This window comes from Pagrus major, chromosome 15, assembly GCF_040436345.1.
Source record: "Pagrus major chromosome 15, Pma_NU_1.0".
NCBI lineage: Eukaryota > Metazoa > Chordata > Actinopteri > Spariformes > Sparidae > Pagrus > Pagrus major.
The window spans coordinates 29,901,549-30,045,727 of record NC_133229.1 but is presented as its reverse complement, the minus strand read 5'-3'; the positions used below and the strand labels follow the sequence as shown (position 1 = coordinate 30,045,727).

Here is a 144,179-nt window from a genome sequence, read left to right as displayed (position 1 = left end):
TCAACAATCCTTTGATAAAGCTAACTGATGATAATGATCATCGGAATCTAATATCAATAAACAACATAAACACTTTGAGAATCAGCGTTTACCTGCTCAGAGTTTCTTTACTCACTTCATGTGGCGTCTGCACAGACTGTTTTTTTGTTTTTTCGTACAATAAATTCAGTTTTAATAAGTGGTCTCTGCTAAAATCAACTGTTTTACTTCAGTTGTAAATAACATTTTAATAACATTGTGTTTGTATAATGTTGCTGGTCGTCAGGTCAGTTAGCAGGCTATGTGAGTCACTCAACAGGAGTACAGCTCAGTAATAATAGCAGCCTTGAGTCTATATTTAGAGGAACTTTGCATTTGCAGTGTAGCGACATTGTTTGGAGCTCCGTAGGCGACGTGAGGCAGAAGAAGCACGTGTGTTTTAACCGTATAGAGACAAATTTATATCCGCCAACAACTGGAGCCCAACTAACCCCTGAGACAGAGGGCCTGAACAGCACTGACCATCGGACAATTTCACTGTCAGGAGGCAGTCGAAGCTCTCACCTGAAAAGTTTTCTCAAGCAAAGAATCAAACTTAAAGACGAGCACAGTCACCAGAATAACATGTGGACGATTAACGTTTCTGCAAACCAGGCACGCGTTCACATCTGTTCATGTCAGAGGCCACTTACCCTCCTGACATTTCTACGACACGTGCTTCATGTTCACGTCACATGTTGACGACCTGACTTTCATATCAGGAGGTGGTGGAGTGAGACGAGAAGCGTTTCAGCTTTTTTAAGTGTGAAGCCACTGGATATTTTTAACAGGAAGTCTCCACCTGCGTTTGTGGCGACCATGGCAGGTATTTAAAGCCAAAACACGAGTTTCAACATATCTGTACAGACATAACCAACATTAATTCTGGTGATTTGGTTGGTAGGAACGTGTAGGATCGAGCTGTTCAGCAGCTGTTCCCTTGTTGGAAACTACGATGTGATGAGCCACTGGACTGACTGCTGAGACCTCCCGTGAACCACATGACCCCGACAGGGCTGCACAACATCAACATTTTCATTTACTCAACTGTAGTCGCAGCAAAAAAAAACAGAAATATAATAATCCTAATAATTGACTTTTGAGACCGGGCAAGAAAAAAAAAGGAAAAAAACTCTCTAAAAGTTGTAAGTAACCTGAGAAAATGCTTTCTTGACAATTTAATCAAAATGTTTTTTCTCCTTTAAAACAGTTTCTGAACTGGGGGACTGACTCTGTTCCTTACCTCATACGAGCTCGGCAGCTTTAGTTTAAGACTGAGAAACTTCTTAATTGTTCCCACGGTGACTCGACTGGAGCAGCGGATGAACCTCTTCATCAAATCCTAATTGGAACGAGAGACAAACTCTGTTACACCCTGATTCACACGAGAGAGGAAGTTAAAGCACTGCAGGAACAGACGCCAAAACATTTACAAGAGTTTAGTTACTGACGATCACAGAGGTTTGGAAAAGCTTCACCAACCCAGCTTACATGAATTATTATTAAAACACACACACACACACACACACCGTGACAGTGCTCTCCCCCGACTGCCCCGTGTTGCGTAGGCAGTCCAGACAGATGGCTATCTGAGGGTCACTCCTGTGGTAGTCGTCATCGGCGGCGTCGTCACCGTCATCGCCACCACAATCACCATCATCACCTCCAACGTCAGGCAGCCCGATCCGCTGACACCTCAAGTTTTCTGCTGTGGTTCAACACAAACATTCACACACACACACACACACACACACACACACACACACACACACACACACACACACACACACAGAGTGCTACTGAGTGATAAGCCTGTAACTTCACAGTTATCATGAACAGTTAGAAAAGGAAATATCCATTAAAATACTTCTGTCAGCATTCAGACAAACTGTATATTAAGCTATCAAAATGCCAATTAATCATTCAGTCTGTGAAAAATGCTCATTATAATTTCCCAGAGCCATCAGTAATGTCTTCATTTGGCTTCTTTTGTCAAACTAACAGTCTGAAACCCCAACGGCTCTTCATTTACTGTCAGAAGTGACAAAGCAAAGCAGCAAATCGTCACATTTACGAAGCTGCAGCAGCGAATGTTTGACATTTTTGCTTGAAAAGTGACTGAAGCGAATGATATTCTTCTGATTGACTAATTATTGCCACCTATGGAGAACAGTTCAAGCCGTGTTCACACCAGAGGAAGAAAAGTTTGCATGTTTGGTGCATGAGCAGGAAATTCCCTGAAAGCAGCGCTGCCCCAGATTCACATGAATCTGAGCTCAAAATGTGATGATTATTCACACGCTGATGAATCAAAACTTGACTGAAAAACTCCCCTAATCTGTGGATTTCACTGCTGACTGCTCCGATGATGTGAGGAAGACGACAGAAACTGTGACTGAGCAGCAAAAAAAGTTCAAATTTCCTGCAAAAATGCTGATTTACAGTCAGGATTTATTTAAAGATCTCTCTTCAGAACACACCTAACAAGTGTGAATGACTAACAGCTCACCTTGGCCGTTTGCTTTGGGCTGGTTCTTCTTCCAGAATTCAAGTTCTTGCTGTTCCTCTTCTGGTTCACATTAACAACAGATAAAAAATGAAGACTTGTGTTAACAAGCAGCTCGGAGACACAAAGACGCAGTCAGACAGATGTTATAATAAATCTTTACTCTGCTGTTGCATTAACTTTTCAAGTGTTTTTAACTCAACATCTCTCAACTTGAATTTAAATCCTTAGAAACATTATAAAGCCTGGACCTGATTTATTGGGATGATGCTGTTTAACATGAGCTGCCTGCACAGATTTGATCTGAGACGTCCAGAAGCGTATGACTAATATCTGCTCACCTGCAGCCTGTTTTTTGACAGTAGTGTAACCAAGGAAAGCAATTTGTTGTTGCTGTTTCTGTCTCTGCATTTGGTTGAGTCTATGAGAATTAGAAGTGAGCAGGCAGCTCAACGCCAAAAGGGATTCAAACTTCGACTCGTCAGGAACACAGTTTGTTTTATTGAAGAGGTGAGTGCAGAGGAATAAAATCCTCTGCATGGACGTGTGTCTGATGAAGAATGAACATCCTGCTCTTCAGCTTCCACCACACAGAATTCACATCACGCTGGTTTCTACTCCACTCGGCCCGGCGGCACGAGCCTCTACTAAAACTATATGATGTTTGCTCCATCTTTGTGCTGCTGGAGCTCCGTCTCTGTCAGCAGAGGTGAAGTTATGGAGTCATAAAATGATGGTAGCATCACAGCTTTAGTTAGACGTGTTGACGTGGCTGCAGAGAGACGAGGGTTGTACATCACCATCTTGTTTTAAAACTCTTCTGCCTCCAACTCTCTAAAAATAATGTGACACTGACAGATGATTACTTTCTCGGTAGGTGATCTCCTCCATGCAGCTGAAAACTGCAGAGCAGCACCCAGGAGCTGGTCCGGATCTGATCCTGGGTCAGCTACTCGAAGGCCGATGAATCTTTTAAATTACCAGCACGATTCTGTGCTCAGTGTTTGTAGAAAATTACACTTTTTTAAATATGAAGCATGGGGCTGCATAGCACAGCATGTGAGCTAAGTTTACCGTAGTAGCTGCAAGGGCTCAAAGGGTCGAGACAAACAGCCTCCTCCAGCTGAAGAAGTGTTTTTCTCCTCGTTCCTACAGTTGAATTTGACATCGTTCACCACCGTTACATTATCAGCGGCCTCCATGTCAGCACACCAGATCCTTTGCCAGCTGCCTAATCAGTACTGTGCTCTCAACAGAGATGGAAAAAGAAGCGAGATATCTCACTCCTTAGCTTTATTCCATTATCAGCGCTGGAAAAACTCACGTGTCCAATCAGAATGATATTGATTTAGACTTTTAAAAACGAGGTAGCTCAGTTGGTTTGGTGTCATCTCCTGTCTCTCCAGCTGTCCTCTCTAATAAAGCCATGAAAAGGTCAAAAAATAATATAAATGAATGAATAAAGAATTTAAAAAAATACTTTTTAAAAGAAGTTTTAACGTCTTCTGGATCTAGTCTGATGAGATATATGATTTTCCGGTGCGTTTTGATGATGAACCAGACACAAACAAGAAATAAAACAAAAAAGGCAAACTCAACTTTCAATCTCCATTTTAACCATGTTAAAAAATATATATATATAAATGTTAATTTTGGTGTGAAATGGCAGGTAACTAGTTAAAGGAAGGACACTAATAATCCACAGTATGCTCTCATTTAATGCCGCCATTGTTTTCTTCTTTGTCCATGTGTAATTCAGAGTTACTCCACAGGTTAAGCTGCATATAATCCGGTGTGGGGTCACAACACTGTTAGCTCGTGTGCGTGCTGAAGGCCAGCAGTGTGCAGTAATAAATGATGTGACTGGAGTGCTGCTGTTTTTCTAAATGTTTCCTCCTACCTGCCACGAACGGTCACATAATCAAACACTGAGGAGACAGATTGATGAATCCATCTGGCAAACTCACTTTCTCTGAGTCCAGGCACCAGCTTGAAAATGATCTCCTCCAGGGTGTTGTCCAACCTGAGAGCACAGCGAGAGGAGAGGGTGAGAGTGTGAGAGAGGGAGGAAGAAGAAGGAAAAGAAGTAGGAATAAATGAAGAATGAAGAAAAACAGAGGACATTGGTGGAGTTGGTACAGAAACATGAGTGGTTGAAGGTAGTGAGTGTTGAAACAGAAAGCATGGTAAAGAAGTAGATTACACAAAAAGAACAGGATGTGGTAAATAACATGACAGAGGCAGAAGGATAAGAAGTGGCTGAGCTGTTCGGAAGAGAAAGATGAGATGATCAGATGACAGAAAGATGAGTAACAGGTGGATGAAGGAGGGCGCTCACAGTGCAGGTGAATGGAGCTAAATGTGCGACACTCAAAGCTTTTGAAAACAGAATCTCTTATAATGTGAAGAAGAAGACGCAGAGCCACGGAGAAAGAAACGTGACGAGAGCTTCAGGGTGACAAAAGAGAAGTGGAAGTGAGAGAAGACGTATCTTACCTGAGCATCTCCAGCGGGTTGGTCTCATGGACCTGAATGCCACATTTAGGACAGTCATTACTCTCCTCAAAGTGCTGCACGATGCAGCTCTTACAGACTGCAGGAGAAGCGACAGTAACACAGATTATTGCAGTCGAATAAGTATCACAGACGGCAACGCTGCTCTGTCAGGAAAGTTTGATGTCATCTTGTTTAAGTAGAATAAAGAAACTTGCCTTTTAGCTAGTTAGTATAAGCTCACCTGCAGTTATCTTGTTAACTCACTTAGGTAATTAATTTTAGTATCAGCTGGCTAGCTTTCTATCTACAGTGTTCACGACGTTACTTTACGAGGGACAGAGAGAGTTAATGTTTTTTTAATGGTGGCCCCCATTTTAGTCTGAAGGGACATCATAAAAAGTCTCGTAGCGCCTGATAATGTAACAATTTCCTGGAAATGTAATAACATTTGCACTTAACTGGAGCGAAAATGTAATAAAACCCAACAAAGTAATAAATTCTCCTGACCGGTATTGTGTTGTTTTGTTTTGTTTTTTACAAATCATGTAATAATCACATAACATTTGCTGGCGGGTCATTATCTTTTTTTTTTAAACTGATAATGTAACTCTTTTGACAAATAATGCAATAATGTAATAGAGTATAAAGAGTCTCGACGTTGGACAAGAGTCGGACAATAAAGTGAGGCAGATCCAAGATAATCCTGGTTTAGATATCGGACAGCTTTCTGCAGGAATGGACAGAGATGGAGGTAAAGTCATCGTTGGCCTTCCCAATAACTTGTTATTTCTGTAATGAACTGTTCGACTGCTGCAGCTGTATTTTGTCTTATAAACCCATGAGGGTTGGGCAAATATAAATCAATCATCATCATCGTCATCATCATCTTCATCAATCATTATTGGTAACAAATGATGTAACAATACCAGTCAGGACATTTAATTACATTACTGGTCAAGTTATTACATTCTTTTTTATTATTACATTTCTAATCATGTTTAGTGAAAATGTTATTATATTTTCAGGAAATGATATGATTGGGTGCTACAAGACTAAATACGCTGATTTTTGCAGCACTTTATAATAACCATCATTAATAAATGGCAAATGTATAGTTAATTAAACTTTAGTGAAGTTATTGTTCTGTTAACAAACAATGAAATGGTTTATAAACTAATTTATTGAGCAACTGTTAATTGCAAAGTTGCACGTTGACGTTCATACTTCTTTGTAAATGGTTAATAAACGCTGCAGCTCATCTGTAAACATTTACAGTTGCTTTTTAAATGGTTTATGAAGCATTTCATTGCATGTTAACGGTAAAATAACTACAAACTACAGTTACTTATATTCATACTATGATTATTATAAAGTATTTCCATTATTTTAATTGTCTTACACATCTGTATACGGGACTTCAAACTGTCTGGATGAACTTTTGCCATTTATCTTCAGAGTAACAAACAAACTGAAATGTGTCTTCACGCGTGTTTTACTCACAGGTGTGCAGGCACTCGGTGACCGTGGTCGGTTTGATCAGGTAACCTCGACACAGGTAACAGGTGATGAAATGGTTAAAGTCTCTCACTAAGTGCTTCCTTCCTGTAGCAGCCATGTTTGGAGTTTTTTTTTTGTTTGGTGACGCTGCAGGAAGACACTGAGCTGGAGTCAGAGTCACAGTCTGAAGCTGAAGGGAGGCGACACCTTCTAGCTGGTCGAGCAGTCACGCGTCCATTCACAGCGATGAGGAATGGAAACGATTGCAGTTACAGGCGAGTAGTGCCTGCTGGAGTTTAGTTAGGATTATTGTTTTAACTTGTTTTTGGGTGTAAAGGGTTGGAAACTTCACCAGCATTGGCTCATGTTAGTCCAGGCCAGTGTTCACTATCCACATGAATGAGAGAGAGGAGATCCTACTGTGTGAAATCCTGCTCCATGCTTGACTCCGAATTCTGTTTTGTAGTCAGTTTTTATTGAGGAACATCTCCCGCACGGATCTTATTCCACCTTCACTCAGCCATGTTAGTCCCATTGGAATAAAAAAAAGAAAAAAGACAGCAGCCTCGTCCAGTCTGTGTAATCCTGTTTCAAACAAACGCCTCGGTTAAATTCCCAGAATTCCTGGAGAGTGAGACGTGTCGCTTCCCTCCATGTCTCAGCCAAAGTGACATGTTTAATCCATGAGGGGTCAAAGGTCAGCTGCCGACAGGGAGGCCAGATATTCCTGCACAGTCGCCCTCCTTCCAGTCTGACCGCTCATCATTATGCTGCTGCTGCTGCCTTCGTTACTCTCCTGCTGGCACGCGGAGACGTGAGATCGTCTGATGAAGTTACCTGAAGAGAATAAAACAAACATCAGAGTGGAGCAGGATAAAAAAGACGAGAGAAAAACACAGAGAACGGAACATAAACAGGACAGCATGTGAACAAATACTCTACTGAGACACTACGTTGAATGTTTGACCTCGTCGACTCCACAGATTTTTGTAAATAGCAGCTTCTTCTGAATCTGACGACAGCAACACGTTTCAAACAAGTTGAGACAGGAGCTACAAAAAGCCTGAAGAAGAGGTGGATGATCCAAAAACACCTGTTTGGATCATCCACAGGTAAACAGGTTTGTTGGTAACACGTCAGAGGTGGGAGGAAACAAAGTACAGATACTTTGTTTCAGATGTTTCAGGTGTCTGTACTGTACCTGAGTATCTCTGAGACTTTCCCTCTCTACATCTGAACACAAACATCTGAACTTTCTCCTCCTCACAGCTTCAAAACAGCCTCGTTACTTTAGTTTGATGCATTTGAGGTGAATTATGGATTATTTTCCAGTGCACGACGCAAACGAGACGAAACAAAGACGTAAAAGACGTGAACAGACAGACAGGGAGGCTGGAATGGGGAGAAAAGGCGTGTTAGTGTCTCGTATCTGCAGAGAGTTTCTTATTTTCTCTCTTTGTTGCTGCTCGGGACGCTTTACCAACCCAACATGTGGCTGTTTGACGTCCTGGGAATGAGACTCAACTATCAACTATCTCTGTGGTGCGTTCAGGAACAGCTGGGACAAATCCTACTGACTCTACCTTTAACTTTAATAGTCTTTGAGTTATATTAATGTGACGTGAGCTTCAGAATACAGAAGTTGAATCAGTACTTCTTCTTTTAGGTAGCTTTTCTCACTCTGTACATGATTTGCTTCACTCTCTCTCTCACCTGTTTTGTTGTGAAGCGTTTAATCACACTCTTAATTAACAGACACAGAATTAATGTGATTATTATTAACTAGCAGTGTCGTGAACATTCACCCAACAGGAATCGTCGCAGTTCTGACCTACATGCATCCGTCTTCTGGATTAACATTACTATAGATAGCTAAACTCTCCCAACTTGCCCCCATTCCATCCCCACTGTGATGGATCTAAATGAATTTTCGGTTTCCTCTGCTTCAGATATAGATAGTAGAGCTAAATATTAAGACTCATCGTGGCGGCTGGAAACCCACTCAGGAGCTCCATATGTTCTGTGCTCAGCCTTTTTATAAACCATTTATTTTCACTGGATGTATCAGCGAGCCAGCCAGTAAATGTTCCTGGATGTGGGATTAGTCACTGTCCTCGGGTCTGATCCGATCCCTCAGTAAACACACGGCAGACTGTCCATTACTTGATAACAGGCTGCCATCAAATACTAATCATCATGTAAATTATTATGATAACAGTTACAGAATAAACTGTTTGTTGTGCCGGCTGCAGGTCCTATTTATTTTTTTACCTCATCCAACATCTCTGATGGGTTTGACGCTTCTTACTGTGATGTCTGCTGTAAATTTACCTGATATTCAATTAATACCAGAGGAGGAATTAGTCTCACAACTTCATCACACAGGACAATAATGTACTCATATGATAAATGGCGGGACGGCAAAACTAAGGTTGGAGGACAGTCAGACTGAAAAAAGAAAAACCTTAAGAATGAAAAAAAAGGCGAGTCATCTTGTCTCAAGTCAAGTCACGAGTCTTTAACCTCGAGTCATTTATCTTCTGTCAAGTCAGGTCGGAAGTCGTCACAACTTTGACCTCGAGTCCGACTCATCTTCGCTGTATGGTACTGTGATAAAACAGCAGATTAAAACACCATCGAACATCATGCTAACCACAAATTAAGGCTTATTTAAACTGGGAGTTCAAACCCTCTAAACGTATAAACACACAGTAAATCTGCCAAAAGCTGTTCATGCAGACACATGAAGGCATCAGACAGAAGTAATTCAGGTAATGTTAATGTTAGATTTTCAAAACTACTAAAAATAATGTCTCTGTAAAACAGTCTTATCACTTAGTCACTATAAGTTTTCTTGTACGAGTTTATCTTTATGGGAAATTTACCCTTTAAATTGAAACACTGCTGTAAACTTTTACACAAAACATTCCTTTAAAACTCCCACATGCTGAATCCTAACAACTGCTCAGACTGACCGAGGCTGCACCGTCCCCAAAATGTATTTTCACATCGTAATTTGAAATGTTTAGTTCCTCTGCTCGTCACTTCCTGAACACCTGAGCTTCTGAAACTGGAGCTCATTTAAGGTCAGGGCTTCAAACTGTTACCGTATCCTGCAGCTTCATCATCGACTGGATACTTAATTTCTTTTTTATATGTCTTCATTAGCTTTTTCTTTTAAATGCAATTTATTTCTATTCTCTTACTATTTATTTGGTTATACTTTTGCTTTATATTGTATTTTAAATGCAGTTAAAAAAAATTATTTCTGTCGTATTACCTCCGCCAAGAAGGTAAGTTGGCTGGTATGTCAGCAGGATTACAGGAAAACTGATACACGGGTTTCCCACGAAACTCAGGGAATAATGCAGGAAAGACATCAGGTGTCTTTAGGTGGCTGGTATCGAGGGTGGAAGTAACTAAGTACAACTACACAAATTACTGTAATTAAGTCATTTTTTGGGGAACTTCTATGAGTCTTTTTTCAAGTCCATCATTTTACTTGTTTGACTATTTAGTTACTTTTAGAATAAATACTGAGTACTGAGTACAATTTACATTAAAATCTAAACCTTTCATCTGCACGTTTGTAGCCAATAAAGCTCTCCGATCGCAAACGGGTCGATGAAAACTGTGCAGGACGTGCAGGTTTGGAGCGGTGACCAGGACCACTGAGCAGAACCCAGCAGGAGAAACAGAATCCTCTTTGATTGAACACCTGCTGTCGACAACGTATCAGAGAGGAGGACGTTTGTTTTCTTCATTATGCACTATGCAAAGTCCAATCATGGAGAGTAAAGCGGACTCTTCTGGTCCGTCAGGTCCAGTCAGGGGAGCGACTGACAGCTATGCGAGCTGCTGGTCTCTGCTGTTACATCCTCGGAGTGTGACTTTCTGTGTGTCGTGTTACAATCTCTTCAGTCCTCATGCTGACGACTACACTGTGTTTATAGGAGAAATAATGTCTTTGTGACTGAAGCAGATTCTGAAGAACAGTTTCACCCGCTCATCTACACAAGACTGCTGTTTGATGTCGTCTCCACTTTAATCTCCACACTTTGACTTTCTTCTTGAAGAGCATCCTCTCACTGTTTGGCTCTAATAACCTTCTGTAATAATTCATTAAACATCAGCGGTTACAAACTAACACTGAGACAGAATGCTTCCTGCTTTTGATCACGTTATCACCTGTAGTTTTGACTTCATATCTCAGTAATGTAACTGTAACTCTTCCCACCACTGCCTGTACCTACCGAGTATTAAAGGGCGGGGGTATGCGCTCTACTCAGCGCCATTCTAGCATCTAATGTCTATCTCTGCACGTGTGCAGCACTTTGTGTCTGAATGATGTGACACAGAAATAAACTTGTCGTGCAGCTGGCTACAAACACGAACCCGTCCCAGCAGCAGAACTCCACTTTGAATCAGGTGGTCCACTTTGTGTGCAACTTTGCAATGACGTCACACACAGGCTGCATGTCGTACGTCAGGTGTGTGTAAACAGTGTTGCACACATGCAGAGCAGCACAACACAACAACACAACTACAGACACACACACACAGAGCTTCACTCCAGACCTGCTCCTCTCAGCGCGGCGCTTCTTTGCTAGAAAAATCTCAAGTGCGCAGTTCAGAAATCCCTGTGTCCGTCAATGACACGCACACACACACACACACGCACACACGCACACACAGGCGTGCCATTTATTCACACACACAGCGGATCCGCTTATCTCATCGTTAAGGCGCGTCACGGGCTACGTCACCTGTGTCAAAACAACATCAATGGACGACGCACGCACATTACAGTGACACGAGCCCATATATAATACATGCTCCGGCGCTCGTGTACGCGTGCGCGCGCGAGCAAACGCGCATGTCGCAGCTCGTTACCGTATACACACGCACGTCTATCTCTATACACACTCAGACACACGCACATAGACAACACGCACACGCAGCACGTATCGACAGTAAAAGTTGCGGGGCTTCGTGTCGGGGGCCTTTTAACGACGCGAACGGGAAGCGCACCGCACGCGGGTTATCTACCGTTTGCGTGAACATACCGTAATCCCGCATGTGAGTGTGCACGGCGACGCACTTTGCGTTTGAGGAGAGGGAGCGAGAGAGGGGGAGGGAGAGAGAGAGAGAGAGAGAGGAGGTCCAGCCAGCAGCGTCAAAGTTTGGCTGGAACGTAACGCGCCCGACGTCGCTGATGAATTGTCCAGAAACGATGAGAAATAAAAAGACGGTCCTCACCTCCGGACACACTTCCCCGCTGTCCCCGGAGTTATGGATGCCGCGGCCGGGCAGGAATGTCCACCATGACACTGCCGGGTCCTCCCGCTCGGGCTCGGTCCGCGTACTGGGTGAGGAGAGAACACGGAACTGGTCGGCTCGGATCTGCCCCAGTCCGTCCAACAGCCAGGCAGCCAGGCAGGCAGGCAGGCAGGCAGGCAGGCAGGCGGGCGGGCAGCAGAGAGCAGCGGTGGGCGGGGAGCCACCAGGCAGGCAGGCAGGCAGGCAGGGCTCGGAAACTGAAAGCGGTTGTGTAACTGAGTGACTATTGGCCTACAACACACACACACACACACACACACACACACACACAAGCGCCGCGTCTGCTTGAACAGGGATGGAGCAAAGGCAGCACACAGCAAGCAAAATGTTTATAACCTGTAAAATACAGAAAATACAAATAAGATCAATAATCACGCACGTTAATAACATATAGAGTCATTTCTGATATTCATGAAAAAGTTTGTCATCTATAAGTAAAATAAATCATCGTCATATATTTCTGAGCAGGTAGATTTATGAGAATCTGAGAGTCAAATCTGTGAGAAAGTAGTTAAAGGAGCAGTTCGCTCATCATCTCTTCCCTCCATGCTGGTGAAAGTCAGGGGAAGTTTCATGGTTGCAGCATTCTGCTAAACAACTGAAGTAGCTCACCTGACTCTCCATCAGCATGGAGGGAGCAGATGAAGACGTCCTCAAAAAAGACGCTCCGTACATGTGCAGAACTTGCCTTAGAAAAATCATGTTTTTAAGTTTTCTTCGGTATCAAAGTAATCCGGTGATAGTTGTCTGTACATCCACAGGTTCACTGCAAACAGGAAGTGATGATAGTTCATTCGGCAAAGTTTTAATTAAGTTTTGGAGTATTTTTATTTATCTCTTGGTTGTTTTTCCGTTTTAAAACAACGAGTCTCCAGCTACTTCAGTACTTGCAACTCTGTTTTACTGTGAAGCTCCAGAAATGATTCGTCAACTATGAAACTTCACCTGACTTTCCTTCAGCATGGAGGGAGGAGATGATGAGCGAACTGTTCCTTTAAGTCAAAAATGAATCATGTTTTTGAGCAGGTAGTCTCATTAAGGATCCTGAAACAGCTATTACAGTTATTAATGCGCCCAAAACAACATTTTGACATTACGTCTCAATCAGACACTCAGGATGTGAAACTGAAGAGATGGGACCTTTTGTGAGGCCTCGTGTCATCCTGCCACCTTTTCATTGATGCTCCATCATCATTCAGTACATTTGGTTACTCACGTGTGCCACATTCCTGATGAAGTCGTAATGGCAAAACATCACGCGTAGCTGTACCCAATAAATCTTTTATGAGAGTGTCGCGCTGCCACAAATAAAGGGCAGATGATGTGGCTCGGAAAACTCTAAATGTGATGCTGAAAAAAGCAGCTCGATGGACCAGAGTTAGTGCAAAAAAGTTGGCGATTATTAACAAAAATATTAATGAAATAGAGACAGAAATGACCCCAGGACATCCAGCAGCACTCAATTAAGCTGATGCTTGAACCTGCTGAGGCTGAAACAGGGAGGGAAAGGATCAAGCATCAAAATCATACAAAGTAATTTCTCCCTTACTGCTGACATGTTTTAAATTTGTATGTAGCCTACGGACTGTATCGACTTTCACGTCAGGAGGTGGAGTTACAGGCAACAAGGCTGCCAAGGTGAGGACCGCAGTGTGTGTTTCACCTTTTGTAAGTGTCAAACCACTGGATAGTTTTAATGAGGGAACTTAGCGTTTCAATATTTGCAAGCACGACACGGCTGCATATTTTTTTAAAGGAGACCTCGGGACAATTTCCAGCTGTTTGTGGTGATGAAAACAGGTATTTTCAGCGTGAACATGATGTTTTTCTAACTCTTACCAAGAGGTTTTTGTGCCTAAACAGAAGCAGAGCATAAGATCAGGGAACATAATGAAACATAAAGTTGCAACTGAAGAAATATAAAGTATAAAATATATTATTACATTTATTTCTCAGGAACAATCTGGCAAACCTTGGAAAGTATCTCGCGGCCCACTTGGCGGTCCTGACCCCCTCAAGTTGAGATCCAATGTTCTAGTCTAACGGCAACTAAGTGCTTAACAACACTTGTCACATTCATACACTGATGGCAGAGGCTGCCATGCAGGGTGTCGACTGGCACGTCAGCAGCAACACAGTGCTTCTACCCAAGATGTCCCAAGATATTTCTATTTCTCTCTATTTGGGGTTCAGCCGCCCAAGGATACAGTCAGGGGATCAGGGGCTCAAACCAGCAACCGTCTGATGAGTGTACTGGTGCTTGACCATCTGAGCCACAGCCGCCTCGACCGATGAGCGCATCAGAAATAAATAGAAAGTCTCACCGCACATCTGTGTCCTTCTACATCGTAACATCGTCCAGCCCCTCAGACACAATCGGGCAAACCTGCTTTCTTTCTCCCTGACGGATCAGCTGATCTCCCTCAACATCTCAGAACGAACAACACAACGGCGTGTTAAACAGATCATCAACACAACAAACAAGTGAAACAAGCTTGTGAAAACCTGGTCGATGATTTAAAGGATGAACAGAAACAGTGGACTGAAATGAATAATTAAAAAGACAAAAATATTGTTAAGAGGAAAAAGTTAATCGTTATTTTGCATCTTTTTGCCTGCAGTACTCGGAGGAGCATACGCTACTTCATGATCACTGAGGAGAGCTGCCTCATGGTCCAGCTGCAGTGATGGGAAGTAAATCAGTAAATATACTCAATAACTGTACTTAAGTACATTATGAGGTACTGGTGAGTATTTCTATTTTTGGAGGCACACATTGTACTTTAACTCCACATTTATTTGATTACTTTAGCAGATTGCATGCTGCAGCAGAGCCAGAGAAGAACATTTTAAATTAATGTATTTTATTGGAAGTTGGATTAACACGACAATTATTCCAATAATAGGAAAAATGCTGAATATCAGATGTGATAATTATACAGTATCCACACTGCCATGTTTCCCCTGTCTGTGCATGTTATCTCCATGTTTCCTGACAGCACTTCTTGTTGCTGGAATCATAAACTTGCTGGATGTTTGTTTTCACTTTGCTTCCAGCAGACTTGTTGGTCCCGCACTGACACACACACATAAGAGGCCACTCTTACAAAAGTCTTCGGTGACATCATCCCTCTGGGATATGACCTCTTGTTTTGGGAAGTGGAATGTGTCGCCATGGAAACACAGTTCCCAGTCACACAGTTGGACAGTCCTTGAGATTGTAAAAATCCCAAGATGAAAATTTTGCCCTGCGACAGTAAAAGAAGTGTTATTTTCTCCTGAGGGACGGTTTCAGGACTGTTGAATGGATCTATTGTCACCATCTACAGAGGTGCAGGTCATTCTCATTAAAGCTGGCCCAGACTTCGTGCATTGTTTCCTCCTCCGCCAGATGACTTTACAATATGGGAATAACATCTGTTTCAGAACAGTGACTCGCCTGCTGCATTTCTTACCCTGTAGCTGTAATAATGAAGTCGTCCTGCAGGAATGACGCCGGCTCTAAACAAGTTAATCAGTAACTCGATGGGTCATAAAAGTGAGACTGGGAGTGTGACAGTTTGAACTGTTGACTCTGAACTATATATATATACTTTCTGCAGGGTGAATAAAAAATGGAAATCAGTACAAGCAGTGACATAAAAACTATCATGTAAACAGACAAAAGAAGTTAAAGACCACAAAAAAATAATTCACCACCAGTGTTTGGGTCACTCAACTCATCACATAAGGCAGCCTGGTCAGTGGCCCTAACGTTCAGACGCTCTACCTGTCCCACCAGTGTCAGTGTTGCACTTGAAGGGCTCTGCAGTCAAGTTAGCAATAAAAAAGTAATTTGCAACATCAGGTTTGACTCGCCAAATAAAGCGTTCTGACAGACAGTTTGCATATTATGACTTTTGGACTGTTATTAAAGTTGTCAACCGGTCACAGTTCGGTTAGGTTTAGGCACAAGAAATATTTGGTTATGTTTAGGAAACTTCATGTTAAAATAACTGTACAGTCTTGAAAAATATGTCACCTAGGATACGTAAGTGACGCGCCGTGTAACATGAGCGACGTTGAGTGTATGTTGTTATGTAAGTTCTCTTACTGACGCAACATAACTTAAAAGCAAATCACTTTAATTCTTCGTCACAAATTGGACGTGAGGCTCGGCCTCTGGAGGGAGAGTACCTTCCCCCTGACTCTAGAAGGGCGCTGCTAGAAGTGACTCTAGAGGGTATCTAGGCCCACATTTTTCCGTAATGAAGTACTATAATGCATTATTGTTTCCAAAACTCAGTAATCACATACAGTTACTAACGGAACAATTATGCCACATAAGTTCTTCAATTATTTTTTATAATGGGCTGAAAATCGCCAAACGTGTGTTTTCATGCACAACGACCGTCGACTTCTTCTGACATCCGTGAAATTCAACACAGTGACGCCGTCTAGTATGTCCATGTAGATGGTCTTCAATCTGGGCCGTCTTGTGCTGACTCTCAAGGAGGAACACATCATTTTTGAGAGACTCCTCTTCATGAAATAACCACTGCTGGACCCAAACGAGGGGGTGAGGCGGAGAAACACAGGTGAGGGAAATAAGTGGAAAAACACTGGCAGGAGGGAAGGGCTAATGAGGGAGATGCAGTGCAGGTGTGGAGGGAAAGCAGACTGGGGGAAGAACTCAGGTAACTGTGTTGAGCTAATCAAACAGATCCAAGACAGGTGTGGAGGGAAAATCAGGCTGGTGAAGAAAACAGGAGGAAATACAGATCACTGGATTGAGGCCTGGACTGCACGTATATGGATATTTTTTTAAGCGGATATTTTTGTCCTCGTTTTTAAAAAAAACTCTGTCCACACCACAGAAATATCTCTGTCCATACGAAGAGGCAAAACTGAAAACGATCGCCTCTGAAGCCTGCAATGCCATGCCCGGCCGATAGGTGGCGATCAGCAAAATGTAAAATACCACAGAAGAAGAACGTTATGAGCATGCGCAGTCAAACGGTCCAGAAGAAGCAGTCAAACGGCGGCAGTTAGGGTAAGAAGTTATGGCGAAGAAAACGAAAATAGAATCTTTTGTGTGGACCGACGATGAAGTGGAGTTGTTGCAACAACGTTACGTTCATGTGTAGAGCTGAGATGAGACCTAAAAGTGCAAAGCACACATAGATAGCCCGGTACATGTCGGCCATTGTTGCTTCAATGCGCATGTGCGATCGGCTTGTCGCTAGGCGCTTGACATCATCGCGTCAACACCAGCTCCGTTTAACATCGCTACACGGATCCACTCAATTGGATATTTTATATTTCTCCACTTTTTTATCCGTTTAAAAATATCTCCGTTTATGTGGGTGAAACCGCCGTGTTCGTGTGGTTGAGAGGCCCAGTTGGACAGAAAAATGTGCGTTTAGGAATATATCGTATTCGTGTAGTCCAGGCCTGAAAAGGCAAAAGACGCCACAAAAACCTAGAAAACACACGTACAGTGACACTAACACGACAGGACGATGACAGCTTTAGTGATCAACACATCACATAAGTAGGACTGACTCAACTGTAAAGCACTCGAGAGGGTTTTCTTTTCAGTGTTTGACCGCACTTAAGTACAATGAAGTAATGAATTAATTTTTATCAGCAATCAGATTTAAATGAACATTGATTCTAATAACCAGAAAAATGCTGAATATCAGCTCTGATTATTAGTTGGCTCCTAGTATATAGTAAACATCCATGTAAAAAATATGTATTATCAATTTCTACTTATACTTTTGACACTTAAGTACATTTAATATCAGATACTTTACACAATAAATATTCTTATGGATGACTTTTATCAAAGTAATATCTTTACTTTTACTCAAGTAGGAGTTTTGGATGCTCTTGTGTTTCAGCTGCACATGTAAAGTTCAATCTTTTATTCTTAACTTGCATTTATGTGAAAATGCATCTTGGGTAACGATGCAGAGTGACGCAAATGTCATGTGAACGAGTAGCGTCACAAATTACAAATGCATGACTGTTTTTAATAAGAAGCACAACACAGGAGAATTTCAGTTTGTGTTTTTGTCAAAACTGCATTTTAATTTTCATTTGTGTTCATGTTTTGTTCTGAAAATGTAAAGGATGTGTGACCACAGGAGTTTGGGTGTAATGTGGAAAGGAAACAACATTCAAATGAATTCAAAATAAAATAAGGATTATAATAAAATAATACAATTGTGTTTAATACCAATTTAATGTTTAGTAACTGTAACTAATGCGAACATTTTTTCACCTGTAAGTTTGGCACCCTCATTAGACCAATTAGTGGCAGCTGTGAGGATCAGGGTCGCGGGGGGTCACGTCGGTCCAAGTTAGAGTGAAGTCCTGAACAGAAGACTGAAGGTAAAAAAAAAATATTGAGACAAAAGGTTACACTTAGAAGAGCAAGAGAGGAGGTGGTTGAGAGGTCAGGAGAAGTGGGAAAAGACAATTACTGACAGTAAAAACACACATATACGGATTAATTGATGAGACAAAGCAGCAAAAGAATGAGGGAGAAGAAAAAAGGGAACAGAGAGGAAGACGAGGAAGTGGAAGCGACGGAAGAGAAAGATCGCGCCGTGTGTTTGAGATAACGAGAGGAAGAATGAGAGCGAGGAAGAGAAACGTGGTGGAAAAGAATCGAGGGCAGAAGTGATACGAAGAGGAAGAGTGTCGAGAAAAGAGAGAGATAAAAAGACAAACTGACAGGATACAGATACAGCAGATGGATATCAAAGTGGAACAGAAAAAAATGAAGACAGCTGCAAAGAAAGAAAAGAAAAGAAAGATTTAGAGAGAGAGAAGAGCAGAGTGTGTGTGTGTGTGTGTGTGTGTGCGTGTGTGTGCGTGTGCGTGTGTGTGATAGACAGTCTCAGCTGTATATTTAGGATGTTTTTTTAACATGGCAACAGTTTCACCAGTTTGTATTTTTATCTGTTTATTTAAATCACAAAAGCGTCATCTTCATCTGTTGTGTGTTGTGCACACTGTTCTGCACAGATACAGCATCTAAATATATACGTCTAATTTGTATCGCCTTGTATGTGTGTGTGTGTGTGTGTGAGAGAGAGAGAGAGAGACTGTCCCTTTGTTTGTGTGCATCCATCATTTATTATTAAATTCAGAGATTATTCTGACTCATATATATATAGTTGTATCACTGTGGAGCTCTGTGAGGCTGTACGTCTACAGGAACAGTGTTGCTTGAGCTAAATGCTAACGTCAACATCACCGTGCTGATGTGAGACGGCTACAGTCTGCCTTGTTTACAACTGTAGTTTTATGTCAGTATTGCTATCAATCAACACAAAGTCTTGCAGGTGTTGAGTCATTCCTTTCATACTCAGAACTTTGTTGGCTCTGACTGCACCAATTCTCATTCTGGTAAAGGGGGAAAAAAACAAAACACTTGGCGCTAAACACAGGCTGCATCGGCGGCGCCCCTGCAAAATCGTGTCACGGGAAACTTGTTTTGCACGTGTGGTGGCAAGCCCATGCATTAAAACGTCTGAATACTTGGAAAAGAAAAAGGTAACAGCTGCTCGATTGTTTAGATTCCTACCATTCACGGCGAGGTTGGGGTCAGGGTAACTGCCATTTTCATTTGTTGTTGCGATGGGATTTTGATAGCAACATCAGAACCATCTGGAAAGGCGCCACTAAAACTATTTGGAAAATGGGCAGGCACACTCAAAAAAATACTTGTCAGGTGATTGGATGAACCATCTGTCGATCACCTTCAAACAATCAGATCAGTAGGAAGAAAATCCTTCAGTGTCGTTCTTTGCTCTCCAGTTCTGATAGAGCTGACGCTACAGCAGCTACGCTAACCTCTTGAGGAGCCACCATTATTGTCTTCAAGCTAAATTCACTTCTCTCACCGGTCTTCACACCTAAACTATGCCTGCAGCTGCTAGTCGTTTCCTCAGAGGACACTGATTGGTTGAAGCCTGGCAACTTATTTACATGATCTTGTCATTTTGTGAATCCAGCTGCCTTGCGAGGTAACGCATGATTGCAGGAGGGTGGAGAATGCCGTCTGATATAGGCTGACACCAACAGTCTACACCCGCTGACTCAGACTGTTTAGTCATAAACTAAAGTATTGGACAATTCTGACCTTCTGATCCTCACGGAAACATGAGTACGTGTAGCAAAATTTGATTGTAATCCATCCAATAGTTGATGAGAAATTTTTTCACTTGAAACCATCAAAGTCAACCTCATGGTGGCGCTAAACATAAAAGTCAGAGAATCAACAAAGTTCATCAACATGATTCATCTACTGGGAATCATAAATATCTTCAGTTTCTTGGAAATCGCTCCCATAGTTGAGATATTTCAGTCTGAGGCAAAATCCTGGAGGAACATTCTGACGTCGCCGTCTCTCACAAATTCAACTCTGTTTAACTGTTGACAATAAAACATGGATACACTTAACATAATAATCTCCCTTTGTGCAAAAGTAAATAATAAATGAGAGAGAAGAAGCTGCACTCCTCGTCTCTGTTGTCCTGAGCTGGATCTCAGGAGGTTTCTGTGCCCTGAACCCTGCTGGCGGCCATTGCTCGATATCCTCACATGACAGGAATGTGGATCGACTTCTGAACCCCCCAATTACTGACCACTGCTTCATGAATTCCCCTCCGCTCGCTTCCCTCCCTCCTCTCTAATGTGCTCTGTTGTCTTCCTCTTTCTCGTTTCTCTGCCACGTTTCGCTCTCTTGCTTTCCTTTTTCATGTATTTCTTCTTTTTCACCTCCAAACTTCTATTTTAAACATTTTCCCCTCTGCTCCTTCTCTTTCCTCCTCCTCCTCCTCCTCAACTCTTTATCCATCCTGCCCTCCTCTCATCTGCGTTTACCGTCGCTCCGAGGCTCCTTCAGCAGGTTCCCAACTGACTAACTGACTCATCCTCAGTCATCTTTCACTTTGAATGACTCATTATTGTCTCTGCATGATTTACAGCGGTCACATTCAGAGAAGCACTTTGATACTTACAAGCAGCGGCGTGGATGAGTAGCTGCATGGGCAAAGGGAGAATTAAACAACATGCAGATCTTAGAGAATGAAAGAGGCTGCAGTTACATTACAGGATTACGCTTAACTCTGACGCAGTGTGGACGTCAGCGTTCGCTGCATGTAGTCATACAAAGAACACGTCAGACTTTCACTTTCACAGGACGGTGAGAGCGTATGTCAGCGGGTGAAGGTATCAGGAGTCTGACCAACACTTTGGTAAGTGGCAGGAATCAAAGTTCAGGGTCAAGGTGATTTTAAAAATGTTTTTTGAGTCAATGGGTCACATGAGCAGGAAGCTATTGAACAAACAACTGATTACACATGAAACCTATTGAATAAACATGCTTTATTTTCACTGATAATATTAATATAACATATGACGAGGACTAATATCCAATAAAAAGAGGTGTGTCTCATTCACCCAGTGTAGGGAAACATTTCAGTGTTGATCATTCAACTTTCAAACCCCATTAAAACTTTCTTTAAAGCTTAATTATAATGGAAGTCAATCAGACCCACTCATTTTCAAACTCTTCCCAGTCCTTCATACATTCACGTAGAAACTCCATTCAAACTTTGAAACCTTCACAAATTTTAGGACTTTCTCACACCAGTTCAACTTTTTCATATCATACATACTCTTTGCACAGTCACAGTTCAAAAACTTCATCGCTTCTGAGCCATTTTTCAACTGACAGAGTGGAGAGGAGCTCTAAAAAAAAAGTCTGAAAATCTTCAACTCGCTCTCATTCCCACAATGATCACTCCACTTATATAATTTCAACATCAGCTTTAAGGGAAATTCATGCCGGTCGCACACATGCGACTCTGGAAGCAATCAGACCAACGCTTCCAGCTTGGAGGAGCTGAACAACTGATGCATTGGCGCCCATGGCAAACACATCCACTTCTCTCAACTGCTCCACAAGCCACATTTATTCCACAATGTGCTCAGTCGGCTCTCATGGTTTCTACCATATCATCATTTAAGTGATAGCAGTTATTGTCTTACAGGGAGAAGCATGAGATTATGAGGTGAGCCTCAGCTGCTCATTTTTAAAGCCAGAAAACCCATTTAAATTATAATTTTCCCCACATTTGTGCATTTGAAAATGATTGAACTTTTCAGGCCCGTCGGAGTATTTGACTCATTCTTACTGTAACATCTCTTCAGACTCCATTAGCTGCCTCATGACACAAATTCAAGTCAGCATTGCAGTTTGGCTCACATCTTTGAATCCTTCATTGTCATCTCACCATTATGACTCTTCTTACTGTGCAGATGCAACTTAAAATACGTTAAAGCCACCAATTCAGTTTAGAGTTAGCTATTTAACAAACCGTACGAATTTCCACATCATTCATAAATTATTGGTATTATTCCACTTTTTACAGCAGCAATGCGCTTTAAGTTTTCCATATTTTTTATATATTATTCATATATTCTTTCATATACTCTGTTCAAAGTTTTAACAGCCAGCAATGCACGTTTGGCGTCAGCTTTTCAACAGCCAGCATTCACATTCACAAGATCTTCTCTAGTTTGTATTAAACTTTCCTTCATGGAAATCCCATTAATCATTTAAATCGTTCAAAAGAGCTTTCCTCCAAATCAGCACCTTTAGGCTATAGAAAAAGAAATCCCAGAATCCATCCGAGTAACTTTTAAAGTCAACCCGTTAACACCCACAGATTGGCCATTTTGTGCCAATCAGCTTTAAATCGAATCTTGTTTTGCGCTCGTTTTTGTTGGCGGTCGTGCGCCCCACCCTCTGGATGAAGCCTGCTGCAGCTGAACAGCAGCTGAGTCACAGAATACCAAACTGGGATTATTTCAGGGTGTGATGGGCACCAGTGCACGAAGTCCCTTCAGCACACTGCAGCTCTGACCACAGACATGCTTCTGGGCAGCCGGATGGCACGAGGGTGGAGGGTGAGTCAGTGCAACAGAGGAGGGTTCAGACGTTGTTTTAGAATAAAGTTCTACCATCTTTTTACAGATTGTTTAATGCTCCTGTAGAAGTTTATCCTTGAACATTTTGCTGCATAAAGTTGGATTCCTAAGTGATAAAACACACCCCTGGGTGTTCACTTGTAGATACTCAGCTGGTTTTGCTGAGACAGTCTGGGAGTGGCTGACGCTAACAGAGAGGGATCGCTACATTTTTGCGTCGCAGATAAACTTTTCAATGTTTTTTGTCTCAAAAGTAAAACAAGAATAAAACACAGTTCTGTTCCACTCACGAGTCTGAGAATATATCTTGTACGGCTCTCACCTCAGATGTGTTTCACATGTCACGTTTTCCTCTCTGGTCTCATTATATTGTTCTATTACTCTGATCATAATACGCTCTCCCTCCCTCCCTCCCTTCTTTAACCTTGAACCTGAGGATCAGCACTGATCTGTCTGAAGCTGCTGTTTGGTGTCAGCGAGCCTCTCCTCACCACAAGGCCTCCGACACCCCGTTGCTGGGCCCGCTCCACCTGCTCATGGCGAGCAGTTGGCATTCTTGTGGACACATATCCATAAACACACACACACACACACACACACACACACACCATGATCGTTCCCTCTACATTTGGTTTAACACCAGGGTCTGTTAGCAGCATGTGGAGAACATGTTGCCATATATGTCGTCTGTGCCAGCAGGATATCACAATCCACATTCATGATTATTGTGAGGCGGCGACCCTTTAGTGGCAGCAGTAACCATGACGGGGAAACAAGGAAGTCCGGGAGTTTAAAGAGTGTGTGTTGGGAAGGGAGGAGGCCGAGGGTGGATGGGTTAAACACGCTCAGGCTTTCACCCTGGAGACTGATGTTAATGCCCCCATGTGAAACCAAAAAGTCCAAATGGATGTAGAAACGTGTTCTGTACGTAAGTTTGAGAGTCGTTGATACTAACGCGCATTGAAATGTGTTTTAAAACAACATATGGACTAATATGACATAACTTTAATCTTCCCTCCTGTTCATACCGGCCACTGAGAGATCTGTTGCTAACGTGCTAACATTTATCGTTTATATATATTTAATTTCACCGTTTAAGCATAATTAACTGAGTGTGTGAACTTTGAACATTGACAGCAAATATAAAATACTATAACATATAGCATGTGAGTGTGATTCTAGGAAACATGCTGGACCCGTTACCGACCCAGATTCAGTTTCTGTCTGAGTTGTGACCAGCAGTTAATAAACTTCCCCTCGTTAATCTGCTCTCTGTTGTTTCAGACTGGAACTTTGTTTTGAGGCGTGACGGAGATTAGAGGAGGATTATGGGTTGTTTCTCATCAGAGGTGTCACACAGAAATAACTCGTATAGGGAGTGTGTGTGTGTAGAAGTGTGTGTGTGTGTGTGTGTGTGTGTGTCTGGTTACAGCAGGTGCTGGTTCATGGCACTTGAACTTTGCCCCCACTTTTACGAGGATGATCACATGTACACACGTGCAACCACACACACACACACACACACACACACACACACAGAGAGAGAGAGAGAGAGAGAGAGAGAGAGAGAGAGTGCTACCCTGTGACCTTGAGCAGTGAATCTCTCTGATATGCAGCTTTAATGGATGCCCATATATGCCGATGTATGCATGCATGTTTGTGCCTGTGTGTGTGTCTGTGTGTGTGCAGCATATGCGTGCGTGTGTCTGTGCACATGTGAGTGTGACACCTGCGTTTTAATCTCAACACATCTCCACCGATCTTAAAGACCGTCATTACCGCCATCCAGCTCTGTGTGTCTATTAATACACGAGGCGACGCTTCGTCCTTAAGCTCCATTAGTGCGAACACAGGAAGTGTTTATATGTCGGGGGGTGGAGGAGGAGGAGGGTCAGGTCACAGGGACCGACCAGCAGCTTGTATTCCCTCGGACTCCTGCCACAACGTCCGAGCTGACCTAATTCTCACACTGTCATAAACTGTAGCATCAAAACAGTCTGTCTCCCACACACACACACACACACACGTCCATCCATTCACAAACACGCTCACGTGCTCATAAAAACAGGGACTGATGCAGGCGATGATGTTTTTACTCCACCTCAACACGTTATAAGAGGAAGATGGAAGCTGTGGTCCAGCTTAGATTCAGTTTAAAGGAACAGTTCACCCCAAAAATGAAAATTATATAACAACAATCAAAATATATAACGTAGGTGACGACATTTTGAGACGTGTTAATGCAGAGAGTTCATTTAGAGTTTTGTTTGTGTGACCTGATGAATCTTAGTCCAATCTTTAATCTCTTTTAGCTCTGGTTTTGGGCTCCACCAGCTCCTGAGGAAAATGTCTGGGTCTTACCTGCACAATGCTCCACTCTGTTCCCCAGCTGGTCTCTTCCTGAGTCTGTCTCAGCAGGGAGTCTACAGTGTCGACCTTATGAGAGCATCAACAGACGGAGCTGATCATTTTCTGGAGGGTTATCACTACCAGAGACACCTTTTTTTAAATTTTTGATTCATTGTTATCATAAAAATATTAATTACAGATGTTTTAAATCGGATGACCAGGAGCCATCGACTTTCTCTCACTGCCTGTCCATGTTCTGTTTCCATTCTGCTGCTTGTTGTTCTCTGCTGCACTGAACGTCTTTAATTTTTCAGCTCCTGAGTTTCTCTCTGACACTGTATCTCCTCTGTGCTACAATAGACCCACTGATGAGGACGTTAATAAGCATGAGTCATAAATTTGAAATAGTTAAACTGTTATATTCCCCACACTGAAGACCTTGGCGGTTTCCAACACAGCCAATAAGATAATGTTGCTTGGCAACAAATAAGTTATTTTCCAGTAAACCAAGTTTTGGCCGGCGCTGCTTAGCAACAAACTTTATTTCCATGAGTTATTATCTGGAGGGAACACCTGAACTGTCAGGTCCTGAAGTATCTCTGTGCATCAGTCTTACAGTATAAAGACTAATGCAGCTCTCAGTGTGTAACGAGTCGTCCTGCTGCAGCACAGTGCAGACGGTGTGCAGGTTTTACTTCACTTTTACATCGAGCTGTGGTCGTGTTTGCAAAGGAATGAGTCTGGTTAGTCGTAGTTTACACAAAAAACCTGGTTCGATTTGACCTTCGATTTAAACATATTTGTTCAGCGTTCAGCTTTTTGTAAGTTAGAGTTCAAATGAGTCCAAATAATATTCACCCAAAAATAAAAATTCCAGGGTTTTAACAAAAAATACCTTTATTTTATACCTTTTATTTACCTTTATTTAACAATACATAATAAAATGCAGATAAAGTACTTTTTAGGAGTATCATCTGAGTAGAATGTGTCATTATCTGTACTTTGATGAATGAGAATCGTCATTAGGTGGCTGACTGAAGTTTGTTCATTCAGGGTTCACAGTTCTGCTACTCTTTGATAAATAACACTGCAGCTTCTGATCAGCCCACAGATGATTCAGTCGGATGAACAGATAACGGTTCACTTGCTCATCCTATCGTATCAAGTTTGATGCAAAGTTTCAGTTTTTTTCTCAAATCTGTCCCAAGTAAACCCTCTTACCAAACAAATCAATAAAGGATCTCTGAAAAAGAAAATACATAGAGGGAATACATTTCTAAACTAACACAGCCGGGTGAAACATTTTGAGTTCGCCTCTGTGGGTGTCAAATTTCCAAAGAACAGCAGAAGTGGAAGTTTCACTTTGTGTCACACCTTTACGCTCTGCCTCGACATGACACTGCTTCCTGCTCTGCGGTGAATATCGGCAGTGGACGTAAAGCTTTAGGGGTGAAATCATGTAATGTGAATGTAAATCTTTGAGATGCTGCTGCGTTTCATTTTAACTGCCATCATATACAGCAGATATGCTGCAGACCTGTTCCCGGAGCAGCTTCCATTCAGCGTCATCTCTCCCCCGACACAAGTTTCATGTCACATTTTATCTCATTTCATCTCTGCTGTCACTGCTGTCTTTTCTGAGAAACGTGGCAGCAGCGTGACAAATTACCTTTTAAATTTCATCGCTGTCAGAGTTACAGCTCTTTCAGACAGATGGGCAGAGGACGGTCGGGGGGCTGCCGAGCCCCCGCAGGCGCTTGTCAGAAAGCAAACAGCGTCATGAATTACTACCGGACGGTTTGTCTCTCTGAGTGAAGGATTATCTTCATACGTTGACACACTCGTAAACAGTGCCGAGGAACTGCAATCGATCTCACAGATGCACTGCCCCACACCCCTCCAATAAGGATAGTGAGTGAGAGGAGGATTTACACGGCTAATAATAGAGTAAACTAGATATATTTCCAGAGAAGGAATTCTGCACGGGGCCTATTTATAATTACAGAATCCTATGATGTATCCCTGTGGGTTCGATGCCAAACTAGACTACCGGCACACCACTGACCAGGCTGCACAGGAACTCAGCACACACACACACATTTATAGATAGTGTTATCTTCACACTCTCCGTCAGACTGCTGACAAATTTCAGAAAATGATCTGTGTGTGTTTGAAAGGAGGGAGTGGCAGCTGTAAGAGCCACAAGGGACTTTTATTTTGGTGAGCTGCACCTTTTTTATTTAGTCTCACTGTTGGTGCCAGGCGCTCATTGCACCAACATGGTATTTCCGTTCCGACCGAGCCGTGGAGCTGTCAGCACCGCGGTCACATACTTCATCACCGCACAAAAATAAATGAATAAAAAGTTGTTGCTTTTATTCCTGTTCATAATTTATGGTCAGTGCTGCTGCTGGAGGAGAATACAGAGGAGCTTGTTGTGATGCTGTGTTGTAGGGGGATTGTAGGGGTCTGACTGCCCTAACTAAGACTTGGACCCACCTTAAAGAGGCAGAGACAGCAGGTCTGGTGGAGCTGTTGAACATTTATTTATCCTTTTTACCTACAATCATTAATATCACAACATAGTTCTCATATTAATGGTTGGAAGGATCTTGTGATATGATTTCAGACAGCCATTAAGTGGACCGTGCTGGTTTTTGATCTCGGTGTTAGTTGCACATCTCGTCTGTCTTCAATATTCTGATCATTGCAGCGGCCTCATTAAAATCTATGATCACTCGGGTGGAACGAGCCGGTGGAGATGCTGTAGGTGAATTTAACCAGCTGGCTATTGAACCATACAGTTTACTTGTAAAGAGAGTCTGAGGACAGAGGATGTGGTTTTACTGTACAGATTGTAAAGTCCACTGAGGCAGTGTGGTTTGTGATTTTATAAAAGAAACTGACTTTCTCACCTTTTCTGAATTAGATTGTGTCAATATTCTACAGATAAATGCAAACATTAGCTAGTTTCTAACTTTAGCAGAACGTTTTTTTTTTTGTTTTAAACTTTTGAGCTGATAGACTGAGTCCTACCTTAGCTATTCATTTTGGTACAGGATCCACAGCACAGGATGTGTCTGCTGTGTGGTATGTGCCCCATGAGCTAATGTGAGGGATTTAATTCACTCATCATATCGTCATCTAAAGACTGCAGACATCACGGTAAACTTTCAGCACACTGCAGGGACTGTAAGACCGACGTGAAACACATGCCTGAGGTCCATTTACACCGCAGAGAAATTGTTGCCGCCCTCCTGATTGTCAGCTGCACGTCTGTTTTCTGTTTTACATGCAGTTAAATGTTTCCTCCTGATTTAAATCCATTTAATTGAGGCAACAATTCTCTAGAAACCCATTTTCTAATGCACATTAGTTGCATATAAACATCATTTCCAGGTGGTCCAGTCTGTACAGGAGGCCAGAACCAAGAGAAAAAGATGCTTTTTTAGATTTCACACACAGTTATTGTTGGAAAATTTACTTTAAAACAAATGCTGGCCCTTAACTAAGACTCATTTTATAAACCGATGTTTCATAGCTTCTGCTAATTCACGAGGACGCCGTTATGTTCCTGTTCACGTTTCCGTCAATTGCGTCACAGCTGCACGCCGCCGTGCACTTGGGCAAGAACTTGAATCTGCTGCTGCACACACATCTATAGCTAGATGTCAAAGTTGTGAAGGTCCCCATCCAAAACAGTTTGCCCCCTTTTACCATCTATTTCAGTCACAAGGTCAGCTGCAGAAATAGCTTGCAGCCACGAATTCACTGTCAGAGGGTCAGAGATGGACAGCGTGGCTGCAAGCATCCGAGCGACGGCTCAGTTTTGATGTTAAAGGAGCAGAAATAAGCAGAACACTTTTGTTATCATGGTCATTAAACATTGATTATTGAAATGTATATTTTTCTCTGGATTGGCCTCGATTCTTCTTCATTTGCAATACGACTTTTGTCATATGATCTTTATTGTCGGTCAGTTATTATATGTGCTTTATATCCAAGTTTGGTTCAGAACCTATTTCAGTAGGTAACCAAGGAGCCAGTTAACAGTGTCTGTCTGTGGACTTCACGTCTTTTTGTCCAAGAGAGAAATTCTACACTTTTACATGAAAACAACCTTTCTTTATGCAAAATCTGCTTCGTCACCAGTTTATCGACCCTCTTCATCTTCTACAATAGTTCAGTCTGTGTGCTGCCATCTTTAACTTTACTCCATACGGTCATTCTGCAAGTGAGAATATTTTTAGATTAAAAAACAACAACTCAGTATGCTATGCCCGGTTCCAGTTTTCAAAATAAGGGCACCAAAACTAAAAAATACTTCCAATTTTATCAGCAAATAATCGGATAAAATTATAAAACATACATGAAAATATATGTCTAATTTAATTTTACTTTTAGTTTAGATACTTTGGTTCATTTATCGCCAGAAGATTACTTTTAATCTCAGATACTTCAGGACTTTTGTGTGACTTTTGGGTACTTTTTCAAACACTGCATGGAACGTTGTTCAGACATTCATCCCCCTCAGGATGAATTATAAAAACTCTCCCTTACTTTTTTCAAAAGTACAAGTTTGAGTGTATGCACTGAAAGTAGCTGAGGTGTCAAGTCAAGTTCGACATCTAACTGAGCATGACTTTGAACTTGCATTAATAATAAAGTACTTTTTCATGCATCACACCTGACATCTTCGCTGTCTTACTTCTGATTGGTTGACGGTGAGCTCACAGCTTGTGACCATGACATCCCGTCAGGTGTCATCACTGTCAGAGCATGTACTGACATGGCTGTGAGATGTGTAATATGCAGTTTGACCACATTTAACAGCAGGACATTAAGCAGCTGATACGACGTTACTCACTGCTGGCTGTCACGCAAACTGTCAGGCGTCTCGCTCACCTTTGACCTTGATCTGTGATTGGCTGGAGTGCAGTGAGATGATGTTTGGAACTGTGACTATTTATTTCTCAACCACCATGAACACCATGTCTCCTCACTGTGACATCACTGCATGTCTGGGGCTACATGCCCAGCATGACGCTGCCAAAGATGGTCTATGTTTGAGAACATCATCTGCTCCGGAGTTAACGGGAAAGGATGACATGGTTTACTGACGATGGGCGTTAACCCTTAAAGGATAAGTTCACTCAAAATGAAAATTCATACCCACACTGATGGAAAGTCAGGTGAAGTCTCGTAGTCCACAAAACATTTCTGGAGCTTCACAGCAAAACAGCTGCAGCGTTCTGCTAAACAACTGAAGTATCTGGAGAAAAACAACCATAAAGTGGCTCCATACAGCTCGTACGGTGTAATCCAAGCCTCCAGAAGCCCTGAGATCCCCCACTGATTTGAAAAGACATTATTCACAACCTCGACGTGCGGGCAAAGCTCCTGCACCCGCTTCAGATAGGGTGAGCGCTTTAAGCTTAGCAGCTACAGTGAAGATCTCGGGTTTAAATAACGTCTTCTCAAATCAATTTGGGATCTCGGGGCTTCCGAAAACTTCCAAAAACTTGGAGCAAACCAGATGAGCTGTATTGTTTTTATTGTTGTAGTCGTTTTACATCTCAGAAAATGCCCAGTGAACATGTGACATTATCTTTATTGCATGGGAATACACAGTCGCGTGTGAAAATGCAAATTTGACGTCATTTGAAGTGATTTGTTTCCCATACATTTGTTTTCATGTATGTAATTCTGATGTGAACATGTATATTTCACATGTGAAAATATTCATTTATGTGAAAAAAGTACATTTCTTCTGCTAATGTGCAGCTCAAGTGTGACATATATTTTATTTCACACATTCCATTTTTATTTCCAGTGTTAAAATTCTCACCTGACGTGAAAAAGCTCATTTCACTTGCAACATTTTTGTTCGGGCGTCACTACTAAGCATTTCTTTTCAGTCTCATTAAATTCTTTCGGTATCACAAACCAAGAATGTGAACACACATCAGAGTGTGATGCAGAGTGACGCCTCTTACCTCACCTCCATCTTTGCACGGTGACATAGAGTGACATAAACTGGGCAGACCTGATGGTGGCTGTGTGTGTGTGTGTGTGTGTGTGTGTGGGGTGATGTTGAGCATGCCAAATGAGCACATGAGGAGGGTAATGTGATCTGAGTGGAGGTCTGACGGGGCTATATAAGAGGCCGAGGCTCCGGCTGCAGGCAGCAGAGACACACAGAGACGCTGACCATCACAGCAGAAGAAGAACCGCTGGACTTAACTCCACCTCCAGTTTCCCACAGAGCTACTGAACTACTTCACATCAAGGAGAAGAATGGGACTGCACAGTGTTGAAGAGCTGGTAAGATCTGAGATCATGTGTGTCAATGTGAATGACAGCAATTATGAGAAGCAGACAGACGAGCAAAACAGAGATGTTGTATGTTTCTAATAATTCTTAAAATAAGTGAAACGTGCAGAATGGAAATTTCTCCCTGAAATGAGAAGCTAAGGCAATGATCTTCTCTGTTTTTGTTCTCTCATTTACTTTAGAAAAATATATATTTTTTATTAAGTATTCTCTGATTTTGATTCTAGAAAATGTGTTGAACCAAGAAAATCTTTGAAAGAAAGAAAAGGAGATGTTCAAATCCTGAAATTAGACAATAATGTATAATAGTAGTGATGAATAAGTAAACTGTGGCAGATTGTTTTAATAGTTTGCCATCTACGTGTAAATCATCACATCAGGTCCTGACATGTAGGGAGTAAGTCAGAAATGGTGATTAAACACCAAACAACAGATGATTACTCAGAGCTGTTGTTGGTGATTTAACTGAAGGTTTCTCGTCAATAATCATTAAAAGTTAATTCGGATGATTTAAATAATTACACGAGTGATTCAGTCACATATAAACAGCTGGACGTACAAACACAGTCCCAGCTGATTAAAGTGTGCAGGTGTGTGTGTGTGTGTGTGTGTGTGTGTGTGTGAATGTGTGGGAGCCTGCTGTGTTTACATTCCTCCGTCAGCAGCAGGACTCGGCTCGGCAGCGGCTGAACGCTGGGAGCTGCTCATGTGTTCAAATCTGGATTGACACAAAACAAAATCTCTCCTGCTGATCTTCCAGCGAGACGTTAGCATGAGAGTCTGCCTCCGGTTTAATTTAGCTTTCCCCAAACTCACTTCTCACGAGTCTTTGCTTTTATACATTGTTTAGTCTTACACTTATGAAAATGTCACATGTGAAATTTGCCAATGCAAATGACCACATTTGAATTACATCCATTCACACGTGATTGGCTTTTTTTTCACAAACCATGAAACCACATTAAATGTTCTCCCTCACATGTGAATGTTACTATCACCTATGTAACATTTGGCTATTTTCACACATGAACTTAATAAAATAAAGGCACATGTGAATCACGTAAGTTATGTGGACTTCTTTTTGAAACATGCAGGGAGCTCGTGGTGCTCTACCGCTGTGTTCCCCACAGAAACCTGTATTTAATTATAAATCACCTCTCCTCTCTCCGTCAGGTGTCCGGCAAGAGGTCAGAGGGCAAAGAGGCGGCCGACTTTCAAGGGGGCGTGTACGAAGCAGCTGTCAATCAAGAGAAGCAGGACGACCGCAGGTCCCACAGGGAGCTGGTGGGCAGGGACCTGTCAGAGGAGAGCGACAGCGGCAGTGAGCAGGAGGAAGTCAGCGTCGCCGCTCTCAATGTAAGAACACATGAATACATTAAGCAGCAGTGTCAGTACCTGCTGTCACCACTGCAGCCAGTAGTAGTGGTTATACTGAGCTGTGTATGGAAGTAAATATTTCACTGCATATTTATATATTGATTTAAGGAACATTACTTGTGGCATCAGTGACCTCATACAGCTAGTAGTAATAATAAGCAGCTGCAGCAGGAATAATATTAAATGCAGTAACAGGAGAGAAATACATTAAAAATAGTGAGCTAGTTTCAGATCATTTACTTCAGTAACGTAGTAATACCACAACACACCAGTAAATACACTCCATTACAAGTCAAAGTTCTGCATTAACATTTTTTTACTTTTGTAAAAGAAGTGTTATCTGATAAATGTACTTGACCGGTCCTGTCAGTGTTATATTATTATATTATTTGATCAATATTATTGATGTATTTGCATTAAAGTAGAACTTAAATGTTCTATTTTTTCAGTTGGAGCTGTTTCACATAGTTCCTTCGTATTTGATCTATAGCAGTGCATGAGGCCGAAAAGTAGCACAAAATGACATGAAATAAAAAAATACTCAAGTGCAAGTACTTCAAAGTTGTACATAGGTACAGTACCTGTGTAAACTTCTACATGAGCAGTGATGGAGTGCTGCACTTCAATACAGTTTTGAGGTACTTGTACTTTACTTGAGTATTTTTATTTTTTTGCTACTTTATACTTCCACCTCACTACATTTATTTGATAAGAGTAGTTGGTAGTTACTTTGCAGACTGCAGACTGATTATAGTCAGAGTATCACATTTTTAGATGTTTAGACCTTTATTATAGACAGTCTCAGAAAACCTCAGAAAAATGCTGACTATCAGGTCCAATACTCGTAAAGTAGTAAACAGTTTATAACCCAAATATGTAAAATCAGTTGTACTTTTCGTACTTTTATTTGATACTTAAGTCCATTTAATGTCAGATACTTTAAGACTTTTACTCAATTACTACTTGTAAAGCATCAATTACTACAAAAGCTTCCTTCTCAAAACACGACTCAAGACTTTTAATAACCGTCCAACCAGAAGAACTCATCAGAACTGAAACAGGACACTTTGCAAACATGTGTCATGACATGATGGGCAGTAAAACGTGTGTTCACAGAGGTCAGACTGCAGTTTATTGTTGTTTCCACGATTGTGCAACAGGTAAATACAGGTGGTAACTAATGCGACACCTCAAACGAGACTGATACATTATACACCATTTAAAGCCAGTGACGTCAACGCTGGACGAGGACAGTCTTTGAAAGTCCCCCTGAGTTTGTCTCGTGGTCCTTGCTGCCATCTGGTGGCCTTTAGGAATATAACACATCTTTCTGGATCATCATCTACTCAGGAGGAAACGAGACTCTGAACCTCATTGAAAGTTTTTAAAAAGTTATTTGACATTAAGAAATCCAAACACAATCTTATCTTTTTTATTCTTATTTTTCAAGTCCAGTGCGTTCGTTTAATATCCCTAATATTAATTTCTCACTTCACTTGATTATGATCAATCACTACATAGAAGAATAAAAGCTTTTTTTTTAAATATAAAGCTTCCTTCGTTGTTGTGCTGACACCCTCTGTCCTGACGCTGTCCTGTCAGACCGATAGAAGCGGCAGGCTGAAGTTGGAGACGGTCGATGACCTGTTCAACATCCTGCAGCTGAGGAAGAGGAGACGGGAGAGGAAGGCTCCTGTTCACAAGAAGAAACAACCAGAACCAGAGACGGTGGTGAGATGACACTCTTCATTCCTCTGTTGTAGTGATCAATGTCTCACTCTGCTTTTCATATTGAGTCATAATTATGTTTGGGATGGATTTTTCTGAACAAATGACAGTTTTATATTGTAACTCTGAGACTGACATCCGGTGTTTGAAGGATATAAAAGCTCTGCTGAGCCCACATGTGGCCACTTTAGTTGCAGAAACCTTCATGTGAGTTGAATTGCTGGGAACTGGCCATACCATATATTTAAGAGCTACATGTCATGGAGTGAAAATACTATTTTATTATTAAAACACAATTTTCAGCTGAAATTGTGTTTATTGCTGGAAGAGTAGTAGCCAGCTCTGTGTGTGTTTGTTGGTCAAATATATGATCTGTACCTTTACTGATAGTTTTCTATTTTCTATAGTTTCTGTTTATAGTTTGTAAGTTTTTTTTAAATGTACCTTTCAGCCTGAGTATGTGGACGAACAGCTGTTTCTGACAGCAGCTATGGAGAACAAACTGCCAGTGGTAGAGAAGTACCTAACTGATGGAGGAAACCCCAACGCAGCCGACCATGTGAGTGTCACGCAGCGATGCATACTTAAGGATCATATAAAAAGTAGAATAATTAAGAAAGAAAATAAACGATTAAATACGTTGCATCTTTTGATATAATTCTTTTGCTTTTAATTAATCAGTTGTCTCCATAAGAAAACTGTTCTCGAGCTATTTAAAAGGAAACTTTTCATATCTTGTCCAGTTCCAGAGAACCGCTCTGCACAAAGCCTCGTTCAAAGGACACGTGGAGGTCATGAAAAGACTCCTGGAGGCCGGAGCTGCCATTGACAAAAAAGACAAGGTGAGAACTGTAGGATTTAATCCAAACTGTCATTCTCTAATAAACACACAGCGTCGGCCTAACAGCTCAGTGTGTGTTTCAGCTGGAGGCCACAGCCGTCCACTGGGCCTGCAGAGGAGGCAGCCTGCCCGCCCTGCAGCTCCTCCTCGACCAGGGAGCCAAGATCACCTACAGAGACAAGGTAGGTCCACGACATCTCTGCTGTCAGACCAAAAGACACGAAGGAGCAACCTTCTTCTTATTTCTTCATGTGCCAACCATGTATCTCCAGATGTGTTGATGCTGAATGTTTGTAAAAAATTGAAGGATGTAGAGTTCCCTTTTTTTGTGGCTACTACTGTGGTCTTAAACTAAATAAACTCTTTTGAAGGTGTTGAAAATGTTTCTCAACATTTCCAGCACTGCATGGACTCGGCAACAGACAACAGTGTTGGAAGAATTAAACAGAATTGTTATCCTCAATATGCAACTACATTCGAGTGCAGTGCAGTACAGTGTTTTTCTTTGAGCCACTTGTTTTAACACTGTGCCACTTGATGGAAACTTCTCATTCCTTTTGCAGTTACACTGGTCCAATGCAAACTACTGAACCGCCTTTTCTGTTGAGTTTGTCAGAGTTTTCTCCAGTCCGAATAAACAAAACGCAGTTCATCCGGCAGTTTATAGATGACATATTTAGGCTCACATTCAGCAATTATTGTGGATAATCTTTTAGAGGCACTGCTGGTCTTCAGCAAACACAAGTTGAAATAAAAAGGTACATATATCTGAGATGGAAGGTATCGCTTTCTATGTTAAAAGAAAGAAAACGCTCTTCCTCAGGTCTTTCTTCTGGCTGCGTCCGTTGTATCCTGTAGCCCACTTGCTTGTTTTATAGTAGATGGGAGGGAGAACCACTCTGCACATATACCCACATCACACAAGAAACACAGGTTAACATTCATAGACAACCGTAAGATCATCTTATGTGTAATATCTCCACCACTGTGTGCAGGTCATGAAAACTCCTTACTTTGGCACCATCTGGTGGTGGTTTTTAAAAAGACACCAGCAATTCACACCACGACAAACAGCCGAGCTCGATGCAACCCACACGTCTTTGATTGAAAATACACAGATAGGGCCTCTGATGTTACAAGTGTCATTTCTGGATATTTCTCATGCATTAATTAAAAGTGAAATCCACTCCTCTCGTCTCCTCAGTTGCACAGCACTCCTCTCCATGTTGCAGTGAGGACGGGACACTGCGAGTGTGCTGAGCATCTCATTCACTGCGGAGCAGACGTCAACGCCAAAGACAGAGTAAGGACCTGGGCAACACAACGCAGAGATCACCAGTCTTCTTACAGCTACATTAAATCGCCACAGACTTGTTGTATTTACACATATCAAATAGTACAAGAACCAACTGTAAATTCACATAAAAACATGTTCAATATCTGTTTTCTGTCCCGACTGAAGGATGGAGACACGCCCATGCATGATGCTGTGAGAATAAACAGATTCAAGATGATCAAGCTGTTGATGATGTATGGGGCCAGTCTCAACACTAAGAACTGTGTAAGTACTGAACAGCACCTCAGGCCCAACTTGACTCTGCAGAAATTCACTAATCCGCTGAAAATGGATGTAAACAATCAGAGATAACAGTTTCATATTTTGGCATCAAAGGCGACAAATTCAAGTAAACACATCTCCTCCCCAGTGCAAACTACATCCATAAGCATTTTGAACTCTTGATAGTCTTCAATTACATTTGCTTTGGATGCTCAGTGGGTCCCTGAGGATGAATCTTGATGGTTTTGATCACTTGTTTAGGGTGTTTTTATACACTGAACCTGTTCGGTTCGGTTAACTCTTTTCTCAGTCAGTGCGGTTCGTTTGGGCTGGTGTCAAAGCTGTCGATCAAAACATGTTGCTAATCAAACAACAGGACCTAGAATGCTTATCTGCAGGGGTGGATCTAAAGAAAAGTGTTTTCTCTCTGTGCAGGATGGAAAGACTCCACTGGAGACGCTGTATTCATGGCAGAACGGCGCCAAGAGCCTCCTGTGTAACTTCAGCCAGGAAAATCCCAACCAGTAGAGCCCTGCACATTCCACTAAAAACAGGAATTCAACATGAGATTCAGCCACAGGTTCTACTGGCTTATCAGAGAAAAATGTTTTAAAAGGGAAGTCTTTCTTTGAATTAATCTAAACTTGACTCAGCCGGATCGTTTGGGTGTTGAACGCTATCTTAATTAAGGGAGCATTAGCCATAACCTTACCTGAGGTTATGACCGTACCTCACGTTAGAGTCCTTGCACCTTGTAGGGACTTGAAGGAGCCTTTGATCAATAATGTGAATTCTAATCAGGATGTTGTTAATAATGTGATCATTAGCACTGATAGATTCATTGATCGCCAAATATTGCTGGACAATGTCTCGGCTGACAACATGAAAATGTCTTTTACTTAATTTTGATGTAAGCTGAGTTGAAGTCAGTGATACTACATAGAGAAGGTGACTTATTTATTGATTTATGACAACTGTCAGCATCTATTTATCGAGTTTGATTAATTTATTTCAATACCATACACTTAATAACCGAGTGACTGTAACTGAGTTGTACTGTAGCTGGTGTATTGACTTTTAATTTGCTAACCAGGAGATACTGCTTTAGGTTTTCAGGTGCAGATCATCTGGCTCGGTCTTTACTCACAGTCCCATTAGATAAACAGTCTGATCAACTCTAGTGTACAACCAAGGTGTTTATTTGTCTAAAATTTCTCCAGCTCAGTGTGAAAAGTTAGATAAAGGGAGAAACTATGCCTCCCCTGGCTGAGAGACGATGTGTGCTGTTATACTTAAACATTCAGATGAGTTAACCGAGTTACTTGGTCTTAAGTATTTTAAGATTGAGAGATGAGACAGGACGAAGTAAGTTTTTGGATCAGGCTGAGAAGAATCTCTACACTTGCACTTATATTGATGTCAGTGATTTATACGTAGATTTACATGTGACTTTAAGTTTCTCTAGACACCAAGACTGCAAAATGGACTCCAGTAGAACTTGTCTCCTCCTGCAGGGACAACTGGGAAACTTACAAAGGTCCCTGCATATTTACCTCAAACCTCAAGCACTGATTAAGGCGTTGGTTTGTAGGTTAAGTCCAGACAACCTTTAGACAAAGTTCATCTTCTTCATACTAATCAATGGTCACCTCAGTGATACACTGCCACGGTGTGACACTTCAGCTGCTGTTCCCTTTCGTTTTGCTGAAGTGAAGATATTTGGGGAAACTTCTGGTTCACGTTTTAAAAAGACAAACAAACAACAAAAGAGTGAAAGAGAAAGAATTGTAAGAAGTCAGCTGGTTCAGAGGGTGTTTGACAAGTGTTCACATGTTCATGTGGAGAAAAAGAGGTCTTGATATTTGGAATGGTAATCAGATTTATTTTTTATTGTTAAAGATGTATGTACATTTTGCCTTGTATTTATGGACTGCTTGAATAAAAATGATTTTAAATGTATGCTTTTTTTATTGAAAGAGAGCACTGATATGCAGACAAGGAAACACAGACACAGGCAAACAAAGTATTCTCTGAGACAGAGCTCCACTTACTCAATGAGCCTGTTCACACCTGGGATCTACATCCTTCCTGAGTGATCCGACCACAGGTGGACAGCTCTAAGTCTGTCAGTTCACACCTGATCACACCTCACTTCCCTGCTTTATATGAAAATAAACACGTGCATCACCGGGACAAACAGACACAATGTTTGTTTGTTTGTTTTTGTGTAGAACGTGCAGATTACACAAGAAGGCCGAATTTGTCAGAATCGGTTTTTGATGTAGTTTGTTTCTTCTTTTGTGTTGCTTCACCTCACTCCACCTGCACCTCATCCCCTCATTGATTGTGTGTGTATATAGTTTTTGTGTTCCCCGTGTTATTTCCAGTGTCTTCTAGTGTCTCCCCATGGTAGGTTTTTTCTGTTTTTTGTTCCTGGCGTTATGTTTCTGTTCAGCTCTCGTACTGGTTTGAAATTTGCTCTTGGTTTGTACTTTGTTAGTTTTTTGTTTGCTACTTTGTATTTAGGCGTATTTGCACTTCTTGGTTTTTGGATTATCTCAGCTTTAGTTAATAACACTTGCCTTTTGTTTCCTCATCCTGCCTGCTTCCCATGTGTTTTTGCGTTTGGGTCCTGTAACACAGGTGAGGCTCCTGGACCAGCTGGGGCTTCTCCCTGTCAATTCTCCTCTTTCGAGGGTCTCATTTATGCACACAGGTCTCCATTTCCCTCTGTACAGCATACTATTTAGTATAGCGTCTCATCCTCAACTGGAGCCAGAGCAAGAATCCACCTGTACATTATTTAATGCAGATGTAGTTTATTCATGAAATGGCTAACTATATACTAACTAGGAAAATAACTTCTTCTATGAAGCTGAAACAAAAGGCCCAGCAGCAATAAAAAAACACACCACACTGCTCTGCTTTAACAAAAACGGTAATGCTGTGCTCCTCACGTTTTGCTGCTCTGCATGAATGGGACCTTAGCCTGGGTCAAACAAGGTTCTCAGAATGCCTTTAGGCCTATGCTAAGTGCAGCGTGAAAAGCATTTACTTACTTCTCTAACCTCATTTTTAAACTCATACTTTGACAACAGAAACAATGTGAATGTTGGAATACATTTCTTTCTACCTCTGTATCTTTTTATCTGCCAGGTTCCTCAGGGAACTGAGAGCATCTTGAGTAGTGAGGAGACCTATCCAATATGTTTTATCTGCATTTTACATACACAGCCAATTACATTTTCATACCATCCAACAGGAACAGCTACCAACACATGACTGCAGAAGAAGAAGAAAATACAGAGTCTCTCTCATTGTTCTCTCACTCTGTGAGAAGGAAAACAATGAGGGAAACAGCTGACAGATTGAAGATGGTGAGGTTGGTCCTTGAGTGTCTACTGCTCCAAGAGTTAATCTGTGGAAAGGTCAGAAGCTGCGTGAACACGAGCTCACATTGTTATATCTGTAAAATGTAGTGACTAGCACCCAAGGACAATTATTGAAAACAGAGTCGACCATCCACCCCCTGTAACTTTCCAGTTACACCGTGGACAGCCCAGTGAGAGATGGGAGAAGAGGGAAAGGCAGCATGTAAAAGGAAGATGTGTGCTGTTATACTTAAACATTCAGATGAGTTTAACCAAGTTACTTGGTCTTATGTACTTTAAGATTGAGAGATGAATCTCTGCACTTACGTAGATTTACATGTTACTTTAAGTTTCTCTAGACACCAAGACTGCAAAATGGACTACATTAGAACTTGACATTACTAAAAGAAAATAAAGAAAAGCAGAAAAGAGAGGAGAAACTTTCCATTGTTTTTATTATTCTGCTACTCTCACACTAAATGTTGCCTCAGGATCTGTGCTCTCTCTTTTTAAAATCCTACTTTATTTTGGATGACTATCCAAAATAAAGTAGGATTTTTCCCCCAACTTGTTTTATGTATGTTCAAAATATTATTCTTGTACGGGGTTAGAGAGGAGTATTTGGGAGCAACAGAAAGGAAAAAAGACTGTGGCCACCAGCAGAAAAAGGGTAACATTTCTGTCATTAAAATGGAACTGATTGTTGTTGAATTTGAAGCAACAAAAGATATGCTTCATAAAAGGGAGCACTTAGCAAATAAATAGAAAAGGTGACTGTTGAATTTCAGCAAAACAGCAAAAAAATTAACCAACCCCATTTAAAAAAAATAAAATTGGTAGGAAAATGACTATATAAACAGATCTTCCAGCCAACAACCACAAAAACAAAAAACCCTACAGCCCAGTAACATTTATCCCCTATTGCAACACCCGAATACAGACGAAAGTCAAAGATTAAACGTTCTTGAAATTTCCTCAAATGCTAAAAAAACCTAATGTTTATGTTTTATGTGCTATATCGTAGGAAACTGGACTTGTTTCAGTTGCTAATGGTCATGTGCGATGAACCAATCAATCCAGAAGCCAATCATGAAGACAAAACTACTTTTCAACATACAATACGTGCTTGGTGAGCAACTTTTATTTTATTATTAACGAATGGTCACTGGCTGGGAACACAGTATCCACTTTTCATAGTGCATTTACGTTCTGGATATAGAACCACAAACTACTGTACACACAGGAACACCAACAACTTGTGCTAATCATTGGCTCTGATGCCTCGTTCTGAGAGTTGTTCCTGTTCAATTTCTCATTCTCATCATGTTCTGTGGTGTCACCTATTGGTGTCAGTGGTTGTGGTGAGTGCTGGACTTTCACTTTGAACACGTCCCACTTCTCAGGAAGCATGCCTTTGTTGAAGAGCACAGAAGCCAGATAGGAGAACAACAAGATGGCAGCAATGGAAGACAGCACGGCGATGGTCCTAACTGGAGAGTACTGGACATAAACACCGTCCTCAAGAGTGCATCCTGGGAAGTGTATGACTGGTGCTAACCCTAGTAGTGGGGCTCCACTGAGCAGTCTTAATGGTATTCCCACCAGAAAGCCCATAATAGCCCCGTAACCATTGGAGATGTTGAAGAAGAGGACACAGAGGAGTTGAGGGAAAATTATGATGTAGGCCACTTCAACAGCCACAGACCAGAACAAAATGACGCTGTTTTTCAGGCTGGCGAGTGATGTACCAACCAAGCCCACTACCAACACAGAAGCACGGATCACCCACTGAATCTCTCTGTCTGATGCCTGAAGAGGAAAAAGAAGAGGGAATAGAACAGGTAAATGATAAATGAATGAGACTGTCCTGCTTTCAAATACCTCTATCCCTGCTTTCTTAGCTCGTTTACCATCATGCGACTTTATTCCATTCATTCTATTCTGCATCCATTGCTTCCATTTTAAAATAAGTGTGACACCTTCACAATAGCAAACAATGGTTTAGTCAGGATATTTTGAAATATTGAAAATTGAAAAAAAAATAGTGACTTTTTTCACCTGAGGCCTCAGGACGTTCTTGTAGATGTTGGAGCTGAAGACAGAAGCTACACAAAGCAAAGCAGAGTCAGCTGATGACATCACAGCGGCGGCCACACATCCAATACCCATAATGGAGATGAAGGATGGGGTGAGGTGCTGCAGGGCGATGGGCAGAACAAGAGCTGCTTCCCCACGTTCAAATGGAGATGGTGAACCATAGGTAGTCAGGTTCCAGTCTGAAGCATGGACACAAAAGAAGGAAAGACTGAAAAATGTATGTTAATTTCAGGAGACACTGAGCACTTCATGGTTTGTTCGTGGTTTGGTTTAAAATAACTATGTTATTTCTGTAATTTCAGTAACAAATGTACCCACGTTACATACGTAACTTCATGGATATAACACAACTTAACGATGTTCGTGAGTTGAACTAACTTACTTGACTTTTGCTTGGACACAAACTGGACACAAACAAACAGCAGTCGCCTGAATGTTCTGTCCTGTGCTCGTTTGACCCTACTGTTTGTCCCCAACCTCCTACCTTTTGCAGACTTTGTTGCTCTTTATACTACTTCACCCGACTTCCTCTTTTGCTGCCGTAAAAATCGCTATGGCCACTAAAGGTCGCTGCCTAGCACAAACATAACAATGGGTCATAATAAATTGCTTTTATAATGAACCTTTTGAAATGTTTTCTGTAGAGAACGGGCTGGTCAGTCTGTCGTTCAATAGGTCTACCCTTTTGGTCAAGACTGAATGATTTCAACACACCCTGAGACTATCCACAGTCAAGATATGACTGTTTCTTAGTTTCTGTTATTCAAATCTGGTATCTACAGGTCTTTTTTCTGTCATAGCTCTGGTACATGATATACAATTGGTTATTGTTTTAGCATGTATTAACAAGGTTTGAATCAAAGACACGGCACAACATTATTACCTATGGATGCAGCCGCTGCCCCGAGCAGTATAGGAGGGATCCCAAATACAAGTAAGAGGAAGGCAGCAACGAGGCACATGAGCTTGGCTGTGGCTGAGGAAGAAGCCGACAGGGTCCTCTGGTGGAAGCACTGAAATCCCAGACTGCCCAGCGCCTTTAGTGTGAAACAGTTAGTTGGTTGATGTAATCATGACCGTGTCACCTCCAAAGGGGAAACATGGACAATGTTTGCCTGCTGCTAACCTTGAAGCACCCTTCAGATTTTAGGAAAACTTTCTTAAACGTACCAACTACAGTCAGAGGATAGTTGATTTCAACTTGACATTCACAATCATACTGTTTCAGTTAAAAGCCTCTGCCTAGGAACTGAACCTTTAGTAACAATGGGAAACTATCCACCATTCAAACACTTATGTTATTTATCAAAAGTCTTAAGACGGCCATAACAACTAGACTGAATTGTATTTGATAAAGGCTGTATTGTTGCCTCCTTACAAAGAATAAGAAATCATCAATCATTATCCAGGTCTTTCTCAGCTCCAGTGTACCAATCCAGGGCGAGTGTAGGGTGTTGTTCATCAGCGTCTGGCTAATATCCGAGACAGAAGGATTCATCAGAACAAAGGGAACACAGAGCCACTGCAGAGACACAAAAATATCAATGATAAATAAACACACTTTTTGAAGGTGTGCTTTGGAGTTTTTGATGCCTTGTTTTCTTAACACAAATAGCCAGACACGCTGGAAAAAAACTATAGCAAACTCACCAAGCTGATGAATATGAGGACCAGCTGTATAACATCTGTGTAGGCCACAGAGTAGAGACCTCCCAGCAGTGTGTAGGTAATGGCGACGGCAGCAGAGATCCAGATGCACACAGTGAAGGACAAATCCAGGATGACACTCATGGTTCCTCCTGTCAAACACATTATATTAGTGTAATTGTATAACCAGTTTTTGTGTAAATATTACCACTGAATCTTCATTGCAGTAAGTCTTACCAGCACAGTGAGGGGAAGACTTAACACACACAATGATGCAACCATAAATCGTACCTAAACCAATCAGGATATTAGGCACTAAGAACACCTCCAGAACAAGTGTAGCCAGGCTCAGTCCAGCTGTCAGTACTTTTCCATACTTGATATGGAAAAGGTCCAGCATCGTCACATAGTTTCTTTCTCTCATTGGCTTGGCGAACACAAGGCCACCTTTATTTAAAAAAAAACAAAAAAAGTACAGACCACATCAGAGTTAGAGTTAAAGAAAAAACAAGAATCAAGTGAGATAAAAAAAAAAAAAACAACTAAAAGGAAAAATGAAGTGCTTGTAAGCTATTTTTATTTATTTCTATCAGTCTTGTTATATTTAAAAAAAAAACACATTCAATGTTAAGTTTAAAGGTAGCAGAGCTGATTCTTATTCATGTCTAATTTACAGTAATTCCTGTTTGGAGAGATTGTTTTGTTAACCATGCAGAAAAACAGTAGCCTGTCAGATGTAACTACAAAGTCTTACCAATTATAAAAGATGTGCTGTATCCCATTAACATTACGATGGCCCCGGTTAGTCCCATGGAGGGTGTGTACACAATCTCAACTGTGCCAACAATGAATCCTCCTCCGACCCACGTAGCTACGGATGGATAAACACAGTAAGTCACGAAGAAGAGAAACAGCAGCTATTTGGACGGAGATCATCAGGCTGGGCACTCATTCATCATCTTTCTGAAACTTACTGAAAGTCATTCTGCAAAAAGCTGCAGCTTGGTGCATTGTTAGCAGGTATTTAAATTATATTCACATAACTTAAGTCAAAACATCGTGTTGCTAAATGGAAACTGTTTCCGCCCTTTTGCAGCCTGCACCTACTGTGTAAGGGAGATTTATTATGAGTTTAATTCACATTACACAGTTTCCATCCTAGTTTTGCCATCTGTGCTCTCCTCACCTGTCATTGTGAACATCCCCACCACCCAGTTTATGCTCCGGTTTCCCAGCAGGGTCATCTCCACTCCAGTGGCTGCACTTTTCTACTGTTCCCTTTTGGACTTAAAAGAAGCCCAGATGCCGGTCCCAAGGACCAGGAGGTAGAAAAACACCATCGCTATCACTCCTGGGATGTTGACAGCCATGATGGACACGTTGACTGGTTTCTTCACTGAAGGATGTCTGAGTGTCTTGAGTTAAAGGTTGAGTATTTATGAGCGGAGGGATGGCATTTCAGCGGAGCAACAGGAAAAACAATGGGCTTATCAGACTTATGATACATTGATGCCCTCTGGTGAAAGTAACTGGTTTTCAGTGAGATATTTTTCTGCTAAACATGCTTAGTCTTTTGATGTTAACTGCCTAATTATGTGACTACCAACCTGCTCATATTGATCACGTGACAACTCACCTTCCTGCGTAGTCTGTCAGGTGGTTATCTAGACCAATCGTGTTACTGCTCAACTGTGTTCCAAGATGTTGCCCATTCAGCACGTACTGTATACCTAGAGGGATTTTTCTCTTTCTGATTGGCTTCTTGATTGCATGGTTCATTGTACATTCACATTGGGTTTTCAAGGTTCTGAGAGAGTTTCTTAACGTGTAATCTTTTTAATAAAAAGAACACAATACAAAGGGTGACTTTTGTTTGCATCGAGGTGTTCTCAGGTGAGGTGAGTCCTTCTGGGCTTCAGGTGAAGTTTTTTGTTGTTGTTGTACTGCAGTTGGCCACAGAGACAAATTGGTTGCTAGGTGTAATAAAGGTCTTTGTATTTTAATGGTATTATAAAAAATAAAACTAAAGGATGTTATCCCAATTTAATGTGGTGTGTCTCAACATTATGTTGTAATAGTGGTATGATATTATAAAAATGGAATATATAACTTTGTGGAATTTACAACAAAAACATTATATTTGATATTTGTTGATTCATTTATTTTATTGAACCTGCCCACAGTAGCTTAGAATGGCTATTAATGACATCAGACAGTTCAGAGTGATTCTGGAGCCTTGATTGATTATTACTGAAGCATGCAAGAGAACAAAAACAAGTGCCATTGCGTGTACACGTGTACCACACAGGTGTCTTCAAGTCTATGTGGAATGTTGCATTTGATGACATGCAGAGCACATGTGTTTAGTGAGCTGGAGGAGCGACAAACATCACAATCACGTTTTTATATCTTTATGTGTGCAATATCCATCAATTTTTTTTCAAGAAATCAGAAACTGAGTGACCAGCTATCCCCAATGTTGTCCTTATCAAACAAGATGAAGCTCTGAATTTAACCGACAGACTTTGATGCTAATTTTATGCTGACCATTTTGATATTTTATTACAATTGTGGCAAGTGGAGGGTGGAAAAGGGTGTGTGTACCAACAACGCCACCTGGGGAGTTGCGCCCCAGGAAATAGTTATAATAATTTTAATGTAATAATTTTTGTAAGGTCACGCAAGGTCCAAAATTACCACAGGGCAAGAGACTGTTGTAGAAAATATATACAAAAATACTTTATTTTACAAATCAATAAAATTCACAAATTCACAGCTGCTCGCGCGTCATGAAACACTTGGGCCAAGGAAGGGGGAATGGATGGATGAGTGGACGGAGCTGAGGCTTACCACGGCGGCCCAGAACCAAAATCAAGGGAGGAGGAGAAACTAAATCAAAACACCCGTGGCACTGCACACACACGCAACTGAGGATCGGTGAGAAAAACCCACCACCAGGGGTTGGGTCGCCGCCTTGGGCCCACAGCGCCTGTCCACAAACAGAGAGGGAAAATGAAAATGGCCTCAGTGATCAACAGCTGACACACACACACACACACACACACACACACACACACACACACACACCAATTAAGTAATAAAAGAAACAGAAACCAAAATACCAGTACACATAATAAACTACAAACATACAAAATAAATCACATTAACAACCTAATTGATAAATCAATAAGATTTAGTGGCAATTCCGAGTCCAGGCGCCAGCTCAATGAAGAGCGCAATGGCCACGGGGAGTCAACCGGGCCACACAGCGCCGCACAACCCAAGGGCGAAAACAGAGAGAGTCCAGAAGAGGCCACAACGGGTCAAAGAAGAGAGCAGAGCCAAAACAGCAGTGCCGTCCAGGAAGCTGCAGCAGTGGGTTAAACTACTTCGGCCTCACCGGCACAGCATCACAGAGGACGAGAGGAGGGATACTCCAGGCTGCAGCATAAAATCATTACAATCAGCCGGGAGCGGAGCAACAGATTATAAAAGAAAAGGCAGACAACGCCAATTTACCACATGGAGGCACAATCACACCCAGAGGGGCTACCAGCGGGACAACCCGGCCCCATATATGTACGTATATATGTTTAGTGGTCCTTATTCATCATCCATGTCCCTTAGTAGTTCAGTAAGTATCTTGAATTAAGTTGTTGTATTTGTGTTTTCTCTTACAGTGTGACAGAGATGGAGGTCAATGTAATCAGAATTTCAACTTTCAGATATAAGACGGATTCATTCGATGTGATTTATTTTCCTCCTTATCAATTAATAAATCGATTAATCAATCAATGGATGTGGTGCCCCTTCTGAAGAGTGCTTAATATTATCTCATATATGTGGTGAGAACGCTTCACGTGCTGCCTTTCCCTCTTCTCCGATCTTTCACTGGGCTGTCCACAATGTAAGTGGAAAGTTACAGAGGGGTAGATAGTCGACTCTGTTTTCAATAATTGTCCTTGGGTGCTAGTCACTCCATTTCACAGATATAACAATGTGAGCTCATGTGTACACAGAGTGACTCTAGGAGCAGCAGACACTCAAGGACCAACCATCTTCAAACTGTCAGCTTTTTCCCTCATTGTTTTTCTTCTTACTACACTATATTCCTTCATATTTTTCAGTCATGTGGTGGCAGCTGTTGTGGTTTGATGGTATACAAAAAATAATTCATGCATTTAATTTTCCAAACAAAAGAGTTTGGATAGGTCCCCTCACATTATTCAACACTCCTGGTTCTCTCTAAAAAAAATTATACTTAATTTGTGATAAAACTGAAGTTAGAAATTGGTACGAGTCCCAGTCCTAGCTCACTGATGTTAAGGACATTGTGAAAATTTGAGTAAAAACAAAAAACAACAACACATATCCTTCAGTGAAGACAGAATCCAGGTGATACATTATCACTGCAAACACCTGTTGAACAGGCTAATACAGCAAATCTATTTCAAAATGGTCAGTATAAAATTAGCTTTAAAGTCTGTCGGCTAAATTCAGAGTTTCATCTTGTTTGATAAGGACAACATTGGGGATAGCTGGTCACTCAGTTTCTGATTTCTTGAAAACATTTTTTATGGATATTGCACACATAAAGATATAAAAACGTGATTTTGATGTTTGTCGCTCCTCCAGCTCACTAAACACATGTGCTCTGCATGTCATCAAATGCAACATTCCACATAGACTTGAAGACACCTGTGTGGTACACGTGTACACGCAACGGCACTTGTTTTTGTTCTCTTGCATGCTTCAGTAATAATCAATCAAGGCTCCAGAATCACTCTGAACTGTCTGATGTCATTAATAGCCATTCTAAGCTACTGTGGGCAGGTTCAATAAAATAAATGAATCAACAAATATCAAATATAATGTTTTTGTTGTAAATTCCACAAAGTTATATATTCCATTTTTATAATATCATACCACTATTACAACATAATGTTGAGACACACCACATTAAATTGGGATAACATCCTTTAGTTTTATTTTTTATAATACCATTAAAATACAAAGACCTTTATTACACCTAGCAACCAATTTGTCTCTGTGGCCAACTGCAGTACAACAACAACAAAAAACTTCACCTGAAGCCCAGAAGGACTCACCTCACCTGAGAACACCTCGATGCAAACAAAAGTCACCCTTTGCATTGTGTTCTTTTTATTAAATTATTGACCGGAGCAACTTTCCATTGTTTTTATATTCTGTTCCTCTAATGACTAAAGGCTAATGACTGCAAAATGACACTACAATGACAACGTAACATGATAGTCCTGCAATCCAGTAGCTTTTAAGAAGATTACACTCTGCACCCGAGTTCCCCATGAGCATGTGTGTGATATACTAAAGAGTGGTACCAACAGCACCACCAAGTTTGTGACAAATGTACCACTTGCAGGACATCAACTACTGCATGCATCGCTCGCCCAGAGCGAGTTCAGCAGCAGATCTAGTTGCAAAAGTCAGTTCCAGTTAAGGCAGTCATGCTCTATAATTAAGATTCTCAAGATGCGAGTGTTGTGGTGTCTATATGCTTTCCAAGTGACGAGACCTGAAAACCAACTGTTGTCACCCAAAGGTAACAATGTTTTTGTTACACTACTATGGAGTTATAATTGTTGCAAAACTATTTGCAAATGCGTATCTCAATCTGTGTGTGTGTAGTCAGATCTGTGTGTGCGTGTTCAGATCTGTGTGTGCGTGTAATCAGATCTGTGTGTGCGTGTTCAGATCTGTGTGTGCGTGTAATCAGATCTGTGTGTGCGTGTTCAGATCTGTGTGTGCGTGTTCAGATCTGTGTGTGCGTGTAATCAGATCTGTGTGTGCGTGTTCAGATCTGTGTGTGCGTGTGTTCAGATCTGTGTGTGTGTGTTCAGATCTGTGTGTGTGTGTAATCAGATCTGTGTGTGCGTGTTCAGATCTGTGTGTGCGTGTTCAGATCTGTGTGTGCGTGTGTTCAGATCTGTGTGTGTGTGTTCAGATCTGTGTGTGTGTGTAATCAGATCTGTGTGTGCGTGTTCAGATCTGTGTGTGCGTGTTCAGATCTGTGTGTGCGTGTGTTCAGATCTGTGTGTGTGTGTAATCAGATCTGTGTGTGCGTGTTCAGATCTGTGTGTGCGTGTTCAGATCTGTGTGTGCGTGTGTTCAGATCTGTGTGTGTGTGTTCAGATCTGTGTGTGCGTGTTCAGATCTGTGTGTGTGTAAAAAACCCCGCATGTCTGTATTCTGTATTCTGTAAATGGGTACATAGACCACAATGGATTCTCGATTGTTTGCTGTAAGTTAAAGTTCATGTTTTAGAAAACATGAACATGAAACATGAACTTTTACTTACAGTAAGTTGTTGGGGTAACGATCATCTGTTACCCCAACAATGACACGCTTAACATCACTGGGTGCTACGCGCCGACTCGTGGTGTGTAGGCTGTACTGCTACTGCAGCCAGGCAGCGTGAGCCTGTGAGCCTGAACTCAGGGCAAAGGAAAAGTGAATTTACACACACGAATCTTTTCTACACATTTGCAGATCTGCCACGGCAGAAGTGTAGCAAAAGTCACGTGTAAAGAGACAGCCAATCAGAGCTTCCTGCCTGAGTTGTAACTGATGACAGACATTTACAGATCTATGTACCCATTTACAGACTACAGAATGCAGACATGCAGGTTTTTTTTACACACACACAGATCTGAATACGCACAGATCTGATTACACACACACAAATGATAAAGCACGTGTAGTGTCTGAGTGTTTCTTATATCTCCTGAGCTCTGAGTGACAGGACAGAATCAAATGCTTTCATTTAAGTATATTTGGGAAGGAGACAATGTAGAGATCTCATGTTCAGGATAACAACACATTAGTTCTGTAGTGTGCGTCAGAGAATAGCTAAAGGAAGAGGCCCACACCAAGGACTGAGGGATTCAGAGGTTCAATGTATACATTTCCATCTAAGGATAGGAAAAGGACTCAGGGTTGACTTAATATACACATTTCCATTTAAGTATACAGAGACTAACATCAACATAGTTACGCACACACCTCCATGTACACGTATTCCCTTGAGAGAGAGATGTTATGCAGATCCATCCTTTTCTAATAGGATAGAAGGGCCCTCAGTTCCAAAAAGGTAAACAATTAGAGAAACAGGCGGGCCTGAGCGAATAGACTCTAAAAAGACACACACACCAGAGAACGGGGGTGATTTTGGTTGATCTCCTAAGACTGAGGGTCTGAGAGGAGTTCTGATAGAGCAGAAGGCAAAGTATTTTGGGCATCACTTTGCCAAGATTTGAGAATACCAGGGAGTGGCCACACTCTGGTTCGGACGCTGGCTTGAAATCTGTTTCAATAAAGATTGTTCTATCCAATCCACCCCGCCTTGCCTCCGAAGAATCTCTTATCAACATACTACACGCCGACACCTTTCGAGGACGACAGCCCATACACCTCACACGCACACACAGATCTGACTACACACACACAGATTGAGATACGCATTTGCAAATAGTTTTGCAACAATTATAACTCCATACACTACATGTTGCTTCTCCAGAATGTGGCAGTTCATTTGACACATTCCAGACATCACCAGACAAACCAGTTACTTTCACCAGAGGGCCTCAATGTATCATCAGTCTGATAAGCCCATTGTTTTTCCTGTTGCTCCGCTGAAATGCCATCCCTCCGCTCATAAATACTCAACCTTTAACTCAAGACACTCAGACATCAGCCAGTGAAGAAACCAGTCAACGTGTCCATCATGGCTGTTAACATCCCAGGAGTGATAGCGATGGTGTTTTTCTACCTCCTGGTCCTTGGGACCGGCATCTGGGCTTCTTTTAAGTCCAAAAGGGAACAGAAGAAAAGTGCAGCCCCTGGAGTCGAGATGACCCTGCTGGGAAACCGGAGCATAAACTGGGTGGTGGGGATGTTCACAATGACAGGTGAGGAGAGCACAGATGGCAAAACTAGGATGGAAACTGTATGACTGTGATTTCAAAACTCTCTCTCTATATTGTAGGTGTTGCAAAAGGACACACACAGTTTCCAGTTCGCAATAAGATGTATTTTATTGCCGATTACACAGGCACAGGGTGGCACAGGTAGACTGGAACTCTTGGGTGTGTCTCTCAAAGTTAGCTTGCGAGAAGAAAGGCAGAGAAAGGCTATGAGAGGAGCAAAGAAATACAAAGGGAGCAAAATGTACACTGTATAAAAAAGTACACGCTATGAATTAACTTAACAATAAAGTAAAAACACACACTGAAATATTGCACATGAATTATTTCACTACTGAAATACTGCACAGGGCCGTGTGCCTGGAGAGACTCTGTAGGACAGAGGTGAAGGTTTTCATGTACAGTGAGGGGGGGTGAGCAGACCCAGACAATCTTTTCACTCTTCATTGTCAGTGTTTTTCAACATTTTCATTAATGTCTCAGAAAATAATGCAGGGATGTGTATTTCAAACACCAGTTGTATTTGGGTGGCTGCCATCTATGACTGAGTATAAAATGGGACTGTTGGGCGCTGACAGAGGTATGTTGCTCTACTTAGTGCCGTTAGTTTTTGGGTTTTTTTTGTAGCATATCTTCTAACTTCAGTTTAAAAGACAACAAAAACAGTTGAAAACAGCCAACGGTCTTCAGTTCCAAGAGTCAGTCACTTGCACCTCCTTAATTGAGGCGTTTTTGAGGCAATTCCAGCTTACTCTTTACTCCTACTCGACATTTGAACATAATCAGCATTGTGTCCAAGACTAAGCAGCTTGAAAGCTTGCTGAATGATTTTTTTCATTTCAGAATCATGGTTAACTAAGTCATCATCACCAAGGACAGATTTTTTTTATTTCTGGGTTTCAGGTTTTTTCAAAATCTAGACAATTACACAGAGGAGGAGTTTAATTCATTTGACATTAATTCCTTGTTACACTTGGAAAGCAGTGCTGTCTCCTTGTCCTTTCACTTTATTAATGATGAATTATCACCCATCCTTTTGTCCGCTGCTTTGCGTCCTTTACTTGATGTGTGATCATCCATCCTGTAGCTACATGGTTTGGAGGAGGAGCCATTGTTGGAACAGTTGAGATGGTGTACACGCCCTCCATGGGACTAACATGGACAATCGTGATGCATCTGGCATACAGCTTGTCTTTTTCAATTGGTAAGAGTTTAAACTTACATTTGAAAAGATACTGTATTTCTGTCTGTATAATTACACACATATAGACTACTTAATTAAACCTGAAAGTCATATTGTAGGCAACAATGAAGTTTGATGCACGCAAAAGAGATAGGACACAAACGCAGACAGAGAAGGCAGCAGGATGACTTCAGGGATTTATTGATGACATAGCTTACATGCAGGTACAAGTAGGCAAACAGGCAGTTCGTTTGCAAAAGTCAACAAAAAAACGTATACTAATACAAATACTGTCAGCTAAAAATACATCCTATCCCCTCCCCATGGGTGCTGCCATTGTTGAGTGACATCAAGATTTACACAAAAGTTGGACTTTTAGTGTGAGTGATGTTCTGTTGTACTTTTTCTAGAAAGAGGTTGACATTTTTTCTTTAATGCAGCATTATAATGTCATGAACGGGAACTGGCACCAGTGATTATGCAATAAAATTATGCAGCTGAAAAACAGACAGGTTGAAATTCACATGTCAATGTAATGGCAACTGTACACAATTAAAACAGGAGGAAAATGAAATGCCAAAAAATGTATCACCAAAAATAAAGATTGGTGTAATAAAGATTGTGTGAATTTGTCACGCTGGAGCGCAGAAGGTGGACCCAAATGTATGAGAGCAGGCAGGAAGTGCATTGGACGAAGTTTTAATCTGGATAACGGCAATACAAGGAACAAGCAAACACAAAGGAACATCAGAGAAACAGGAACAGCAAGATAACGTAAGCTAAGCAGGATCATGGAAACAAGGCAAAAGCAAAGAAAGGAAGCAAAATATCAGAAACTAAGCAAATGACTCCACAATGACTGAACAAAAGACTGGACTGAAATACAAACTAAATAAACAATTTAATGAGGTGCAGGTAGAGTGAGATGGAGTAACACAGGTTGCATTATTTTCTGCTCTTTTACACGTTAAAAGGCTGAAAAGAAATGGATGCATGAAATTTTCCTCACCCTATTTTTATTTCTATTTGTCCTGTGGTCTGTCCTTTCTCAAATCAAGTTGGCTCGGTGTTCGTCAAGCCAATGAGAGAAGCAAACTATGTGACGATGCTGGACCCTTTCCATATCAAGTATGGAAAAGTAGTGACAGCTGGACTGAGCCTGGCTTCAATTATTCTGGAGGTGCTCACTGTGCCAGCAACATTAATTGGTTTAGGTACAGTATATATGTATGTACTTTAAATACATACATCCAGATATGTATAATAAACTGTATTCTTACACTTCTGTATGAATGTGTTTGACAGGAGCAATTATGAGCGTGGTCCTGGATTTGTCCTTTGCTTTGTGCATCTGGATCTCTGCTGCCGTCGCCATTACCTACACACTTCTGGGAGGTCTCTACTCTGTGGCCTACACAGATGTTATACAGCTGGTCCTCATATTCATTAGCCTGGTTTGTTTGCTATATATGCTTTATATAATCTATTTTCATTAGGGGTTTTCACTAACCTACTCTACAGCAGGGCCAGCCAGCCTGCAGCTAAAGTCAGGGTCAGCCTACTATGGAATGTGCCATCATTGTTCCACTGTGAAAGCCTTCTTATGCCAGTTTTCATTACATCTGCCGGACAGTGACCCTTTGATGTTTTATTGGAATGTAAATGTCGGGATCATCCCTATGTTCCCCGGGTCCTATGTTCCCCGGGTCCTATGTTCCCCGGGTCCTATGTTCCCCGTTTTGTATGTGACCGGGGAACATAAGATCCTTTTTTAGAAAAAGGGTCCTATGTTCCCCGCTTTCCCCCAAAAGGGTTAGGGTTAGGGTTAGTTACTTAGGACCCTTTCTTAGAAAAAGGGTCCTATGTTCCCCGCTGTTGCCAGTTGATGAACAAACCAGGGAACATAGGACCTTTATGGGATAAACGGGGAACATAGGACCCGGGGAACATAGGTACACTCCCATAAATGTCATCCTATCTACTTTCCTGTTAGGGGTGGGCGATATATATTGTTCGCGAGAATATCGTCATTGTTGTTTTGATGACGTGCAAATTTCCATGATCGAGTATTTAAATTACTTTGCTAAAAATATTGAAACGCACGCGGAAACTCCTCACATCCACTTAATACACGGTGCAGCAAAGCTCTCTACAGCATGGCAGGATTCGCCCCACCCCTCGACTTCTTGCCTTCGACCTCTGAACCCCGCGACGTCTCATAACAACAACAACAACAATGGCGGACTACATCCTTGTGTTCGTGTTTCTTGCAACTTACTCGCCTTGTAGTCGAGTGTGAGTCGCAGCAGCAGTTCGACCTCATTATCGGTCCACACAAACGATTCTGGTTTCCTTGCACTAGCCATTTTCGTCTTCTTCTTGTTGTGTTTGGTTTCTTCGTCTACTGTCTGTTTGTTTACGACGTGCAAGCTTTTTGCGCATGCTCGCTCCGTCTCCTCTTCTCTGTTTTTGGTGAATTTGAAGCGCCACCTATAGGCCTGGAATGGGAACTACAGCTTTTTCAGTCGTTTTCAGTGGATCGGTCTGGACACAAATATTCTTGAAACGATGCCGAGGAAGACGGAGGAAAAAATTATCATTTCCATAGACACAAGCCCTAACTCAGACAATTCCAATCACACTTTAAAGGATATTGACTAATTATCGTTATCGCCAAAATCCCAAAAAATATCGAGATATTATCTTTTGCCCATATCGCCCACCCCTACTTCCTGTAAAGACCTCAGGCAAAGAGAATTGCCCTTCATATGACTTTCTGACCGCCACACCTTAGGTGAAGGGGAATCTCCCCTCCCCTCACATCCTGATATGTTCTCTACCAACTCCAAAGGACACCTTTAAAATGTGTGTTGATCATTTACATTTGTATATTTGTCTTTGCAGTGGCTCTGTGTTCCCTTTGTTTTGATGAATCCTTCTGTCTCGGATATCAGCCAGACGTTGATGAACAACACCTTACACGCTCCCTGGATTGGTAAACCAGAGCTGAAAAAGACCTGGATCATGATTGATGATTTCTTATTCTTTGTAAGTAAACAACAAATATTACTGTGAAATAACTCACTGTAACTAAAGATTAAAACAGCTTGTGGCCAGAGGTTAATACCAAAAACAGCATGAAGTGTCCAAGGGAAATAACTATCATTTGACTGATTTACGGAGATGCCACACTGGTAATTAAGTTAACCATCTAACTGTTTTACTTTTAAGGCACTGGGGAGTCTGGGATATCAGTGCGTCCACCAGAGGACCATGTCAGCTTCTTCCTCAGCCACAGCAAAGCGCTCATGCTTTCTTGCTGCTTTCATCTATCTTGTTCTTATGATACCTCCCATACTGCTTGGGGCTGCCACCGCATCCACAGGTATTAAAAGCTTTTACATACTGAGGTAAACTGTCAAAGCTACTGTTTATATTCTGATCATTGTAAACTGTAAACTGTGTTATTTTTTGAGAATTCTTTTATCTGAATTTGTTGTAAAGGTTTTATATTCTTTCTGTTTCCATTTTGTTATTCTTAACCAATTTTTCTTGAAAGCTTTTATGATACTATTTGTTTTCTTTGGTTTTTAAATGATTTCAAAACAAAAATCTATCAATTTATCAATCATTAATGTAAGAACACAAATGATTTATGATTTACTTTAACAGTCATGAAAGACTGTCCAACCAGAAGGTTGTCGACTTTATGGAAGCCACCTTTCACTCAGCTTAAGTGCAATTGAACATCTCCTGAAATTAACGTGAAAGTGGAATAGTGAGGGCAGATGCCAAGATACATGGTAGTCTGGGTCTTTAATGTTGCTGGTGGAAACCCACAATCGCTCCTCCAGTCCATAACCCTCCCAATCCACCGAGTACTGGCCTGGCCCCAACGACCAAGGTGACAACTGTGAACTGTGAAAGCACTTGATGGAGGAGAACCAGCGTTGACAGACAAATCATTTTCTCAGGCCAGTAAGAGGGAGCAGGTAATTGCCGGCAATCAGCCATCCTGTTCTGGCGAGCCCCATTCAATACACGACAACGATGACAGATGAGTGTTTACACCTCAGGAGAGGCTGACCAGAGTGACAGCATGGCAAGCATACTGAACCCAGATGGGGTGTTTGCTACAGGTGGCTGGATTCTTGGAGAGGAGGCAGCGTAGGCCAGTTTCCAGCTCCTGGTCAAGCCATTCGGTCCTGGCCATTGGTGTGGGGAAGGTAGGCGGAATAGAGTCTGACCATGGCTCCACACAGAGAACAAAATACCATCCAAAACATTGACATAAATGGGGGTCCACGATCAGAAACCGTATCACTTGCAAAGCCATGTAGGCAAAACACATGGGACAACCACACCTCCACCGTTTCTGTGGTGGGCAGTTGGGATAGAGGGATAAAATGAACCATTTTGGAGAATCTGTCAACAACAGTGAGGATGGTAGTGTTACCTTTAAAAGGAGGCAGACTGTGATGAAGTCCAGAGAGATGCCTGACCAGGGACAATGCAGCATCGGGAGTGGGTATAGGAGTCCTGGAGGAGGACGTCAGGAGGCTTTGTTCTGGTCAAATACTGAGCAAGCAGCTGCATACTCCCCTAACTCCTTTTCCATAAACCAAAACCAGTTGCACTGTCTTATGATGAAGATAGTCTGCTGGACTCAAGGATTACAAGAGAAGCAGAAGGTGTGGGCCTAACGGATGACCTGGGAGTGAGAGGACTCTGTACGACTCTCTTTTTAACAACCCACCTCCAACAACGCAGGAAGGAGGCCGATTGTAGGTTGGAGACTTGGCAGAGGAGTCATAGTCAAACAGATGAGACGGGACGTCAGGTTTAGTGTTCTTAGAAGAGTAAAGTGGAGCCCACCTGGCCTGTCTGGTGTTGAGTCGCTTGGCTGCAGATGTACTTCAAGTTCTTGTGGTGGATCCAAACAAGCTGAGGATGCTCGCTCCCTCCAACTAGTGAAGCCACTCTTCCAATGCCTCCTTCACTGCCAGCAGCTCTCTGTTCCTCACATCTGAATTCCTCTCTGTAGGGGAAAGCTTCTGACATATGAAGGCACAGGGATGGAGTTTCTTATCCTCAGTGGAGTTATGAGGGAGCATCTCCCCAACGCCAACATCCGCGGCATCCACCCCCACCACAAACTGCAAGCGTGGGTGCCGAGGTGAAACTTCCTAAATAACTTTCTATAGAATTAAGCAAACCTGAGAAAACTTGGCACTAGCTTTTGACTGGTAGGCATAGGCCAGCCAGCTACAGTACTAACATTAGCGAGGTCCATCTGAATGTTGTTAGATGATAAGACAAAACACAGGAATGAAACTGAGGAGATACGAAACTCAATCTCTGCTTTCATGAAGAGCTGGTGGTCAAAGAGGCGCTGCAGATCCTGGTGAACATGCTGTATGTGAGTCTCTTGATTCGGGGAAAAGATGAGGATATCACACAGCTAGACTAAGACAAACTTGTTCAGCATGTCCCGAGGAATATCATTGCAGATAGACACCTGGGGCATTTGGGTGGTGTGATTTGAATAGCAGGTCGTGGTTAAATGATCAACACAGCCCTCTCTGCTTTGTCAATCTTATCACACAGCGCTCACCTCTTGGTATATACAGCAGACTAAGACAGATAATGTGACCATTTTTCAGTCTTTCCTTCTTTTGTGTCCATGCTTCAGACTGGAACCTGACTACCTATGGTTCACCATCTCCATTTGAACGTGGGGAAGCAGCTCTAGTTCTGCCCATCGCCCTGCAGCACCTCGCACCATCTGCCATCTCCATCATCGGTATTGGATGTGTGGCCGCCGCTGTGATGTCATCAGCTGACTCTGCTTTGCTTTCTGCAGCTTCTGTCTTCAGCTCCAACATCTACAAGAACATCCTGAGGCCTCAGGTGAAAAAAATCACTATTTTTTTTCAATGTGCTTCATCACAACAAAAATATCCTGACTAAACCATTGTTTGCTATTGTGAAGGTGTCACACTTATTTTAAAATGGAAGCAATGGATGCAGAATAGAATGAATGGAAGTAGCATGATGGTAAACGAGCTAAGAAAGCAGGGATAGAGGTATTTGAAAGCAGGACAGTCTCATTCATTTATCATTTACCTGTTCTTCTCCCTCTTCTTTTTCCTCTTCAGGCATCAGACAGAGAGATTCAGTGGGTGATCCGTGCTTCTGTGTTGGTATTGGGCTTGGTTGGTACATCACTCACCAGCCTGAAAACCAGCATGCTATTGTTCTGGTTTGTGGCTGCTGAAGTGGCCTACAACATAATTTTCCCTCAACTCCTCTGCGTCCTCTTCTTCAACATCTCCAATGGTTACGGGGCTATTATGGGCTGTCTGGTGGGAATACCATTAAGACTGCTCAGTGGAGCCCCACTACTAGGGTTAGCACCAGTCATACACTTCCCAGGATGCACTCTTGAGGACGGTGTTTATGTCCAGTACTCTCCAGTTAAGACCATCGCCGTGCTGTCTGCCATTGCTGCCATCTTGTTGTTCTCCTTCTTGGCTTCTGTGCTCTTCAACAAAGGCATGCTTCCTGAGAAGTGGGATGTGTTCAAAGTGAAAGTCCAGCACTCACCACAACCACTGACACCAATAGGTGACACCACAGAACATGATGAGAATGAGAAATTGAACAGGAACAACTCTCAGAACGAGGCATCAGAGCCAATGATTAGCACAAGTTGTTAGTGTTACTCTGTGTACAGTAGTATCTGTTTTCTGAAAGTATAATATAGAAGAGTAGATCCTAGTAAATATCTCAAAGTCACTCTGGAGAATTATGAAAAACATCAATGTACTATAAAACGTTCATGTGTTCCAAGATTTTGCTTGTTCACTCCAATAAAAGTAAGTCACCCAGCACATACTGTAGCCCTGAATGAATTTTGTATTTGAGATTGGCTTCTCAGTTGCATGGTTCATTGCACATTGGGTTTTCAAGGTTTTTCTTCACCACCTAGATGAATTGGCTGCAAGGTGTAGTATAGGTCTTGGTAAATTTTTGTTTTTATAAAAGATAAAATTAAAAAGGATTTTATCCCAATTTAATGTGGTGTGTCTCAACATTATATTGTAATTATGGTATGATATTATAAAAATGACAACATTAAACATTGTGACACAGTATGATATTTAATATTTGCTGAATCATTATATATTTTAACTGCTGACAGTTGATTAGAAAGCCATTTAACAACATCAGACAGCTCAGAGTGAAACTGGAGCCTTGATTGATTATTATAAACTCAAAAGACACGGACAGAGATTTGTCCGATTGGAATGGCTGACTGAAGCAGTATCATTTATTGTTTTAGATTTGCTTCACTGTTACATAATCCTAAACTATAGACAAAAACAGTTTCATTACAAGCTCTTGGTGCCTCCATTGGTTCTTTTGAGATGTTGCATATATTGATGACAGAAGGAGTGAGTTTCCAATTTCCCAGCGTCTATAATTCAAATATTATTTAGAAATTGAATTACTTTCCTTCAAGTAGAGGCCAGTTCTCTTTCCAGACAAAGGAATGAATTAGTAATCCGTAAAAGAGCGCCAAGGACTCCATGCAGTGTGTGAAATACCCGTCAATATTCGGGGGGTCCCCATCTCCCCATTGTTGCGCAATACCGATCTAAATTTTCTCAATATGCAGTAGGCCTATAACATTACAATATTTCACGGATGCAAGCCAAGACAATCAGTCTATAGCCTACATGACGACATACACACACACACCTAACAATTTTTGACAATCCGATATGCTATAGTATTCGTTAAGCATCAGACATAGGAGGTTGCATTGGCTAAAGTTGTTTGGATGCACGTTGTTTTATAACAAGGAGAGGCAAAGTTGTGCATTACAATGCAGACACGACAATAATTGGCACCAATCTGGCACATTTACAAGAGCAATCAACTGAATAAATGCCAGGTATAGCCTGTCGGAGACTGGCATGGAATATATAGGAACTTTCAGATATAAGACTGATTCATTCGATGTGATTTATTTTCCTCCTTATCAATTAATAAATCGATTAATCAATCAATGGATGTGGTGCCCCTTCTGAAGAGTGCTTAATATTATCTCATATATGTGGTGAGAACGCTTCACGTGCTGCCTTTCCCTCTTCTCCGATCTTTCACTGGGCTGTCCACAATGTAAGTGGAAAGTTACAGAGGGGTAGATAGTCGACTCTGTTTTCAATAATTGTCCTTGGGTGCTAGACACTCCATTTCACAGATATAACAATGTGAGCTCATGTGTACACAGAGTGACTCTAGGAGCAGCAGACACTCAAGGACCAACCATCTTCAAACTGTCAGCTTTTTCCCTCATTGTTTTTCTTCTTACTACACTATATTCCTTCATATTTTTCAGTCATGTGGTGGCAGCTGTTGCGGTTTGATGGTATAAAAAAAATAACTCATGCATTTAATTTTCCAAACAAAAGAGTTTGGATAGGTCCCCTCACATTATTCAACACTCCTGGTTCTCTCTAAAAAAAATTATACTTAATTTGTGATAAAACTGAAGTTAGAAATTGGTACGAGTCCCAGTCCTAGCTCACTGATGTTAAGGACATTGTGAAAATTTGAATAAAAACAAAAAAACAACAACACATATCCTTCAGTGGAGACAGAATCCAGGTTATACATTATCACTGCAAGCACCTGTTTAACAGGCTAATACAGCAAATCTATTTCAAAATGGTCAGCATAAAATTAGCATCAAAGTCTGTCGGCTAAATTCAGAGTTTCATCTTGTTTGATAAGGACAACATTGGGGATAGCTGGTCACTCAGTTTCTGATTTCTTGAAAAAAAAAATTGATGGATATTGCACACATAAAGATATAAAAACGTGATTGTGATGTTTGTCGCTCCTCCAGCTCACTAAACACATGTGCTCTGCATGTCATCAAATGCAACATTCCACATAGACTTGAAGACACCTGTGTGGTACACGTGTACACGCAATGGCACTTGTTTTTGTTCTCTTGCATGCTTCAGTAATAATCAATCAAGGCTCCAGAATCACTCTGAACTGTCTGATGTCATTAATAGCCATTCTAAGCTACTGTGGGCAGGTTCAATAAAATAAATGAATCAACAAATATCAAATATAATGTTTTTGTTGTAAATTCCACAAAGTTATATATTCCATTTTTATAATATCATACCACTATTACAACATAATGTTGAGACACACCACATTAAATTGGGATAACATCCTTTAGTTTTATTTTTTATAATACCATTAAAATACAAAGACCTTTATTACACCTAGCAACCAATTTGTCTCTGTGGCCAACTGCAGTACAACAACAACAAAAAACTTCACCTGAAGCCCAGAAGGACTCACCTCACCTGAGAACACCTCGATGCAAACAAAAGTCACCCTTTGCATTGTGTTCTTTTTATTAAATTATTGACCGGAGCAACTTTCCATTGTTTTTATATTCTGTTCCTCTAATGACTAAAGGCTAATGACTGCAAAATGACACTACAATGACAACGTAACATGATAGTCCTGCAATCCAGTTGCTTTTAAGAAGATTACACTCTGCACCCGAGTTCCCCATGAGCATGTGTGTGATATACTAAAGAGTGGTACCAACAGCACCACCAAGTTTGTGACAAATGTACCACTTGCAGGACATCAACTACTGCATGCATTGCTCGCCCAGAGCGAGTTCAGCAGCAGATCTAGTTGCAAAAGTCAGTTCCAGTTAAGGCAGTCATGCTCTATAATTAAGATTCTCAAGATGCGAGCGTTGTGGTGTCTATATGCTTTCCAAGTGACTGGACCTGAAAACCAACTGTTGTCACTCAAAGGTAACAATGTTTTTGTTACACTACTATGGAGTTATAATTGTTGCAAAACTATTTGCAAATGCGTATCTCAATCTGTGTGTGTGTAGTCAGATCTGTGTGTGCGTGTTCAGATCTGTGTGTGCGTGTTCAGATCTGTGTGTGCGTGTAATCAGATCTGTGTGTGCGTGTGTTCAGATCTGTGTGTGCATGTAATCAGATCTGTGTGTGCGTGTTCAGATCTGTGTGTGCGTGTGTTCAGATCTGTGTGTGCGTGTTCAGATCTGTGTGTGCGTGTAATCAGATCTGTGTGTGCGTGTTCAGATCTGTGTGTGCGTGTGTTCAGATCTGTGTGTGCGTGTTCAGATCTGTGTGTGCGTCTGTTCAGATCTGTGTGTGCGTGTAATCAGATCTGTGTGTGCGTGTTCAGATCTGTGTGTGCGTGTAATCAGATCTGTGTGTGTGTGTTCAGATCTGTGTGTGCGTGTAATCAGATCTGTGTGTGCGTGTTCAGATCTGTGTGTGCGTGTTCAGATCTGTGTGTGTGTAAAAAAAACCAGCATGTCTGTATTCTGTATTCTGTAAATGGGTACATAGACCACAATGGATTCTCGATTGTTTGCTGTAAGTAAAAGTTCATGTTTTAGAAAACATGAACATGAAACATGAACTTTTACTTACAGTAAGTTGTTGGGGTAACGATCATCTGTTACCCCAACAATGACACGCTTAACATCACTGGGTGCTACGCGCCGACTCGTGGTGTGTAGGCTGTACTGCTACTGCAGCCAGGCAGCGTGAGCCTGTGAGCCTGAACTCAGGGCAAAGGAAAAGTGAATTTACACACACAAATCTTTTCTACACATTTGCAGATCTGCCACGGCAGAAGTGTAGCAAAAGTCACGTGTAAAGAGACAGCCAATCAGAGCTCCTGCCTGAGTTGTAACTGATGACAGACATTTACAGATCTATGTACCCATTTACAGAATACAGAATGCAGACATGCGGGGCTTTTTTACACACACACAGATCTGAATACGCACAGATCTGATTACACACACACAAATGATAAAGCACGCACACACAGATCTGACTACACACACACAGATTGAGATACGCATTTGCAAATAGTTTTGCAACAATTATAACTCCATACACTACATGTTGCTTCTCCAGAATGTGGCAGTTCATTTGACACATTCCAGACATCACCAGACAAACCAGTTACTTTCACCAGAGGGCCTCAATGTATCATCAGTCTGATAAGCCCATTGTTTTTCCTGTTGCTCCGCTGAAATGCCATCCCTCCGCTCATAAATACTCAACCTTTAACTCAAGACACTCAGACATCCTTCAGTGAAGAAACCAGTCAACGTGTCCATCATGGCTGTTAACATCCCAGGAGTGATAGCGATGGTGTTTTTCTACCTCCTGGTCCTTGGGACCGGCATCTGGGCTTCTTTCAAGTCCAAAAGGGAACAGAAGAAAAGTGCAGCCACTGGAGTGGAGATGATCCTGCTGGGAAACCGGAGCATAAACTGGGTGGTGGGGATGTTCACAATGACAGGTGAGGAGAGCACAGATGGCAAAACTAGGATGGAAACTGTATGACTGTGATTTCAAAACTCTCTCTCTATATTGTAGGTGTTGCAAAAGGACACACACAGTTTCCAGTTCGCAATAAGATGTATTTTATTGCCGATTACACAGGCACAGGGTGGCACAGGTAGACTGGAACTCTTGGGTGTGTCTCTCAAAGTTAGCTTGCGAGAAGAAAGGCAGAGAAAGGCTATGAGAGGAGCAAAGAAACACAAAGGGAGCTAAATGTACACTGTATAAAAAACCTGGAGAGACTCTGTAGGACAGAGGTGAAGGTTTTCATGTACAGTGAGGGGGGGTGAGCAGACCCAGACAATCTTTTCACTCTTCATTGTCAGCGTTTTTCAACATTTTCATTAATGTCTCAGAAAATAATGCAGGGATGTGTATTTCAAACACCAGTTGTATTTGGGTGGCTGCCATCTATGACTGAGTATAAAATGGGACTGTTGGGCGCTGACAGAGGTATGTTGCTCTACTTAGTGCCGTTAGTTTTTGGGGGTTTTTTGTAGCATATCTTTTAACTTTAGTTTAAAAGACAACAAAAACAGTTGAAAACAGCCAACGGTCTTCAGTTCCAAGAGTCACTCACTTGCACCTCCTTAACTGAGGCTTTTTTGAGGCAATTCCAGCTTACTCTTAGGAAAATAAAATCAGAAAGACTGATTGGTGGACATTTGAACATAATCAGCATTGTGTCCAAGACTAAGCAGCTTGAAAGCTTGTTGAATGATTTTTTTCATTTCAGAATCATGGTTAACAAAGTCATCATCACCAGGGACAGATTTTTTTTATTTCTAGGTTTCAGGTTTTCTGACAATCTAGACAATTACGCAGAGGAGGAGTTTAATTCATTTGACATTAATTCCTTGCTACACTTGGAAAGCAGTGCTGTCTCCTTGTCCTTTCACTTTATTAATGATGAATTATCACCCATCCTTTTGTCCGCTGCTTTGCGTCCTTTACTTGATGTGTGATCATCCATCCTGTAGCTACATGGTTTGGAGGAGGAACCATTGTTGGAACAGTTGAGATGGTGTACACGCCCTCCATGGGACTAACATGGACAATCGTGATGCATCTGGCATACAGCTTGTCTTTTTTAATTGGTAAGAGTTTAAACTTACATTTGAAAAGATACTGTATTTCTGTCTGTATAATTACACACATATAGACTACTTAATTAAACCTGAAAGTCATATTGTAGGCAACAATGAAGTTTGATGCACGCAAAAGAGATAGGACACAAACGCAGACAGAGTAGGCAGCAGGATGACTTCAGGGATTTATTGATGACATAGCTTACATGCAGGTACAAGTAGGCAGTTTGTTTGCAAAAGTCAACAAAAAAACTTTAACTAATACAAATACTGTCAGCTAAAAATACATCCTATCCCCTCCCCATGGGTGCTGCCATTGTTGAGTGACATCAAGATTTACACAAAAGTTGGACTTTTAGTGTGAGTGATGTTCTGTTGTACTTTTTCTGGAAAGAGGTTGACATTTTTTCTTTAATGCAGCATTATAATGTCATGAACGGGAACTGGCACCAGTGATTATGCAATAAAATTATGCAGCTGAAAAACAGACAGGTTCAAATTCACATGTCAATGTAATGGCAACTGTACACAATTAAAACAGGAGGAAAATGAAATGCCAAAAAATGTATCACCAAAAATAAAAATTGGTGTAATAAAGATTTTGTGAATTTGTCACGCTGGAGCACAGAAGGTGGACCCAAATGTATGAGAGCAGGCAGGAAGTGCATTGGACGAAGTTTTAATCTGGATAACGGCAATACAAGGAACAAGCAAACACAAAGGAACATCAGAGAAACAGGAACAGCAAGATAACGTAAGCTAAGCAGGATCATGGAAACAAGGCAAAAGCAAAGAAAGGAAGCAAAATATCAGAAACTAAGCAAATGACTCCACAATGACTGAACAAAAGACTGGACTGAAATACAAACTAAATAAACGATTTAATGAGGTGCAGGTAGAGTAAGGTGGAGTAACACAGGTTGCATTATTTTCTGCTCTTTTACACGTTAAAAGGCTGAAAAGAAATGGATGCATGAAATTTTCCTCACCCTATTTTTATTTCTATTTGTCCTGTGGTCTGTCCTTTCTCAAATCAAGTTGGCTCGGTGTTCGTCAAGCCAATGAGAGAAGCAAACTATGTGACGATGCTGGACCCTTTCCATATCAAGTATGGAAAAGTAGTGACAGCTGGACTGAGCCTGGCTTCAATTTTTCTGGAGGTGCTCGCTGTGCCAGCAACATTAATTGGTTTAGGTACAGTATATATGTATGTACTTTAAATACATACATCCAGATATGTATAATAAACTGTGTTCTTACACTTCTGTATGAATGTGTTTGACAGGAGCAATTATGAGCGTGGTCCTGGATTTGTCCTTTGCTTTGTGCATCTGGATCTCTGCTGCCGTCGCCATTACCTACACACTTCTGGGAGGTCTCTACTCTGTGGCCTACACAGATGTTATACAGCTGGTCCTCATATTCATTAGCCTGGTTTGTTTGCTATATATGCTTTATATAATCTATTTTCATTAGGGGTTTTCACTAACCTACTCTACAGCAGGGCCAGCCAGCCTGCAGCTAAAGTCAGGGTCAGCCTACTATGGAATGTGCCATCATTGTTCCACTGTGAAAGCCTTCTTATGCCAGTTTTCATTACATCTGCCGGACAGTGACCCTTTGATGTTTTATTGGAATGTAAATGTCGGGATCATCCCTATGTTCCCCGGGTCCTATGTTCCCCGGGTCCTATGTTCCCCGGGTCCTGTGTTCTCCGTTTTGTATGTGACTGGGGAACATAGGACCCTTTCTTAGAAAAAGAGTCCTATGGTCCCCGCTTTCCCCAAAAAGGGTTAGGGTTAGGGTTAGTTACTTTGGACCCTTTCTTAGAAAAAATGTCCTGTGTTCCCCGGCAACAGCGGGGAACATAGGACCTTTTTTTCCAAAAAGGGTCCTATGTTCCCCGCTGTTGCCGGTTGATGAACAAACCGGGGAACATAGGACCTTTTTTGGGAAAAACGGGGAACATAGGACCCGGGGAACATAGGTACGCTCCCATAAATGTCATCCTATCTACCTCCCTGTTAGGGATGGGCGATATATATTGTTCGCGATAATATCGTCATTGTTGTTTTGACGACGTGCAAATTTCCATTATCGAGTATTTAAATTACTACGCCAAAAATATTAAAACGCACGCGGAAACTCCTCACATCCACTTAATACACGGTGCAGCAACGCTCTCTACAGCCCCACCCCTCGACTTCTTGCCTTCGACCTCTGAACCCCGCGACGTCTCATAACAACAACAACAACAATGGCGGACTACATGCTTGTGTTCGTGTTTCTTGCAACTTACTCGCCTTGTAGTCGAGTGTGAGTCGCAGCACCAGTTCGACCTCATTATCGGTCCACACAAACGATTCTGGTTTCCTTGCACTAGCCATTTTCGTCTTCTTCTTGTTGTGTTCGGTTTCTCCATCTACTGTCTGTTTGTTTATGGCGTGCAAGCTCTTTGCGCATGGCCGCTCCGTCTCTTCTTCTCCGTTTTTGGTGAATTTGAAGCGCCACCTATAGGCCTGGAATATGAACTACAGCGTTTTCAGTCGTTTTCAGTGGATCGGTCTGGACACAAATATTCTTGAAACGATGCCGAGGAAGACGGAGGAAAAAAATATCGTTTCCATAGACACAAGCCCTAACTCAGACAATTCCAATCACACTTTAAAGGATATTGACTAATTATCTTTATCGCAAAAATCCCAAAAAATATCGAGATATTATTTTTTTGCCCATATCGCCCACCCCTACTTCCTGTAAAGACCTCAGGCAAAGAGAATTGCCCCTCATATGACTTTCTGACCGCCACACCTTAGGGGAAGGGGAATCTCCCCTCCCCTCACATCCTGATATGTTCTCTACCATACATTGATTACATAATTCAAAACTATTTAATTTCCCACAAAAGGTTTTAAGAAGGCTTTATCCCTGGGCTTAGTGCAGTGTGAAAAGATTGATAGAACGTCAGGCCATTTGTTTTAAGAAAACACTTTAAAGCGAGGCATCAAAAACTCCAAAGGACACCTTTAAAATGTGTGTTGATCATTTACATTTGTATATTTGTCTTTGCAGTGGCTCTGTGTTCCCTTTGTTTTGATGAATCCTTCTGTCTCGGATATCAGCCAGACGTTGATGAACAACACCTTACACGCTCCCTGGATTGGTAAACCAGAGCTGAAAAAGACCTGGATCATGATTGATGATTTCTTATTCTTTGTAAGTAAACAACAAATATTACTGTGAAATAACTCACTGTAACTTAAGATTAAAACAGCTTGTGGCCAGAGGTTAATACCAAAAACAGCATGAAGTGTCCAAGGGAAATAACTATCATTTGACTGATTTATGGAGATTCCACACTGGCAATTAAGTTAACCATCTAACTGTTTTACTTTTAAGGCACTGGGGACTCTGGGATATCAGTGCATCCACCAGAGGACCCTGTCAGCTTCTTCCTCAGCCACAGCAAAGCGCTCATGCTTTCTTGCTGCTTTTGTCTATCTTGTACTTATGATACCTCCCATTCTGCTTGGGGCTGCCACTGCATCCACAGGTATTAAAAACTTTTACATACTGAGGTGAACTGTCAAAGCTACTGTTTATATTCTGATCATTGTAAACTGTAAACTGTGTTATTTTTTGAGAATTCTTTTATCTTTCTTTTTTGTAAAGGTTTTATATTCTTTCTGTTTCCATTTTGTTATTCTTAACTAATTTTTCTTGAAAGCTTTTATGATACTATTTGTTTTCTTTGGTTTTTAAATGTTTTCAAAACAAAAATCTATCAATTTATCAATCATTAATGTAAGAACACAAATGATTTATGATTTACTTTAACAGTCATGAAAGACTGTCCAACCAGAAGGTTGTTGACTTTATGGAAGCCACCTTTCCCTCAGCTTAAGTGCACTTGAACATCTCCTGAAAGTAACGTGAAAGTGGAATAGTGAGGGCAGATGCCAAGATACATGGTAGTCTGGGTCTTTAATGTTGCTGGTGGAAACCCACAATCGCTCCTCCAGTCCATAACCCTCCCAATCCACCGAGTACTGGCCTGGCCCCAACGACCAAGGTGACAACTGTAAGAAAGCACTTGATGGAGGAGAACCAGCGTTGACAGACAAATCCTTTGTTCAGGCCAGTAAGAGGGAGCAGGTAATTGCCGGCAATCAGCCATCCTGTTCTGGCAAGCCCCATTCAATACACAACAACGATGACAGATGAGTGTTTACACCTCAGTAAAGGCTGACCAGAGTGACAGCATGGCAAGCATACTGAATCCAGATGGGGTGTTTGCTACAGGTGGCTGGATTCTTGGAGAGGAGGCAGCGTAGGCCAGTTTCCAGCTCCTGGTCAAGCCATTCGGTCCTGGCCATTGGTGTGGGGAAGGTAGGCGGAATAGAGTCTGACCATGGCTCCACGCAGAGAACAAAATACCGTCCAAAACATTGACATAAATGGGGGTCCACGATCAGAAACTGTATCACTTGCAAAGCCATGTAGGCAAAACACATGGGACAACCACACCTCCACCATTTCTGTGGTGGGCAGTTGGGATAGAGGGATAAAATGAACCATTTTGGAGAATCTGTCAACAACAGTGAGGATGGTGGTGTTACCATTAGAAGGAGGGCAGACTGTGATGAAGTCCAGAGAGATGCCTGACCAGGGACAATGCAGCATCGGGAGTGGGTATAGGCGTCCTGGAGGAGGACGTCAGGAGGCTTTGTTCTGGTCAAATACTGAGCAAGCAGCTGCATACTCCCCTAACTCCTTTTCCATAAACCAAAACCAGTTGCACTGTCTTATGATGAAGATAGTCTGCTGGACTCAAGGATTACAAGAGAAGCAGAAGGTGTGGGCCTAACGGATGACCTGGGAGTGAGAGGACTCTGTACGACTCTCTTTTTAACAACCCACCTCCAACAACGCAGGAAGGAGGCCGATTGTAGGTTGGAGACTTGGCAGAGGAGTCATAGTCAAACAGATGAGACAGGACATCAGGTTTAGTGTTCTTAGAAGAGTAAAGTTGAATAAAATGGAGCCCACCTGGCCTGTCTGGTGTTGAGTCGCTTGGCTGCAGATGTACTTCAAGTTCTTGTGGTGGATCCAAACAAGCTGAGGATGCTCGCTCCCTCCAACTAGTGACGCCACTCCTCCAATGCCTCCTTCACTGCCAGCAGCTCTCTGTTCCTCACATCTGAATTCCTCTCTGTAGGGGAAAGCTTCTGACATATGAAGGCACAGGGATCAAGTTTCTTATCCTCAGTGGAGTTATGAGGGAGCATCTCCCCAACGGCAACATCCAAGGCATCCACCCCACCACAAACTGCAAGCGTGGGTGCCGAGGTGAAACTTCCTAAAGAGCTTTCTATAGAATTAAGCAAACCTGAGAAAACTTGGCACTAGCTTTTGACTGGTAGGCATAGGCCAGCCAGCTACAGTACTAACATTAGCGAGGTCCATCTGAATGTTGTTAGATGATAAGACAAAACACAGGAATGAAACTGAGGAGATACGAAACTCAATCTCTGCTTTCATGAAGAGCTGGTGGTCAAGGAGGCGCTGCAGATCCTGGTGAACATGCTGTATGTGAGTCTCTTGATTCGGGGAAAAGATGAGGATATCACACAGCTAGACTAAGACAAACTTGTTCAGCATGTCCCGAGGAATATCATTGCACATAGACACCTGGGGCATTTGGGTGGTGTGATTTGAATAGCAGGTCGTGGTTAAATGATCAACACAGCCCTCTCTGCTTTGTCAATCTTATCACACAGCACTCACCTCTTGGTATATACAGCAGACTAAGACAGATAATGTGACCATTTTTCAGTCTTTCCTTCTTTTGTGTCCATGCTTCAGACTGGAACCTGACTACCTATGGTTCACCATCTCCATTTGAACGTGGGGAAGCAGCTCTTGTTCTGCCCATCGCCCTGCAACACCTCGCACCATCTGCCATCTCCGTCATCGGTATTGGATGTGTGGCTGCCGCTGTGATGTCATCAGCTGACTCCTCTTTGCTTTCTGCGGCTTCTGTCTTCAGCTCCAACATCTACAAGAACGTCCTGAGGCCTCAGGTGAAAAAAATCACTATTTTTTTTCAATGTGCTTCATCACAACAAAAATATCCTGACTAAACCATTGTTTGCTATTGTGAAGGTGTCACACTTATTTTAAAATGGAAGCAATGGATGCAGAATAGAATGAATGGAATAAAGTAGCATGATGGTAAACGAGCTAAGAAAGCAGGGATAGAGGTATTTGAAAGCAGGACAGTCTCATTCATTTATCGTTTACCTGTTCTTCTCCCTCTTCTTTTTCCTCTTCAGGCATCAGACAGAGAGGTTCTGTGGGTGATCCGTGCTTCTGTGTTGGTAGTGGGCTTGGTTGGTACATCACTCACCAACCTGAAAACCAGCATCCTATTGTTCTGGTCTGTGGCTATTGAAGTGTCCTACAACATAATTTTCCCTCAATTCGTCTGTGTCCTCTTCTGCGACATCTCCAATGGTTACGGGGCTATTATGGGCTGTCTGGTGGGAATACCATTAAGACTGCTCAGTGGAGACCCGTTACTAGGGTTAGCACCAGTCATACACTTCCCAGGATGCACTCTTGAGGACGGTGTTTATGTCCAGTACTCTCCAGTTAAGACCATCGCCATGCTGTCTGCCATTGCTGCCATCTTGTTGTTCTCCTTCCTGGCTTCTGTGCTCTTCAACAAAGGCATGCTTCCTGAGAAGTGGGACGTGTTCAAAGTGAAAGTCCAGCACTCACCACAACCACTGACACCAATAGGTGACACCACAGAACATGATGAGAATGAGAAATTGAACAGGAACAACTCTCAGAACGAGGCATCAGAGCCAATGAGTAGCACAAGGTGTTAGTGTTACTCTGTGTACAGTAGTATCTGTTTTCTGAAAGTATAATATAGAAGAGTAGATCCTAGTAAATATCTCAAAGTCACTCTGGAGAATTATGAAAAACATCAATGTACTATAAAACGTTCATGTGTCCCAAGATGTTGCTTATTCACTCCAATAAAAGTAAGTCACCCAGCACATACTGTAGCCCTGAATGAATTTGTGTTTGAGATTGGCTTCTCAGTTGCATGGTTCATTGCACATTGGGTTTTCAAGGTTTTTCTTCACCACCTAGATGAATTGGCTGCAAGGTGTAGTATAGGTCTTGGTAAATTTTCGTTTTTATAAAAGATAAAACTAAAAATAATTGTATCCCAATTCAGTAGAGGTGGAAAACGTACTAAACTATTGTACTCAAGTAAAAGTACCAATACTTTGATGAAATATTACTCAAGTACAAGTGAAATTACCTGTCCTAAAATCTATTCAAGTAAAAGTAAAAAGTAGTTCATTTAAAATCTACTTTAAGTAAAAGTTACTTAGTTACATTTACAAAACAACAAAACCAGGGCATGTAGTGAAAACAGGACAAGGGGTCATAAATCCAAAACTATTTTGTTTTTAATTAAAGAAAAATCGATACACATGTAAGTGCAATAACAACATAAAACATGTCAAGTTGTCAACACAGCACATTTAAGACCCTTGGAAAGGTATAATGTGCAACTTTTAGTTCAGACCATCCCATAAAACGTTTTCAAAAAATACATGAATTGAAAGTGCCATAAATTGTTAGTTCTGAGTGCCATCCTTCTTTTCTTCAAACACATCAACAACATTAATACAAATCAAGACCAAATCAAGTCATCAAATCAAATCAAATCAAATCAAGTCACCATAAATTACCAAAATAAAAATAAGATCTATTTGTCAGGGACATATTCTGATGGCAGCCTGCGCGCTTAATATCTAATGATAAAACATGTTTAAATAAACTTCTAACTTGTTATGAACTCAATGGCAGCTGCTATAAACTTAAAAACTTAAAATGGCCCTGTCCCACTGTATGTCTGCATAAAAGATATTTGCTTTAGATATTTGGAAAGGAGTTCAGCAGATCCATTTTGACTGAGGCACAGGCTAAGTACCCTTCCAACTCCCCTGTACCTTCTGACCTTCTGGACTTCCTTGAGGAGAAGAAATCATCTTCATCTGATGACTGTTGTCCAACTGGGTTTGGTGCTGGTGGATTGGGGGTTGGATGGACTCTCTTTGCTTGATTGAAAGCCATCAGCTTAGATCGATGCTTCCTCTGAGAAGAAATAAAAGGTTTTCATCAGTAAATCAATCCATGTGGTATTCATTAAACACAATGAAATTAAAACATTGATAGATAAGAGGTTTTCTATTTCTATACTCACCACATGTTGTCTATTGCATTTCATGAAGCGCTATTCTTGCTAACAGAGATTCCTGAACATATGAAAATAACCATTAAAACAGTTGAAGGTACATATTCGTAAAACATCAGTTTGTTAGTTCGTAGTGCGAAGTACAATTCTTCACTCAAAACGTAATCAAGTAAAAATTACCTATTTTAAAAACTACTTAAAAAATACAAAATACACAAAAAACTACTCAATACAGTAATGTGAGTTAATGTATTTCGTTACTTTCCACCTCTGCAATTCAGTGTGGTGTGTCTCAACATTATATTGTAATAATGGTATGATATTATAAAAATGACAACATTAAACATTGTGACATTCTGGTAGAATAGACACATCCAGTTTTTAAATCTAAACTGGGAAATTTCACCTAAAGCATGATATTTGATATTTGCTGAATCATTATATATTTTAACTGCTGACAGTTGATTAGAAAGCCATTTAACAACATCAGACAGCTCAGAGTGAAACTGGAGCCTTGATTGATTATTATAAACTCAAAAGACACGGACAGAGATTTGTCTGATTGGAATGGCTGACTGAAGCATTATCATTTATTGTTTTAGATGTGCTTCACTGTTGCATAATCCTAAACTACAGACTAAAACATGTTCATTACAAGCTCTTGGTGCCTCCATTGGTTTTTCTGAGATGTTGCATAATGACAATTTGCCAGCGTCTATAATTCAAATATTATTTAGAAATTGAATTACTTTGAATTACTACTAGTAGAGGCTAGTTCTCTTTCCAGACAAAGCAATGAATTAGTAATCAGTAAAAGAGCACCAAGGATCCTCTTTCTCCCTGGACTATAAAACTTTACAACACATTGTAGGAACACATGTCCATCACCTCTGCATTACATTGAGGCCCTGTTGTTCTTGTTAACTCTTTTCATCTGGATGAAGACGATTTACAGGCTACAGGCTGCCACCTTATCTCCTGGCAGAGAGGACAGTGTTTTCCTGGACCATAAAGACTTCAAATGAGGACAGTTTTAATTAATTTACAACTAAACTCCCATTTTTGAACTTACTTTCCCCTCCAAACAGATAAATTCTTCCCTCACAGGTCAGTCTGAGTGAGCATGGAGTCACCTATTCTCTCCACATCAGGAGGGGCCGGAGCTATCTGGTCATCAGAGACCGTGTTAATACAGAGTCTTTACATTTGCAAATTAAGTAACACGTCTGATGCCTCTCTCTCTCTCACCCTCTTTGTCTCTCTGACTTCTGATTCACAAACACACTCTCCAGAGTGGACACCAGACACCTTCTGACGTGTTGTTCTATGCTATTACTCTGTCTTCTGTTATTTACGACACATCTGGTCTCACTATCTGTGGGACATTCCACCCAAATGGTCTCTGTGTTCCTCCAGATTTCAGACCATTTCTAATTAACCATTAAGTCAGTATCTCACCCTCTTAGTTCTAACACATTAAGAAACAGTAAAAGAAGTTCATAAAACTGATCTTTTTCCCGTTTCTCTACGATTAAGATTGACTGAGATCAAGTTTTAATGTTTAATCTGTCCTGTGTTCGGTGGAACCACAGCACCTCCTGATGGTGAGTCCTGGTACAGTTGGACGAGAAATATTCTGTTTAATATGTTCATGGTTATAACCAGTAAATGTCTCTGATATGTCTTTGTTTTAACAAGTATTAAGCTAGAACTAGGAGAAATATGTATATGTGATTTTAATCACGTCATAATCCTTTTCATGATAGACAAAGTACATCTATTGAGCCATGGTGAGATTCTGTGAAAGGTGAAATACTGTTTTGTAACGTTTAAATCTTGGAGACAAAAGCCGGCAAGCCCTGCCCCCCAGACACGCCTTGATTTGCAAATAATAAAACGGAGAGATCACGTCTCTCGAGTCAGTTTAGAGTTTTTTTAGTAGTTTTCAGTTTTTAGTTGTTGTTTAAGTTTTTAAGTTTAAGTTTTCTTTTGTTTTAAGTTTTTCTTTTGTAACTTATTTTTGAAGCTCTTTACTCTACTTTGAAACACGCTCCAAGACAGCGATCCCAGCAGAAGTGCTCACACGTTGATTTTTCTCACTTTTATATTTTTCGCAGTATTGATTAGCTTCTTTTATTAAGTTTGTACCAGAACAAAGTTCTGTTTTAATTTGTTTTATACAGTTAAGTATCGTAACCTGCTTTGGAAGAAGTGAACTTAATTTAGATTATCTTGCATTAACTAACAACGGAAGATCCGCCTGATCAACGTATCATCCTCAGTTATTTTATTCAAGAAGTTAGATTTAGTTTACAAAGTCAGAGCCTGAGAACCACTCGAAGAAACGAAGAAGAACATCTTTATCACAATCATCATCACGACACTACAGCAACTTGCTGTGTCCGAGACCGTGCAAGCGGTTTCCAACGAAAGACTCTTTGACAAGCCCCAGCGCTCGCTAGCGGTACCATCCCGCTGGGCACTGAGCCAAGATCTCACCGGGTCGGTACGGGACCAGCTGCCCTCTCCCTAAGACATCGGACCGAGGTGTCCAACCGGCTGATACCGGACGAGCTGACCATCGGCCATTGGACCGGGACTGCCAGCTAGAGCCGCAAATCACCCGAGGGAATCCGCCGCCGCGGACTCCGCAACTCTGCTAAGAAAGTAGGCTCTCCATCACTCACAACAGCTGGATTCACACATGATACATGAGATGGTGTCTATGGCTCTGATTCTGATCTTTTAACTTAAGAGAAATTCGGTTAGGGTCTCGTTAGTATTAAAAATTACTCCCGTAATCTTTAAATGCTTCAACCTAACTCGTGATCTCACCATCAGCCCATATTCCACTAGTAACCCATTACTTAGTTATTCCATATTTCCTGTTACCTGTTGTTATTCATTTAAATTGCCATTTCATTTATTTAATCTGAATTAGTTAGTCAATAAACATATTTAACCGTATGTCATTGTCTGTACATGTTTGTTTTTAAGGTGGAGAACCGATGGATATGTGTAGAATTCACTACTTCATTTATGAGATTGAATAAATTGATCTGAAATTGATTAGAATTGATACAAGTTAACCTTGTCCAGTCGAATTTGATTAATTACCTCCGGATTATTCAAATAGAGTGTTCTATTAATTGCTCTTGACTCTTGGCTTTTGCTCATCACCCTTTTTGGGCTCTCCATGGTAAAGCCCCCCTGCTGGCCATGCGGCCAAACGGCATGAAAGGGTGTTGGCTTTTGTTTTTCCCATTTTACTGAGTGAAGCAAAGCGCCAGATTGAACTCTGAACTGAAAAGAAAGACTGCAAAGATTCCTAAAAGCCATAAGGAAATCCCGCCGTTTGCTATATAAAATAATCATTAATCTTGTAATCCTCCATCCTTATGTAATCAACTTTTTGACTTTTGAAGACTTTTTGGCTCCTTGCATCTTAACTCTGGGAGAGCACATAGGTAACAGAAACACTCACCTGAAGTCATAGAGACAATGTTTTATCTTTTTTCACTAAAATTGTGTTTTTGTTTTACTCAAATTTTCACAATGTCCCAAACATCAATGAGCTAGGACTGGGACTCGTACCAATTTCTAACTTCAGTTTTATTGCAAATTAAGTATAATTTTATGGAGAGAACCAGGAGTTTATTGAATAATGTGAGGGGACCGATCCAAACTTTTTTGTTTTGATCTTAAATGTACACCGTATTAATTTTTTATATACTATCCAACTGCAACAGCTGCGACCACATGACTGAAAACCATGAGAGAAAAAGCTGACAGTTTGAAGATGGTTGGTCCTTGAGTGTCTGCTGCTCCTAGAGTCACTCTGTGTACACATGAGCTCACATTGTTATTTCTGTGAAATGGAGTGACTAGCACCCAAGGACAATTATTGAAAACAGAGTCGACTATCTACCCCTCTGTAACTTTCCACTTACATTGTGGACAGCCCAGTGAAAGATCGGAGAAGAGGGAAAGGCAGCACGTGAAGCGTTCTCACCACATATATGAGATAATTTTAAGCACTCTTTAGAAGGGGCACCACATCCATTGATTAATTGATTGATTTATTAATTGATAAAGAGGAAAATAAATCACATCGAATGAATCAGTCTTATATCTGAAAGTTGGAAATTCTGATTACATTGACCTCCATCTCTGTCACACTGTAAGGGAAAACACAAATACAACAGCTTCATTCAAGATACTTACTGAACTACTAAGGGACATGGATGATGAAGAAGGACCACTAAACATATATACGTACATATATACAAGTAGAGTGGATGAGACATGAATGAATTATGTCGTTATTACACGTTTGCTGACAGAATGAGTAAATGAATGAATGAATGAATGAATGAATTAATGTAATCGAAAACCATTCAAGAACGCAATAATGGGAATACTTCACTAAGATCAATAAAAGTAAAAATCATTTAAGAATTAGCTCTGCCTCAACTCTCAGACAGGAAGCATGAAAATGGTTATTTTCTCCTTTTCTGGGGTTATGGATGGGCTGATGAGGCGAATTTCTCAAAAAGCGCAAAGCATGGCGAGCAGACTGAGTGATCGTCGGTCGCCAGGGGACAGCCAGATAATAACTGCTGTACAGTAGATTCAGGGAAGCAGCTGGTCTCACTTCTTCAGGATGACGTATCCAGGCTTAGACAAGGTCTATCTGAGCCCACAGAGGAGACACACAGCCTGTGCTCTCCCAGAGTTAAGATGCAAGGAGCCAAAAAGTCTTCAAAAGTCAAAAAGTTGATTACATAAGGATGGAGGATTACAAGATTAATGATTATTTATATAGCAAATGGCGGGCTTTCCTTATGGCTTTTAGAAATCTTAAAAAATGGGAAAAACAAAAGCCAACACCCTTTCATGCTGTTTGGCTGCATGGCCACCAGGGGGGCTTTACCATGGAGAGCCCAAAAAGGGTGACGAGCAAAAGCCAAGAGCCAAGACAAGAGGATGAGCTGAAAGAAACAAGAGAACCAGGCCGGCATGTGTTGTAAAGTTTGATAATCCATGGAGTCAGTGTGCGAGACACGGGGGGGGGGGGGGGGTCCTGAAGGGCTCGACTCCCTTGATTAACCCATGAGACCCCCTGAAAACCTCAAAAGCAAAATTTGAAGGGGGTCTCAAATTTTGACAAAAAAATTAAAAATAAAATATTGTAATAAAATATAATAAAATGTCACCAATGGTCATTAAAATGTGTTTAAGCTCACCATGTCCAGTATTCAGAATCGAAAACATTTATTCACAAATATGTTGTATTTTTTGCCAAGCAGAGCCAGCGGTCCTGTGCACGTATGCAAATTAGCCATGTGCGCCAAACAGAAGAAAGACATAAGGTTGAGAAGTCATACTAAAAATGGCTAACAAGTGAAAGCTAAACCAGAGTGTATCACTCACACACTTTGGGTTCACATTAGGGATGCAACAATATTCAATATTTTATCAAACCGTTCAATACGCCCTGTTAGGTTCAATGCACAAAGGCAAACAATACAATACAATACAGTACAATACAATACTACAATGATGTTTGCTGTTTATCTTGATTGGATACTGCATATGTTTTTTATGGAAGGCAATTAAGATAAGTGTTAAATTTTTATAATAAGGTTTGTGGTTTGACTCTATCTGCTTTTAATTATTTTTACATGCAATATTGCCTTTGCTAGTGTGAGTAGTTTTATATTAAGATATCAAAACCGTACCGCCCAAAAACTGTGATGCATACCGAACTGTGGGAAAACTCTACCGTTGCATCCCTAGCTCACATCCAAAAAGGTGGCACTCAGAGATGAAGAGGCACCGAAAGACGATGCCGGTGCAGCTAGCACAGTGGGCCCACTCGCTACCAGAACAGAGGATCCTCTCCCACCCAGTGACTCTCCAGAAGAACAACATGAAGTTGAGGCCGAGTGCTCTGAAGATGCAGCAGGCGCTGAGGTAACGTTAGCTGCTACTGCTGCTAGCACAAGTGACTTGCCGGCTGGTTGGACAACGAAGCAGGTGGGCGAATGGAAAGACGGCAAATTATGTAGGCCTTGTGGTTGGTTGTGGTCTTAGAGAGAGCACCCACCGTGGTGATGTTTGGCTTGTTGTAGGCTGTCTGTCTGTCAGGGGGATGGCCTTCCAACACCTCCATTGTGAAACACCTCCACTCCGAAACACCGCTGTTCCGAATCCCACTTTCAAGTTCCAATTACTTCCCAATAGGGTTGGGGTTAGGGTCAGGGGTTCCCCAATAGCCTTTTTGGAAAAGCGGGGTCTTTAGAAAAAATGGGAAACCCCGCCATTACGAAGAATGGAAGTCTATTTTCGGAACAGCGGGGTTTCCGAAAGGCGGGATGTAACCGTCTGTCAGCACCCGCCGTGGTGATGTTTGGCTTGTTGTAGGCTGTCTGTCTGTCAGCATCCGCCGTGGTGCTTTTTTCAATTTGAGAGATGGCCTGTTTGCACGGTTAGGCGAATGTGCTTTGTGTATGTGTTCAATGATGTATCTGTCTGATCGTATTTGCTGTAGATGGATGGTTAAACAATGTCACACGATCGGTCATACTGCAGGCTCTCATTTGCAAGTGCACTGATTGCGTGCCAGTCTCCGACAGGCTATACCTGGTATTTATTCAGTTGATTGCTCTTGTAAATGTGCCAGATTGGTGCCAATTATTGTCGTGTCTGCATTGTAATGCACAACTTTGCCTCTCCTTGTTATAAAACAATGTGCATCCAAACAACTTTAGCCAATGCAACCTCCTATGTCAGTGATGCTTTACGAATACTATAGCATATCGGATTGTCAAAAATTGTTAGGTGTGTGTGTGTGTATGTTGTCATGTAGGCTATAGACTGATTGTCTTGGCTTGCATCCGTGAAATATTATAATGTTATAGGCCTGCTGCATATTGAGAAAATTTAGATCGGTATTGCGCAACAATCAGGAGATGGGGACCCCCCGAATATTGACGGGTATTTCGCACACTGCATGGAGTCCTTGGCGCTCTTTTACTGATTACTAATTCATTCCTTTGTCTGGAAAGAGAACTGGCCTCTACTTGAAGGAAAGTAATTCAATTTCTAAATAATATTTGAATGATAGACGCTGGGAAATTGGAAACTCACTCCTTCTGTCATCAATATATGCAACATCTCAGAAGAACCAATGGAGGCACCAAGAGCTTGTAATGAAACTGTTTTTGTCTATAGTTTAGGATTATGTAACAGTGAAGCACATCTAAAACAATAAATGATACTGCTTCAGTCAGCCATTCCAATCAGACAAATCTCTGTCCGTGTCTTTTGAGTTTATAACAATCAATCAAGGCTCCAGTTTCACTCTGAGCTGTCTGATGTTGTTAAATGGCTTTCTAATCAACTGTCAGCAGTTAAAATATATAATGATTTAGCAAATATTAAATATCATACTGTGTCACAATGTTTAATGTTGTCATTTTTATAATATCATACCATAATTACAATATAATGTTGAGACACACCACATTAAATTGGGATAAAATCCTTTTTAGTTTTATCTTTTATAAAAACGAAAATTTACCAAGACCTATACTACACCTTGCAGCCAATTCATCTAGGTGGTGAAGAAAAACCTTGAAAACCCAGTGTGCAATGAACCATGCAACTGAGAAGCCAATCTCAAATACAAAATTCATTCAGGGCTACAGTATGTGCTGGGTGACTTACTTTTATTGGAGTGAATAAGCAACATCTTGGAACACATGAACGTTTTATAGTACATTGATGTTTTTCATAATTCTCCAGAATGACTGAGATATTTACTAGGATCTACACTTCTATATTATACTTTTAGAAAACAGATACTACTGTACACAGAGTAACACTAACACCTTGTGCTAATCATTGGCTCTGATGCCTCGTTCTGAGAGTTGTTCCTGTTCAATTTCTCATTCTCATCATGTTCTGTGGTGTCACCTATTGGTGTCAGTGGTTGTGGTGAGTGCTGGACTTTCACTTTGAACACGTCCCACTTCTCAGGAAGCATGCCTTTGTTGAAGAGCACAGAAGCCAGATAGGAGAAAAACAAGATGGCAGCAATGGCAGACAGCACGGCGATGGTCCTAACTGGAGAGTACTGGACATAAACACCGTCCTCAAGAGTGCATCCTGGGAAGTGTATGACTGGTGCTAACCCTAGTAGTGGGGCTCCACTGAGCAGTCTTAATGGTATTCCCACCAGAAAGCCCATAATAGCCCCGTAACCATTGGAGATGTTGAAGAAGAGGACGCAGAGGAGTTGAGGGAAAATTATGTTGTAGGCCACTTCAGCAGCCACAAACCAGAACAATAGCATGCTGGTTTTCAGGCTGGTGAGTGATGTACCAACCAAGCCCACTACCAACACAGAAGCACGGATCACCCACTGAATCTCTCTGTCTGATGCCTGAAGAGGAAAAAGAAGAGGGAGAAGAACAGGTAAATGATAAATGAATGAGACTGTCCTGCTTTCAAATACCTCTATCCCTGCTTTCTTAGCTCGTTTACCATCATGCTACTTTATTCCATTCATTCTATTCTGCATCCATTGCTTCCATTTTAAAATAAGTGTGACACCTTCACAATAGCAAACAATGGTTTAGTCAGGATATTTTTGTTGTGATGAAGCACATTGAAAAAAAATAGTGATTTTTTTCACCTGAGGCCTCAGGATGTTCTTGTAGATGTTGGAGCTGAAGACAGAAGCTGCAGAAAGCAAAGCAGAGTCAGCTGATGACATCACAGCGGCGGCCACACATCCAATACCGATGATGGAGACGGCAGATGGTGCGAGGTGTTGCAGGGCGATGGGCAGAACTAGAGCTGCTTCCCCACGTTCAAATGGAGATGGTGAACCATAGGTAGTCAGGTTCCAGTCTGAAGCATGGACACAAAAGAAGGAAAGACTGAAAAATGGTCACATTATCTGTCTTAGTCTGCTGTATATACCAAGAGGTGAGCGCTGTGTGATAAGATTGACAAAGCAGAGAGGGCTGTGTTGATCATTTAACCACGACCTGCTATTCAAATCACACCACCCAAATGCCCCAGGTGTCTATCTGCAATGATATTCCTCGGGACATGCTGAACAAGTTTGTCTTAGTCTAGCTGTGTGATATCCTCATCTTTTCCCCGAATCAAGAGACTCACATACAGCATGTTCACCAGGATCTGCAGCGCCTCTTTGACCACCAGCTCTTCATGAAAGCAGAGATTGAGTTTCGTATCTCCTCAGTTTCATTCCTGTGTTTTGTCTTATCATCTAACAACATTCAGATGGACCTCGCTAATGTTAGTACTGTAGCTGGCTGGCCTATGCCTACCAGTCAAAAGCTAGTGCCAAGTTTTCTCAGGTTTGCTTAATTCTATAGAAAGTTATTTAGGAAGTTTCACCTCGGCACCCACGCTTGCAGTTTGTGGTGGGGGTGGATGCCGCGGATGTTGGCGTTGGGGAGATGCTCCCTCATAACTCCACTGAGGATAAGAAACTCCATCCCTGTGCCTTCATATGTCAGAAGCTTTCCCCTACAGAGAGGAATTCAGATGTGAGGAACAGAGAGCTGCTGGCAGTGAAGGAGGCATTGGAAGAGTGGCTTCACTAGTTGGAGGGAGCGAGCATCCTCAGCTTGTTTGGATCCACCACAAGAACTTGAAGTACATCTGCAGCCAAGCGACTCAACACCAGACAGGCCAGGTGGGCTCCACTTTACTCTTCTAAGAACACTAAACCTGACGTCCCGTCTCATCTGTTTGACTATGACTCCTCTGCCAAGTCTCCAACCTACAATCGGCCTCCTTCCTGCGTTGTTGGAGGTGGGTTGTTAAAAAGAGAGTCGTACAGAGTCCTCTCACTCCCAGGTCATCCGTTAGGCCCACACCTTCTGCTTCTCTTGTAATCCTTGAGTCCAGCAGACTATCTTCATCATAAGACAGTGCAACTGGTTTTGGTTTATGGAAAAGGAGTTAGGGGAGTATGCAGCTGCTTGCTCAGTATTTGACCAGAACAAAGCCTCCCGACGTCCTCCTCCAGGACTCCTATACCCACTCCCGATGCTGCATTGTCCCTGGTCAGGCATCTCTCTGGACTTCATCACAGTCTGCCTCCTTTTAAAGGTAACACTACCATCCTCACTGTTGTTGACAGATTCTCCAAAATGGTTCATTTTATCCCTCTATCCCAACTGCCCACCACAGAAACGGTGGAGGTGTGGTTGTCCCATGTGTTTTGCCTACATGGCTTTGCAAGTGATACGGTTTCTGATCGTGGACCCCCATTTATGTCAATGTTTTGGATGGTATTTTGTTCTCTGCGTGGAGCCATGGTCAGACTCTATTCCGCCTACCTTCCCCACACCAATGGCCAGGACCGAATGGCTTGACCAGGAGCTGGAAACTGGCCTACGCTGCCTCCTCTCCAAGAATCCAGCCACCTGTAGCAAACACCCCATCTGGGTTCAGTATGCTTGCCATGCTGTCACTCTGGTCAGCCTTTCCTGAGGTGTAAACACTCATCTGTCATCGTTGTCGTGTATTGAATGGGGCTTGCCAGAACAGGATGGCTGATTGCCGGCAATTACCTGCTCCCTGTTACTGGCCTGAGAAAAGGATTTGTCTGTCAACGCTGGTTCTCCTCCATCAAGTGCTTTCTTACAGTTGTCACCTTGGTCGTTGGGGCAAGGCCAGTACTCGGTGGATTGGGAGGGTTATGGACTGGAGGAGCGATTGTGGGTTTCCACCAGCAACATTAAAGACCCAGACTACCATGTATCTTGGCATCTGCCCTCACTATTCCACTTTCACGTTAATTTCAGGAGATGTTCAATTGCACTTAAGCTGAGTGAAAGGTGGCTTCCATAAAGTCGACAACCTTCTGGTTGGACAGTCTTTCATGACTGTTAAAGTAAATCATAAATCATTTGTGTTCTTACATTAATGATTGATAAATTGATAGATTTTTGTTTTGAAATCATTTAAAAACCAAAGAAAACAAATAGTATCATAAAAGCTTTCAAGAATAATTGGTTAAGAATAACAAAATGGAAACAGAAAGAATATAAAACCTTTACAACAAATTCAGATAAAAGAATTCTCAAAAAATAACACAGTTTACAGTTTACAATGATCAGAATATAAACAGTAGCTTTGACAGTTTACCTCAGTATGTAAAAGCTTTTAATACCTGTGGATGCGGTGGCAGCCCCAAGCAGTATGGGAGGTATCATAAGTACAAGATAGATGAAAGCAGCAAGAAAGCATGAGCGCTTTGCTGTGGCTGAGGAAGAAGCTGACAGGGTCCTCTGGTGGACGCACTGGTATCCCAGACTCCCCAGTGCCTTAAAAGTAAAACAGTTAGATGGTTAACTTAATTACCAGTGTGGCATCTCCGTAAATCAGTCAAATGATAGTTATTTCCCTTGGACACTTCATGCTGTTTTTGGTATTAACCTCTGGCCACAAGCTGTTTTAATCTTTAGTTACAGTGAGTTATTTCACAGTAATATTTGTTGTTTACTTACAAAGAATAAGAAATCATCAATCATGATCCAGGTCTTTTTCAGCTCTGGTTTACCAATCCAGGGAGCGTGTAAGGTGTTGTTCATCAACGTCTGGCTGATATCCGAGACAGAAGGATTCATCAAAACAAAGGGAACACAGAGCCACTGCAAAGACAAATATACAAATGTAAATGATCAACACAAATTTTAAAGGTGTCCTTTGGAGTTTTTGATGCCTCGCTTTAAAGTGTTTTCTTGCAACAAAAGGCCTGACGTTCTATCAATCTTTTCACACTGCACTAAGCCCAGGGATAAAGCATTCTTAAAACCTTTTGTGGGAAATTAAATAGTTTTGAATTCTGTAATCAATGTATGGTAGAGAACATATCAGGATGTGAGGGGAGGGGAGATTCCCCTTCACCTAAGGTGTGGCGGTCAGAAAGTCATATGAAGGGCAATTCTCTTTGCCTGAGGTCTTTACAGGAAGTAGGAGTGGGCGATATGGGCAAAAGATAATATCTCGATATTTTTTGGGATTTTGGCGATAACGATAATTAGTCAATATCCTTTAAAGTGTGATTGGAATTGTCTGAGTTAGGGCTTGTGTCTATGGAAATGATAATTTTTTCCTCCGTCTTCCTCGGCATCGTTTCAAGAATATTTTTGTCCAGACCGATCCACTGAAAACGACTGAAAAAGCTGTAGTTCCCATTCCAGGCCTATAGGTGGCGCTTCAAATTCACCAAAAACAGAGAAGAGGAGACGGAGCGAGCATGCGCAAAAAGCTTGCACGCCGTAAACAAACAGACAGTAGACGAAGAAACCAAACACAACAAGAAGAAGACGAAAATGGCTAGTGCAAGGAAACCAGAATCGTTTGTGTGGACCGATAATGAGGTCGAACTGCTGCTGCGACTCACACTCGACTACAAGGCGAGTAAGTTGCAAGAAACACGAACACAAGGATGTAGTCCGCCATTGTTGTTGTTGTTGTTATGAGACGTCGCGGGGTTCAGAGGTCGAAGGCAAGAAGTCGAGGGGTGGGGCGAATCCTGCCATGCTGTAGAGAGCGCTGCTGCACCGTGTATTAAGTGGATGTGAGGAGTTTCCGCGTGCGTTTCAATATTTTTAGCAAAGTAATTTAAATACTCGATCATGGAAATTTGCACGTCATCAAAACAACAATGACGATATTATCGCGAACAATATATATCGCCCATCCCTAACAGGGAGGTAGATAGGATGACATTTATGGGAGCGTACCTATGTTCCCCGGGTCCTATGTTCCTCGTTTATCCCATAAAGGTCCTATGTTCCCCGTTTATCCCATAAAGGTCCTATGTTCCCCGGTTTGTTCATCAACTGGCAACAGCGGGGAACATAGGACCCTTTTTCTAAGAAAGGGTCCTAAGTAACTAACTCTAACCCTAACCCTTTTGGGGGAAAGCGGGGAACATAGGACCCTTTTTCTAAAAAAGGATCTTATGTTCCCCGGTCACATACAAAACGGGGAACATAGGACCCGGGGAACATAGGACCTGGGGAACATAGGGATGATCCCGACATTTACATTCCAATAAAACATCAAAGGGTCACTGTCCGGCAGATGTAATGAAAACTGGCATAAGAAGGCTTTCACAGTGGAACAATGATGGCACATTCCATAGTAGGCTGACCCTGACTTTAGCTGCAGGCTGGCTGGCCCTGCTGTAGAGTAGGTTAGTGAAAACCCCTAATGAAAATAGATTATATAAAGCATATATAGCAAACAAACCAGGCTGATGAATATGAGGACCAGCTGTATAACATCTGTGTAGGCCACAGAGTAGAGACCTCCCAGAAGTGTGTAGGTAATGGCGATGGCAGCAGAGATCCAGATGCACAAAGCAAAGGACAAATCCAGGACCACGCTCATAATTGCTCCTGTCAAACACATTCATACAGAAGTGTAAGAACACAGTTTATTATACATATCTGGATGTATGTATTTAAAGTACATACATATATACTGTACCTAAACCAATTAATGTTGCTGGCACAGTGAGCACCTCCAGAATAATTGAAGCCAGGCTCAGTCCAGCTGTCACTACTTTTCCATACTTGATATGGAAAGGGTCCAGCATCGTCACATAGTTTGCTTCTCTCATTGGCTTGACGAACACCAAACCAACTTGATATGAGAAAGGACAGACCACAGGACAAATAGAAATAAAAATAGGGTGAGGAAAATTTCATGCATCCATTTCTTTTCAGCCTTTTAACGTGTAAAAGAGCAGAAAATAATGCAACCTGTGTTACTCCACCTCACTCTACCTGCACCTCATTAAATCGTTTATTTAGTTTGTATTTCAGTCCAGTCTTTTGTTCAGTCATTGTCGAGTCATTTGCTTAGTTTCTGATATTTTGCTTCCTTTCTTTGCTTTTGCCTTGTTTCCATGATCCTGCTTAGCTTACGTTATCTTGCTGTTCCTGTTTCTCTGATGTTCCTTTGTGTTTGCTTGTTCCTTGTATTGCCGTTATCCAGATTAAAACTTCGTCCAATGCACTTCCTGCCTGCTCTCATACATTTGGGTCCACCTTCTGCGCTCCAGCGTGACAAATTCACACAATCTTTATTACACCAATTTTTATTTTTGGTGATACATTTTTTGGCATTTCATTTTCCTCCTGTTTTAATTGTGTACAGTTGCCATTACATTGACATGTGAATTTCAACCTGTCTGTTTGTCAGCTGCATAATTTTATTGCATAATCACTGGTGCCAGTTCCCGTTCATGACATTATAATGCTGCATTCCAGAAAAAATGTCAACCTCTTTCTAGAAAAAGTACAACAGAACATCACTGACACTAAAAGTCCAACTTTTGTGTAAATCTTGATGTCACTCAACAATGGCAGCACCCATGGGGAGGGGATAGGATGTATTTTTAGCTGACAGTATTTGTATTAGTTAAAGTTTTTTTGTTGACTTTTGCAAACGAACTGCCTGTTTGCCTACTTGTACCTGCATGTAAGCTATGTCATCAATAAATCCCTGAAGTCATCCTGCTGCCTACTCTGTCTGCGTTTGGGTCCTATCTCTTTTGCGTGCATCAAACTTCATTGTTGCCTACAATATGACTTTCAGGTTTAATTAAGTAGTCTATATGTGTGTAATTATACAGACAGAAATACAGTATCTTTTCAAATGTAAGTTTAAACTCTTACCAATTGAAAAAGACAAGCTGTATGCCAGATGCATCACGATTGTCCATGTTAGTCCCATGGAGGGCGTGTACACCATCTCAACTGTTCCAACAATGGCTCCTCCTCCAAACCACGTAGCTACAGGATGGATGATCACACATCAAGTAAAGGACGCAAAGCAGCGGACAAAAGGATGGGTGATAATTCATCATTAATAAAGTGAAAGGACAAGGAGACGGCACTGCTTTCCAAGTGTAACAAGGAATTAATGTCAAATGAATTAAACTCCTCCTCTGTGTAATTGTCTAGATTTTGAAAAAACCTGAAACCCAGAAATAAAAAAAATCTGTCCATGGTGATGATGACTTAGTTAACCATGATTCTGAAATGAAAAAAATCATTCAGCAAGCTTTCAAGCTGCTTAGTCTTGGACACAATGCTGATTATGTTCAAATGTCCATCAATCAGTCTTTCTGATTTTATTTTCCTAAGAGTAAGCTGGAATTGCCTCAAACAAGCCTCAATTAAGGAGGTGCAAGTGACTGACTCTTGGAACTGAAGACCGTTGGCTGTTTTCAACTGTTTTTGTTGTCTTTTAAACTGAAGTTAGAAGATATGCTACAAAAAAACCCCAAAAACTAACGGCACTAAGTAGAGCAAAATCCCTCTGTCAGCGCCCAACAGTCCCATTTTATACTCAGTCATAGATGGCAGCCACCCAAATACAACTGGTGTTTGAAATACACATCCCTGCATTATTTTCTGAGACATTAATGAAAATGTTGAAAAACACTGACAATGAAGAGTGAAAAGATTGTCTGGGTCTGCTCACCCCCCCTCACTGTACATGAAAACCTTCACCTCTGTCCTACAGAGTCTCTCCAGGCACACGGCCCTGTGCAGTATTTCAGTAGTGAAATAATTCATGTGCAATATTTCAGTGTGTGTTTTTATTGTTAAGTTAATTCATAGCGTGTACTTTTTTATACAGTGTACATTTTGCTCCCTTTGTATTTCTTTGCTCCTCTCATAGCCTTTCTCTGCCTTTCTTCTAGCAAGCTAACTTTGAGAGACACACCCAAGAGTTCCAGTCTACCTGTGCCACCCTGTGCCTGTGTAATCGGCAATAAAATATATCTTGTTGCGAACTGGAAACTGTGTGTGTCCTTTTGCAACACCTACAATATAGAGAGAGAGTTTTGAAATCACAGTCATACAGTTTCCATCCTAGTTTTGCCATCTGTGCTCTCCTCACCTGTCATTGTGAACATCCCCACCACCCAGTTTATGTTCCGGTTTCCCAGCAGGGTCATCTCCACTCCAGTGGCTGCACTTTTCTTCTGTTCCCTTTTGGACTTAAAAGAAGCCCAGATGCCGGTCCCAAGGACCAGGAGGTAGAAAAACACCATCGCTATCACTCCTGGGATGTTGACAGCCATGATGGACACGTTGACTGGTTTCTTCACTGGCTGATGTCTGAGTGTCTGAGTGATAGACCAGCTGAGTATTTATAAAAGGAGGGAGACATTTCAGAGGAGAAACAGGAAAAACAACAGTCTCCTCCAACTGAAAGGTACATTGATGCCCTCTGGTGAAGAAAGCCAGCTTCAGTTGGCTGGTCCAGCTGGTTTCATTGTTTATCTTGTGATGTTAACAACTGGACAGTTGGAAGTTATGTTACTCTCATATATTTTTTTATTTTTGGCATTTATTTGACTTGTATTTGAGAGAAACTTACACTCAACACTCTGTATTCTATGATGTTTTATTGGTTTTTAAACCCTGGTCCTCACAGTTTCCCTTTGCTTTTAATCCATCTAAATTGTTTTGGTGTGAGTTGACAGGTTTTGGAGATATTGGTTGTAGAGATGTCTGCCTTCTTGAATATAATGGAACTAGTTTAGCAGCATATTAATCTTTATCTTTCAGTGTTTATACGTACTTATTTGTTTTGTTGTTGCTGTGAATTTAACGTTTCAGCCACGTGCTGTTTGTCACTGCTTTTTTTATATTGCTTTAAATTGTGTATTTATCATTTGATAGCATTCAGCCTTTGGTGCTCAACTTGACAAATAAATACATGCCTGTGTCAGCTTCTGGCAATTTTGTTAGCAAACATCACTGGTTTAGCAGTTTAAGTTTGCAGTTTGCAGTCACAAAATAGTGAATGAGTGAGCCGGGCCTCTAGGCTAGAATCGTCAGGGTTAATGTGTTTGCTAACGTTAGTTGTTTTTTAGCTTAAAAGCTAGTGAGTGACACCAGCAGAGCTTTACAATTAACTTTATAACTTGTAAACGTTTGTCTATCCTGTTGTTGTAGTGACACATACCAGGAAATGTGTCTAAATGAGCATAACGCAGAGCCGGCCCGAGGCATAAGCGAACTAAGCAGCTGCTTGGGGCCCCCTGGCCACCAAGGGGCCCCCAATCGACATTTTTTTTTTTTCAGCGCACTGAGGTCAAGGTGTGTGACTGGGCGCGCGAGCTGCACACAGGAGTGAGAGTAAGTTTAAGACTATTCACAAAATGTGTTTTAAGCTCAGGCAAGAATGTTTACTTGAAAATGTATTTTGTTCATTAGTGTAATTTACAGTATGTTTTCTGTGAACTAAAGAATATGCTGTGATGTGACTATGAGTTATGTGGCTGGGAAAATGTATTATTTGTTTTTCTGTTTTTTATTTTATTTATTCAGAAAGAGCCACTGCTGTTGTGTAGTCAAGTCTAGAGTCACTTTTAACTAGAGCAAATGTCTAGGACACAGATAAGTGTTTGAAGTTCATAAGCTAACTGAGGTTTACCGTCAGTGTGACGTACAGTGAGGAAAAATATTTTGTTTGTTTGATACTGATTTACCTCAAATCCTCAAGATTGCAGTGTTAATGTTGTTTCTTTTATAAATTGCAGTCGGAGAATAAAAGACCCACAATAATTATTCTACTGTGTCCGGTCTCCTCATTTATGACCTGGCCACACTTGTTTACAACAAATGCAACAAATGCAAATGCTCTGCTGTTGTATTTTGTTATTTTTCAATTCAAGTTCAGTAAACCACACTTAGTGCTTCACTTTGAAAATGAAAGTTTAAAATACATTTGTGACTTTAGTACCCTCTAAAGTTAAAAGGTGACTGATTTGGTGTAAATAACAACTATATTAATACAGGGGTCTACCAAGCCCAGGGGGCCAGAGGTCTAGAGGGGCCAGGAGCCCCAAAACATTTGTGGCATGTGAGCAAGGATGGATTACTGAATGAGCCTACCGGACCCAAGAGGTGAAGGGGCCCTGAAGCCCAAGTCGTTGTGTGAAGTAACTACCTCAATAAGTCAAAAAGCAAAAGGCCATGAATCTGAACGACTTTAGGTATTGCCCTTCACCAGCTGGCCACCCCAAAAATGCACCAGAATACAGGAAATCACATCTACCAAATTCAGAATTTTCTGGGGGAGGACCCGCAGACGCCCCTTCCCCCATTTGCACCCACTTTCGTATAAATAAGGTGGTGGTGGTGGGGGGGGGGGTGCTTATGCATCTGTGCCCAGGGGGACAGTAGTACTGTATTAATACAATGTATAATGTAACATAATAGTTTGACATTTGTGTCAATAACTGTCAGGCACAGGTGACTCTGTGGTGGTCAATTGGAATCAGAAGTTATGTGACAATTTGTTGCATTAGTGCCTAAAATCGTCATATCTTATGACATGAAAATAATTGTATATAAAATGAAAATGGATTATACCTTTCTTAAGTTACTCACTTTATCAAAGTCCTTTATCATAACTAAACTGTGATCCATTATAGTTTTGTGAAAATTAATTAAATTTGTGTATTATTTTCTAAATCATTGCTCAATGTGAGACCTATGTCGTCAGTCTTTCAACGTATTTTCTATTTATTGTGACAAACCTTGCTATAAAATTATAAAAATATTTGTGACTCTTGCTCATACTATTTTCTATGTATTCCATGAACATTTTCACGTTTTATCATTCATAAAAGTATGTTATTTCCACAATTTGGAATGTCACTCCACATGATATAGCGTCACACCATATGATCATGTCGCCATGTGTCAATGCAAAACATGTATGAACCTTCCTATTGGTGAGTACTGATCACTCATATGGCAGGAAATATTAATTAGGGTTGAGATGAGATGAGATTCTCTGCATTTCATAACTGCGTTCCTCTTAGTTGCACTGCCTACAGTGTTCTAGTCCAATGATATTGTAGATATCATGTATTGCCAGGCTTTAAGAAATCTGCCCCAAGGCCTTTTGAATCAACAATGAAGGCTCCATCTAAAACCCTCCCTCAGACCTTCCTATTGGTCAGCGAATGGAAACAGACCGTTGTCGTTTACTTTTCTTTTCTTTGCCTCAGCAACTCCTCTCTCCTCGCAGGGTGTCATTATTTGCCTCAAGCTGACAAAAGAAAAGGGACTGTATGGTTTAAGACGAAGACAAAACATTGTTTAGACTTAAACAGCATTCTAAGGTTTCTGTGAAGGGGTCTGCTGTGTCTGTCTGATAAACTAGAAATCTGTATCACCGAATAAAACTAAACTAAACTAAACACAATCTATTGTGGATAATTACAGCTTCTATGTGATGATGGACCCAAACAAATGTTTGAAAGGACAAAACATACATTGGACTTTGTTATTTATTGTTATATCTGCAGGAAATTACAATTCGTATCATATGGTGTGACAATCAAATCATATGGCGTGACAGGCAGACATGTCACACCATATGATAAAGAGTCACACCATAGTATGTTTTCTGCATTTAGCACAACCTTGAGTCTTGTAGCTACACATTAACATGCTGACAAGATGCTAGCTATGACAAAGCAACATAGATTTACATGTAATCATGACAAAAAATATAAAATTTCTTTTGCATTTCTATGAAAAATGTGTCACACCAAAAGACATCCGGAAGTGGGACCTTTGTCAGAGTGCCAACAAAATCTGATTTATTGAAAATATAAAAATGATAACTCAGCTCAGAAACCTGTCATGGTCTGGTATCGATAGTACTAAACAACCTTGCTGAAGAAGGACCTCTCATTCCCAAGGATGTCAAAACAGTTGCCCGTTGAAATATCCCAAAATGGTGTCACACCATGTGATTGTGATGTGTGGGACAAAATCTTTTTGATCAGAACTGACTCAAAACATTATGCTTGGACTTTGAAAAGAGTAGGCTCACAAATAGACATCTGTATTATTTTTCTGTATTGTTTTGAGAATTTTTGCATTTATTTTTCTTAGCTTTATTCAAGTTCTTACTTTGAGAAACGAGTGTCGGACAGTCACACCACATGAGTTTTGTTGTGTTTGGTTGAAAATTCTGAAAAAATGAGTGATGAACTGTTTAAATGTTGAGTATGTTCACATAAAGCATAATCTTCTGCACAATATTGAGAGGGTTTTTGACAAATATATTATATATACATGTTTGACACTAAAGACAGCAAAATTGCCATGTCACGTCACACACCCACATGTGGATTTTTTTTACACACACACAGATCTGAACATGCACACACAGATCTGAACACGCACACACAGATCTGTACACGCAGATCTGAACACACACACACAGATCTGATTACACACACACGCAGATCTGAACACGCACACACAGATCTGATTACACACACACACAGATCTGAACACACACACACAGATCTGATTACACACACACGCAGATCTGAACACACACACACAGATCTGAACACGCACACACAGATCTGATTACACACACACAGATCTGACTACACACACACACAGATTGAGATACGCATTTGCAAATAGTTTTGCAACAATTATAACTCCATAGTAGTGTAACAAAAACATTGTTACCTTTGGGTGACAACAGTTGGTTTTCAGGTCTCGTCACTTGGAAAGCATATAGACACCACAACACTCGCATCTTGAGAATCTTAATTATAGAGCATGACTGCCTTAACTGGAACTGACTTTTGCAACTAGATCTGCTGCTGAACTCGCTCTGGGCGAGCAATGCATGCAGTAGTTGATGTCCTGCAAAGGGTAAATTTGTCACAAACTTGGTGGTGCTGTTGGTACCACTCTTTAGTATATCACACACATGCTCATGGGGAACTCGGGTGCAGAGTGTAATCTTCTTAAAAGCAACTGGATTGCAGGACGATCATGTTACGTTGTCATTGTAGTGTCATTTTGCAGTCATTAGCCTTTAGTCATTAGAGGAACAGAATATAAAAACAATGGAAAGTTGCTCCGGTCAAAAAACTGAATGCAAGGAGAGCTGATCGGTTGTGGAAAATAGAAGTACGCTAAAGATATCAGCCATAGAGTGTATAGAAAACTCAGTAAGGGGAGGAGACAAAGTCAGAGAATATCAATTGCTCATTTCTCAAATGCCTAAAGTAACTTTTTCAGAGTGTATATTTGTTGTTGCTGTGAATTTAACTTTTCAGCCACGTGCTGTTTGTCACTGCTTTTTTTATATTGCTTTAAATTGTGTATTTATCATTAATGTAAAACACTTTGTGGCGCTCAACTTGACAAATAAATACATGGCTGTGTCAGCGTCTGGCAATTTTGTTCGCAAACATCACTGGCTCAGTCTGGCTGGAAGCCACTTTTACTTGGGAAACAAGTTTTCAGTTTGCAGGCTGGAATTGTCAGGGTTAATGTGTTTGCTAACGTTATTTTTTTTTTATATATATATAATTTATTTAAATATAAATATAATATAAATTTAAATATATTATATAACTTGTAAGCATAACGTGTTGCTGCTGTAACGTTTATAACCTAAAAGTTTATTCATATATTTCTATATCTGGATTCTGCTTGATTTAAAATAAATCTATCTTGAAAATGTTCTGGGGACCTTTGTTGCACATCATCCCCGTCTCTCTCCCTGTCCTGCTAAAGGGGCTAGGGAGCTCATGAGGGTCGGTGGTGCTCTTGCTGCTTGAAAGCCCACACAGCCAAAAGTGTAAGTCTGGTTGCTTCCATAACTAAATGCCTGCAACCAGCACAAAATGTCCCACTGATACAATGTATAAAATGTGTGTGCGAAATTAAATTGTTGGGTTTTAATCAAGATTAAGAGAAATGTTATAGAATTTTTTTCTTGGTCCTCTCCACTCTAGCGATGATGTCACCCAATCTAGCTTCTGTAAAACACACATATTATAAAATCTGTAACAGACCGAAAATATCCACAAGACACAATGAAGTTCATTTTCTTGTTCCTCAATTGGTTCAGAGAAACATGGGGTCCATTACACAGACGTCTAATCTGCTGTTACTACCTCCGCTGCCACATTAAAGCTGGAGCAAAAAATGTTCCCATGATATGCGTTTGTACATTTTTACAGAGACCAGCGAGGGGGAGAGTAGTACAGGACCAAGGACTGAACCTTGGGATGCGCCACACGTCAGCTGGGCAGATGAAGAGACATAATGGTCAATGCCCACAGAAAAACTCTTGTCTTACAAGTAGAAGGCAAATCAGTCAAGAGCAGCCAAATGATGAAGCCTACCAAGCAGAGTGGGATGAGCAACAGTGCTGAGAGAAACCGGGTGAGGTAGCCTGCAGTTAGGCCTCCCACTGGACCTCAGGACACAGAGATGGCCGAGAGCTGAAGCAAAGTAAACGCCTACTTTTGCACCAGAGGGGCAGCGTGTGTGTCATATATCATGTTATCCATATATCTTTAACTGTATTTTACAGAGTTACAGAGTAGCTCCTGGAGCACTAAACGCTCAGGGACCAACCTCGCCATCTTCAATCTGTCAGCTGTTTCTCTCATTGTTTTTCTCCTCACTCTGCTATATTTTCTTCTCATTTTTCAGTCATGTGTGTTTATGAAATGCAAATTATACATTCCCGATATGTGTCCTCACTATTGAACATGCTCTTGATTCTCTGTTGAACCTGATGGCAAAGTGAAAGAGTTCAAATAAACGTGTAAATTATTTATTTATTTGTTTTTACCATTAAAAGAAGAAATAAGACATTGATTTATTAATATTCTGATACCTACATCTACCATGATTAAACAGTTATATTAAAAAAAACAGTTATATAAAATCCGTTGCTATTGGATGTGTGAGATGTGTCCTGATTTCCAACCACAGGAGGAACTTTGAACGCAGCACAGAAAGGACGCATGCGCACTGGTCGCTTGAATCCGATTGGTCCGTTTCAAACTCAGACCGCGGTTGTGTTGTTGTGTTAGCTTAACGTCAATTAGCGCTAGCACACAAGATATTCTGTACTTCCAGGGTCTAATGTCCCCAAAATAACTGCCAGGTAAGTGTTTTCGTTGCGTAATAAGCCAAGTGTAGCGTCATTGTTGAGTTATTTTCTTAAAAGCCAACGGACACGTAGTAATGTTACGATAATCAGTTGGCAGGTGCGTCCGCAGGTCGACTAAAAGTTTCCAGCTGGACAGCTAACTAGCTAACTAGCTAACTAGCTTGGGAGCTAGCCTCACCAAGAGACGTTGTTAGTTAGTAAACACAACAACTAATGACTAAACTGTCTGCCAGTAAACGTTATACGGCCTTATACATTTACAGTTGCTTTGAGCTCAGTGATAACACCCACGCCAACCTAAACATCAGACCCCGTCCGCTTGAATCGCTGCGGGCAGTCGAGGCTGATGTAAGAGCTGCTTGGTGAATAACTTGTGAGGACAGTTACTGTCCGTGGGACAATAAACACATGGTTACACTTTTGTGCTTGTTTGTCGCAGGATGATGGAATCGTGTCTGAGCCACACGGCTGACCAGGCAGAGGAACAGGTCGACTGTGTGAAGAGAGGTCTTTCCTCAGATTTCAGCACCGCCCCAGACTCTCAGGTAAACCTGGTAGCGACAGGTCAATTCACTGTGATGCTATCGATACCCACATTAATGACAATACTATCACCATACAGGCGACAATGGCCAGCATTAAACTCTAATATGCGAATACAGTGATGTCTTTACTGCATTATAAAGTGGCCATATGATGGTCAGGGACGTGGGAACTACTTTCATGGAGGAGCAACATTATCCAACACTGCAGTAGGCTACTGGTTAGACTGAACTAACGAGCCTTACCCAATGTGAGAAGTAAAGAGCAAAAAAAATTAATTAATTTACAAAGCCTCTTTATTATTTAGATGTGAGACCACTCTTGAAGGCTGTGTCCACAGTCCAGGGACCTCACTTTGCTACCTTCTAAACCTAAATTGGGATCTTTTTAAAAAAAACAAACACTTGACGTGGAAATGTATGTGAATTTAGGGAAATGTTAACCCGTGTGTACGAACATTTTGGAGACTGGAGAAACTGGTGACGCAGATGGTGAGGTGGTAAATTAAAGCCCGATTGTAGAAGCCCAGACTCCAACTTGATTTCCAACTCAATTTGGGATTTGTCAAAGGAAATTGCGCATTGTGCCATAATTGACTGCATTTATGGCAAAATCCATTCATGAATTCCAATTTTATGATGCATTATTATTATAATTAGAAACGAAAGTCAGACAAGTTGAAGCAACAGTTCTTATTTTAAACAAAAACTGTTTTGTGCAGTAAAGAGAAGCTGTCGCATCCCGACTTCCAACATCTATGATGATGATGATTGAAATGGGCAAACCACAAAATCAGGAGGTCAATGTGATACTTGTGTCTCTCAGTCTTTTACCTGACTTGCAGTGAAGAACACCATCCACAGTTAACCATTTTGTGAGTTTTGCTTTTCAAACAGCTCGGGGCTAATTAACTGATGACCACGACAGCGGTGCATACGGCAGACGGGCTACTTCAAAAACACTTGCCTGTTATTGATTCACCATATACAGAAAATTGACACAGGCATAGTACTTAGACAGCAGTTTTGTCCTACTTATAGAGCGCCGCAGGAATGAATCCTCAAACCAGGAAATAAGTTGGCATTTGTTGCACTTCTAGTTCCCTTGTCTCAAAGTCAGTGGGTTTTTTTTAAATTGGGTTTTTGGTCAGTAATGCCCAAAAGTAAAGTGTCCTTCACTATTATCTTGCTGTTTTTGATCAAACACTGATGTTGTGCAGCTTTCCAGCACTGAGGAGAGAGAACACCTTCAGGTCTTCCTCCGCATCCGACCCTTCACCTCAGCAGAGAGCGATACTGGAGAGTCGCAGGTGACAAATACAAATAAAATACTCAATCCCTACTAAAAAAAAAAAGCCTTTTTAAAAACACGTCAACAAAACATTTGGTGCATACAAAATTCATAAATATTTTTTTTTACTGTTTTTAACAGGGCTGTGTTACCCTTGAGCCTCCTGACACAGTTCTGCTGAAGCCTCCCAGTTTGTCCCTCTCAGCGAGGCTTAGCACCGACAAATCCCTTCCACAGACTGGACAGCGCTTTCAGTTCTCTCAGGTCGGTAACTTTTGGTTTTCCCGATAAGAGCCAAAAAACTTTACCTCCTCTGGCCACAGAAAGCTTAGCTATTATTATTAGTAAATCATCAACTGTATACAGCACGATCCATTTGGGTGTCCCTCTTTGATGAGCTTTTTTTGTACCCTCAATAGGTGTATGGTCCTGAGACAACACAGAGAGAGCTCTTTCAAGGCACAGTAAAGGATTTGGTGAAAGATGTCCTCGAAGGGGGGAACTCTCTGGTTTTCACTTATGGAGTCACCAACGCTGGAAAGACCTTCACATTCTTAGGTCTGTTTCACGCTCATACATTCAGATAGTGCTGCTTTTTAAGATATATTAAAAATGACTGCTAAATTCAATAAAAAAATGACTAAAAATGACATGCCATAATTTACAGTCTTGTCTGTCTTAAGAGGAGGTGCTTCTTAGAAGCAAGAAAACTCTTTATCAGCAGTTCTCTGCAGCTTTTTACCACCTCCCCCTTTATGACAGATCTCATGTTGTTGGCACAAGTTTAACACACTTCTGCCGCTTCACATGGAGTTGACAGGCTGTCTGGTGCTCTTAGAGTAAAGTATCTAGTACCAGAGTGTGTCAGAGTCTGTTCTTCTCGAAAGTTAATCGATCCTGGATTGTGTGGTTCACTTGCAGTTAAGTCTACGTGTTGTAAACACTGCATGTCTTAAATTAAGCCCCTGCCACCTGCTTTCTATCCGTGCATTCTTAGACAACATTTCAATGAGGAAGAAAGGACCTTATTGTTTTCAGACACATTTCTGTCATGAGCATTTTAGGATTAAAGAAGTTACCCGAACTCTACACAATCTAGCAATATCCTCTTGTTACTTCAGGTCCAGATGCGGATGCTGGTATCCTGCCTCGGTCTCTTGATGTCATTTTCAGCAGTATTGATGAACAGGTTTTCACTGGGATGAGCATCAAACCTCACCGGTGCCGAGAGTTCACCAGGCTCACCAGGGAGCAGCAGGCAGAGGAGGCGTTGTTCAAGAGAAACCTCTTCAGGCAACTTAAAGAGGTAACTTGTGTGCTTTAGGCTGAAAAAAGAGGAAAAAAAAGAGAAATTGATTAGATGTCAAAGTGACATTCATGCACTGCCATCGGGGTGTACATTGTCTACAATGAGTGGGTAGGTTGTGTTTGTCAAGTGGCATCCATCCATCCATCCATCCATCCATCCATCCATCCATCCATCCATCCATCCATCCATCCATCCATCCATCCATCCATCCATCCATCCATCCATCCATCCATCCATCCATCCATCCCTCCATCCATCCATCCCAGGGTTTCAAAACAAAACATTAGATTGTAATGAGCTGATCAATGATGGTCACTTCACCTGTTAGTGGTTTTAATGTGTCTTATCATTGTAAGTTCCTTTGATGGGTTTTTAACATTTTCATCTTTGCTCTTTGCATTGTAGAGTGAGAAGAGCAGTGCCAGCCTGTTGAACTCGACCAATAAGACGCTCCTTGAAGGCAAGATTTCCTATTTTAATTTATCATCTCTTAATATGTTTTTGCTTGTCTTCTGTTATTTTTTGCACTGCAGCTGCAAATCTGTCACTGAAACCACGTGTGCACTGTGATAACGTTGTACTAATTCTGATTGACAGTACTGCTGCACCTTGTTTGCATTTCTAAGACTTGCTATTTGACCTCTAGGACAGGACTGCACTATGGTATGCTACGGTGTGTCTTACTACAGGGTTTAAAAACATGTTTTTATACTGTTCTGGCCTCTGTTGCAGACTCCTCCATGCTTGGGACGACTGTTGCAGCAGAGGATAAAATCAGCCTTGAGGTGGAAACGCACACTAAGTTCTCTGTTTGGGTTTCTTTCTGTGAAATCTACAATGAGAACATTCATGACCTCCTGGAGGTGTTACCCAGCGGGGCCTTGAGGAGGACTGCACTGCGCCTGTCACAGGACGTCAAGGGCAATGCCTTCGTCAAAGGTTTGAAGGGATGGGGGCACATACCACGATACTTGACAGAAGTTTGAATTATTATTAAGTTTTAAGCAAATACTTGACCTATTGGAGTAGTAGAGTTGGCTAAAATGGGTACTGCACTTCCTCTTTTTTTGGTATGCAAACTTTACCACCTCAGCCAAACGTTAAAACTTGACAGCATTAATTTTTTCTCCTGAATGTCGAGTGTTTGAGTTTTCTTTATAAGCAAATTTAAAATACACATAAGGGCTGATAGAGACGAGGTCATTTTTCTTCATACCTTTTTGCAATTTGGACAGTGCACATGTAGTTTTTCAATGATATATTTCTCCACAGCTAAATTAGCTACTTGCTAACAGCAGCTTGTTGCTGCAGTCAGAAATATCTACAGCAGAAAGTTCAGTGAGCAGCAGTTCGCCTAGCTTAGGTTATGCTGCCCTCTGCAGTTTTGGAGTTTTACAAATGACCCCTGTGAAAAACTAGTGACATTTTTCAACACACTAATTATAGGTGTACTCTACTTTTCTTGTCCTAATGAACCCTCTACATTTTCTTAAAAGAAAGTGAATTTGGAACATTTGAAAATGAGTGACATTTCTTGCAGTTCGCGTTTGAAGTAAAAGCAATTTATCACGAACTGTAATTATAGATGCACTTTTCTTTCATTTCAATTCAAGTGAATTTGGGGCTTTTACTTTGGAATGTTGATGTTGCGTTGATCCAATTTTCAGAAATCCTTTAACTTATCCTACTGTGCAGCTGTAAAAGGGACAAAAAAGGAACCTTTTGAGCCAGTTTATATGAATGTCCTGTTTTTTTTTTTTGCATTTGTATTTAGATCTGCGTTGGGTTCAGGTAAATAGTGCAGAAGAGGCTTACAAGGTGATGAAGCTGGGCAAGAGGAACCAGAGCTTCTCCTCCACCCGCCTCAACCAGCTCTCTAGCAGGAGGTGAGGACAACGGTCGGCAGCATCTACAGATTAACAGCTGGAAGTTTTATTATGTTGAGTTAATTTGTCAAATGCACTATCCCGTGGCAAAATTCTGGGTCATCTTTACTACTTCATCTCCTCTGTGTTGCTTGTTTCAACCCCATAAATGCCACCTGTTCACGTGTAGGTGTGCATTTGTTAAACGTTAACATATTGAAACCCCCCAAATAATTCTATAAGGTTATTTTTCTGCTTTGTCTTTTTTTTTCACTCTATTTATATACAGTTGATATGAAGCAAATGTCCCAGACTGGAGCCCTGGTGTTGTATGCATTTTATCTTGTTTTTGATTTTGTGCTTACTTCTTCTGGTTACATGTAAGAGTCTGTTGATCTTCTACTTTTCTCACTCTTTCTGCAGTCACAGTATTTTCTCCATTCGCATATTGAGGATTGAGGACATTGCGACTCCAAGGGTCCACACAGTCAGCGAGTGAGTGACTCTTTTTGATTTGACTGCCATATATAAACATGGATTTAGGCATGGACTGTGTGTTTGTAGAACAAGGAACTGAAAAGGGGTGCATGTGTAACAAATAATATCTTGTAAAAGTTTAGTGAATCATGAAGTGTTGAACATGAATGTACAGCATCTGTTTTTTGTGCAAGAGTTATCTTATGTCCTTTATGTGGATATGTGTTTGTCATCAGGTTGAGTCTGTGTGACCTGGCTGGCTCTGAGCGATGCGCCAAGACCCAGAATAAAGGAGAGCGTCTGAAAGAAGCTGGAAACATAAACACCTCACTGCTCATCCTAGGAAAATGCATCAACGCACTAAGACACAATCAGCAGGCCAAGTGAGATCATTACCTGTCCGCCAATCTCTCTCTTTCTTCAGTTGATTTGATCTCTCATCTTATTTAGTGGTTTCTCTAAACCCTAGTGGCCAAAAAAGCAGTTGTATAACTACTTACTTCGGAGTCAGTGCTGCTACACAAATTCTGTGTAGCAGCACAAACAATGAACCGTGAATTGGGACTTTAACTCTATATTTCACATCATGTTTTAAGATGCCGGGCTACTGGAAGCAAAATTACCCAAAACTGACATTCCTAGAATCCACATATAACGGTGCCAACTAAGCTTTTTTTCTGTTCCCTCCCTCAGGCTGCTTCAGCATGTGCCCTTCAGGGAAAGCAAGCTGACCCACTACCTGCAGGGCTTTTTCTGTGGTCGAGGTAAAGCCTGTATGATCGTCAACATCAACCAGTGTGCCTCCATGTACGACGAGACTCTCAACGTCCTCAAATTCTCTGCTGTGGCACAGAAGGTGCAGACACATTTTCATTTTCTCTCGTATTGTGATTTGTTCTCCGAGTGTTACCTCTTTTTCATTCAGCTGCAGACCTTGTCGACCACACACACACACACACACTGCTCCCCATATATATTCTTTGCTGTAGCTACTAGCTGCTGATTCATTCATTCAAACCTTTATTTAAGACTTGGGGAATCAGTGTTGCTGAGCGTTAACAGAGACGTCCAGCAATCAATCAAAAAACAAACCGGATTGAAATAGAAATCCAAACATACAAAGTGACGGTGTCAGTTCAGGTGTTGGAACCTGATAACATTAATGAGGAAAATGAGTTGGCTTCCTCACTGAGAAGTTGAAGGTGTGCAGCCTGTCACCTGCACTTCTTCATCTAACGGCTCCTTCTTGTTCCATTACTCCAACAGACCTGCTCCCTGACATATTTAAAATCGATCCGCTGTCAACAAATGATCCAAAAGTCTGTTGTTTTGTTGTGAGATATTGCTGAACTCACTGAACTACACTGCCTTTCCTTTGACTAGCCAATGTGATAAATAAGGTCAACTCTTGTTTAGCCATTTAAATTCTTTTAATGTGAAGCTGCAGCAGTAGAACATGTTTGATTCTCAATAGCAGTGAATTAATACAGCGCCGTACAGATAGTGAGCGTCTCCCAGTTTAATCTGCAGCACCAGTGTTGTCACAAAGACATTAGTTGATAGGATAATTTGGTCACCGCGTTAGCGTTAGTTACACCGCTGGAGACGAAAACCTGGCTCAGCAGCCATACATAACCAAAGTGCCACATCCACATCCGAGTATTGATGGTTATATAATCGATTTGCATCTTTTTTCTTCTATTTCCAGGTTGTGGTTCTGACCACCAGGATTCTTCCCATCATGCCACAGAGGTCCACCAGTGAGGTATCTTTCATCAGTAGCAATGCTGAGAGGAAGGCTCATGGCAGCAGCAGCAGCAGGAGGAGCTCCCTGATTGGCTGGGATACCAGCCTGGAGGATGTACAGGTGAAGTGGAGGCGGCTACTTCCTCAGTACATTTTATAATTATTTATTTTTTAATCACAAGATCACGTCATTGTGTTATTTTTAAAATCGTTTGTCCAGGAGGATGACGATGATGAGCACGAGGAAGAAAAGAGCCTGATGGAGGATTCGATGGATCAGACTGACGACAGAGACGATGGCGATGAAAATGATGATCAGAGGTCACACCAGGTCAGTCCCTTTCATGTTAATTTCACATATTAAAAACTAGCAGAGAGATCAAGATCATTGGTGAAACATCAGGGAGGTAAGAACAGACTGAGAGAAAATAAATAAGTACAAAGAAGTTGGATTGTAAAATAAACGACTCTTCATACAGAACTTTTTTGGAGAAGCTATTCTGTTTTTTTAACTTGATTTTCTACAGTTCCTTATTTTAGAAGGACTTGTCCCCTCTATGATTAGAAAGCATGTCTGAGAGTAGGGAAGGAGAAAAAGAAAAACATCTTTAAATAAGGAAATTCATTTTATTTAATGTCGGAGCAATGAGTGCTCGTCTCCACCTTACTGCTTAGATGCAGTGTTCATGTTTTGTAAATAGATTTATAGATTCAACTGTTTCGTTTTTTTTGTAATGAAGAAAACAGTTAACAACAACTTTTAAATTGAAAACTCTTTGTCGTTGTGTGTTACCATTTGTCCCGTTCCTCAGAGGCAGGCGGTGCTGTTGAAACAGCTGCAGATACAGCTGAAGAAGGAGCGAGCGGAGAACCTGCTCTTGGAGGCACGAGTCAGAGAGGAAATCAGCAGAGAGTTCTCAGAGCTCTTCTCTGAGATGCAGAGTGACTACAAGTGAGGCATTTTTGTTGATATATATCCAGGAAAGATTTGGGTCCAATGTTAAATCCATACAAATGTGTGTGTTTGGTTCAGAGAACGCCTGGTGAGGGAGAGAGAAATCTTGGAGGAGCGAGCAGAAAAGAGGCTGGAGATCTTTAAGAACCTCATTGACAGAATGGGTACTGCTGGACCCAGTCCAGATGCACAGGCCATGGTAATACAACCTCTTTTCCTTGGATCACAAATAAAGGAGTGCTTTGTTTACTCGTTGGCTGGTTAAATGTTATGAATGCTAAAACAGATTTATGATTAAATGATTTCATGATAAAAACATGAGTGAAACATGAAATATGCAGAAGCTGTGTTTGATACGCACCACATTGCATCTTAGTGACAAGATTAATGTGCTACACTCTCACTTCACACAGAGTTTCCTTAATTATTGAGTTCAACCTGTCTTTGACCCGCTTCCACCTCCAGCTTGTCATTGAAATAATAATGATTCCTGTTGGAACAGCTTTGCTCACTGTGAGAGCAAAGGGAATTGCAAGGTTTCTAACATTTCATACAAGGACAGACAAGTTATTTGATCTCTTTTTGAAATCCTGTATTCATTATCTAAGGAAAGTTATATGTAGCCTCTCAAGCAAGTATGAGTAAAGCATCATGTTCCAGGATTGTGTCTTTGCGCTCACTAATATCCCTGACTAATTTTCTCTGATGTTTCCTTCCTCCCGCAGGACACATCTCTGGACTCGTACTCCTCTGAATTGGCAGGCATAAAGATGGCTGCTCATAAATGTCTGGGTTCAGGCCGAGCAGGAGCTCAGGGAGACCGAAGAGACGCTGTAGAGGAGCTGAAGAGGAAGGTGCTGGAACTGAATGAGCACCAGCGGAAAGTCCAAGAGGAGATGGCTCACAAACACAATGGTAAAAACACATATGAATCCATCAGCGTTTAATCTGTCAGCCCGGCAGATGTTGGATTCAGATGGAGGAATAAAAACAAATTGAGTTATTCTCCTTCAGTTCAGTACCGAAGGACTGATGTAAAGATATGTTTATGTATCCATATAACAATTATGTTACTCAACAACATTTCTTCATCAGAAAGTATTTCCAAAAAACAACTGTTCACAGTTCAGTCTGTGGGTTATCCAGGCTGTTTCTTGAAAATCACTCTGCTATTTTCAACTGTACTTTTTTTTAAAGCATTTTTGAGCTACGCTTATTAAATACTATTGGCCACATAGATCTTAAAACTCTCGATCAAATAAAACCAGAACTTTTTGCATGGATCGGAGTTAATACGATTCAATTGGAACCAATGCTTCCTCTCGACCATGACTCATCTCTTTTTCCAAGTTTTCCAGCAGCGAAGACGCATTAGTTTAACGTTTGTTTATTTTTAGCTGTCATGTTGCTGAAAAGAGTGAATAATTGCTGAGGTATATGTTTCTGATAAATCGGACCAGTTCTCAGCTGTAACTGGGTCTCGATTCCCATCCCTGTGTGCCAGTAATGGTATGGAGGAAAATACTGTATGTAATTGTGTCATTTGTGTGAACAGACTTACAGACAGGCTGTACAGAACATTTAATTGACACAGCTGAAGAATGAAGGCATGACTGTTTGCCCATCGCTGACAATAACAACACATCTCTAATAGAAATGTCACGTCTTATATTTATTTAAAGTAATAATTAACACCTTATATTTCTATGATTTATTACAAAATAGACCGTTGGAAACCTGTGTCAGCTCTAGCTTTTCCTGTTGTATATCTTCTTTCTTTGTGTTGTTTTCCAGGTGAAGCCAATGAAGTCGAGGATGAGGCGAAAAGGAGGCTTCTCTTTCAGCTCCAGCAGAAGTCATCAGAGGTTGCCCAGCTGGAGAAAAAAGTTGGAGACCTGCAGAGAGTGGCAGAATGGGGCTCACAGGGCCACTCCTTGCTGGTGGCGGAGGGGGGTTCATGTGAGAGAGACCCGCTGCAGGTAAGGTCCACATAATAACGAGGAGATGCTCAATAGCCAGAAAGAGAAGAGGCGATGTTATTGGTGTCCTGATTTCCGAATTCTTAGTAGAACCAGTTGTTGGTGAAGGGCGAGCTCAGCTTAAAAAAAAAAAACATACTTCACTGGCAGACTTGTTCATCTCAGTTTTTAGTGACACTCTTCCCACCCTCATTAAGTTCATTCAATGCTTTTTAAACATTAAGATAGGAATTAATCAATACTCCCATCACCCAGGAGGCGTTGGCTGCCCTTGAGAAGGAGAAGAGAGGCCGAGAAGACGCCCTTGCAGCTTTGGAGTATCAGACTATGGGAAAAGAGGAGGCACTGGCATCCTTAGAGGAGGAAAGGAAAGCAAGGGAGGAGGCCCTTGCCGCAATAGCAGAACTGAAGAGAAGCAAAGAGGAGGTGCTAGCATCCCTCAAAGAAGAGAGAAAAGGCAAGGAGGAAGCCGTAGTGGCCCTTGAAGCTGAAAGGAAAACCAAGGGGGATGCCATTGCAGCTCTAGCAGAAGAGAAGCAAAGCAGAGAGAATATACTTGCAGCTCTTAGTGAGGAGCATAGTGGCAAAGAGGCGGCTCAGGAGATGAACAGGAAGGAGATCAGCAGGCTGGTGGAGGAGAGAGAAAAGAGCCAGCAGGAGGGTGACGCACTCCGACAAGAAGTCAGAGAGCTGACTGCCAAACTAGAAGCCACAGGGTGCAAGGTCAGTATTTATTGAGACAAGTCTGATATTTGATATGTGAATCCTTGGCTGTTCAGTGTCTGATAGCAGCTTTTAAGTTTTGTCAGCCAACAAGTGGCTTGTGCATAGGTAGTGGAATAATGGTTATTTATGTTTTGTTAATGGCCTTTTTTAAACTAAATTTACCACAGGTGACCACTGAGATGGAGAGAGCTGAACAAGCATTGGTCCAACTCCAAACTGCTCAGGCACAACTGGGCGAACACTCCAAGGAGATGCAGGAGAAAACTACCCAGATCCACACCCTGATGCGTGAAGTTCAAAGCCTGAAACAGGAAGTGCAGACTTCAGCAGCCTCATGTGGTGGTGACAGTGATCAGCTGAGAGAGGAAGTGTCAGAGCTGAGGAAGAATCTGGATGAGGAAAAGGAGACAAATGAGAGCAAGCGCAGACAAATCCTGGAGCTGGAGCGTGAGCTAGCTCAGGCAAAAGAACAGCTGGCACACAAACAGCTGATCTCTGACCAGCAGCTGGAACAGCTGAATCATCAAGAAGCAGCTTCAAAACAACAAGTTGAAGAACTGAGAACAAAGCTTCAGGAGCAAGAAAACATATCCCAACAGCGCCTGGATGAACTCGGATCCAAGCTGGAATGCCAAGAAAATGCTTCCAGAGAGGAAGAAGAACAGCTGAAAACAAAACTTGAAGAACAAACACAGGCTTCGAAAAAGCAGGTAGAGGAGCTCAAAGAGAAGCTGCGCGAACAAGAAGTGATATCACAACAGCAACTGGACGAGTTAAAACACAACCTAAGTGAACAAAAAGAAACCTCTGGTAAACTTTTAGATGATCTTAAGCAAAAGCTCAGTGAGCAGGAGCGAACTGCAGAGTTGCTGAGGGCCGAACTAGAAGAAGCTAGGTGTAAAGGTTCAAACAGTTCCTCTAGCTCTGCTGCTGAAGAAGAAGAGCTCAAGAGGTTGAACGCTGATCTCCAGAATGAGGTGGCGTCCCTGAGGGCAAAGGTTATCAACATGGAACAAACAAAGGAGTCTCCAAGCAAAACTGAAGCTCAGCTAGCTTCTTCAGAAGACGAGAAAATGCTAAATGAAAAGGACAGACGGGCGGAGGAGAAGCTAGCAGACTTGGAGAAAGCGTCAGCACAGAGAGAGGCAGAGCTGCAGAAAAAGCTGCTGGAAAAGGAGGCACAGGTGACATCTCTGCAGAAGAGCCTACAGGAGGCACAGGAGCGGCGGGAGGAGGAGGAAAGCCAGGCAGTCCAGGAGGCCCGGCGCAGGGAGGTGGAGAGACGCAGGGAGCTACTGGCTGTGGCGCATGAAGCCATCGCTCAGAAGGATGCAGAGCTGGAGAAGAAAGCTGAGGAAATTAGCAGGTAACCAGTCGTTTCCTTCACATATATCAGGGAAGGATAGTACATCTTCAAAATATTATCAAAGGTTGGACCCTCTTATAATTAGACGTCTTATATAAGACTATTGACAGATTTTTTGGAGAAGCAGTGTCATTGTATTAACCTTTCTCGTGGTTCTGTACTAGACTGGATTATTCTGTCACTGTGAAATACATTTTCTCTGTATTATCTTGCCTGTCATCTCTCCACAAGTACCTTGTTGTCCAGGAAGGGTTTTATTAATCCATCTATCCACCAGCTGTTTTAAAGACTTTGAAAAATGTTGTTTTGGACCACAATGTACTATTTTGTCTTTGAAATAACTTGTTGCATTTCACTGTTATCTCGTTCACTCTCCCAGACTGAAGGAAAATGCCAAACAGGACACGGAGAAAGCCAAGAGCCTCAGCCTCGACCTGCAAAGGAAAGATGACGACACTTCAGACCTCAGAGAGAAACTAGCCGACTACAAGAAGCAGATCCAGCAGGTCCAGAAGGAGGTACACAAATTAACTTTTTAAAAACCTAAACATGGTCACACCGAAGTGAAAACAACCTCATGAGCAGCTGATTTTTAAACCGTTGATGTCACTATGCAGCAAAGAGATGTCTCTCTTGGGAATGCAGCATGGTTTCTGATTTATTGTCTACATTAAGCTGAATACAGCTGAAAGGTAATAAGGTCTCGTACAAATAAAAATAAAATATTCATACTTGCTTGGGGAAACTTGAACACAAAACATTTCCACATCACTGGATACGAGTGAGACACTGACATAACCAGCAGACAGCTTGAGTTTCTTTTATCTATAATGTGTAAACTTTTGTTCATAACTTTTCTTTTCTGAAGATCTCGGCCATGAGAGAAGAGGAAAAGTCTTTGAGGCAGAAGCTGTCTGACACTGAGAAAGCTAAGAAGCAGCTTCAGTGTGACCTTGCCAACAGAGATAGAACCATCCAGCAGCTCAAAGTGGTGAGATAATCTGTTTTCTTACGCTCACATTTACCAAAACAAATCCCTGAAGACTTCAGCTCTGTTTTCCATGGAAGAGCAGCACCCTCATGCTGTTGTGTGCCAGTAAGGAATCTAACAGATTTCCCTTTGACTGCCTCCGTACTCCAGTAGTGACGCGCCATCTTTATGCTTTCCTCATCTCATCTCCTCCTCCTCTTCCTCCTCCTCTCTTCTTCTAGGAACAATCATCTGACACAAAGTCTGACCAGACTCTCCAGCTCTACCAGAAGGCCTGTAAAGGTAAACTAATGTGTCTTTGTGTATCTAACATTATTTGAATACCAAGCAAAGATAAAATACAGAGTTGAGAAGCTTTTAGCAGATTTTAATTTGACTTTAGAGCTGCTTCTCTCTTTGTCGCCTGGTTGGACGTTTCTCTGATTTGTGTCTTTCAAAAGTCAACAAACTATTTAAACTTTTCAAACAGAAGGCACAAATTTGAGAAAAGTCAAAATATCTTTGAACTCTGAAGATTTTTTCCAGTATACTACAGTGATTATATTTAATATTTAATAATGATATTTAATTTATTGGTGTAATAACTGTTTATCCAGTCAGCCCACAACAGGTTACGTAAGTGGACATTGATATACTGGCTGCAGACAGTTTTGAATTTATATTTAATGGTTTTAATCTTTTTTTTTTTACATGTTTCTAAAAATAAAATTTGGATCTATTCTTACACCACGATGTGTAAATGCAGCAACTATATCAAGCTTATGCACCCTTCATAAAAACACCATCATTTGGAGGCTGTACTTTGCTTTTGTCTTGCTGTTGTTTAAGTTAAGACGTGATTAATCGAACCCTGCGAGCCTTTCCCTTCACAGACATACATTTGCAGTTCCTTCCCATTGTGCACACGTTGCTAGACTTTGCATAGTTAACACACATCTAAAAATACAGCACCAACTACTCCTTTTATCAAGCCTAGATTATGTTTTGTGGAAGGGCAGAGAAAGGACAATACCTCCCTCAGGGATCAACATATCATAGTAAATATATTGTTGTATGGGGGCCAGGATGCTGTTCTGCATGTAAAACTGTACTGTTTTGGGCGGCTGGCTGAGTGTGTGTCTGTTGATTTGTAGACCTTGAAGCCAAGGAGCGCGTGTTGGAGGACATGCGTTTGGCTCTGACGGAGCAGGAGGAGACACAGGACCAGATGGAGCAGGTGTTGGAGGAGAAACTTGACCTAATCCAGGAGCTCTCCAGTGGTAAGACACAGGATCTTAAAATAAAAAAAAGCATGAAAAGCAAACACAGACATTGTGAAAAGATTGTGGATTCCATTGTTTTGAATTTAAAATGAGGTTTGGCCCCAAGGCAGCTTACTCTAATCCTCTTATCCCTGCAAACTACAGAGAGACAAGAATGTTCATAAAAGACTGTAAATGAAACTGACTAGACACTGAGACTGGAGCAAACTTGTATTTTCTCACAGCCACAAGACATTTTAACTGGCTACCAAAGTCAGGTCTGTAAGTCGAACAGTGTTGGGTAGCTAGATATGAGGACAAAAACATGAAGAGTGTGAAGTGAAGTACTTATTACACCTGTTTATACAAAACAAGTCTACATAAATCTTGATATTGGGAATTGAGTTCTGACGAGAGAGTTACATACATATACATATATTTTATATAAAGTTAGTCTAAAATTACTTATTTCGTCTTTAAATGTGAGTCTTAATTTTCTGATTTCTACAATTTCAGAGGTGGATAATTTGAAAGGGATGTTGTTGCAGCAGAACCGCTCAAACAACACGCACCTTCAAGTCGACAATCCATCCGATGACCTTAAAGCTGCCAGACGGGAAGCTGCTCAAGCTCAGGACAGCTTGAAGGTAATGAAGGAAAACATCCCAACAGGAATACTGATGATTAAAAGTTCATTCTTGGTGAAAATCAGATAAATTAAGAATATTTTTCCTGATGTTTCTGAAGATTCATAGTCATCCACAAAGTTGGTGCAGCAATATTTGTATACCCCCCCTAGAAATAAAACATTTGCTTACAGCTGGTTACAGAGAAACATCAAGCGGAGCGTAAAAAGTGGCTGGAGGAGAAGCTGTACCTGATTGGCCAAGCTAAAGAGGCAGAGGACAAGAGGAACCAGGAAATGAGGAAGTTTGTCGAAGACAGAGAGCGCTACACTCGGCAGCAGAGTCAGCTGGTAAGAGGGGGATGATACGCAGACATGCTCAACGCTAGTTTAAACATGTAAACATGCCACTCTGTTAGCATTAAAGGAAAGGGGATTATGCAAACGAGTGATGTTAAACTTCTATCCATTTTGCGTGCACCCAGAGCTCCCCACTTTTTCATCAGCTCAGATGATGCTTTTCACCTCATCTGGGAGATTTAAGGGCTGTTGTATCAACCACAGATTAGACTGTAAAACAAGGCTGTGCTGATCAAATATGAACTAAACCATGAGCCTGATGATTTTGGAATTTCTCGTCTAAAATGTTCTTTAAAAAAAAACATTTTAGTGTACGGTTTTGATGTAATACGATATTGTTTACCAAAACCAAGGACCACCCAACTCACATGTCACCCCTCAGTGAGCGTGTTTATTGGTCCGGTGCAGCACAGTGCACTGCAGTGCGAAGTTTACAAATATTTACGTTTTTATGCAAGGCCCATCTTTCCGTTGGTGAAATACTTTAATGTCCAGGCAAAGTTGAACAAAAGAACTTGCACCTGCAGCTAGAAAAGTAAATCCATCTTACACTGATTAAGGTTAAACCACAGCTGACAATGTGGAGCTAAACCTGACAAGCTGAGTCTGAAATTTCCAAAGTGGCCACTGTACAGAGGATAAGCCCTTTCGATTTGGGTAAAGCTAATTTATCCAGAAATGTGTTTTTGGGGGGGATTTTTTTGATCATTTCAGCCTCACTGATGCGCTTTAGGCTATAATATTCTCTTTTTTACAATTATTACAGTCTCTTTTGAGTCATTCACACGTTCATGTCTAAAACCAGTATTTTGCCACCTAATATTTTGCATCTACATTTCCCTCTTTCTCAGGAGTCCTTGTCATCCCAGCTGGCTGAGAAGGAGCAGACCATGGAGAAGTGGAGGAAGGAGAGAGACACTCTGGTATCAGCGTTGGAGGTCCAGTTACAGAAGCTTCTTTCCAGCCAAGCCGAGAAAGACAAACTCATCCAACAGCTACGCCAAAATAACACACAGCCACCACAAGAGGTCAGTATGACATAAGGATGAAAACAGGTACATGGATCACACACTGACTACAAAATTATGAGTGAAACATCCTAAAATATTAAATCTGCTTAGACGAATAAGAGGAAGGTTAAAGAAGGTGGTGTAAGACACAAGTTACATATTGATATTTGCAGACTTGTTTTACCTCTTCTGTCAGATAACATCTGTCATGTGTGTAAAGTCCCTCAGCTTTTAATGGATTATTTAACCAAAAGTAGCAAAAACTATAAAAAGTAGCTGTTCTCTCCTGTTTTGAAAAACCCTAGGACTGTATGTTTAACCTCTGTAGACACTGCAGTCAGTGATGTCAGAGCACTCGGTTCTCATCACCTGTCAAGGCAAAACAGCTGTTGTGATGTTATTGATTGAGGGTTAGCCAGAGGTGAAACTTTACTGAATGTTTGAACCTGCAGAGCGCACCGCATCAACACTCTTCTGCCCCATTTAATTCGGTGTCGATTTACCTTTTGGATTGGATTTACTGGGGCAGCAAAATCCAAACGTTGTGCAGGGAACGAAGCTGAAAAACATCTCTCAGCCACCACCGTTATTGAAACCCTACAGAAGAGACGGAGGGAAGGCGCATCATTAAAACCCACTTTCTAGCAAAATTCAATAGATAAAGATAAAGAAGAATTCCTTGTCTCTTTGTTAATTGGTTTCGGTGAGTGCACTTGCTGCAGAGATTCCTTGCAGTTCTGCTACACTTTGTAGCAGCTTATCAGGATTTGGTTCACTAGTTTGACTAGTTCCATCTCTTCCTCTCTGGTGAACCAGTAGTGTTAACATGGACTCTTATCTCTGCTCCACATATGTAACATTTCAGAATTTGCACTCTGCTCTCTCACATTTTGTCCTCACAGAGCCTTTGTGCAGTTTTCAAAATGATGTAATTTCTTTCTTTGTGATCAGGCAGCTCGCTTAGAATAACTGCAGAAAAGACAGCGTGAAGGCCATGCTGTAATGATTCACCAAATTAAAATGATGCCAGGCTCATTGTCTGATGATGGTGGCTGTATTGATTTAAAAACCTGTATTAAGCAGAATTTTGCGAGAGAATAGCAGCTTATTTTATGCAGGCATCTCTGTATCAGAAAAGCCACAAAGGATACTCGATAAGTGTGAGAGAGCACAAAACCTGCAGCAGCAGGGAAATATCCAGACTACAGTGCCAATCATACAAGGATCATTGAAAGCACTTATTATTCTGTTATCAACTAATAAGATTTCAAATAGGACGCTGTTATAGTCCTAAAAAGATTCTGAGATACATTTTTTGCAACCAGTGATTTAAAAATTGAGAATCTGAGAATGATTGAATGAAACACTGACAGCAGTTCTAAATATTGGTGATATTGGGATGTAGTATTGGGAGGAATCGTCCTCACTGTCCATGAACTTCCTGTTTCAGAGTGGCGATGGCGGTGTCAGCGTGGCAGAGTTGCAGGCTTCTCTGTCCCAGAGGGAGTTGGAGATCCAGCGACTGAGGGAAGAGCTCGAGGCATCAACAGCCAAACAGGAGGACACACAGGTCAGTCTTGAAGGAATGCTGCACCCAAAGTACAATAAAACCTATAAAAATAATTGTAATCAAAATAACTACCCACGCTTGATGGAAGATGGCTATTTAAACATTTGTGGTTTCATCTTTCACAAAGAAAATCAGCAGTGGTCATCTTTAATTTATGTCTCTTAAATAGTTTTCATGGTGGAGTTCAAAGAAGTTTGCTGGCCCATATGTATCAGAGTCTTACACAATTATGTTGCATAACTTTTTCTATTTTAAGCCCACCTGAACTCAAACTAGTAACAGACAACTTTTGTAAGTCACCAGTCTGAAGTAAATACTGATTGCACCGTTAATGGCTGTAGAAAAATGATCTACGTATAGTTTGGTTCCCTGTAATCCTCGCTTCGCTATGCTGTTCGGTCTGTGCCACCAAAACAGGGAGAGGCATTGTTTTTCCTTGTCACTTGATATGATGGAATAACTGTGGAGGTAGATGGAAAAAAATGTGTATTTGCACTTTAAAATGCCATATCTTGGGAAAGCTTCTCAAACAACTCCTGTCATAGTACATTTCTGTCGTGTCTGGCCAACTTTTCAAACTGTTCAAACAAGAAAGCCATATGATGAAAATGACTGTTTTTTTAGTTTTACATGAAAAAGAGGCATATTAAAACTTAAAGTTTAAGAATCCAGTTTTTCAGTTGAAGCCATAAATGTCTGTGATTCACAGGATGGGAGGCAGCAGCATAGTTTTGCTCTCTTTTACATTTAAATCTTTTATAACTGATGTTTGCGTTTCATTTTCCGCTCAGGTCAGGAGTGAACAGGTCAGTGCGCGCAGGGATAGATAAAAGAGCCTCGTGTTTTGGCTTGAATCTGTGGTTTTCATTTCCTTTTTTAAAGCTTTTTCCAAAAATTACACGCAAGATTAATTGTGAGGCTTTAAATTTGAAGGTAATAAACGAGTGGAACAGAATTCCTGGATTTAACTCAAAACACGAAGTTGCATGTCAGCGACACAGAAAATGTCTCTGGCTGCTTTATTTATTCATAGTTTGTCCTCAGGTGTTCTCCATCTTCCAAGTAACACAAAATATGGAGAACAGACTGCAGACTGTTAGTTAGGATCTTTTTGAATTCCTTGGTATGATCTTGAGTACCATCCCAACCGCAAGGTATGAAAAAAGGTTAAGTCTAGCGGTGTCACTGTAAGTTGACACCACTAAATCATGCATCAACACTTTATCTTACCTATAATCATAATTTATGTTCAATTTCTCTTATTCTTTCTGCAACAGACTAAAAGCAACGAGAGCCCTGCTACAGTGGTTGAGAAACCCCAGAGTGATGCCATTAACAGGAGGTCAGGAAGAGGGAGGGATACCAGAGCGTCAGTCAGCAGTCAGGTAAGCTCATGGGCTGACATGAGGATGGGTCAAAACTTTCATTTTGTGTTGACAGAAAGATGCTGAACACACAGATGAAGGAAGGTGGTCAGAGGTGTTTGTCTTTTTCACGTTTTACAAATCCGTTTTAAAGTTCAGTTTTGATAGAAACTCACTTGACGGAAATTCTGCTAGTTGATTTGAGTCTTATCACACTTTATAAAAAGATTTATGTATTTAAAATTGAAATCCTGTCATCCTTATTGCTTCTGATGCTTTGGTGGTTTGAGGTAGTCACCGCTTGTGACATTTAATCTGTACTTTATCTCAGTCTACCAGTCGTGCGGTGGGAGATATCAGTCAGCCAGCAGCTGGTCAGACAGGAACATCAGACACAAATGAATAATGGAGCCTCATCATAATACTCATTTGCAAGATAATATGATTTCCAATTCTGTCGTTGTTCTTCAGATGGCAAAACGGCATCTAAAATGACCTTTCCAACATCAGATTTATCCAAAAGATTTTCTTTTTTTTTACTTTCCAAACCTGATACTCACACAATCACACTCACTTCACACAGTGATTTGCCAGGTGTGCAGAACTGAGAAAGTCTGCAGTCACTTTGTGTTTGTGCATCATCATGAATGCATTTGAGGAGAAATCCCCTAGTTTACCACCTTTTGAGTGGGACCATTCAACAGGTGTGAACAAGACCTCTATAGTAACAGCAAAATGACTTTGTTGCTTTATTTTTATTGTCTTCTCTTCTTTCTTGCAAACATTTTCTTTTATTTTACATGAAGAAAAGCCTTTTTGATGAAGGCTCTCAATTCTTTCTTTTTTTTTTTACGTACTTATACAAGGCACATAGGTACAGAAACATTTGCCAGTGATAAGTGGGTATTTAACAATTGGCAGCCTGAATCTTTTTCAGACGTTGTGTTGCCCAGCAACATTTGCACAGATATGGATAGTTGGCTGTTGTGGCAACTGACCTCGGCACCATGTATGAACAGACAGGCCGGCCTTTATCCTCAGAAGTACACGCATTTCTCTCCTGAGTGACCATGAGGCGACCCTTAACCTTAAATCGTGTGTGGTCCCACAGAGCTCAGCTGGCTGTCCGTCAGTGCTCGACTCGTCTGAGATTTCCACAGAGAACGGCAGGACGAGCCGCTTCCCCCGGCCGGAGCTGGAAATCTCCTTCAGCCCTTTGCAGCCAAATCGAATGGCCCTGCGACGCCAGGGAGAGGAGAACGCTGTCACCGTCAAAATCACCCGTTCAGCACGCAAGAGGAAGAGTGGAGAGATGGAGAAGGTACGAAACGATCAAACAAAAGCAGCTTCTCCACACAAACACCAGGTGTTGAAACATTTTTCATATCCAAACTAAGCTAAGTGAAAGTTGTTAATCTGCAAATTCATTAGTGTGGTGGTTTAAGCTTTGAAGTCATTTTAACAATCTCAGGTCTTTATATATCCTACCAAGTGTGTGCAACTTTAAAAAATAGTGCGCATCCCTCTGTATGAATCCACAGTTGTACTTGATGTTCCCCTCTCGGTTCCCTAAAAATAAATCCTCCCTAGATAACTATAAAAAAAAAAAGATGAGCTTCAGAGAAAGGCTTTTTCAGTTATTTTCAGAGATGATACTTTTACATTTTTACACATGTTCTGTGAAAAAATGTCACAGTGAAACGTTTCCCTTAGCTTTTATCAGTCCGGCACCAGAAATGCTGGATTGTCTTGTCAGGTACCACTCCACTGAGAATGGGGCAACAGCAGTTGTGAAACTGGAATTTCTACACTATTACATAGTAATCTCAACAGTTACAATGTGTAAATAAGTTTGCAATTTTTCCATGAATATGTTTGCACGGTTTTAAATACCTGCTGCAGGTATGTATGCAAAGCATGTGATTGTAATCTCTTCATCATCACTTGTGATTTCTACTTTCTCTTCCTCCGTTCCACTTGCTGTAGCTTTCATATATAATGGAACATGATTAAGCTTATAGAGGTAAAACAAAAAAGACAACAAAAAAAATAGGGCGACATTTAAAATCTCAAAGAAAGAAAAAGAAATATTGCAATTCATGTTGTCTTCGTGCCGACAGTGATGATCAGCTGCTGGCAAAAGACAGACTTCTTTCTTTAAACAGATCATTTAACTGCATGACAAACTAAGATTAAGAGCAATCAACCAAGTGTGCTGTCCACTTTATAGACGAGTACAGCGACCAATTTGTTTGTTATGCCATCTAGCGACGCCGCCATTACTGCAGTGGCAAGTTGCAGTGACTCACTGTCTGCTGCTGCCTGCTGACAGAAACATAGATATTTAGATTAAAGACGTTAGACATTGCTCCCAGTTACTGATTGAGATACATTTTTATATGTATGGCTAACATTCACATTATTCAGATTTTACATATTAGACATTGGTTCATGACAATGGCCAGAATAGATAATAGAGAAATAGAGAGAGAAAAAACTGACCACTGCCACATTTCAAGTGATATTACTGTGTCTACTTTTGGGTAAATCCCCAGATTTGTGTATAAAACACTTGTTTAAAACAAAATGTTTTCCCGTCTGTATTTGAAAAGAAGATACTAATCGTAACAAGCAGACAGCTCACCTGTAGCCAGATGTAACACCTTGTCCAGTTATGACAGAGACTGCTTTCACAATGTTTGATTTGTTGTTGGCAAACCATTTTTTCCACATCCAAACTCCAGCGGTTATTAAGAACCTGAACCTGCTCCTGCCTGCTGCTACAACATTAGAGCATTCAGCACCACATCAGGAATAGCAGCATTTGTTCAGCAACACATTATCCATTGCTTTGAGCCATAGCTGTACCCTCTTTAGTCTTTTTACGGAGGATGCTTGGGTTGTCTTTATCAGCGATGGATACATTTTTGTTGCTTCTTCAAAGCTTTTTCTTTCACCGCGTTTCACTCTCGCGTCAGATTTATTGAGCGTGAGTGTCCTGCCTCTTTCTCTTTATGCACAGTTTGTCACACTTGTCATTTGTTGATGCAGCGTCGAGAGAAATTATCAGTGGTTGTTTTGATGCAACAGATCCCCCACTAATACATGAAATCACATAGAGACCTGTATCAAGGTTGTATTTTGATTAATCAAACAGCTTAAGGTAAAGGGGAAGAAACATTTGTGTAGACCGCACCTTCATAAAACGTCACACATGTAATAAAATTCATTGTAGAAATGCATACAGTTTTATCTGGCGCAAAATCCTCGCCAAGAGCATTATGCAATTGCCAGAAGCTCAACAATTGCAGTTTGGATCCTGTGTAGGCGATGTGTGACTAGTAGAAGTAACAAGGTCAACGAACCAATCCCATCTGTGCCATTTGGAAACGGCTTACAGAGTCTTCATCCTGCGAACTGGTCGATACTACGGCTGTTCTGTGAAACCAATTGCAAGTCACACATTGTCATGAAATGTAATCCCAGTTTCCCATGGAAACAAGACCAGACTATACAGAAAACTGAAGCTGCGCTAGAGGGTAAACAGTGTAAAGGTTGTTTTCAGGACAACGTCTCACTGGAAGTTGATTAAATGCAACGGAGGAGCTGCACTTACATTAATTTGTTTGTTTTGAGTAATGCAAGGGAAGTAGGCTAATGCCTCTGTTACATTTGGCTCCCAAAGGCATGTGACGCTAATACGAGCACATACTGTGTATATACACTCAGAGAGAAACATGCATTTTACCCTAGAAATCTATGAAGTGTACACTTATTGTACAAGAAAAAAATTTACAATGTTGAAGAACATATATTCCAGTAATTTTAACTTTAATTGACACAATTTGTAACACAATTTCGACTCAATTTATAACTTGATATATGATGATAAAGTTATTTATTTTGTTGTGCATACTGCCCAGCTGGCATGGGTTCAGAAGACATCACAAACATATCAAGATAGCAGCATATAGATGTTTGTCTACAGCAACATTTTTGAATTCATGACATAGAAATTGACATAACAGATTAAATAGCCCAGCCTTAGTAGGCTAATGCAAATGTTAAAATTAAGCAACAATTGTCAGACGTTGACATCTTACAGTAAACCATTGTAGATAAAACTGCGGCCACAGCTGAAGTTTATTTTCATAACTAAATCTGCCACTTATTTTCATTATAAATCGATTTTAATCATTTCGTATATAAAAATGTCCACAATTGCTTGTTTTGACCAGCAGTCCAAAACCCAAGGAGCCCTTCTTTATCTTTAATGACAATGAAATCAGAGTATTTTAAATTTAAGAACCTTGAACAAGCAAATGTTTTGCTTGAAAAAGGACTTAAACGACTATTTTTCAGTCTACTAATTGATTAATCGATGAATTGTTGCAGCTCTAGACAGAATAAACTTCTGACAAAACATACAGTAGGTAGAGCAAGAAAAATGGTTCAATCACATATCCTTTTTTCAATTACATTCGTCCTTAATTTTGATTTTTACAGCATATTTTCAAACAATTATTATTCAAATTTGTAAATTAATCCGGTAAACATACTATCTACTAGATATAAACATACAATATATAGTGATACATACTGAATGGGCAAGAGAAGACAATCTCATTAATCATAGATGCCACAACAGGGAGAAACACACATGCACTCATTTCAGTTATAGCACATGCATGCACAGACACTTACATACCCCCCTCCCCCCTTGAGAACACTGAACAAGCGTCGCTCTCGCAGGAACACAAGTTCAGTTACAGTTCACTTGTCACATCACTGTTCCGCTGTCGGGGTCTGCAAAGGTTAACGCTGGTTGCATCTTCTGCTACTCCTCCATTTGAGAAATCATTCACTGTTCTCTTGTGTCTTTGGCAGACAAATGTTGAACATGCGTCATAGCTGCATTTGGAAAAGTATAAGATCTTTTTTTTAGAATAGTTTCTACTCATTATGTATTCTCATTGGATCTAAAAGTAGTAAATGTTAAATTTCTAAATAAAAGCTACGTATCTCTGAGCAAATAGCAGAAGAGACCTTTCAATTTCTTCCGCTAGATTGTGGCTATATAATAAATGATTAGTAAATATCTCCACCCCATGCTTCCAAATACAGCTATGTTAAGTCATTCTCTCTTGCACAGAAATATTATATCTCATCATTATTGCAATTTTACAGTGCTGGCTGCTCGTTGCGCTTCTTGTAAACACTCAATTTCCCATGTTTCCACATAATCCCAAGTGGCAGTGTGCTTGGGAGGTGCTGGTATATACTGAGTGCTTAGGCATGTAAATACCTCATGCCAGTAATTCATACTTGCACGTGCTCAGTGTTTTAAGTTAACTACTGATAAAGTTACTTTAATAGCAACTGCGATGCGAGCCCTCATTGGAAAAAGGCAATTTTGTGCATGGCAAACCAGAATAACAAAGTGATGATATAAAGATAATATCAAAAGGACAAATGAAGGAGACTGTGTTTTGCTTGATAGTCATGGTTGAGCATAGCAGCTCTCAAGTGTTGACTTGAAAAATGTTGCAGTCTACAGGCCTGAGGAATTCATGTCAAAGGTTTTTCTCTTGCATATTTCATTTTCATGTAACACAGCATCAAGAAGCAGTCCAAACATATCGGCAGCCTTAAAAGCAGTTATATTGCAACGTGTACTCTGTCAGAATATTGAGGGATTTAGGGATGCAGCAGTTTGATGGTATAATTATAGTCCGTGGAAAATTCCCGTTTGAGGTTTCATGATTATAATACATGAATTTCTTCCACAGCACTATGGATGTGTGAAATCACATGAGCAAACTTATATAAAAGTTTTATTGTATTTTGAACCCACAACATTTCTGTGTTGGCTTCTTATTAAACAGAGCCCATCTCTTGAAGCAGAAATGATACAGTACAGGTGAGCATCATTTTATAAATGGTGCAATGCTCCTTTCAGTGCAGTGTATACTGACGACAACAAAGCCCAACTCTCAGCTGCTTCAAAAAATAGTGTAGCACAATGTCTCAATGAGATTGAGAAGAGAACACTCGGTGTTTTTTGTAAAATGAATGACGCAGCAAGCTTCGGTTCAAACACAAAAGTAGTTATTGAAAATTGTGTTATGCACACATAAATTTAATGTGGTGCATAACTGTAGGACAGTTATTTTATTCCATCAGTTTTTATCACAGTTTTTGCTTCTTTTGGCGGTGTTGGTTGTGGTTATGATGCCATCCGATCTTTGTGCAGCTTGACAGATGTAAATCAGGTTGACAACCTCGCTCAGGGACTTGTTGGAAGTATTTTGACATCAGTTTTCACACCTTCAGTGACAAAAACAAACTTCCCTGAATAACTTTTTGACGCCAAGGGCAAGGGTATGAATTCTTTGCAGAATGTTGGTAGGCTTTTACCATGTTGAAAATAATAAAACCGACAAAGATGAATATTTAGAATCTACTTATTCGTGTAAAAGAAATTTTGTTTAGCAGAGAAACATTTAAAAGACTGTTGGTAGAATACAGGTGCTCATTCGTGTCATCACATCATAGAGAAAAATATAGCAGAAGTTAAACTTAGCATGACCTCTGTTCTATTTTTCAGTCAGCAAAAACTAAATCTGCCTGAACATTATCAATATTTAACAGGGTTAAGACAACTACCCATTTTGTCCCACAAACAAAGGTTTTTTGCAACAAGATGTTGTGAGCCTTGCCCTCTGCAGCAGTGTGTACACTGTGATGGCTTTAACACTTTATATGTGTCAATTTAGGGGTAAATAAAACTACATTTCATTAAAATAAACATTGATGTGTACGAATGGTGACTGATGGGCATTTTGGTCACAGCAGTCAGCTAATATTGCCTTATATTTTTACTGTATGTTTGAAAAGTGACCAAAGTTGTAGTTAGTGACTTTATATAAATGCTCTTGAGACTCAGCTTCTCTAGATGCATCTTGACACTGCAGTCATCTTGATTCTGCAGAAAACGAACCTTGCTGAATAAAATATGAACATAATTTTAAGATGGCACCAAGAGAAAAAACCCATTTAGAAAATGAATGAGGCAACTTTGAGATGCGGTAGCTTAAAACATGTTGCTCACTTAAGTGTTTTTGATTAACAGTTTGAAAAAGTAATCGGTCTTTGCAAACTGTCTCGAGGGCGCAGTATCATTGGCAGAATATTTTGCAGCACTAGTGATGGGATAAAACCAGTTTCCAGTACTCGGACAACAAATGTATTTGATGCAGTCCTTTTAAGGAACCTGAAACCTTTTTGTTCAGAGCTCTTGTTTTCATTTAACCAATAAAAAAGAGTTGTCAAATCTTGAAAATAGTAATACAAGCAGTTGTAGAAGTTGTACAAGAACTTTGAACAATGAAGTAAACGGCATAACTGAAAATTCACTGCCAAGACAGTTAAATCAATACAAAATATGTGTTGATGTTAGTTCTGACTCAATATTGGAACGCAAAAAACCTAAAGTTGCAAAGACTGTTCACCTGTAGGTTAGGTTTGACTACCCTTGTCTTGTGTTTAGGAATAGTTATTTTGTTTTAAGGTGTTAGTAAAGAGAAATTAGTAATGCAATGAAGAAATACTCTCACTTTTCCTAATATTTTTAGTATACCAATTCATAATTATCAGACTTAAGGCAGTGAGAAGAAAGACACCTGAAACTGTGCATCTTCCCTCTTCATTACTTTAAAACCACCAGCCGTGAGAACAGTGTGAGGATGTGTTAGCCGTGTGCCTGCATGCTCTGACAAAAGCTCATTAGCTGGATCATATTAGGCGACGTTCGTGCAACAAGTACTCCCCCAATGTAACTAGGTTCTTTGGACTCAGTCTCCTTGTACCCTGCTGGTGTGACGACATTTTCTCTTTTGATACCAGCAGTGGGAGTACTTATACATGGGGTGAGAGCTCTGAGATGAAACCCCAAAGTAATTCCACTAATGACTGCCGTTCTGCTGACTGAGCTAGGTTCAAGAGAGAGAACTGGAATAGAAACAGAGGAGAGGGAGGTGCAATGAAAAGCCCACAAAAAGATGTAGGTGTTTGTGTTGGGGAGCGGTTCTACAGCACATCCAAAGTGATGCGATGTTACATCAGATTTTATTCTGGGGATCTGGGACATTCAGTCAACATTTATAAATATGAAGACATCCCTTTTTAAAAAAGAAGTAAAAACAGAATGAGACAGGAGACCCAGACTGTCTCTCCATAGGTGCACTGTAGCTGCACTACAGTTACATCAGAAAAAAAGATTTAATCATGGAAAACCCCGCTGTTTCAAGAATCTTCCAACAGTGGAGTTAAAGCAAAACCTTACATTTATTTTGCCATTTGTACACATTTTTTTCTTATTGTCTCAAAAAAAAAAAGAAGAAATCATTTCAGCCTTGTAGAGATGGCCTGTCTTTTTTCTTTTCTTCTTTTTGTACACTTTGTTCTCTAACCAATATCTCTGTTCACTGCTGCAATGACCCAGTTTCCACTTGGAATGCAATGGTGTCTACCTCCATCTAAACATATGAGAAAAATGATAAAGGGTGTTTGATGTGTCAAGGGCCCAAGGGTCATCAGAGCGTCAGCACATCAATGACCCTGTCAGCCTTCGTACAAAGGCAGGCCAACGGAGGTTGAAGTAATGTTTTGTACCCAACAACAGAAAAAGGATAGAAGATAAGGTGTCGAGAAAACAAAGGGGGGGAGGTGAGTTTTAAACAGAAAGAGAAATGGGCTAAAATAAATTGAGGGAAAAAAGTGCAGAGGGAGGTGGAGGCAGCACAGAAAGAATAAATTGAGTGAGATTGGGTGAGGGTCAGAGGGGGAAAATGCCAGCTGGGGAGGAAGAAAGTGAAATGAAACAAGATGGTGTAAAAGGACCGGCAGAGAAAGACGGCGGAGGGAATACAGCGATGGAGAGTGGGGGGTTGGAGGAAAAGAGGAGAAAGCGATGTGGAAAGAGGGGAAGGGAAAGATAAAAGTGGCAGGCAAACTGAGTTGAAGCAAAGATTGGGAGGGGTTGGTGAGATGGCAAGATGAAAGAGGAGGGATTGTGGGTAGGGTGGTTGGAAAAGGAGCAGAGAGAATAAAAAGCAATGGAGGAGGGTAAAAGGGAGCAGGAGAAGCTGACATGACGGTGACAGTTGCTGCTGAGAGAGTTTAGATCTGAGCAGAGTCTGACTGCACAGCCTGTACTTAATGTACACATCCATTAACACAGCATCTCCTCCCTCAGGTTTTTGCTTTATTGTACACTTGGAAATGTAGATGTGTATACTTACTGTACCACCAGAAACCCATCGACTTATCTTTTTGTCAGAGGAAAATATAGGCTATAATTATTGACTCTCAGACACGTGGTGCATTGTGTTTAAGTTAACTTACCATTAAGGGAAAAAGACAAAGGACCTTCAGATTACTTGCTGTGTCACATTTTCACACACTCTTCAATATGACATTGCATGTATACTCAAAACCCCACACAGCATTGAGCGACACAGCCTATACTTACTGAAATTTACTGCCACCATTGACACAGCATGTAATTGATCACAGCGGCTCTCACTGTCCCTCTCCCACTCCAGCTACACAGCCTGAGGCTCTCTGCCTCATTCGTCACTACCAGGAGCTGGTGTGTGTGGAAATAACCTCTAAATATATACTGAAGCGACCAGGCAAGACAAAAACACTTGGTTAAAACTTGCAAAGGGGTTTTGTATTTGGAAATTTTACTTGCGTCACAGGTTGCTTGCTGAAATCACTCTGGGTAGTTCAGTGTTTTAAGTAAGAGAATTATTATTACTCAAAAACAACATTTTAAAAGAACAGTCATGATGTTTGCATGGATATTTTTGTGGCCTACTTAAGTGATATTTTTGATGTCTTGTGCGGCAGTTAGCCTGATGAGTAACTCTCAGGTTTATGCTACTTACATGGCAGCAAATGACTGGCAGGCAAAGTTGATGGAGACCAAACCAGAGCTAAACACAGACGTAATGTTGCACTTAGACTGATCGTATGCATTTGTTTTGAGCTCTTTCTGGCCCCGCAGGTTAATGCAGCTGTTTGATTTGCAAATGTAACAGATTCTGCACTTTTGTCTGCACAATTAATTGTATTATACTCGCAAGTGTGATCGCCAAATCGCAAGAAGTTGCAATGTTTTGATAAAGTTAATTTGTGTGACTGTAGTGATGCAGCGATGTCCTGGCTGTTTATTTGGTACAGTCCCCAACAAATGTCCCATCATTATTATTTTTTATGTTTTTGTTGTTTTTTTTTTTTAGTGAAAATTAAAATTGTGTCGCTAAAATGATTATTTCCACTAAATCATTTGCAATATAATTTTTGGATTATATCGTGCAGCCCTAATCTGCACACTACTACTAATTTTGTGTTGTGGGTGGAAGACCAGACCCACCCAACCCCTATGATTTAAAAATGACCAAATTTACATGGATTGAAACTGCAAAAATAAGTCCCGGGGCCTTCACCTCGGAAATACATATTTTTATTCTGCTCTTTTAAAACTGGCTTCACTCAAATAAACACATAATAATGACTGCACATTTCCCAATGTTGCTTCAGGGTAACCGACATGCAGGTTGTCTGTTGCCAGAGGGCATTTTAGATTCATCTGAAACTGACCCCGTAGAGCTCATCCCTGCCCCATCCCTTCACTCAATCTTTCTCACTGCGGGTCTGTCTGCCCGCAGAGTCTTGGCCTATCCTTGATCCAGCCGAGAGTCAGCAGGAGCACAAGCAGAGAGCAAGTTCACCGCTGATTAATGGGACAACACTTAATAAGGCCTCACAAAGGTCAGGGAGAGAGTGAGAGTCATAGAACAGACAGACTCACAAAGACAAACAGTGAGGTCCTCTGAGCTTTCAGCCAGAATTCAGGTCTGTCAGCTAAAAAAAAACTAAAACAACAGCTCAGGCCTGTGAGTTTCTGTTTGGCTGTGGTTGTGATGCATCAACACGAACGTGAATGAAGGTGACAAAGGAGAATTATATACCACCATAACTTTTGTTCTTTTGGAGCTCAAATGGATTTTCTGAAGTACCTTTGACTAAGCAGCTACATGTTGGACTTTTTTGGTTTCGTTTGGTGCTGCATCAGTTATTCTTGAATCGACTGTCTGAGTAAGTTCTTTGAGTTTGAGACATTATGGGCTGGACATCAATTAGACATAAATTAGAAACAAATGGAAAAATAATCCCTCAGCAGAAAGCTTTTATCTGAGATCAACACGAAGGCAAATTAAAGTAAACATTAAATCTGCTGCAGATAAATGGCTTTAACATTTAAACAGTAGTTAATGCTTGATCTTTTCATTTAGAAAAATGAATTTGTTGGAGAGCTCTTTCAGTTTTAAGCAGGTCAGTGTGGAGGTGTTGAATAGGGAGAACATCCCTCAACTGAAGGACCCAGATTCAAGTGTGCCTCCTCTTCTATGTCCGGTAATACTCAATCAGAAGGGGTTCAAGGTTTTATGAGGATAGTCAAGTCCTGTGGTTAGGTGTTGGATAAAGATGGCGATGATGCATAAATTGCAACAGGTTGTTGCTACACAGACAATAATTGGACAAAGAGACAAATTCATGTTGGTTTTATGATAAAGGGTAACAGCCTATTATAATGACCTTCAATACTACAAAAATACTACATTTTCTACACAAATAATCCCTTCAGCACTAATTGAGCACAACTGAGATTGTAACACTCCTAGAAGTCACAGCAGCACCTAAATCTTAAACAATGCTTCCACTGCTGATTATATTTGTGATTTCTTCCATCAGTATTTTCCTCATGACACTTAGATAGCTGTGTTTTGTGGCATCCTCACAGAAGGCAACAAGGGGAGTATTTATTACACATACGTATGCACAAAATGATACTGTTTTTAAACACCTGTAAGCATATGCATGTTAATGTCCTCCCTCTGTGTCTTTTAAATGTTCCCCCTATAAGCATCACAAAATAGATACAACAGATATGAATCTACAAACACAGAGCTTATTGGTATTTCACTTGACATGAGTACAGCATGGAGTAGTGGGCCAGTTGGGGGTCCAGCCGAGCTTGATGATGAGACTCGTGATGGCACCAGTGGCACTTCACATCCAGAGCCATCAGGAACTGAACTATATCAACTTTTAATGCTTCCTTTCAAAATTACATGAAACATTAAACTGTGTCAGGGTCTTTTCCTCATTAGTGTCTGACGAGGTCATGTAAAACTCCAAAATGAACTGTACTGTAAGATACATGAGTTATTATGTTGGTGAAGCCACTTTCGCTTCTGTCCAGTAAATATAAAGCTAGCAGCCAGTTAGCTTGTTTTAGTATTATTAAGACTGGAAGCAGGGGGACGCAGCTAGATTCCCTCTGCTAACATAGGGTGAAATTATTACACTTCTGTAAATAATGTTATTACTCAGTTAAACGTAAAATAGTTCTGCAGGCTTTACAATGTTCAATATGAAGGTCAGGTTAGGGTTCAAAAATGTACTTCCCTGGGGTCAATTTTTACCAGCCCCTCTACAAATTAGGGATGCATGATATAATAAAGTTATCGGCTTGATAATGGGAAGTTTATATTATCCAGTTAAGCCAATAAGGAAAATACAGGCGAACAATATAACCCAAAATAAGAAGCAAAATTGCTTTCATTGACTTCACAAGCGCAGCATCTACACACTGATACAGTAGGTGTCAGTACGTAGCTTTTGAAGGTGGCTGGCGATCCAAAATCAGTTAAAAACTTTAGGTTAGCCTACAAAAATATGTCAACTCTATTGCTTTACACTATTACCTCAAGTCACCACAAACATGTTTCCAGTCAACAGTTTGATCGTTACTTTAAATCAGTGCTTAGCAGTACAGAGAGAAATAATGCTAAATCTCTCTCCTACATTAACACAGTTAACTGTTTTTAGTGGTTCTGCACATTACCACTTCCAGTACGTAGGGTTCTGATACAGAGTAGTTTGTTTGTTTTTAACCAAGTTCTTTCTTTTCTGAAGTCTCATATTTTCAGGAGGAGTAAACGACGAACAACAAAAGAGGTACCTTTTTTTTTTTCTTTAAGAAAACAGCATTATGTGTTCATCAATCCAAACTCATGAGCAGACAAACATTCCTCATCGTCTTCATCATCATTTACCATTTTAGTACAGCTTTCTCTCCTGAACCAAATGATGCACTGCTACCAAATGGTTGTACCCTTCATCAACCTGTTACACCTCTTGTAAAGCATTTTAAACAGCAAGTTCCAGTGTGGCAGCAGCAACAGTGTAACCCTAATATTCCTCACAAATCTACGAGGTTCGTTAATGCAAAGCCTAAGAGGTTTTGTACTTCCAGTGTTTTCACCTCCAGTTTCTTCATTGGCTCCTGACCAACAGTAGATTCAGGAATGCACGAATGAATAAGTGAGGATACAATGCAGAAAACTGCATGTGTGCATCCAGCCGTCCCTGCATCAGTATAGATTTCAAAACAGATGGCGTATCTATCTTGTTCTCTCTCTTCTGCTTAACAGTAGGGAGACTGAGGCAATGTTTACTTGCACATAATCTCATTACAGCAAATACACAAACGAGGATGTTTACATGGATTGCTTGTTGGTGCGTTCAATTCACTTACCCGTTTCTGTGCTGCAGAGCGAAGTGTATCTAATGTGTTAACAAATGTCCCCCTCACATTATATGGCAATGTCACAAATTCCCTCCAGTATTCAGTGCAAAAAACACATTTCTTCCATGATGCTAATGTGGTATAACTTTGTGGAACAGTGTAGGGCTGCAGCATAGGTATGATCCTGTGGGAACAGATGTGGGTTGTGGGAGTTATATTTAATGCAGTTTGCATGGTAGGCAGAGAATAAGATTTTATGTATAAAAGTAGAGACTGTTGTTGTTGTTGTTGTTGGGCTCCACTTTGCACCTAAATACTGTACGTGGTTGAACAAGATCATTATAGCCCCGCTCCAGTCAGTGTTACTTCCCGTTATTTTATTTCATCCCAGGCAACCAGGGTGTCGATAGTCGGACTTTAATCCATTACCATTGCCTCCAGATTGCCGTTCTACTGATAGCAACATCATTAGCATGGATAGCACTAGCATGAATATTGAGTGTAGCAACCAACTCTTTCCTGATCAACCACACTAGCTTTTGTGTTCTCAGTGCGCCTGCGTAAGCTTGGAGGATGAAGTATGACTCTCAGTCTACTTTAGTCTTTCATCATTGTCCCATTTTAGCAATAAAGTATTTTCATTTAAGTTTGAGCACAGTTTTTTGTTTCCTTGTCAGGAAAAGTTAACTTAACTATTGTCAGTGATGTATCTTAGGCCCATATTACATGTCCATACTTCAGACAATAAATAGTAAAATAAAAAGGTTACGTTTTGTCATTTTTAATTGAAAGTCTCAAACATTATGAGCTTTGATAAGCTGCTTTATTATTGCGTGTTGCAACACAGTAAAAACGGATAGTTGGTCATACCTGGATAATGTGTTTAAGTTCAGTTTTTTCAGGGAATTAACGTTGACATTAAATTATAGTTTGTTTTTGGAGGTGTGCTATTCCTTGATCACGTAAGCATTTGATTTGTTGGTGTGTGAGAGCAGAGTTGCTGTGAAAGTCTTCTGTTGATTTCCTCTGTAAAAAGCTTTCTTTCTTTTCCTTTCTTCTCTCTATTTGCACCATCTTGACTGGTGAGTGTCTGTTCTTTATTTGGTCTGCTTTATTGCTCTTGTTGCTGCAGACTTGTGATCTCTTTGGGGGGTACGATCAAGCTGTGGCCTGTTGCTCCCCCTACAGGGAGGTCAGAGTTGAGGTTGAGCCACGGCAGCGCTCCTGGAATTGATTCAGTTCCTTGTTCAAGGACACTTGAGCTTCTAACTCAGAGTCAAAGTGTAAAAATATTATTACAGGGACACTTGTATGACCACAGGCCCACACGGCTCCCACCTGAGTTTGGAGTTATAACTGGGATTACTTGTTTCTGTGCAGCTGCACTTGCAAAAGATTGTCCTTACCAAATACAGCTTGATTAAATGAAATAAAGATGAGGGTGCACGGTCGGAGCTGAACGCTGAGATGTACAGTGTTGTATTTGATTGTATTTTTCTGTGGGAAAACGTTATTCCCACATCGAATGATTATTGTGCGATTCAGAATCCACACCCAGAACATCTTTGTATAGATGTATAGAAAACATTTGATTTAAACTATCCAGTCACGTTCCTCCCTCTGTCTTATCTTAGAAATGCTCAGACTGACGGCTCCTCTGCTCGGATTATTCAAGGCAACATTCTCAGTTTTCACTTCATGAGATTGTTGATCTTTGCACAAATGACTGTCATCAAATAGTGGAGATAAGTGTTAGTCTGCCCCACAGCAGTGTTAGTGTTCAGCCTAGTTAAACATGTTGACTGATGCACTGGTGGGTCAATACAATCTGTCAATATTGTTTAATCACAGATGTATTTTGTGTTTGCAAATGGATAAGCTGCATTTGTGCTACCGCTCACAACACGAGATAGAAGTGTTCCTCTTCCTGCTTCCTCCTTTTTTAAATGCAGAGGAGACGCTTCCGTTCATTGTTGCCATTTGTGTTGTTCAGACGAATTATTTTGTCAAACTCGTCGGAATAATTTAAACTGAAATCGAGTGCTTGTATTTCATCCTTCTGACACCCAGGGAGGGAGTTGCACGGTAAAGTGGGTTCTTATCTGATGGGTGTGACATCTGTAGGCAGTGACCCAGCAGTGATACGGCAGCCGATTTCATCAGCGATCCAGCACCATTCAATTTTTCTCAGAGATAATGGAGTGTTGGCACGCTGGAACATGCAAACTGGCACAACGTGACCTCGAGTGAGCAAATAAAGTGCTTCACCTTTTACTCTTTGCACACACTCATTTTCTCCTCTGTCTTCATGCATTTTGCCCTCTGATTTCTCTCTCTCTCTTCTTGTCTTTCTGTCTCTCAAAATTTTCAGTCATTCCTCTAAATCTCCATCTTCCTCTCTCAGCCTCTGAAGCCTCGTCTCTCCCAGCCACGTCCGTCTGCTCAGCAGATGACTTCCTAATGATTTATTGACGATGGTGTGGCTTTTCTTCAAAAGGGAGACTTCTCAGCTGTCCCAGAAAATCTTTATCTGAATTCTTAGCTTTTATGATTTTGGTGTTAGAGTTTTGTGAAGTCCCGTGCACAGTGGAGTGAATCTGTCATGTACACTGATGTACTTTGTTTTTTACAGTATGACTTGTAGGCTGTTTTTTTTTTTTAACCCTTTCTTCTCTGTTCTCCAAATCAGAGTGTATTTAAATAAGTCAGTCATCACAGTTCTTGCATGATAATGATCTTGTTTGCCAAGACATCTACTGCTGATCGTCATTTATTCCCAAAGAAATAGATTGTATATATGAGGGCTTATATTGGAAGATGTATTGCATTTGCAGCTGCACGTGTAAAGGGTTTGGTATTGCCTGATATTTTTGATCGTGTACTGGCTGATATGAGCTTATATGTATCGCGATCCACTGTGTATATTTCACTTCTATGTGCACAAAATGCTCCCACTGGTGTCAGGCTGAGGTGGACAAAACTTGCGATCAGCTGAAGGATTGGACTTTGATTGGCTTTATTTTAGCCGCAGTTATGATCCATTTGGATCAGCTCCGATACCGATCCTTGGGATCAACTGAGGACATCTCTAAAGATGTTTGAGGTACGAGGAATTAAAATCCACTGTTCTTCAAAATCTACCAAGAAAACCAATCAGCACATATCTGCCTCTCACTATCTCCCCTGCATCTGTCTTTGTCCCCAGTCTTGACTCACACTATCTCATGTCTCATTTACTTTCTCCACACGCTCCCTCTATCATCTCATCTCCATCTCACACACACACACACACACGCACACACGCAGACACTTCATCTTGTTTACTTTCTCCACACTCTCCAATTACGGTTTATCACTGTAACATATCACTACTCATCTGTATCTTTCCGCTTCTTTCTTGCTTTTCTTCACTCTGTCACACACACACACACACACGTGCATGAACACACTCCAGCTCCATTATGTACTTTCTTGACATTTTCCATCTCTACCGACCTCTACTTCTTCCATCCCTCCTTTCTCAGATTATATCTTAAAACGTCTGCTGAGTCACTGATGACTCCACATGTTTTAACCTTTTTTTTTCTGCCTTTCAAAGTGGAGCATGTTTACGGCTTCCACCACGCCCACTCCTCAGCCGGGCCTGTGAGCCACCCCCTCAGGTCGGCCTCGTCCCCAACCAGTAGTTGTGAGTCAGAATCGCTTCATTTGTTAGTGTACCAAAATACGTCCAGGGATTCGTTGTGCTGAAATCGTTGCAGGAATATATACTGACGGATCAAATCTGAGTTTGTTGGTTTGAAACGATTTATATTCTTGCTGCTTTTCTCTCCCAATTTGGCAAAGCCAGTTTCCCTGTGGTCTTTGTCCCTGCTGACTCCCACTGTTTGCCTGGGTACGTTGTAGAATGATTGGAGCCTAATTGTTGCGATGTGTCGCACCGTTGGCACTCATCGGCCCTTTAGGAGTTAGATTTTGCGGCGGAGCCCGTCGGTGAGAGAACCTCTTGACCAGTGAACACACTGATTGGCTGTTCAGCTAAGCAAACCAGTGTATGAGAGGAGAAACGGTAAAAGAAAGGGAAAGCCTCTTGAGCCTGCCGCTGTGGTGTCCATGAGTTCACTCATTTAGCACAGTTTTTCCTTATTTATTGCCTACGCATCTTCACCAGTGCAACTTTTGGATATTGCACTTGGCCATTGCTATTTCGATCAACTGTGCAGCCCTATTTGAGACTATAGTCCTTTTTTTTGTCCTGATCAAACTGCCTTCAATTGAAACCCCAGTAAAGATCGCAACACAAAACCTTTCAGCTACATCGCAAATCATTCTTTCTCCTCTTCAATGGTTGCAACAAGAATAAGGTGGGCAGTTCTTTAATAGTGCCAGACAGTGAACTGAAGGTTTCTCCGTATCAAAACTTCTATGCAGTCATTCTCTTTCCACTCATACACCATTGCCATCATGTCTTGTCATCACCTCTCAAACAGCAGACCAGGGAGAAAATTGTCAGATGCTTCAATTGACTAAAAAACACCTACAGAAGAGATGGCTGTCCTTGGCACGCCTGTTCCTTTACATTCTGTCTGAAAGCATGCAGAACACATCATAGACACATAGATGTGATGAAAGGCTTTCTACCCATGGTTGGAAATGGTATTTGTCGTTGACATCAGAATCTCGTTCGAAAATGAAAACTAAAGATTAATTGGCTGTTGCTGAGACAACCGGACAATGTATTTTGACTGGTAGCAGTTCAGCTTGTCAACCCTTCAAGCCCCTCTGGCAGGTAAATAACCCTAAATTGGAGCTTGTTTTCTCCCCTTTAAAATTATTACGGCTGGTAAAATGGTAAAAGTGGAGTTGACCGCCGACTGAAGCCAGTGCACAAAGTGTCTGAATGTTTTTCTCCTGATGTCTGTGTACCATGTATTAATGGCCGAAGCCATCTCGTCCTGACCGCCCTGCCATTATGAAACTGTGTGTGGTTGTTTTTAGCTCCTCTCCTCTCCTCTCTCTAACCTCTCTGATCGTCTGCTTCGTACAGATGACTCAGTACACACACTCTGTGTTTTACCATTTGGTGTGTGTGTGTGTGTGTCTTAATCTTGTATGTGTTTGTGCATTTCCCTCCTGTGTGTGTTGATAGGAAGAGGTGGAGGTGCAGAACAGACGGAACACGAGGACCAAACTGACGCCAAAGCTGACCCCGCACCAAGAGGAGGTGACAACCAGACAGAGTCACACACGCCAAACACACACTCGCATGCATAACCATGAACATGTGTCCCGATGCATCCTACATGTATTAACATAAATAATTCATACTTAACACCTCAATGTCGCATCATACAGTAGGTCACTGCGAACCCGAAGCAGTCATCTTCTTACATAAAGAGGTTACGTTTGTTAATCGTGAGGTATTCTGTTTTTGTGGGTTTGACTGGCAGTGTGATCTGTAATGTAATGTTTCAATTACTAGTTTAAGGGAACAGATCAGCCAAAATAGCCGCCATGCTGGTGGAAAGTCAGGTGAAGTTTCGTAATCCACAAAACATTTCTGGAGCTTCACGGTGAAACAGCGTTGCAGCATTCTGCTAAACAACAGAAGTAGCTAGAGACTTGTTTTAAAATGTAAAAAAACAACACCTGAAAAGTCAGACAAGATAAAAATGGCTCCATACAGCTTGTTTGGCCTAATCAAGGTCTCTGGAAACCCCCAGGTCCTTAATTGATTTAAAAAGATGTTATTTACAGCCTATTTTTAGCCAAAACCTTCAATGTAGCTTCTGAGCTAATAGCGTTCTGTTCACCTCGTTTGAAGTGGGTGCATGAGGTCGACCGCATGTCGAGGGTGCAAACTACCTCTTTTCCAATCTCCGGGCTTTGAGAGACAAGAATTGATGATTACATTTTAAAACAAGTCCCCAGCTACTTCAGTTTCATTTCATGATCAGTGCTTTAGATCATTTGTTCAATCTGTACAACCATCCTCATCAGTGATGTTTTTAATATGCTTGTACTGGAAGCCACTTTTCTTTTTTTTTTCAACAAAATGTACCTCATACATGCTGAGAGACTAACCGAGGTTCACTGTCGTCTGTGATCAGATCTCCTCCCCAGCGGGTCGCCAGGACTCCCAGAGCAGCATCCGCAGCAGAAAGGAAGGAACGCTGCAGAAGATCGGAGAATTCCTGCAGAGCTCCCCCACGCTGCTCGGCACTAAAGGTTAGTGTGTCAGTGTGTGACTCTTTTCTGTGGGAGATGTGTAACTTTTATCTGGTTCCTGATCAACAGTAAATTAGAGGCTGCAGATTATTTATTTCAAACATAAGGAGCAGGTTAAATATGATGAAGCAACAAAATGACACAGCAGTGGATGGCTGAAACCGTTTTTATCAGTAATGGCAAAACAAATACTTCTAGCTGATGGCAATGCTGAGCTGCGTGAAACTTGTGTATTACTACAGTAAGTGAAGTATCAATAAATTAATTTAACTTGTGAGATAACAGTCAAATCCGTTTTTCAAACAATGGAAATACAATAATAATCCTTATTTGTGCACAAGACGACATTAAAAACCAACAAAAATAAAAATAAAATGGACAAACCGAGAGCTAAAGAAGAAATAATACTGAAGAAATGCTGTGCAAAACTAATTAAATTTGAAAAGTTTGATCTGTTCTGGCCCCGGATTCGTTTTCAAATCAAATTGTTCTTTGAAACTTTTTGATGCGTCACACAGTCACTCCACCGGTCAGTGTCACACTTGGGTCGAACAGCCTCAGGTGCTGTGAGTGGTTGTGCTTGATGCAGCCTCCTAGATGTTTTTAATCTTGTAAAGGTAAGATCCTAGTCCAGTCTTAGCTGTTGTCCGTGGAACAAGTCAAAGACCAAATTTTGTGTTCCTAAAGGAAAAGGATTGTGTGTCCTCGGGTGAACATGAGCAAGGATTGTGTCAGTCCAAAGCCTGAAAAAATCAGATTCCTCTGGGCCGTCGAACACGTTCCTGCGTCACCATGAACACACACTTTAGTTTATTTTGACTCAGTCCCACATACGCCGCCCTGCTGCCTCAAATACTCACTAGAGCACCAAATAGAGACGAATCCAACACTGAAAATAGTCAAAATATACAGGTAATGTTGTGAAAAACTACAGTGAGCAGCTGTTTTTTATTTAAAAATGGAATTGCATATTTGTGAGCCGTTTTTCATGAGTAACGAATGTGCTTGTGTCTTGAGTGCCAGCAGGGAAGTCAGAAAGATTTGTTGGCAATAAAAATATCTACTAAAGGCTCCGGGGGTGTGACAGTAGACAGAAGTCATGGTGCGTTACAAGGTTGGTCCAACAAAAGATCCTGGATTGATAAGGCTAGTTTTATTTTATGTTTTTCACCTTCACCTAGTTCCACCTGAGATAGTTGGTACAGCCTGTAGTGCATTAAGCAGTAAAAGGTGAACCTACACTCTCACAAAGGTCGTATTCTTATGCTGGGCTGATTAAAAAAAAATTATGTCGTCGTCTGCTTCTGTAGGCTGCTTTAATACAGCGAGAATTTGCTTGACTCCCTTTGCCTTGTTCCAGTGATTGACACTTCTGGGTGATGCCATCTACGGCAATAACATGTTCAACGTGTTTCCACTCACTGATGAACAAAGTCTGCGACAGGAGTGAAAACAGAAACAAAGAGTCGGGCTCAAAACGACGCGCCGCACTGCACTGCACAGCTCGCAGCCAGTTTGGGTTGGAGTGATGATCAGAACAATAATACTGTTTGTCGTATGACTTAATGCACTGAAGTGTGACGTCTGTACCCGCTTGTGATGGTTCAGGACGAATATATGTACCGTTACGCCCTGAAAAGGCGCTAACGACTTTTGAGGACCAGTAACACAATCTAAAATTTATTTTCAAACCAATAGTGTCGTTAAAACGTGAGCAAAAATGTGCAATTCATCTTCAGGCATCTCAGGAAAAAAAACACAAATGTGAGCACTGCAGTGATGAAGCATCTTAATGATGAAAGTCTGCATCAGTATCTGCCCTTTACATAAATTGCTTTACCGATGCAATATTTCTGTGTTACTAAAAAAGTTTGGGCGTTAAAGGAGCTTCAATATTCCAATAATGATCAGAAAACACACCGTCGGTATTTGCTTTTGGCTTTTCACAACCAATCCAGCCACAAACACACCAAAGCCTGCTTATACACACAGTCTGTCCTCCCCACTGTGCTCTGATGCCTTTTACTCATTCACCTTCAGCCATTTACTGATTCCAGGAGGCAATCACATGGTCCCCGATGGGTTTCAAGAATTCTTTAAAATTTCATAGTTGAAAACCTGTTTGTGGAAACACGAGCAGACTCACAAGGACAAAGCCCTGCGTTCCTGTAGGAGTCATTTTGGGAAGGATAACACAGGTTTGACAAAGTAACCGGGCAAGGTTGGCCAGTTTGGGACACTAATGATGGCTTAGAGGAGAAAGCTAAGACTGGGAACATATTGGAATCCACCAGAGTCATCTCTGTGTTTTATCCCCGAGGACCGGCGGTTTCACTCGGCCAATTAATTGTCGCCCCAGGGTTCTGATGCGAGGGGGCTGCCGTCTGCTATCTGATCCTCCTTCCCTCCATCTCCCTCTCTCCTCTTCTCCTACTCGCTATCCCTTCCTCCCGTCCCTCCATCTTTCATCTCTCACCTTCACTTGTCTTTTATTTTCATTGTTATAACACCTCACTCTTCCCTTTTTCCCCTGTCCCCTCTCTCCATCGCTCACTCCTTCTCTCCCTCCACTGATTCTTTCCTTTCCCCTCACCCCTGATCCCTGAACAGTAAATAACAACCGTGACACTGTTGACCTACAGATGCTTAGACGTTTATCAGATCAGTGTCATTTATTAAAAGATAACACTGACATTTATAAAATGACATAACAATGAATTGATTTTGTAAAAGTGTTGTGGCTCAGAGTCTGACAGACTCCGCTCAGTGACTCCAAAGTAATTATACTAATGCTATAAAGGATTTAAAACTGATACACAGAGCACATTTAACATCAGCCGTCACTAACATAAAGTTAAGCAGTAAATTCAAAGATCTATCCATCCAGTCAGCATGTTCCTCTTATCTAAAATTGTCTCCGTCTCTGCAGCCAAGAAGATGATGAGTCTGGTGGGCGGCCGGGGCGATGCAGACTCAGCAGCCTCCTCTTCAGCCCTCAGCCTGAGAGCCAAGAAGAACAAAAGGAAACTCTACAGGCCTGAAATCTCCTCCCCCATGGACATGCCCTCACACCCAGTAAGTCTCCATCACACTGGTGTCATGAAACATGATAAGCTCATAACAGCTGACACACACTGTCAGGGTTGCAACAGCATGAGTGTTAACGGTACAATAACCATCTCAGAAAATATCACAATTTCATGGTATTATCTAACTTATGATGATGACGATGATTATTAGTAGTAGTGTGTGTACGACCCGGATGGAATGAAATACTGTGGTACGACACCTGACGGTTATCATACCGTGTACAGTCGCTTATATGGTATTGAATTTTTTTTTTTAAGCGTCAATCACTGCGACCCACACATGCTAACCAAACAGCTGGCTATCAAAGTCAACATGTGTAAAACAGAGTCTGGGAAACTCTCAACTTTGCTGAGATAGATTCTGATTAAATCAAACTTTGAGCCTAAATAAAAGAGTCTAATATTGGTAAGTTTTTATGTGTTCAGAAAACATGTAACATTTGAGAAGTTTCACTAATTTTGCTAAATGTTGATCGCCCAATGTCATAGCAATCCTTCTTATTCCAGCCCCCATGATACCCTCCAGGTCGTCCTGTCACTGAACTGGAACCGGTGTTTTCCGTGGTAACAAGACGCTGAACCTCGTTCTTAGAGCAGGTTATTATTGCTTAGCCCACTTAGCCAACGCTTCTTAAGCCCTAAAAGTCCCACCAGTGCATCACTTCTTATGGTACTTTGTTACTTATGCTAGTTCAGCCTAGCAGCAGAAGTTTCACACCTAATCGTCTCCCTGTAAACTTCACTATGCTGTTCTGTCTGCCACTGGGCGCGAGATCTCCGGGGAAAGTCGATCCAGTCAGGCTTGCAGTCCGGCACCGTTTCTATCTGCTTTCAGAAACTGAAATGATCCAGCTGTCTTTGTGTCACCAGCACCAACAATAAGAAAATGCTAGAGGGGGGAATTTTGTCTGTTGACACCTTGGGAGAAAAATGTGTATGAACACGGGTATCCACACTGTTGCCTCCAAACATTTCAAAGGATGCCAAGCCTCGATCAAGAATAACCCCAATCGATTTAATCCAACAATTGCTCATAAAACTATCCCTTATAAAAGCAGCTCCTCACTGGTCGTATATGGTTTTAGCAATTACATTTCTGTTGAAAATATCGTGAAATATATCTCAACACTTACTGACATACGCTGGAGCCACATTCAGCTCTCTGACTTGATATAAGTAGCAAAACGTGTGCATGTCAGACGTGACCTTACCATCTCATGGCTCCTCACCTACGATGAACTTCCTGCAATGAGAGACGAGAATCTAGTGAGCAGCAAAGCACTTCAGCAGGAACAGCTGTCAATTAACAGTGAAGAGTCACTTCAACCAAACAAGGACCGTATTTGCCATTTAGCTGTAATAGTACGGCACTCTCCGGGCAGTTAATCAGAATATTGTCAACATTGCCATGCTTAGCGATAGCATGTTGCTTTCAACATTGTTACTGTAGATATCAGACCCTTTACAGTAATGTCACTTAAGTGCAAGAATAAATAAAGTTGAGGCACTTATTCAGGTAATTATTCCATTTTAATGACCTGAATAAGCATTAACCGATACTTTAAGTAAAATACTCGATCTTCTGATTGGTTGTTAAAGGACGGTGGCTGCCCTTCTAATTACAACCCTACAGTTATACACACACACTTTAAACAACTTGGTCTTTCTTTTCTTGTTTTAGATCATCAGCAGAGAGCCAGAGGAGAAAGAGAGCGACCACCAGATCATTAAGAGGCGCCTTCGCTCCAGGATGGCCAAATAATTAGCCTTCATATCGTACTGTACATCGTACTTTTTTTTTTTTTGCTTAACACTAGTTTAAAAAATGAAGGAAGCACAGAACATTTTTCTGTCCTGATGGCTGAAGAGTTCTGAAACATAGAAACAAGTCTTATAAGTGATCCTATTTAATTTGAAATCCTCAATAATTAACTGTTCAAATAGACGTTTAGAGTAAAGTCACTAACTGACAGTTATTAATGTTAAAAAGGTGGCAGGTTAAGAATAATTCAGCTTTTTGGGAAGTACAATTATTTACTTTTCTGCAAGCGTTCTCCTTCGAGGCACGTCTCTGTGACCTCGCATGTACAACGCCGTTTTATTTTGGAAAGTGAGCAGGTGCTCAATGTCGCGAGTGTTAGATGTGAAGATGAATACTGTTTGTGTCTGCAATCGAGTTGGACACAGGAGGTTAGTTTGAAGTAAAGGCCTCAGTCCAGCGTTCAAAACACACCTCCCAGCTGCTCCGAAGCTCGTCAGCGTGGTGTATTTGTGCTTATTTACTGGCTACAAACAAACTAGAAATCATTAACAGACTAACAGATGCTCTCAAAAAAATGTACCTCCAGGAAAAAAGCACAAAGTACTTCTATGCAGAACCCAAACCAGGCTGCTTCCAATCTGAATGCAAAGACACGAGTGGTATTAATCTTATCTTACTTTCCAAAAGAGAGCAAATAAGTGCATTTCCCAAAATGTTGAGCTGATGTATGATTTAATCAACTTGTAGAAAGTATCGATTCATCACTCTAATCTAGTCTTTGAGTGATGCTACTTTGTAACTCCTGTTACTGCATATATATTTTAAATGGTAAGCACTCTAAACTTGTATATCTTTACACTACACTTTATAGAAAACAGATATTATTTTTTTCTTACCTTCCTGTGCAATTTTTGTGTGTGTGAATCGTCTGGACTGTGCTGGAGTTTGGTTTGTGTTTTTGTTTTATTTTTAATGAGTGAGTTAACACGTTGTTGTCATTGTTCAAACCTCTGTTCATAACAGGCAACATAAAACGTCTTTTTCTATCTCGTACTGAACCAATTGGCTGACAACAAAGCTGCTAACAGAGCGTCGAACAAGTCTGACATTGTTTTAAGCAACTTTCTGTGTGAAACCGTTCAGAAGAGTCAGATATACTCACTCAGCTCTTACTGCACTTTATCTCTTTCCTCCAACAAGTTTAAGAAAAGGAACAAAGTGTGACACTACGGCTCGATAACAGTTCTGCTGTGTACTTGTACTCAAAACCCTCGGCTGTTATTTCATGACTGCATGAAGGTGTTTGTCTCTGACTGCAGTTGATGTCGAGGTCACTATCTTCTGTTCCAGATGAAGGACTGCTGACTGTTTTTCCTTTTGTACAGAAACATTTTGTTAAAGCTGCCTGAGAAAAGGTTGTTGTTTCATTCCTGATGTTTTATTTTCTTAAATTGTGCAATTTTCTCTATTTTCACACTTTTGTAAGAAAAACCTATTACAAACTTTTCTGTCATACAATCATGTTTGTTCTCCTTTATTTTTTATACCGATGTTCTATTGGTTGTTTCAGTCATTTACCAACTACAGATACAAAATATTTGCTTCTCAAATGTAGAGATTTGCTGTTTTTCACCACTGGTAAAAAGAAAATTTACATTTTAAATACATCACTTGGCTGGGCAATAATGTATATACAATTTATTTTGTTATCAGGATATAAGACTATACAGGCGCACCTCAAAAACTAAGAATATCATGGAAAAGTTCATTTTTTTCCATAATTTATTCAAAAAGTGAAGATTTTATATATTCTAGATTCATTACACACGAAGCGATATATTTCAAACCCTTTTTTTTTGTTTTCATTTTGATGACGACGTCTTACAGCTCAAAAATGCAGTACCTCAAAATATTAGAATATTACATACGACCAATCAAAAAAAGATTTTTAATACAAGAATTGTCGACCTTCTGAAAACGTTTCCTCGATATTAAAATTTTTTGAGAGGCGCCTGTATGTTACCTTAGATTTTGAATACCGTTATAGCGCGATAAGCGTTTCATTTCTGGGTTTTAAAGGCTGCGTTACAGTGAAGTGTACTCGCCTTCAGCCACATTACTGATCATCACCAAAAATCTCACTGCTAATATTTTGTGAAAGTACCAATAGTCAGCTTTACAATATTGTCACAATATTAATATTGAGGTATTTGGTAAAAAAAATATCCTGATGTTTGATTTTGTCGACCAGTCCGAAAATGTTAAGACAACCTGAAAGTACTGCAATAATGTCCATATCACCCAGTTGTAACTTGTGTTTCTACATCCTAAATATTACAATAACAGTTGAAAATCATGAGCAGCAGTTCCACCTGTAATCTACGTGCATCATCATTGACCTTACCTCTAAAGTCTTTTACACACACTCGTCTTGTTTATTGCTCAAGACCCAGAATCAAATGTTGAAAATAGCCATCCAGCCTCTGCAGGACTCCATCACTCACTGAAAGCCTGTTGTTAACACCAATGACTCATAGTGCACAAAAATTAGACGATATATCAATCATCTGTTTCACCTACACAGTTGCAGACATGTACTTTCTGCATTCAGGCACTTTTGATATTTTCACTTAGTGGAAAAACAAGCTTGATGGCGAACCCCACCAGCTGGCTTCGTGTCGGAGGTGGTCTATTCCTGAGTTGCTGTGATGTGTAGGCACTGAAATGTGGTCAAGGAAAGCAACTAAACCGAGAGAAAGAAGCGCTGAGGTTACTTATGAATCACTGCTGTCCAGAGGGGACACTGACCCAGATTCCAGGAAAGTCAGGACACATCGTAAATCATGCATATT

The 144,179-nt window shown here is 41.1% G+C and overlaps 6 protein-coding genes and 1 pseudogene across 11 annotated transcripts in view; 4 read left to right on the top strand and 3 right to left on the bottom strand.

Annotated features, from left to right (window-relative positions):
- LOC141009033 (polycomb group RING finger protein 5-A-like) overlaps positions 1-11,985 on the bottom strand; it is a 21,183-nt gene extending 9,198 nt beyond the window's left edge. Inside the window, exons 1-7 of one of the 4 annotated variants that reach the window (XM_073481436.1) lie at positions 11,777-11,985; positions 6,521-7,354; positions 5,021-5,117; positions 4,492-4,547; positions 2,528-2,587; positions 1,548-1,726; positions 1,262-1,360 (exon numbers count right to left, since the gene is read on the bottom strand). In XM_073481436.1, coding sequence (XP_073337537.1) covers positions 1,262-1,360; positions 1,548-1,726; positions 2,528-2,587; positions 4,492-4,547; positions 5,021-5,117; positions 6,521-6,635 — 606 coding nt within the window. In that variant the 5' untranslated portion in view covers positions 6,636-7,354; positions 11,777-11,985. Of the gene's footprint in view, positions 1-1,261; positions 1,361-1,547; positions 1,727-2,527; positions 2,588-4,491; positions 4,548-5,020; positions 5,118-6,520; positions 7,355-9,797; positions 9,834-11,095; positions 11,154-11,776 lie in introns of those variants that run through there. The other 3 variants (XM_073481439.1, XM_073481437.1, XM_073481438.1) reach the window with 3 other exon arrangements.
- A 19,399-nt stretch (positions 11,986-31,384) lies between these two features.
- LOC141009032 (uncharacterized) lies at positions 31,385-38,991 on the top strand. 2 transcript variants are annotated; one of them, XR_012180118.1, is made up of 10 exons: positions 31,385-31,522; positions 32,705-32,887; positions 34,511-34,639; positions 35,088-35,195; positions 35,380-35,478; positions 35,561-35,659; positions 36,682-36,780; positions 36,940-37,038; positions 37,471-38,480; positions 38,573-38,991. XR_012180118.1 is itself a non-coding variant. In XM_073481435.1 (9 exons), the coding sequence occupies exons 1-9, from the start codon at positions 31,496-31,498 to the stop codon at positions 37,561-37,563; spliced, it is 936 nt and encodes a 311-aa protein (XP_073337536.1). In that variant the 5' UTR covers positions 31,388-31,495; the 3' UTR covers positions 37,564-38,984. The 2 variants fall into 2 exon arrangements, 1 of the variants encoding a protein (XP_073337536.1); XM_073481435.1 differs by having other exon boundaries at positions 31,388-31,522; positions 37,471-38,984.
- A 1,369-nt stretch (positions 38,992-40,360) lies between these two features.
- LOC141009071 (high-affinity choline transporter 1-like) lies at positions 40,361-45,520 on the bottom strand (annotated as a pseudogene).
- Positions 45,521-51,912: 6,392 nt separating this feature from the next.
- Positions 51,913-60,032, top strand: LOC141009031 (high-affinity choline transporter 1-like). The gene is made up of 8 exons (XM_073481434.1): positions 51,913-52,096; positions 53,199-53,315; positions 54,353-54,508; positions 54,600-54,748; positions 56,199-56,342; positions 56,526-56,679; positions 58,987-59,204; positions 59,453-60,032. Exons 1-8 carry the CDS (start codon positions 51,913-51,915, stop codon positions 60,011-60,013), a joined length of 1,683 nt encoding a protein of 560 aa, XP_073337535.1. The 3' UTR covers positions 60,014-60,032.
- Positions 60,033-64,516: 4,484 nt separating this feature from the next.
- Positions 64,517-72,728, top strand: LOC141009070 (high-affinity choline transporter 1-like). The gene is made up of 8 exons (XM_073481481.1): positions 64,517-64,700; positions 65,725-65,841; positions 66,871-67,026; positions 67,118-67,266; positions 68,905-69,048; positions 69,232-69,385; positions 71,698-71,915; positions 72,168-72,728. Exons 1-8 carry the CDS (start codon positions 64,517-64,519, stop codon positions 72,726-72,728), a joined length of 1,683 nt encoding a protein of 560 aa, XP_073337582.1.
- Positions 72,729-82,004: 9,276 nt separating this feature from the next.
- On the bottom strand, positions 82,005-90,278 carry LOC141009069 (high-affinity choline transporter 1-like). The gene is made up of 8 exons (XM_073481480.1): positions 90,095-90,278; positions 88,861-88,977; positions 87,668-87,823; positions 87,428-87,576; positions 85,675-85,818; positions 85,338-85,491; positions 82,818-83,035; positions 82,005-82,565 (listed from the first exon to the last, which is right to left on the bottom strand). Exons 1-8 carry the CDS (start codon positions 90,276-90,278, stop codon positions 82,005-82,007), a joined length of 1,683 nt encoding a protein of 560 aa, XP_073337581.1.
- Positions 90,279-97,088: 6,810 nt separating this feature from the next.
- kif20ba (kinesin family member 20Ba) lies at positions 97,089-142,845 on the top strand. 2 transcript variants are annotated; one of them, XM_073481432.1, is made up of 34 exons: positions 97,089-97,162; positions 97,608-97,713; positions 98,931-99,020; positions 99,143-99,265; positions 99,421-99,559; positions 100,123-100,307; positions 100,716-100,770; positions 101,043-101,249; positions 102,085-102,196; positions 102,599-102,670; positions 102,889-103,035; positions 103,346-103,508; positions 104,361-104,519; positions 104,619-104,729; positions 105,211-105,350; positions 105,432-105,552; positions 106,079-106,268; positions 107,148-107,332; positions 107,591-108,055; positions 108,226-109,424; positions 109,804-109,942; positions 110,293-110,415; positions 110,637-110,697; positions 111,549-111,674; positions 112,173-112,303; positions 112,477-112,632; positions 113,493-113,669; positions 115,102-115,221; positions 116,499-116,606; positions 117,697-117,906; positions 135,398-135,472; positions 136,359-136,476; positions 139,406-139,551; positions 141,247-142,845. In XM_073481432.1, exons 2-34 carry the CDS (start codon positions 97,609-97,611, stop codon positions 141,325-141,327), a joined length of 5,739 nt encoding a protein of 1,912 aa, XP_073337533.1. In that variant the 5' UTR covers positions 97,089-97,162; position 97,608; the 3' UTR covers positions 141,328-142,845. The 2 variants fall into 2 exon arrangements, with proteins under 2 accessions (XP_073337533.1, XP_073337532.1); XM_073481431.1 differs by having other exon boundaries at positions 107,588-108,055.
- The last annotated feature ends 1,334 nt before the right edge of the window (positions 142,846-144,179 follow it).

Excerpts from the sequence above, each read along its gene's own strand:
- LOC141009031 (XM_073481434.1), top strand. The coding sequence starts at position 51,913 with ATGGCTGTTAACATCCCAGGAGTGATAGCGATGGTGTTTTTCTACCTC. Across the intron at positions 52,097-53,198 it reads GGGGATGTTCACAATGACAG|CTACATGGTTTGGAGGAGGA; the intron begins GTGAGGAGAGCA and ends TCCATCCTGTAG. Across the intron at positions 59,205-59,452 it reads AGAACATCCTGAGGCCTCAG|GCATCAGACAGAGAGATTCA; the intron begins GTGAAAAAAATC and ends TTTCCTCTTCAG.
- LOC141009069 (XM_073481480.1), bottom strand. The coding sequence starts at position 90,278 with ATGGCTGTCAACATCCCAGGAGTGATAGCGATGGTGTTTTTCTACCTC. Across the intron at positions 87,577-87,667 it reads AGCAACATTAATTGGTTTAG|GAGCAATTATGAGCGTGGTC; the intron begins GTACAGTATATA and ends TGTGTTTGACAG. Across the intron at positions 82,566-82,817 it reads AGAACATCCTGAGGCCTCAG|GCATCAGACAGAGAGATTCA; the intron begins GTGAAAAAAATC and ends TTTCCTCTTCAG.
- LOC141009032 (XM_073481435.1), top strand. The coding sequence starts at position 31,496 with ATGGGACTGCACAGTGTTGAAGAGCTG. Across the intron at positions 31,523-32,704 it reads TGCACAGTGTTGAAGAGCTG|GTGTCCGGCAAGAGGTCAGA; the intron begins GTAAGATCTGAG and ends TCTCTCCGTCAG. Across the intron at positions 34,640-35,087 it reads AACCAGAACCAGAGACGGTG|CCTGAGTATGTGGACGAACA; the intron begins GTGAGATGACAC and ends TGTACCTTTCAG.
- kif20ba (XM_073481431.1), top strand. The coding sequence starts at position 97,609 with ATGATGGAATCGTGTCTGAGCCACACGGCTGACCAGGCAGAGGAACAG. Across the intron at positions 106,269-107,147 it reads GATGGCTCACAAACACAATG|GTGAAGCCAATGAAGTCGAG; the intron begins GTAAAAACACAT and ends GTTGTTTTCCAG. Across the intron at positions 108,056-108,225 it reads TAGAAGCCACAGGGTGCAAG|GTGACCACTGAGATGGAGAG; the intron begins GTCAGTATTTAT and ends AATTTACCACAG.
- LOC141009070 (XM_073481481.1), top strand. The coding sequence starts at position 64,517 with ATGGCTGTTAACATCCCAGGAGTGATAGCGATGGTGTTTTTCTACCTC. Across the intron at positions 67,267-68,904 it reads TCCTCATATTCATTAGCCTG|TGGCTCTGTGTTCCCTTTGT; the intron begins GTTTGTTTGCTA and ends TTGTCTTTGCAG. Across the intron at positions 69,049-69,231 it reads TTGATGATTTCTTATTCTTT|GCACTGGGGACTCTGGGATA; the intron begins GTAAGTAAACAA and ends TTTACTTTTAAG.